This window comes from Staurois parvus, unplaced genomic scaffold (genome assembly GCF_062004578.1).
Source record: "Staurois parvus isolate SC_StPar_1 unplaced genomic scaffold, SC_StPar_1.0 ptg003408l, whole genome shotgun sequence".
Taxonomy (NCBI): Eukaryota; Metazoa; Chordata; class Amphibia; order Anura; family Ranidae; genus Staurois; species Staurois parvus.
This window is the reverse complement of record NW_028321204.1, coordinates 64,611-208,789: the sequence shown is the minus strand read 5'-3', so window position 1 is coordinate 208,789 and position 144,179 is coordinate 64,611. Positions and strand designations below refer to the sequence as shown.

The 144,179-nt window shown below is 52.2% G+C and overlaps 1 protein-coding gene across 1 annotated transcript; it reads left to right on the top strand.

Annotated features, from left to right (window-relative positions):
* The first annotated feature begins 35,248 nt into the window (after positions 1-35,248).
* SLC4A2 (solute carrier family 4 member 2) lies at positions 35,249-139,917 on the top strand. The gene is made up of 23 exons (XM_089667602.1): positions 35,249-35,298; positions 67,953-68,137; positions 98,621-98,780; positions 102,694-102,899; positions 102,987-103,087; positions 104,138-104,349; positions 108,016-108,149; positions 108,278-108,458; positions 111,305-111,440; positions 112,534-112,711; positions 112,791-112,899; positions 113,857-114,041; positions 114,548-114,761; positions 116,800-117,015; positions 117,230-117,378; positions 117,703-117,897; positions 118,121-118,342; positions 129,525-129,614; positions 129,709-129,875; positions 130,026-130,279; positions 131,315-131,484; positions 132,447-132,620; positions 139,353-139,917. The coding sequence occupies exons 2-23, from the start codon at positions 68,078-68,080 to the stop codon at positions 139,431-139,433; spliced, it is 3,594 nt and encodes a 1,197-aa protein (XP_089523728.1). The 5' UTR covers positions 35,249-35,298; positions 67,953-68,077; the 3' UTR covers positions 139,434-139,917.
* The last annotated feature ends 4,262 nt before the right edge of the window (positions 139,918-144,179 follow it).

The window sequence follows — 144,179 nt, the reverse complement described above, 5'->3', positions numbered from 1 at the left end:
ACCCAGCGCCAGCGTTCTTCCCCCCCACCACCCAGCGCCAGCGAGCTTCCCCACCACCACCCAGCGCCAGCGTTCTTCCCCCCCACCACCCAGCCCCAACAAGCTTCCCCACCACCCAGCGCCAGCGAGCTTCCCCACCACCCAGCACCAGCGAGCTTCCCCACCACCACCCAGCGCCAGCGAGCTTCCCCACCACCCAGCGCCAGCGAGCTTCCCCCCCACAACCCAGCGCCAGCGAGCTTCCCCCCCACCACCCAGCGCCAGCGAGCTTCCCCACCACCCAGCGCCAGCAAGCTTCCCCTCCACCACCCAGCGCCAGCGAGCTTCCCCACCACCCAGCGCCAGCGAGCTTCCCCCCCACCACCCAGCGAGCTTCCCCACCACCACCCAGCGCCAGCGTTCTTCCCCCCCACCACCCAGCGCCAGCGAGCTTCCCCACCACCCAGCCCCAACAAGCTTCCCACCACCCAGCGCCAGCGAGCTTCCCCACCACCACCCAGCGCCAGCGAGCTTCCCCCCCACCCAGCGCCAGCGAGCTTCCCCCCCACCACCCAGCGAGCTTCCCCACCACCACCCAGCGCCAGCGTTCTTCCCCCCCACCACCCAGCGCCAGCGAGCTTCCCCACCACCACCCAGCGCCAGCGAGCTTCCCCCCCACCACCCAGCGAGCTTCCCCACCACCACCCAGCGCCAGCGTTCTTCCCCCCCACCACCCAGCGCCAGCGAGCTTCCCCACCACCCAGCCCCAACAAGCTTCCCCACCACCCAGCGCCAGCGAGCTTCCCCACCACCCAGCGCCAGCGAGCTTCCCCACCACCACCCAGCGCCAGCGAGCTTCCCCCCCACCACCCAGCGAGCTTCCCCACCACCACCCAGCGCCAGCGTTCTTCCCCCCCACCACCCAGCGCCAGCGAGCTTCCCCACCACCCAGCCCCAACAAGCTTCCCCACCACCCAGCGCCAGCGAGCTTCCCCACCACCCAGCGCCAGCGAGCTTCCCCCCCACCCAGCGCCAGCGAGCTTCCCCACCACCCAGCGCCAGCGAGCTTCCCCACCACCACCCAGCACCAGCGAGCTTCCCCACCACAACCCAGCGCCAGCGAGCTTCCCCCCCACCCAGCACCAGTGAGCTTCCCCACCACCACCCAGCGCCAGCGAGCTTCCCCCCCACCCAGCACCAGTGAGCTTCCCCACCACCACCCAGCCCCAACAAGCTTCCCCACCACCACCCAGCGCCAGCGAGCTTCCCCACCACCACCCAGCGACAGCGAGCTTCCCCACCACCCAGCGCCAGCGAGCTTCCCCACCACCACCCAGCGCCAGCGAGCTTCCCCACCACCCAGCGCCAGCGAGCTTCCCCACCACCACCCAGCACCAGCGAGCTTCCCCACCACCACCCAGCACCAGCGAGCTTCCCCACCACAACCCAGCGCCAGCGAGCTTCCCCACCACCACCCAGCACCAGTGAGCTTCCCCCCCCCACCACCCAGCCCCAACAAGCTTCCCCACCACCACCCAGTGCCAGTGAGCTTCCCCACCACCACCCAGCGCCAGCGAGCTTCCCCACCACCACCCAGCGCCAGCGAGCTTCCCCACCACCACCCAGCCCCAACAAGCTTCCCCTCCACCACCCAGCGCCAGCGAGCTTCCCCACCACCACCCAGCGCCAGCGAGCTTCCCCACCACCCAGCGCCAGCGAGCTTCCCCACCACCACCCAGCGCCAGCGAGCTTCCCCACCACAACCCAGCGCCAGCGAGCTTCCCCACCACCACCCAGCACCAGTGAGCTTCCCCACCACCACCCAGCCCCAACAAGCTTCCCCACCACCCAGCGCCAGCGAGCTTCCCCTCCACCACCCAGTGCCAGTGAGCTTCCCCCCCCCACCACCCAGTGCCAGCAAGCTTCCCCACCACCACCCAGCACCAGCGAGCTTCCCCCCCCCACCACCCAGCCCCAACAAGCTTCCCCACCACCACCCAGTGCCAGTGAGCGTCCCCACCCAGCGCCAGCGAGCTTCCCCACCACCACCCAGCGCCAGCGAGCTTCCCCTCCACCACCCAGTGCCAGTGAGCTTCCCCTCCACCACCCAGTGCCAGTGAGCTTCCCCTCCACCACCCAGTGCCAGTGAGCTTCCCCTCCACCACCCAGCGCCAGCGAGCTTCCTCTCCACCACCCAGCGCCAGCGAGCTTCCCCACCACCACCCAGCGCCAGCGAACTTCCCCCCCACCCAGCACCAGTGAGCTTCCCCACCACCACCCAGCCCCAACAAGCTTCCCCACCACCACCCAGCGCCAGCGAGCTTCCCCACCACCACCCAGTGCCAGCAAGCTTCCCCACCACCACCCAGTGCCAGTGAGCGTCCCCACCACCACCCAGTGCCAGCAAGCTTCCCCACCACCACCCAGCGCCAGCGAGCTTCCCCACCACCATCCAGCACCAGCGAGCTTCCCCCCCCACCACCCAGCCCCAACAAGCTTCCCCACCACCACCCAGTGCCAGTGAGCGTCCCCACCCAGCGCCAGCAAGCTTCCCCACCACAACCCAGCGCCAGCGAGCTTCCCCACCACCCAGCACCAGCGAGCTTCCCCCCCCCCCCACCACCCAGCCCCAACAAGCTTCCCCACCACCACCCAGCACCAGCGAGCTTCCCCCCCCCCACCACCCAGCCCCAACAAGCTTCCCCACCACCACCCAGTGCCAGTGAGCATCCCCACCCAGCGCCAGCAAGCTTCCCCACCACCACCCAGCGCCAGCGAGCTTCCCCACCACCACCCAGTGCCAGTGAGCTTCCCCTCCACCACCCAGCGCCAGCGAGCTTCCCCACCACCACCCAGCCCCAACAAGCTTCCCCACCACCACCCAGCGCCAGCGAGCTTCCCCACCACCACCCAGCACCAGCGAGCTTCCCCCCCCACCACCCAGCCCCAACAAGCTTCCCCACCACCACCCAGTGCCAGTGAGCGTCCCCACCCAGCGCCAGCGAGCTTCCCCACCACCACCCAGCGCCAGCGAGCTTCCCCTCCACCACCCAGTGCCAGTGAGCTTCCCCTCCACCACCCAGTGCCAGTGAGCTTCCCCTCCACCACCCAGTGCCAGGGAGCTTCCCCTCCACCACCCAGCGCCAGCGAGCTTCCCCACCACCACCCAGCGCCAGCGAGCTTCCTCTCCACCACCCAGCGCCAGCGAGCTTCCCCACCACCCAGCGCCAGCGAGCTTCCCCACCACCACCCAGCGCCAGCGAACTTCCCCCCCACCCAGCACCAGTGAGCTTCCCCACCACCACCCAGCCCCAACAAGCTTCCCCACCACCACCCAGCGCCAGCGAGCTTCCCCTCCACCACCCAGTGCCAGCGAGCTTCCCCACCACCATCCAGCACCAGCGAGCTTCCCCCCCCCACCACCCAGCGCCAGCGAGCTTCCCCACCACCCAGCACCAGCGAGCTTCCCCCCCCCCACCACCCAGCCCCAACAAGCTTCCCCACCACCACCCAGCACCAGCGAGCTTCCCCACCACCACCAGTGCCAGTGAGCGTCCCCACCCAGCGCCAGCAAGCTTCCCCACCACCACCCAGCGCCAGCGAGCTTCCCCACCACCACCCAGCGCCAGTGAGCTTCCCCTCCACCACCCAGCGCCAGCGAGCTTCCCCACCACCACCCAGTGCCAGTGAGCTTCCCCTCCACCACCCAGCGCCAGCGAGCTTCCCCACCACCACCCAGTGCCAGTGAGCTTCCCCTCCACCACCCAGCGCCAGCGAGCTTCCCCACCACCCAGCGCCAGCGAGCTTCCCCACCACCACCCAGCGCCAGCGAGCTTCCCCACCACCACCCAGTGCCAGTGAGCTTCCCCTCCACCACCCAGCGCCAGCGAGCTTCCCCACCACCACCCAGTGCCAGTGAGCTTCCCCTCCACCACCCAGCGCCAGCGAGCTTCCCCACCACCCAGCGCCAGCGAGCTTCCCCACCACCACCCAGCGCCAGCGAGCTTCCCCACCACCCAGCACCAGCGAGCTTCCCCACCACAACCCAGCCCCAGTGAGCTTCCCCACCACCACCCAGCTCCAAGGAGCTTCCCCACCACCACCCAGCACCAGCAAGCTTCCCCCCCCCACCACCACCCAGCCCCAGTGAGCTCCCCCACCACCACCCAGCTCCAACGAGCTTCCCCACCACCACCCAGCGCCAGTGAGCTTCCCCACCACCACCCAGCACCAGCGAGCTTCCCCCCCCCCCACCCAGCGCCAGCAAGCTTCCCCACCACCACCCAGCACCAGCGAGCTTCCCCCCCCCACCCAGCGTCAACAAGCTTCCCCACCACCCAGCCCCAGCGAGCTTCCCCCCACCCAGCGCCAGTGAGCTTCCCCACCAACACCCAGCGCCAGCGAGCTTCCCCCCACCACCACTCAGCCCTAGCGAGCTTCCCCCCCACCACCCAGCACCAGCGAGCTTCCCCACCACCACCCAGTGCCAGTGAGCGTCCCCACCCAGCGCCAGCAAGCTTCCCCACCACCACCCAGCGCCAGCGAGCTTCCCCACCACCACCCAGCGCCAGCGAGCTTCCCCTCCACCACCCAGCGCCAGCGAGCTTCCCCACCACCCAGCGCCAGCGAGCTTCCCCACCACCACCCAGTGCCAGTGAGCTTCCCCTCCACCACCCAGCGCCAGTGTCATGGAAATTTTGTATTGTTGGTCGAACTTTAAATGTGTCATGTATTCGTGTTATTCATATGTCTCTCGTGTGGCTTAATTAAAGCTCTGAAGGCTGCAATTGGGCCATGCGCATGTACAATGTATGTATTACAGTACTCGGCTTGGTAATGGATGAGATGGCAGATCTGCGCTTATAGACCGGCGTGTATACCACCACGGCATTCCATGCGAATGCCGCTGTCAGTAGACCGTGGGCCTGTATCCACATATCAGCAGCATGGTACCACGTGGGCTTCATAACGCAATGCGCAAGCGGTGTGAACTCCACGTGTAGGCTTATGCATATCTTACAACCCATTACCAACTTGAAACTGTATCTGGGATGGATGTGTTTTAATAAAGATCGTATCGGGCCCATCCAGGTACAGACTGATATTTTTAGAGAGTGCTTGTACAGAGAATGTACATACCAATAGAAGATAGTAGGACAGGAAATATGACCTCAGATGGCTCATAGGGGGGAAGGGGAGGAAGTCTGCTGACCTCAGAAGGTTCATGGGGGAGGACCAGTGATAGATAATAGCAAAGGCTATGCTCCAATTGGAATGTACATCCTCTGTATAAGCAATCCCCATTGTATTGTTCGGTGGGAGGGATTGACTTTATTCATGTGGGGGGCATGTGTGTATTCTTAATAAAACAGAGAGCTGAGCCTAAAATCAGCCCCTTATGTGAGTTGCAACCAGCCTTAGAGTGTCGTGTGATCATTCCAGGGTAACGGAGCTCCATCACCCACAAATTCAACAGAACCAAAGTATTTGGATGGGCAGGAATCGTGTAGTTTGGCTGCAGTCGTGGTAAGCGAGATTCGCACAGCTTTATGGGGGATTTCTGCGCATCCAACTGCGAGTACTCACGGTAAGGAGAAATTCGTTAAAGCGAATTTCCAAGACAGTTTGGCGAGCCTGGTGGATACTAACGCGTATTCTTGCGTAGCTAACCTAGAACGAGGGGGGAATGGCCATCATGAACTAGCAAAAAGTATGCCGGCACATTTCAGGTCTCTCTGCCATTAAGAGGATCGCTTTTTGCGTGTTCGTGTGGCTGATTTCGCTCTCTGTTAGCTAACAAGAAATACCGCTTAACAAGGACCTCGTTTTTTGTCCTAAACTCTTGATTTGTGGGTGAAAAGACGAGGGTTTGTCTCTGCTGAGAGCAGCAGGGGGGGTGGGTTTTGGTTGGCTGGATTTGGTCAAGTTTAAAAATCTTCCAACCAAAAATTAAACGGGTATATGTTTTAGTGGGTAAAAGTTGTTGCATAGTGTTAGGTAAGTATTTGTGGGCTGTAGGTACTGTGGTGATTGCTTTACCCCCCTCCACGTGAGGTAATTATTACAGTGCTGAAAGGCTTAGGTTAATTGTTAACTGTTGTAAGATCTCTGTGTGTATGTGATCTGTACAATGTTTTGTGGTATTACTGCTCCCAGCAAGCATGCAGCAGGGGGTCCTTTTTGTTACATGTGCATGTTAGTGTGATATGTTGGTGTTTTATGTCCGTTCTGTGATTGTGCCCAAATTGTGTTGTATGTGTGCTTCATATTGTTGTGTAATTGTCCAGTGTATGTTCTGTCCAAACGTCTGTTTTATGTAAGAGGCAATTTTGAGGCTAGAGGCTGCCGTGTGCTTCCCTGTGGGGGGCCATTCTAGCGTTACCATGTGCTTCCCTGTGGGGGGTCATTCTAGTATCTGCCATGTGCTCCTCTGTGGGGGGTCATTTTCTTGACTAAACCACATGGACTCCTTTTGTTTGGTGGCCATTTTGTTGGCTACCAAATGTGCAGTAATCTCTATGCAATGTGCATGAAGTTTCCTATATGCATTTGACCCATATTGTGTTTTTAATCCAAATTTTTTACAGTTTCATTTGTTTGCTTTTAGCTTTAAATTTGCGTATTGCCAGCCAATTTAAAGTGTGTTAAGCGAGTTTTCCCTTCACGTGTTCCACATTTAGTGAGCGCGGTGTAGTCTGGGTTTTTGCACATAGATTTCTTGTATAGTGATTATGTTTTTCTTGTGTTTTTCCTGTTAAAAGTAGTTCCTTATTGTAAAGCGGGTTTGTTTTAAGCTGCTGTGTCGCGTGTTTCACGTCCAGCAGACTTTTTGTGTAAACGGTTCTAGGTGGTTGCAGTAAAGATTGCGTGTATAACGTGGATCGTTTAGCGGTGCTGATAGGAGTGATTTTTGAGTCAGCAACAAGGTTACTTTTGGCGCAGTTTTTCGGTTTACCTCGGTGTAATTGTTTTACTGTGAAACGTCCCGTGTTTTTCATAAGGATCCACTTTGTCCTTTTTAACAGTTTTTCAGGTTGAAAAAGGGTTTTTCTGTGTGTATTAGGAAAGTTTTTTTTCTTTTTACACAAATTTCCTAAAGGTCAGTTAGCAGGTTTCTGCCCAACCAGTGACCCCTAAGTAACATCCAAGAACCCCTCTTTTTGTTTTGACTTGTGTTAGCTACTGTGTGCAGGGAGAGAAAAGCCACTTTCATCATTGTGCGGTGTGGCCTGCCAAACACAGTGGGTGATGAGAACCACATAAATTACGCTGTGTGAGTGGGCGGTCCAGGGAAATCCTGGTCACCACAAACACTTCGGGTGGTCAGGATCACACAAATTGCGCTGTGGGAGTGGGAGGTGTGCTCTCAGTCTGACCGCCACTTGATGCGCTTCGGGTGATCGATAAGTATCACATAAATTACGCTGTGCTGGGAAAGTGGTGGAATCAGGCCTCTCGGTAGGATCCCACCGAGTGCTCCAGGGGGTAAACAGGTACCCGGACGCGGGATATATACCAGTGACTAGTCACGATGGGCAGTAGTCAGTCCATGAAGAGAGAGGGGGAACCAGCCCTCTTCAGGGTAAGGACAGCTGCACAACTGATGAAGGTGAGTTTGGGGGGGAAGTCTACAGAACCCCTCAAAAGGTGGAATAAATGGTCGAAGGGTACCAGATGGGAAATTCCCCGGGAAGGTACATTTGACGCATGGAGGTGGGAAAAATTCATCTCTGAATTTGAACCACGGATGCAGGCGTCAGAACTAGAGATCGCACAGCTATGGCTTCACAGGTCAATCCAATTAGGGAAGCAAGGCATACATAAACTGGTGTCTGTCCGGAAGAACCAGGTGATGTATACCTGGCCTCCAGAGGGAATAAAACAGGAGGATCCAGTGTCAGAGGTGGAGGAAGCTCTTTCAGGGCTGACTCTACTAAGGCAGGCAGGATCAGGGTCTGCTGGGGTTCCCCAACAACCAACAGTGGCTGAGATAAGTATAACTGCACCTGTCTCTTCTGTTAGTGACGTCACTCTTGACATACCTTCTGTGTCTTCTGTCTCTATGCCTCAGCCTCTGCCTCTACTTCTCCCTTCTCCCTGCTTCACCCCAGCTCCTTCTGTTTCCAACTATGAAGCCTACTCAACAACCGATTTGCAGACTATCTGTGAATCAAGGGGAATAGACACCCGGTTAAAAAACAGGGCGGATTGCATCAAAGCGCTACGAACCACTGATCAGACCCCTGCCCACCAGCTATACCCTGATCTGAGGGACCTCAAACCTGAAGGTGCAGTAAGCGAGGTGGTTAATCTAAGCCCACCGATGATGCTGGGTCAGCCCTTGCACTCTTCCCGGACCGAGGCCTATCCAGTCAGGGTGCAGCAATTTGAAGGTCCTCCCAATGCACGGGGGGAACGGACTTTAGGGGAACGGGTAGTTTGGCATGTCCCCTTCACCCCGGCAGAGATCCGCACTATTCTGGCTGAGCTCCCGGACTATCGAGTCAATCCGAGAGGATTTGCTCGAATGTTTGGACAAAACCAGTTCAGCTATGGTATGAGCGGGTCAGATTGTGCACAGATCCTACGGGCAAAGGTGGGCATGGAAGTGGCCAGTACAGTGATTGCAGGGTGCTCTATAACCACGCATGAGGAGATGACTTCAGGGGGCAAAGAGTTCTGTACACAGCTAAAGGCAAAGCTTCCAGAAATGTATGGTGCTACCTCTACTACGGACATGATGAAGCTCACCCAGGGTCCTAATGAGGAAAGCGCCTGCTTCTGGCGCCGTCTCAAGCAGACGGCACTGGATGCGGATCTGGAAGTTGGACCTGATGCTCCAACTGAAGGGGTAAAGGTGACCGCGACGCACATTCTGTTGCGGGCCAAATTTTTGGAAGGCATCAATATTAAAATTCGGGAAAGGCTGGTTCTGGCCCGACCCGAATATAATGAGATGTCTATCCCTGCTATCCTTTCCACTCTTGCGGCAATAGAGAGGGAAATGGATAGAAGAAAACAAGACAAGGCCAAAGTTCTTATGTCCCAGACCCCACACGAAAAACCAAGGGATCTGGGTCACAGGAAGAATAGGCCCCCACCCAGGTGCTTCCAGTGCCACCAAACGGGGCACATGAGGAGGAGCTGTCCCCAATTACCTAAAGGTCGGTGGCAGTTCATTCCTGATGAGTCCTCCGCCCCTATGACCACCATGGTAAGTAACTCCTATGAATTCTCATAGGAAGTTGACAAATCGGTGTCGGCCCAGATCCATCTTTTTCTAGAGGAATTAAAATATCCCCTCCCTTGCCTCACCGACACCAGTGCAGCAAGAACGGTCCTGCGAAAACAGGACATCCAAGGCAAGGTACCCCTCTCAGGGGAAAACCCTCCTAACCCCTACTAACCTCACTATCAAACGATGCACTATTCTTAACCCAGCTTCTCTTCTTCCTGTGTCGGAAGATGAGAAGGGGGGGGAGGACAGCAATGACAGTGCTGAATTTTGCAACACGACTAACAATACTAACACCTCTTCTGCTAACATGTCTTCTTTGTCCACTACTAATCTCTCTTCCAAAGGACACGACTGCATCTCTTTGGTGGAACTGGAGTCAGCGGCGACACACCCCATATCACCCCGAGAGTAGCGGTAAGGTTGAACGTCTTCCGATACCCAAAAACCTTGGCCTGAGTGTCTCCCCATTGCCCCCTATTCCATCCGGAATGCCCCTCGGCAACCACATGGGCTGTCACCCTACGAGGTGTTGTTTGGGGGACCTCCCAAAACAGGGTTGTACTTTCCTCAACAGTTGTCGTCTTTGCATTCACAGCTTACAGGTTATGTGCAATCTCTGCAACGGGAGCTGCAGAAGATACACCATCGGGTTCGCGAATCGCTCCCCGATCCAAATACAATAACAGGTGTTCTTTCTATTGAGCCAGGTGATTGGGTCGTCCTAAAGAAACATCAAAGAACCGGACTCGAGCCACGGTTCACCGGACCATACCAAGTCCAGCTGACGACACCTACCTCACTCAAGCTCGAGGGACGAGACAACTGGGTGCACGCAAGCCACTGCAAGAAGCTTCTCAGCTACACCAGAGAATGAGGGGTGTCATTTTCCTTTTTCTTTTTGTTTGTATGTCATACATGTGTGTGAACGGAGGAAAAGACGGCAGATACCCCAACCTTTTATTTAAAATGCACCTGCGTTTAGCCAGAACCGCCAACAAAACCAACTGTTGGGTATGCTCTAAGCCCCCACCCAGTCATCACATGTCCGCAATGGCCGCTGTTCATGCCCTATATGACATCCGCGTCGGCATGAAAAAGCAAGGGACCCCTGGTCAGCCCCCACGTAGACATTTGTCGGTAGAACTTAATGACACATTTTTAGCAGGTAACATCAGTTTCAGCACCAATATTAGCTCTAGCTCCTGTAGGGCCCTCACCAGTCCATTATGGGTAACTGGGCAGCTAGGCAGCCCTCAGGTGTGCTTTAACATCAGCTTTGGCACAGGTAACAAGTTTGTTGGGACTACCACCTGCGAGGGAGGTATAACTGTCAATCTGACTAACCAGACTTCCTTTCTGAGTAACCACACTGACCGACCAGACCACGTGTGTTGGAAGGACGGATGTGATGTGCAGACTGAGGGAGCAATCCCCCAGTCTGTGCAACTGTTGCTCAGTACCAGAGGCCGAACGAGGAACTCCTCCTGTTCTGCTCTGACAGGTCCATACTATTTTCTGTGTGGTTCGGCAGCCTATAGAACATTTCCCCAGAACGCGAAAGGTTCGTGTGCCCTCATAAAGCTAGTCCCCGCATCCTATGTAGTGATGGACCATGAAGAGTTGATGGTCCACAAGAAGGTAAGGATGGCAGGGAGAGTTCGCAGGGAGCTGTTCTCTGAGGGCGACCAGGCATGGGCTTGGTTCCCCTCATGGACAGGATGGGGAATAGAACTTATGAAGCGCCTGAACAATTTTTCTGTCATCGTGGATAGTATGTTTAACGAGACCGTAGAGGCTGTCAGAGAAATTGCCCAAGAACAACGGCAGATGGGAATTTTAGTGCTTCAGGAGAAGATGGCCCTCGATTATCTTTTAGCCGCCAAAGGGGGGTTCTGTGAGTTCATCGGAGAGGATTGTTGTACTTGGATAGAAGACACCGATGACAAGGTCCAGGCCCATATGGACAAAGTTAGTGAACTACAGGGAAAAGCTAGAGCTATAGCTAGTGAGGGTTGGAATCCGTTCAAGGGTTTGGGAGGATTGGGAGATTTCCTGTTCTCCATCGGATCTTGGTTGAAGGAAGTGGGAGTGTATATCCTGATGCTTCTCTTTTTCATCTGCCTTTTATATGCCGCGGTGAGATGTTCCTGTTGCCTCATCGACCGTGTAAACCAAGCTCGGGCAGACGACCACATCTCCATGCCCGCTCCTGGGATCCCACTCCAACCACTGATCGGGGGAAGACCTCACCAACCAACCACCTTCTCTACAGATTACGTCCTGGCTTCCCTCTAATTTATCTCTCTGAAGACCACATTCTCCAAGACCTTCAAGCAAGCTTCAAGCCTCATCATTGTTTGTGTCTGCGATTTGGAAAACTGTCTGGGTCGAGACCAGCCTTGTGTGGCCCCGTCTGCAGGGGCAATTTGAGAATCTATTGCTGGATCTCCCCAGACCACCGTGGGATCACAAGCCTTATTCATACCACAAGTCTGTTTGTGGTTTCTGCAAGAGCCTTCCTGTAGTGAAGGTTCCAACGCTCTTGAGGATCATCGCTTCAATCAAGCCTGTTTGCGTCGAGTCTGCGTCGGGTCTTGTTGTTTCAGGTACCCCGTGGAGCTTTATTCTCAGGGACAACTACAGGAACTCTTTGAAGTTTGAGACTACACCCATCAAGCTGAAGAAGATCAAGAAGGGACACGAGGAGAATATGATAAAACAGGAGGGAATGTCATGGAAATTTTGTATTGTTGGTCGAACTTTAAATGTGTCATGTATTCGTGTTATTCATATGTCTCTCGTGTGGCTTAATTAAAGCTCTGAAGGCTGCAATTGGGCCATGCGCATGTACAATGTATGTATTACAGTACTCGGCTTGGTAATGGATGAGATGGCAGATCTGCGCTTATAGACCGGCGTGTATACCACCACGGCATTCCATGCGAATGCCGCTGTCAGTAGACCGTGGGCCTGTATCCACATATCAGCAGCATGGTACCACGTGGGCTTCATAACGCAATGCGCAAGCGGTGTGAACTCCACGTGTAGGCTTATGCATATCTTACAACCCATTACCAACTTGAAACTGTATCTGGGATGGATGTGTTTTAATAAAGATCGTATCGGGCCCATCCAGGTACAGACTGATATTTTTAGAGAGTGCTTGTACAGAGAATGTACATACCAATAGAAGATAGTAGGACAGGAAATATGACCTCAGATGGCTCATAGGGGGGAAGGGGAGGAAGTCTGCTGACCTCAGAAGGTTCATGGGGGAGGACCAGTGATAGATAATAGCAAAGGCTATGCTCCAATTGGAATGTACATCCTCTGTATAAGCAATCCCCATTGTATTGTTCGGTGGGAGGGATTGACTTTATTCATGTGGGGGGCATGTGTGTATTCTTAATAAAACAGAGAGCTGAGCCTAAAATCAGCCCCTTATGTGAGTTGCAACCAGCCTTAGAGTGTCGTGTGATCATTCCAGGGTAACGGAGCTCCATCACCCACAAATTCAACAGAACCAAAGTATTTGGATGGGCAGGAATCGTGTAGTTTGGCTGCAGTCGTGGTAAGCGAGATTCGCACAGCTTTATGGGGGATTTCTGCGCATCCAACTGCGAGTACTCACGGTAAGGAGAAATTCGTTAAAGCGAATTTCCAAGACACCAGCGAGCTTCCCCACCACCACCCAGTGCCAGTGAGCTTCCCCACCACCACCCAGTGCCAGCGAGCTTCCCCACCACCCAGCGCCAGCGAGCTTCCCCACCACCACCCAGCGCCAGCGAGCTTCCCCACCACCACCCAGTGCCAGTGAGCTTCCCCTCCACCACCCAGCGCCAGCGAGCTTCCCCACCACCACCCAGTGCCAGTGAGCTTCCCCTCCACCACCCAGCGCCAGCGAGCTTCCCCACCACCCAGCGCCAGCGAGCTTCCCCACCACCACCCAGCGCCAGCGAGCTTCCCCACCACCCAGCACCAGCGAGCTTCCCCACCACAACCCAGCCCCAGTGAGCTTCCCCACCACCACCCAGCTCCAAGGAGCTTCCCCACCACCACCCAGCACCAGCAAGCTTCCCCCCCCCACCACCACCCAGCCCCAGTGAGCTCCCCCACCACCACCCAGCTCCAACGAGCTTCCCCACCACCACCCAGCGCCAGTGAGCTTCCCCACCACCACCCAGCACCAGCGAGCTTCCCCCCCCCCCACCCAGCGCCAGCAAGCTTCCCCACCACCACCCAGCACCAGCGAGCTTCCCCCCCCCCACCCAGCGTCAACAAGCTTCCCCACCACCCAGCCCCAGCGAGCTTCCCCCCACCCAGCGCCAGTGAGCTTCCCCACCAACACCCAGCGCCAGCGAGCTTCCCCCCACCACCACTCAGCCCTAGCGAGCTTCCCCCCCACCACCCAGCACCAGCAAGCTTCCCCACCACCACCCAGCACCAGCGAGCTTCCCCACCACCACCCAGCGCCAACAAGCTTCCCCACTACCACCCAGTGCCAACGTGCTTCCCCACCACCACCCAGAACCAGTGAGCTTTCCCACCACCTTCCAGTGGCAGCAAGCTTCCCCACCACCACCCAGCGCCAGCGAGCTTCCCCACCACCACCCAGCACCAGCGAGCTTCCCCACCACCACCCAGCACCAGCGAGCTTCCCCCCCCACCACCCAGCCCCAACAAGCTTTCCCACCACCACCCAGCGCCAGCAAGCTTCCCCACCACCACCCAGCGCCAGCGAGCTTCCCCACCACCACCCAGCGCCAGCGAGCTTCCCCTCCACCACCCAGCGCCAGCGAGCTTCCCCACCACCCAGCGCCAGCGAGCTTCCCCACCACCACCCAGCGCCAGCGAGCTTCCCCACCACCACCCAGTGCCAGTGAGCTTCCCCTCCACCACCCAGCACCAGCGAGCTTCCCCACCACCACCCAGTGCCAGTGAGCTTCCCCTCCACCACCCAGCGCCAGCGAGCTTCCCCACCACCACCCAGTGCCAGTGAGCTTCCCCACCACCACCCAGTGCCAGTGAGCTTCCCCTCCACCACCCAGCGCCAGCGAGCTTCCCCACCACCCAGCGCCAGCGAGCTTCCCCACCACCACCCAGCGTCAGCGAGCTTCCCCACCACCCAGCACCAGCGAGCTTCCCCACCACAACCCAGCCCCAGTGAGCTTCCCCACCACCACCCAGCTGCAACGAGCTTCCCCAGCACCTGCGAGCTCCCCCCCCCACCCAGCACCAGCAAGCTTCCCCCCCCCCATTACCCAGCCCCAGTGAGCTCCCCCACCACCACCCAGCTCCAACGAGCTTCCCCACCACCAACCAGCGCCAGTGAGCTTCCCCACCACCACCCAGCACCAGCGAGCTTCCCCCCCCAACCCAGCGCCAGCAAGCTTCCCCACCACCACCCAGCACCAGCGAGCTTCCCCCCCCACCCAGCGTCAACAAGCTTCCCCACCACCACCCAGCCCCAGCGAGCTTCCCCCCACCCAGCGCCAGTGAGCTTCCCCACCAACACCCAGTGCCAGCGAGCTTCCCCACCAACACCCAGCGCCAGCGAGCTTCCCCCCACCACCACTCAGCCCTAGCGAGCTTCCCCCCCACCACCCAGCACCAGCGAGCTTCCCCACCACCACCCAGTGCCAGTGAGCGTCCCCACCCAGCGCCAGCGAGCTTCCCCACCACCACCCAATGCCAGCGAGCTTCCCCACTACCACCCAGCACCAGCGAGCTTCCCCACCACCACCCAGCGCCAACAAGCTTCCCCACTACCACCCAGTGCCAACGAGCTTCCCCACCACCACCCAGCACCAGTGAGCTTCCCCTCCACCACCCAGCACCAGCGAGCTTCCCCACCACCACCCAGCACCAGCGAGCTTCCTCACCACCACCCAGTGCCAGCGAGCGTCCCCACCCAGCGCCAGCGAGCTTCCCCACCACCACCCAGCCCCAGTGAGCTTCCCCACCACCACCCAGCACCAGTGAGCTTCCCCTCCACCACCCAGCACCAGCGAGCTTGCCCATCACCACCCAGCGCCAACAAGCTTCCCCACCACCACCCAGCGCCAACCAGCTTCCCCACCACCCAGCACCAGCGAGCTTCCCCACCACCACCCAGCACCAGCGAGCTTCCTCACCACCACCCAGTGCCAGCAAGCGTCCCCACCCAGCGCCAGCGAGCTTCCCCACCACCACCCAGCACCAGTGAGCTTCCCCACCACCACCCAGCACCAGTGAGCTTCCCCTCCACCACCCAGCACCAGCGAGCTTCCCCACCACCACCCAGCGCCAACAAGCTTCCCCACCACCACCCAGCACCAGCGAGCTTCCCCCCCCACCCAGCCTCAACAAGCTTTTCCACCACCACCCAGCACCAATGAGCTCCCCCTCCCAGTGTCTTCCTATGACTGTCTGGGATATTATAAGCGCCTGCATTCACCTTCCTCTCACGATGCCGCCATACTGTATGATTAGCGCCTTCACGGTGTGATTAGAGGGCAGCCTATGTCATTATATCGCACCCCGGGTCTAATTATACCTCCCGCTCTAGTCTCCCCCCCCCCATACAGGATGTCCGGCAGTGAAGGGGTTACTGGTGACACTCTCATTTCATGGAAGTGAATAATATTCAGCTGCGGATTGAGGAAGTCAAACATTCCAGAGAAACCTACAGCTACCCCATCTTACCACCCCTCCCCCACCCATATCTCCTCTCACACCTTCACCACCCCCACATCCTCCCCACCTTCCTCCATCCCGATTGGGGATACGCAGACAAAAATACTACATTTCGTATTAAACAATAAAGAATGTGGAGGTATAAAGGGCCTCTCCACCCAAAAATGATACTTTGGAGTTTGGGGAATTCTGGAAAGGCCACCAGAGGTCTCCAGTGGAGCATTATGGGGGTCTTCACACCTAAATGAAGAATGCTACAAGGGGGAAAGGGAACACCCCAAGGTGGACAGGAATGCCCAGAGCTCCAAGGTGTATGGGAACAAAGCCAGGAACCAACCTGGTGGGGTCTCACCACTGAAGTCTCCAAGGACTTGTACCTGTAATAGGGCAAAGTGGTGAGAGGGCTTCCCTTACACCTCCACTTCAATCGTCTCGGAAAAGGTAGTGAGGTTAAAAGGGCACAGAGTGGCATGGCTGCTAAAGGTTCAGGTCTGAAGGTCCTCACCTCTGAACAAGAAAGATTGCACGTGATGTGATGGACCCCCGCAGTGAATCAGGGGAGGGATGTCACTGGAGGTCCAAACTACCAGGCTGTCCACAACAGCAATGACAGGCACGAGACGGGGCAACAGAGTTTAAATTGGCAAACAAATCAATGTCCCACTGGAGAGATGAACAGGCTGGAGGAGGCCATGGTCAGGAACTAGCCGGGATAGCAGCATACAGTATAGGAAGAGCAGAAACAGGTCCAAGGAAAGACGGGTCAGTAACACATAGGTGGAGCAGAAGCAGGTCCAAGGAAAGCCGGTCAGTAACACATAGGTGGAGCAGAAGCAGGTCCAAGGAAAGGCGGGTCAGTAACAGATAGGCAGAGCAGAAGCAGGTCCAAGGAAAGCTGGGTCAGTAACACATAGGTGGAGCAGAAGCAGGTCCAAGGAAAGGCGGGTCAGTAACAGATAGGCAGAGCAGAAGCAGGTCCAAGGAAAGGCGGGTCAGTAACAGATAGGCAGAGCAGAAGCAGGTCCAAGGAAAGCCGGTCAGTAATAGATAGGCAGAGCAGAAGCAGGTCCAAGGAAAGACGGGTCAGTAACACATAGGTGGAGCAGAAGCAGGTCCAAGGAAAGGCGGTCAGTAACAGATAGGCAGAGCAGAAGCAGGTCCAAGGAAAGCTGGGTCAGTAACACATAGGTGGAGCAGAAACAGGTCCAAGGAAAGCCGGTCAGTAACAGATAGGCAGAACAAAAGCAGGTCCAAGGAAAGCCGGTCAATAACACATAGGTGGAGCAGAAACAGGTCCAAGGAAAGACGGTCAATAACACATAGGTGGAGCAGAAGCAGGTCCAAGGAAAGGCGGGTCAGTAACAGATAGGCAGAGCAGAAGCAGGTCCAAGGAAAGCTGGGTCAGTAACACATAGGTGGAGCAGAAGCAGGTCCAAGGAAAGGCGGGTCAGTAAAAGATAGGCAGAACAAAAGCAGGTCCAAGGAAAGGCGGGTCAGTAACACATAGGTGGAGCAGAAGCAGGTCCAAGGAAAGCCGGTCAGTAACAGATAGGCAGAACAAAAGCAGGTCCAAGGAAAGCCGGTCAGTAACACATAGGTGGAGCAGAAACAGGTCCAAGGAAAGACGGTCAATAACACATAGGTGGAGCAGAAGCAGGTCCAAGGAAAGCCGGTCAGTAACAGATAGGCAGAACAAAAGCAGGTCCAAGGAAAGCCGGTCAGTAACACATAGGTGGAGCAGAAGCAGGTCCAAGGAAAGCCGGTCAGTAACACATAGGTGGAGCAGAAGCAGGTCCAAGGAAAGCCGGTCAGTAACACATAGGTGGAGCAGAAGCAGGTCCAAGGAAAGCCGGTCAGTAACAGATAGGCAGAACAAAAGCAGGTCCAAGGAAAGCCGGTCAGTAACACATAGGTGGAGCAGAAGCAGGTCCAAGGAAAGCCGGTCAGTAACACATAGGTGGAGCAGAAGCAGGTCCAAGGAAAGCCGGTCAGTAACACATAGGTGGAGCAGAAGCAGGTCCAAGGAAAGCCGGTCAGTAACACATAGGTGGAGCAGAAGCAGGTCCAAGGAAAGCTGGGTCAGTAATAGATAGGTAGAACAGATGTAGGTCCAAGAAAAGCTAGGTCAACAATGAGTAGCAAAGCAGAAGCAGGTCCATGAAAGGCCCGGTCAGTAACAGATAGGTAGAGCAGAAGCAGGGAGGAAACCAAGGAAACCAGGTCTGCAACAGATAGAAAGAGCTGAAGAAAGCCCATGGAAAGCTGGGTCAGCAACAGATAGGCACAGAAGAGGCAGGTCAAAAGAAAGTTAGATCAGCAATGGGTAGGCAGAGAAGAAGCAGGTGCAAGGAAGGCCAGGTCCACAAGGAGAAGGCAGAGCAGATGCAGATCAAAGGAAAGCTGGGGTCAGCAACAGATAGGCAGAGCAGAAGCAGGCCCAAGGAAAGGCGGGTCAGTAACACATAGGTGGAGCAGAAGCAGGTTCAAGGAAAGGCAGGTCAGTAACAGATAGGTGGAGCAGAAGCAGGTCCAAGGAAAGGCAGGTCAGTAACACATAGGTGGAGCAGAAGCAGGTCCAAGGAAAGCTGGGTCAGTAACAGATAGGTAGAACAAAAGCAGGTCCAAGGAAAGGCGGGTCAGTAACACATAGGTGGAGCAGAAGCAGGTCCAAGGAAAGGCGGGTCAGTAACACATAGGTGGAGCAGAAGCAGGTCCAAGGAAAGATGGGTCAGTAACACATAGGTGGAGCAGAAGCAGGTCCATGGAAAGCCGGTCAGTAATAGATAGGCAGAGCAGAAGCAGGTCCAGGGAAAGCTGGGGTCAGCAATGAGTAGGCAGAGCAGACGCAAACCCAACACAAGCCAGGCCATCAATGGGTGGGCAAACGACAGGATTGGGTAACTCGGGTCACAAGGTAAACAGCTGAAGACCATCCAGTAACTACTTGGTTCAGCTCTGGTCCCTAAATCGTGGTCTGCCACCAATTCTGGACCTTAGCCGCTCCACCTCTGCCACCCCCCTCTGCCTCTCCCTCCACTGGCTCCCCATTGCCCAACGCATTAAATTCAAATTGCTCACCCTGACCTATAAGGCCATCCACAACACTGCCCCTAACTACCTCACCGATCTGATTCCCAAGTACCACCCTACCCGTACCCTTCGCTCTTCACAGGACCTTCTTCTATCTTGCTCCCTGGTCTCCTCCTCCCACGCACGACTGCAAGACTTCTCCAGGTCCTCCCCCATCCTCTGGAACTCACTACCCCAATCCATCAGACTGTCACCGTCCCTCCTCACCTTCAGGCGCTCCCTGAAAACCCACCTCTTCAGGGAAGCCTACCCCACCCTCACCTAACAGCCGCTGCCCTTCCCTCCTCCTACCACTCCATCCCCCACAGCCGTTTCCTCCTGTGCCTCTACCCCCCCCCTCCTAGATTGTAAGCTCGAAAGAGTAGGGCCCTCTAACCCCTTGTGTACTGTTTGATGTTACTGTTCTGTTTCATGTATTGTCCCCCCCTATTGTACAGCGCTGAGCAAACCCTTTGGCGCTATATAAACTCGATAAATAAATAAATAAATAAAATTAGCGCACATTCCTGTGAAACACAGTATGCACATGTTGGCCAGAAGTCTCGACCTTCATTCCCATGCTGTAGCATGTCCTTTGGTAACACTGTCCTGACAAAGCCAGTCCATCTGATGTTTCCCATTTAGGTGGACCCTGGACATTGTACAAAGAAACATGGCGCAGCCTGGCATGCTGATGATTCTAAGCTCCACATTTATGTTGGTTGGGAAGAGTAGAGGAGAATTTGTCTGTTTTGTTCTTTCTTCCCAACAGAAAGCTGCAGTGGCAGAACCCGGGTACAAGAATATAATTCCGTGTAAGAGATGGTAAGAGGTTTTCATTATTGGGGTTATTTGTAGGCATTCAGCATAAATCCAGGACATTACCCATCTCTATTAATATATATATAGGGAAGAAAAGACAAAGAGGGGGGGACAGAGGAGTACATAGAGATGGAAGTGACAACTCACAGACCAAGCTGACCAACCCTGGGCCCCCATCTATTCCAGCTCCATCTTCCCCAGCTATGATCTTATGGTCTGCTGTCAGTCATTGACTGTCCAATGTTGGAGCAAGCAGGTGATGTGAATGGGACATCTGGATGGTGAAGATGTGAAGATAATGTCCAGAGAGAACCTCAGACCCCAGAGAAGAACGGTCCATCAACCATCTGCCATGAGAGGACATTCAGCCAAAGTTGGACATCAGTCTCATGTCTGTGGCTGCTCTAGAAACAATCGACCCAATGTTCCAATCAGCGACATTCCACTTATGGTGAGCAGTACCAGAAGTATTCAGGGCAGTTAGATTGCAACACATGTCCCACCACCTTTGGAGGTTCCCTTTTAGGGACAGACTAGACAAGTTTTACACGACACCAATGTGAGATAGACAGCAGATTTACTAACAAAACTAGTATAATCAAGAAGTTTCAGCATTAGAACACAGAAAACGGTGCAATACACAAAGCAAGTCATCGGTAGAGAACACAACCCATACGATGATTTCCAACAAGAACTAATGGAAACCAAAGGAATCACCATTAACTTGTACTGTCCACCAAACTCAGCCATAACTAACCATGATGAGCGTTGGAGATAACTGTCCACTAATTTCAACCACAACTAACCATGATGAGCGTTGGAGATAACTGTCCACTAACCTCAACCACAACTAACCATGATGAGCGTTGGAGATAACTGTCCACCAAACTCAGCCATAACTAACCATGATGAGCGTTGGAGATAACTGTCCACTAACCTCAATCACAACTAACCATGATGAGCGTTGGAGATAACTGTCCACTAACCTCAACCACAACTAACCATGATGAGCGTTGGAGATAACTGTCCACTAACCTCAGCCATAACTAACAATAATGAATACTGGAGATAACTGTTCACCAAACTCAGCCATAACTAACCATGATGAGCGTTGGAGATAACTGTCCACTAACCTCAACCACAACTAACCATGATGAGTGTTGGAGATAGCTGTCCACTAACCTCAGCCATAACTAACAATAATGAATACTGGAGATAACTGTTCACCAAACTCAGCCATAACTAACCATGATGAGCGTTGGAGATAACTGTCCACCAAACTCAGCCATAACTAACCATGATGAGCGTTGGAGATAACTGTCCACCAAACTCAGCCATAACTAACCATGATGAGCGTTGGAGATAACTGTCCACCAAACTCAGCCATAACTAACCATGATGAGCGTTGGAGATAACTGTCCACCAAACTCAGCCATAACTAACAATAATGAATACTGGAGATAACTGTCCACCAAACTCAGCCATAACTAACCATGATGAGCGTTGGAGATAACTGTCCACTAACCTCAGCCATAACTAACAATAATGAATACTGGAGATAACTGTCCACCAACCTCAGCCATAACTAACAATAATGACTACTGGAGATAACTGTCCACTAATCTCAACCACAACTAACAATAATGACTACTGGAGATAACTGTCCACTAATCTCAACCACAACTAACCATGATGAGCGTTGGAGATAACTGTCCACCAAACTCAGCCATAACTAACCATGATGAGCGTTGGAGATAACTGTCCACCAACCTCAGCCATAACTAACCATGATGAGCGTTGGAGATAACTGTCCACCAAACTCAGCCATAACTAACCATGATGAGCGGTGGAGATAACTGTCCACCAACCTCAGCCATAACTAACAATAATGAATACTGAAGATAACTGTCCACCAAACTCAGCCATAACTAACCATGATGAGTGTTGGAGACAACTGTCCACTAGCCTCAGCCATAACTAACAATAATGAATACTGGAGATAATTGTCCACTAATCTCAACCACAACTAACCATGATGAGTGTTGGAGGTAACTGTCCACTAATTCCAACCACAACTAACCATGATGAGTGTTGGAGGTAACTGTCCACTAATTCCAACCACAGCTAACTATAACCAGTACTGGAGTCAACTGTCCACCAACCTCATCCATAACTAACAGTAATGAGTACTGGAGATAACTGTTTACTAACCTAACCGTAACGAGTGTTGGAGATAACTGTCCACTAACCTCAGCCATAACTAACCATGATGAGAACTGGAGATAATTGTCCACCAACCTCAGCCATAACTAGCACTGGAGATAACTGTCCACCAACCTCAGCCATAACTAGTACTGGAGATAACTGTCCACCAACCTCAGCCATAACTAGCACTGGAGATAACTGTCCACCAACCTCAGCCATAACTAGCACTGGAGATAACTGTCCACCAACCTCAGCCATAACTAGCACTGGAGATAACTGTCCACCAACCTCATCCATAACTAGCACTGGAGATAACTGTCCACCAACCTCAGCCATAACTAGCACTGGAGATAACAGTCCACCACCCTCAGCCATAACTAGCACTGGAGATAACAATCCACCAACCTCAGCTATAACTAGCACTGGAGATAACAGTCCACCAACCTCAGCCATAACTAGTACTGGAGATAACAGTCCACCAACCTCAGCTATAACTAGCACTGGAGATAACAGTCCACCAACCTCAGCCATAACTTGCACTGGAGATAACTGTCCACCAACCTCAGCCATAACTAGCACTGGAGATAACTGTCCACCAACCTCAGCCATAACTAGTACTGGAGATAACAGTCCACCAACCTCAGCCATAACTAGCACTGGAGATAACTGTCCACCAACCTCAGCCATAACTAGCACTGGAGATAACTGTCCACCAACCTCAGCCATAACTAGCACTGGAGATAACTGTCCACCAACCTCAGCCATAACTAGCACTGGAGATAACTGTCCACCAACCTCATCCATAACTAGCACTGGAGATAACTGTCCACCAACCTCACCCATAACTAGCACTGGAGATAACAGTCCACCAACCTCAGCTATAACTAGCACTGGAGATAACAGTCCACCAACCTCAGCCATAACTAGCACTGGAGATAACTGTCCACCAACCTCAGCCATAACTAGCACTGGAGATAACAGTCCACCAACCTCAGCCATAACTAGCACTGGAGATAACAGTCCACCAACCTCAGCCATAACTAGTACTGGAGATAACAGTCCACCAACCTCAGCCATAACTAGTACTGGAGATAACTGTCCACCAACCTCAGCCATAACTAGTACTGGAGATAACAGTCCACCAACCTCAGCCATAACTAGTACTGGAGATAACAGTCCACCAACCTCAGCTATAACTAGCACTGGAGATAACAGTCCACCAACCTCAGCCATAACTAGCACTGGAGATAACTGTCCACCAACCTCAGCCATAACTAGCACTGGAGATAACAGTCCACCAACCTCAGCCATAACTTGCACTGGAGATAACTGTCCACCAACCTCAGCCATAACTAGTACTGGAGATAACAGTCCACCAACCTCAGCCATAACTAGCACTGGAGATAACAGTCCACCAACCTCAGCCATAACTAGTACTGGAGATAACAGTCCACCAACCTCAGCCATAACTAGTACTGGAGATAACAGTCCACCAACCTCAGCCATAACTAGTACTGGAGATAACTGTCCACCAACCTCAGCCATAACTAGCACTGGAGATAACTGTCCACCAACCTCAGCCATAACTAGTACTGGAGATAACAGTCCACCAACCTCAGCCATAACTAGCACTGGAGATAACTGTCCACCAACCTCAGCCATAACTAGCACTGGAGATAACAGTCCACCAACCTCAGCCATAACTAGTACTGGAGATAACAGTCCACCAACCTCAGCCATAACTAGTACTGGAGATAACTGTCCACCAACCTCAGCCATAACTAGTACTGGAGATAACAGTCCACCAACCTCAGCCATAACTAGCACTGGAGATAACAGTCCACCAACCTCAGCCATAACTAGCACTGGAGATAACTGTCCACCAACCTCAGCCATAACTAGTACTGGAGATAACAGTCCACCAACCTCAGCTATAACTAGTACTGGAGATAACAGTCCACCAACCTCAGCCATAACTAGCACTGGAGATAACAGTCCACCAACCTCAGCCATAACTAGCACTGGAGATAACAGTCCACCAACCTCAGCCATAACTAGCACTGGAGATAACAGTCCACCAACCTCAGCCATAACTAGTACTGGAGATAACTGTCCACCAACCTCAGCCATAACTAGTACTGGAGATAACAGTCCACCAACCTCAGCCATAACTAGCACTGGAGATAACAGTCCACCAACCTCAGCCATAACTAGCACTGGAGATAACTGTCCACCAACCTCAGCTATAACTAGTACTGGAGATAACAGTCCACCAACCTCAGCCATAGCTAGCACTGGAGATAACAGTCCACCAACCTCAGCCATAACTAGTACTGGAGATAACAGTCCACCAACCTCAGCCATAACTAGTACTGGAGATAACAGTCCACCAACCTCAGCCATAACTAGTACTGGAGATAACAGTCCACCAACCTCAGCCATAACTAGCACTGGAGATAACAGTCCACCAACCTCAGCCATAACTAGTACTGGAGATAACAGTCCACCAACCTCAGCCATAACTAGCACTGGAGATAACAGTCCACCAACCTCAGCCATAACTAGTACTGGAGATAACTGTCCACCAACCTCAGCCATAACTAGTACTGGAGATAACAGTCCACCAACCTCAGCCATAACTAGCACTGGAGATAACAGTCCACCAACCTCAGCCATAACTAGCACTGGAGATAACTGTCCACCAACCTCAGCTATAACTAGTACTGGAGATAACAGTCCACCAACCTCAGCCATAACTAGCACTGGAGATAACAGTCCACCAACCTCAGCCATAACTAGCACTGGAGATAACTGTCCACCAACCTCAGCTATAACTAGTACTGGAGATAACAGTCCACCAACCTCAGCCATAACTAGTACTGGAGATAACAGTCCACCAACCTCAGCCATAACTAGTACTGGAGATAACAGTCCACCAACCTCAGCCATAACTAGCACTGGAGATAACAGTCCACCAACCTCAGCCATAACTAGTACTGGAGATAACAGTCCACCAACCTCAGCCATAACTAGCACTGGAGATAACAGTCCACCAACCTCAGCCATAACTAGTACTGGAGATAACAGTCCACCAACCTCAGCCATAACTTGCACTGGAGATAACAGTCCACCAACCTCAGCCATAACGAACTATAACTAGTACAGGAGATAGTTGTCTATCATACGGTACAATGTCACCATATGGGGTGAACATGGAGACCCAACATGGGTAGTACAGCGGTAGCATTGACACGGCGGTGTATTTTTCAGAGTCCTCCCAGTAAAGTAGTATTATTACCTGTTGATCCTGCCAGTAGAGCCGCTATTCCTGTCCTTGTCAGCATTGTCACCCTCTGGACAGGGTTGTCATAGGTGGACATGAAGTATTGTAATGGTTTGTCCCAACCCCTGCAACTGACACTCCTGGAAGTAAAAGGTTTGGATCTATAGGCGGGATCACCAGGTAATATCACCGTGTCCATGCTCCTGGCAGACTGCAGGGTGTCACACCGTGTCCATGCTCCTGGCAGGGTGTCACACCGTGTCCATGCTCCTGGCAGACTGCAGGGTGTCACACCGTGTCCATGCTCCTGGCAGGGTGTCACACCGTGTCCATGCTCCTGGCAGACTGCAGGGTGTCACACCGTGTCCATGCTCCTGGCAGACTGCAGGGCGTCACACCGTGTCCATGCTCCTGGCAGACTGCAGGGTGCAGGGGCGGACTGACAACTCATGGGGCCCCCGGGCAATAGGGGATCATGGGGCCCCTGTGTCCTTGCCCAAACTCAAAAAAGACTATGAAAAAGGTACCAGGGGCACCTCATGGGGCCCCCTACTGACCCCGGGCCCTCGGGCAGTGCCCGAGTTTCCAAATGGTCAGCCCGCCCCTGGCAGGGTGTCACACTGTGTCCATGCTCCTGGCAGGCTGCAGGGTGTCACACCGTGTCCATGCTCCTGGCAGGGTGTCACACCGTGTCCATGCTCCTGGCAGGGTGTCACACCGTGTCCATGCTCCTGGCAGGGTGTCACACCGTGTCCATGCTCCTGGCAGGGTGTCACACCGTGTCCATGCTCCTGGCAGGGTGTCACACTGTGTCCATGCTCCTGGCAGGGTGTCACACCGTGTCCATGCTCCTGGCAGGGTGTCACACCATGTCCATGCTCCTGGCAGACTGCAGGGTGTCACACCGTGTCCATGCTCCTGGCAGACTGCAGGGTGTCACACCGTGTCCATGCTCCTGGCAGGGTGTCACACCGTGTCCATGCTCCTGGCAGACTGCAGGGTGTCACACCGTGTCCATGCTCCTGGCAGACTGCAGGGTGTCACACCGTGTCCATGCTCCTGGCAGACTGCAGGGTGTCACTTTTGTCACATTTTTATTCCATCCATTGTTCTACTTTGTGAGGAACGTAATTCACATTTTTCACATAGCTGGAAGCTTGTGCCATACATTTTTGACACTTGATGGTGAAAGGGGCGTTCCAGGAGATTTGACTGCAAATTGTAGAAGTTGGATCTGGTGTGTCCTATCTTCACTCTGAATCCGGATCTTGCCAAATTCCCTTTTACATTTCTTACTGGATCAAACAAGCCCTCAAGAACCTTACCTGGTCCTACTGCCAGGTATGAGATGAAACGCATCGCATTTACCATTGAAACGTTCATTTTGACTTCTTTAGGGCCAAGCAGGCTTGTTTGTCAGCCGTGTCTGGAAGAATCGGTCAAACAATGACATATGATCAGCACTTCATTACCTTCAGGTGCTAGTGGCCCCTGGTGACCCCATTGCTATGTATTATGTACCCCAAATTCATATGCTCTGTCACCTAGGAAGGGATACATGACTTGTTGGGAGGTGGGGAAGAGATGTGTCACATGTTAGATGATGAGGAGATGCATCTAATGTTACATTGTGAGGAGAAGACACATCAGATTTTGGATGGTGAAGAGGAGATACAACAGATGTTAGATGGCGAGGAGAAGATACATCAGATGCTGGATAGTGAGGAGGAGATACATCAGATGTAGGATAGTGAGGAGATAAAGTACATCAGATGTAGGATAGTGAGGAGGAGATACATCAGATGTTGGATAGTGAGGAGATAAAGTACATCAGATGTTAGATGGCGAGGAGGAGATACATCAGATGTTGGATAGTGAGGAGGAGAAACATCAGATGCTGGATAGTGAGGAGAAGATACATCCGATGCTGGATAGTGAGGAGGAGATACATCAGATGCTGGATAGTGAGGAGGAGATACATCAGATGTTGGATAGTGAGGAGGAGATACATCAGATGTAGGATAGTGAGGAGGAGATACATCAGATGCTGGATAGTGAGGAGGAGATACATCAGATGTTGGATAGTGAGGAGGAGATACATCAGATGTAGGATAGTGAGGAGGAGATACATCAGATGTAGGATAGTAAGGAGGAGATACATCAGATGTAGGATAGTGAGGAGGAGATACATCAGATGCTGGATAGTGAGGAGGAGATACATCAGATGTAGGATAGTGAGGAGGAGATACATCAGATGTAGGATAGTAAGGAGGAGATACATCAGATGCTGGATAGTGAGGAGGAGATACATCAGATGTAGGATAGTGAGGAGGAGATACATCAGATGTAGGATAGTGAGGAGGAGATACATCAGATGCTGGATAGTGAGGAGGAGATAAATCAGATGTAGGATAGTGAGGAGGAGATCCATCAGATGTTGGACAGTGAGGAGGAGATACATCAGATGTATGATAGTGAGGAGGAGATACATCAGATGCTGGATAGTGAGGAGGAGATACATCAGATGTAGGACAGTGAGGAGGAGATACATCAGATGTTGGACAGTGAGGAGGAGATACATCAGATGTAGGATAGTGAGGAGGAGATACATCAGATGCGGGACAGTGAGGAGGAGATACATCAGATGTTGGATAGTGAGGAGGAGATACATCAGATGTAGGATAGTGAGGAGGAGATACATCAGATGTTGGATAGTGAGGAGGAGATACATCAGATGTTGGATAGTGAGGAGGAGATACATCAGATGTAGGATAGTGAGGAGGAGATACATCAGATGTAGGATAGTGAGGAGGAGATACATCAGATGTTGGATAGTGAGGAGGAGATACATCAAATGTTATATCTTGAGGAGGAGATACTTTAGATGTTGGATGGTGCGAAGGAGATACATGAGATGTGGTCATCAAATGTTGTATGGTGTGGAGAATTGTCATCAAATGTTGTATGATGAGAACACACATTAGATGTTGTATGGTGAGGAGATACATTAGATGTTGGATAGTGAGGAGATACATCAGATTTTGGATGGCAAGGAGGAGAAACTGTACATCAAGTATTGGGTTGGGTTGGTGAGGAGATACATTAGTGTTGGATATGGTGAGGAGATACATTAGGTGTTGGATGGTGAGGAGACACATTAGGTGTTGGACGGTGAGGAGATACATCAGGAGTTGGACGGTGAGGAGATACATCAGGTGTTGGACAGTGAGGAGAAACCTAAAGGTGTTAGACGGTGCGGAGACACATCAGCTCTTGGACCTGAGGAGACACATCAGCTGTTGGACGGTGAGGAGACACATCAGGTGTTTGATGGTGAGGAGACGCATCAGGTGTTGGACGGTGAGGAGACGCATCAGGTGTTGGGCGGTGAGGAGACGCATCAGGTTTTGGATGGTGAGGAGACACATCAGGTGTTGGAAGGTGAGGAGACGCATCAGGTGTTGGAAGGTGAGGAGACGCATCAGGTGTTGGAAGGTGAGAAGACACATCAGGTGTTGGAAAGTGAGGAGACACATCAGCTCTTGGACATGAGGAGACACATCAGCTGTTGGACGGTGAGGAGACACATCAGGTGTTGGACGGGGAGGAGACGCATCAGGTGTTGGACGGTGAGGAGACGCATCAGGTTTTGGATGGTGAGGAGACGCATCAGGTGTTGGAAGGTGAGGAGACGCATCAGGTGTTGGAAGGTGAGGAGACGCATCAGGTTTTGGATGGTGAGGAGACGCATCAGGTGTTGGAAGGTGAGGAGACGCATCAGGTGTTGGAAGGTGAGGAGACACATCAGGTGTTGGAAGGTGAGGAGAAGCATCAGGTGTTGGAAGGTGAGAAGACATATCAGGTGTTGGAAGGTGAGAAGACACATCAGGTGTTGGAAGGTGAGAAGACACATCAGGTGTTGGAAGGTCAGGAGACACATCAGGTGTTGGATATGGTGAGGAGATACATCAGGTGTTGGATATGGTGAGGAGATACATTAGTGTTGGATATGGTGAGGAGATACATTAGGTGTTGGATGGTGAGGAGACACATTAGGTGTTGGATGGTGATTAGACACATCAAGTGTTGGATATGGTGAGGAGACACAGGAGGTGTTGGACGGTGAGGAGACGCATCAGGTGTTGGACGGTGAGGAGACACATCAAGTGTTGGATATGGTGAGGAGATACATCAGGTGTTGGATATGGTGAGGAGATACATTAGTGTTGGATATGGTGAGGAGATACATTAGGTTTGGGATGGTGAGGAGACACACTAGGTGTTGGATATGGTGAGGAGATACATCAGGAGTTGGATATGGTGAGGAGACACATCATGTGTTGGACGGTGAGGAGACACATCAGGTGTTAGACGGTGAGGAGACACATCAAGTGTTGGATATGGTGAGGAGATACATCAGGTGTTGGATATGGTGAGGAGATACATTAGTGTTGGATATGGTGAGGAGATACATTAGGTGTGGGATGGTGAGGAGACACACTAGGTGTTGGATGGTGAGGAGATACATCAGGAGTTGGACGGTGAGGAGATACATTAGGTGTGGGATGGTGAGGAGATACACTAGGTGTTGGATGGTGTGGAGACACATTAGGTGTGGGATGGTGAGGAGACACATTAGGTGTTTGATGGTGAGGAGACACATCAGGTGTTGGATATGGTGAGGAGACACATTAGGTGTTTGATGGTGAGGAGACACATCAGGTGTTGGACGGTGAGGAGACACATCAGATGTTGGATATGGTGAGGAGACGCATCAGGTGTTGGACGGTGAGGAGACACATCAGATGTTGGATATGGTGAGGAGACGCAGCAGGTTTTGGATGGTGAGGAGACGCATCAGGTGTTGGACGTTGAGGAGACGCATCAGGTGTTGGAAGGCGAGGAGACGCATCAGGTGTTGAAAGGTGAGGAGACGCATCAGGTGTTGGACGGTGAGGAGACGCATCAGGTGTTGGATGGTGAGGAGATGCATCAGATGTAGGACAGTGAGGAGGAGATACATCAGATGTTGGATAGTGAGGATATACATCAGATGTTGGATAGTGAGGAGGAGATACATCAGATGTTGGATAGTGAGGAGGAGAAACATAAGATGTTATATGCTGAGGAAGAGATACTTTGTATGTTGGATGGTGTGGAGGAGAAACATCAGATGTTATATGTTGAGGAAGAGATACTTTGGATGTTAGATGGTGCGAAGGAGATACATCAGATGTGATCATCAAAAGTTGGATGGTGTGGAGAATGGTCATCAAATGTTAGATATCGAGGAGATACATTAGATGTTGTATGGTGAGGAGATACATTAGATGTTGGATGGTGAGAAGACAAAATAGGTGTTAGATGTTGAGGAGATACATTAGATGTTGGATGGTGAGGAGATACATTAGATGTTGGATGGTGAGAAGATACATTAGGTGTTGGATGGTGAGGAGATACATTAGATGTTGGATGGTGAGGAGATACATTAGGTGTTGGATGGTGAGGAGATACATTAGGTGTTGGATGGTGAGGAGATACATTAGGTGTTGGATGGTGAGGAGATACATTAGATGTTGGATGGTGAGGAGACATATTAGATGATGTATGGTGAGGAGATACATTAGGTGTTGGATGGTGAGGAGATACATTAGATGTTGGATGGTGAGGAGATACATTAGATGTTGGATGGTGAGGAGATACATTAGGTGTTGGACGGTGAGGAGATACATCAGATTTTGGATGGCAAGGAGGAGAAACTGTACATCAAGTGTTGGGTTGGGTTGGTGAGGAGATACATTAGGTGTTGGATGGTGAGGAGATACATTAGTGTTGGATATGGTGAGGAGATACATTAGGTGTTGTATGGTGAGGAGACACATCAGGTGTTGGAAGGTGAGGAGCACATCAGGTGTTGGACGGTGAGGAGACACATCAGGTGTTGGACGATGAGGAGACACATCAAGTGTTGGATATGGTGAGGAGATACATTAGATGTTGGATGGTGAGGAGATACATTAGATGTTGGATGGTGAGGAGATACTTTAGTGTTGGATATGGTGAGGAGATACATTAGTGTTGGATGGTGAAGAGACACATTAGGTGTTGGATATGGTGAGGAGATACATTAGTGTTGGATATGGTGAGGAGATACATTAGTGTTGGATGGTGAGGAGACACACTCTGTGTTGGATGGTGAGAAGACACATCAGGTGTTGGATATGGTGAGGAGACACATCAGGTGTTGGACGGCGAGGAGACACATCAGGTGTTGGACGGCGAGGAGACACATCAGGTGTTGGACGGTGAGGAGACACTTCAGCTGTTGGACGGTGAGGAGACACATCAGCTGTTGGACGGTGAGGAGACACATCAGCTGTTGGATGGTGAGAAGACACATCAGGTGTTGGATGGTGAGGAGACGCATCAGGTGTTGGAAGGTGAGGAGACGCATCAGGAGTTCGACATTGAGGAGACGCGTCAGGTGTTGGACGGCAAGGAGACGCGTCAGGTGTTGGACGGCGAGGAGACGCGTCAGGTGTTGGACGGCGAGGAGACGCGTCAGGTGTTGGACGGCGAGGAGACGCGTCAGGTGTTGGAAGGCGAGCAGACACACTCTGTGTTGGACGGTGAGGAGACACATCAGGTGTTGGACGGTGAAGAGACCCATCATGTGTTGGACGGTGAGGAGACACATTAGGTGTTGGGCGGTGAAGAGACACATCAGGTGTTGGACGGTGAGGAGACACATCAGGTGTTGGACAGTGAAGAGACACATCAGGTGTTGGACGGTGAGGAGACTCATCAGGTGTTGGAAGGTGAGGAGACGCATCAGGAGTTGGACGTTGAGGAGACGAGTCAGGTGTTGGACGGCGAGGAGACGCGTCAGGTGTTGGACGGCGAGGAGACGCGTCAGGTGTTGGAAAGCGAGGAGACGCGTCAGATGTTGGAAGGCGAGGAGACGCGTCAGGTGTTGGAAGGCGAGGAGACGCGTCAGGTGTTGGACGGCGAGGAGACGCGTCAGGTGTTGGAAGGCGAGGAGACGCGTCAGGTGTTGGAAGGCGAGGAGACGCGTCAGGTGTTGGAAGGCGAGGAGACGCGTCAGGTGTTGGAAGGCGAGGAGACGCGTCAGGTGTTGGAAGGCGAGGAGACGCGTCAGGTGTTGGAAGGCGAGGAGACGCGTCAGGTGTTGGAAGGCGAAGAGACGCGTCAGGTGTTGGAAGGCGAGGAGACGCGTCAGGTGTTGGAAGGCGAGGAGACGCGTCAGGTGTTGGACGGCGAGGAGACGCGTCAGGAGTTGGACATTGAGGAGACGCGTCAGGAGTTGGACGGCGAGGAGACGCGTCAGCTGTTGGACGGCGAGGAGACGCGTCAGGTGTTGGACGGCGAGGAGACGCGTCAGCTGTTGGACAGCGAGGAGACGCGTCAGCTGTTGGACGGCGAGGAGACGCGTCAGGTGTTGGACGGCGAGGAGATGCGTCAGGTGTTGGACGGTGAGGAGGAGACGCGTCAGGTGTTGGACGGCGAGGAGGAGACGCGTCAGGTGTTGGGCGGCGAGGAGACGCGTCAGGTGTTGGAAGGAGAGGAGACGCGTCAGGTGTTGGACGGTGAGGAGGAGACGCGTCAGGTGTTGGACGGCGAGGAGACGCGTCAGGTGTTGGACGGCGAGGAGACGCGTCAGGTGTTGGAAGGAGAGGAGACGCGTCAGGTGTTGGAAGGCGAGAAGACGCGTCAGGTGTTGGAAGGCGAGGAGACGCGTCAGGTGTTGGAAGGAGAGGAGACGCGTCAGGTATTGGAAGGAGAGGAGACGCGTCAGGTGTTGGAAGGCGAGGAGACGCGTCAGGTGTTGGAAGGCGAGGAGACGCGTCAGGTGTTGGACGGCGAGGAGACGCGTCAGGTGTTGGAAGGCGAGGAGACGCGTCAGGTGTTGGAAGGCGAGGAGACGCGTCAGGTGTTGGAAGGCGAGGAGACGCGTCAGGTGTTGGAAGGCGAGGAGACGCGTCAGGTGTTGGAAGGAGAGGAGACGCGTCAGGTGTTGGAAGGCGAGGAGACGCGTCAGGTGTTGGAAGGCGAGGAGACGCGTCAGGTGTTGGACGGCGAGGAGACGCGTCAGGTGTTGGAAGGAGAGGAGACGCGTCAGGTGTTGGAAGGTGAGGAGACGCGTCAGGTGTTGGAAGGAGAGGAGACGCGTCAGGTGTTGGACGGCGAGGAGACGCGTCAGGTGTTGGAAGGCGAGGAGACGCGTCAGGTGTTGGAAGGAGAGGAGACGCGTCAGGTGTTGGACGGCGAGGAGACGCGTCAGGTGTTGGACGGCGAGGAGACGCGTCAGGTGTTGGAAGGCGAGGAGACGCGTCAGGTGTTGGAAGGAGAGGAGACGCGTCAGGTGTTGGACGGCGAGGAGACGCGTCAAGTGTTGGATGGCGAGGAGACGCGTCAGGTGTTGGAAGGCGAGGAGACGCGTCAGGTGTTGGAAGGCGAGGAGACGCGTCAAGTGTTGGACGGCGAGGAGACGCGTCAGGTGTTGGAAGGAGAGGAGACGCGTCAGGTGTTGGAAGGCGAGGAGACGCGTCAGGTGTTGGAAGGCGAGGAGACGCGTCAGGTGTTGGAAGGCGAGGAGACGCGTCAGGTGTTGGAAGGCGAGGAGACGCGTCAGGTGTTTGGAAGGCGAGGAGACGCGTCAGGTGTTGGAAGGAGAGGAGACGCGTCAGGTGTTGGACGGCGAGGAGACGCGTCAAGTGTTGGACGGCGAGGAGACGCGTCAGGTGTTGGAAGGCGAGGAGACGCGTCAGGTGTTGGAAGGCGAGGAGACGCGTCAGGTGTTGGAAGGCGAGGAGACGCGTCAGGTGTTGGAAGGCGAGGAGACGCGTCAGGTGTTGGAAGGCGAGGAGACGCGTCAGGTGTTGGAAGGCAAGGAGACGCGTCAGGTGTTGGAAGGAGAGGAGACGCGTCAGGTGTTGGAAGGCGAGGAGATGCGTCAGGTGTTGGAAGGAGAGGAGACGCGTCAGGTGTTGGAAGGAGAGGAGACGCGTCAGGTGTTGGAAGGCGAGGAGACGCGTCAAGTGTTGGACGGCAAGGAGACGCGTCAGGTGTTGGAAGGAGAGGAGACGCGTCAGGTGTTGGACGGCGAGGAGACGCGTCAGGTGTTGGACGGCGAGGAGACGCGTCAGGTGTTGGAAGGAGAGGAGACGCGTCAGGTGTTGGAAGGCGAGGAGACGCGTCAGGTGTTGGAAGGAGAGGAGACGCGTCAGGTGTTGGAAGGCGAGGAGACGCGTCAGGTGTTGGACGGCGAGGAGACGCGTCAGGTGTTGGAAGGAGAGGAGACGCGTCAGGTGTTGGAAGGCGAGGAGACGCGTCAGGTGTTGGACGGCGAGGAGACGCGTCAGGTGTTGGAAGGCGAGGAGACGCGTCAGGTGTTGGAAGGAGAGGAGACGCGTCAGGTGTTGGAAGGAGAGGAGACGCGTCAGGTGTTGGAAGGCGAGGAGACGCGTCAGGTGTTGGAAGGAGAGGAGACGCGTCAGGTGTTGGAAGGCGAGGAGACGCGTCAGGTGTTGGAAGGAGAGGAGACGCGTCAGGTGTTGGAAGGCGAGGAGACGCGTCAGGTGTTGGACGGCGAGGAGACGCGTCAGGTGTTGGACGGCGAGGAGACGCGTCAGGTGTTGGAAGGAGAGGAGACGCGTCAGGTGTTGGAAGGCGAGGAGACGCGTCAGGTGTTGGACGGCGAGGAGACGCGTCAGGTGTTGGACGGCGAGGAGACGCGTCAGGTGTTGGACGGCGAGGAGACGCGTCAGGTGTTGGACGGCGAGGAGACGCGTCAGATATAACATACATTGTACAATGTTGGGTATTTCAAGGACATTAGTGCATGTATGTAGGACAGTGCTGTGAACATGGATGGGACATTCGTGTGATGTGTAGAAGGGGCAGTGATGAGTGGGGGAGGTACTGGCAGTGTGTCAGTGATCAGTGGAGGAGGTACTGGCAGTGTGTCAGTGAGGGATCAGTCAGCGAGGAGGTTGGTCGGTATGAGGTGAGTTTGCTGGAGAGAAGTTGTTACTTCAGGAATGTGACTTGAAGTGTTCAGGAGTGTGTCAGTGTATAATATGTGTCAGTGTACAGTGTGTCAGTGTATAATATGTGTCAGTGTATAGTGTGTCAGTGTATAATATGTGTCAGTGTATAGTGTGTCAGTGTATAATATGTGTCAGTGTATAGTGTGTCAGTGTATAATATGTATCAGTGTATCATATGTATCAGTGTATAGTGTGTCAGTGTATAATATGTGTCAGTGTATAATATGTATCAGTGTATAGTGTGTCAGTGTATAATCTGTGTCAGTGTATCATATGTATCAGTGTATAGTGTGTCAGTGTATAATATGTATCAGTGTATAGTGTGTCAGTGTATAATCGGTGTCAGTGTATAGTGTGTCAGTGTATAATATGTATCAGTGTATAATATGTATCAGTGTATAGTGTGTCAGTGTATAATATGTGTCACTGTATAATATGTATCAGTGTATAGTGTGTCAGTGTATAATCTGTGTCAGTGTATAATAGGTGTCAGTGTATAGTGTGTCAGTGTATAATATGTGTCAGTGTATAATATGTATCAGTGTATAGTGTGTCAGTGTATAATCTGTGTCAGTGTATCATATGTATCAGTGTATAGTGTGTCAGTGTATAATATGTGTCACTGTATAATATGTATCAGTGTATAGTGTGTCAGTGTATAATCTGTGTCAGTGTATAATAGGTGTCAGTGTATAGTGTGTCAGTGTATAATCTGTGTCAGTGTATAATATGTATCAGTGTATAGTGTGTCAGTGTATAATCTGTGTCAGTGTATCATATGTATCAGTGTATAGTGTGTCAGTGTATAATATGTATCAGTGTATAGTGTGTCAGTGTATAATCGGTGTCAGTGTATAGTGTATCAGTGTATAATATGTGTCAGTGTATAATATGTGTCAGTGTATAGTGTGTCAGTGTATAATATGTATCAGTGTATAGTGTGTCAGTGTATAATATGTGTCAGTGTATAATATGTATCAGTGTATAGTGTGTCAGTGTATAATATGTGTCACTGTATAATAGGTGTCAGTGTATAGTGTGTCAGTGTATAATATGTGTCAGTGTATAATATGTGTCAGTGTATAATATGTATCAGTGTATAATATGTGTCAGTGTATAATATGTGTCAGTGTATAATATGTGTCAGTGTATAATCTGTGTCAGTGTATAGTATGTCAGTGTATAATATGTATCAGTGTATAGTGTGTCAGTGTATAATATGTATCAGTGTATAGTGTGTCAGTGTATAATCTGTGTCAGTGTATAGTGTGTCAGTGTATAATATGTATCAGTGTATAGTGTGTCAGTGTATAATATGTCAGTGTATAGTGTGTCAGTGTATAGTGTGGCAGTGTATAATCTGTGTCAGTGTATTATATGTGTCAGTGTATAGTGTGTCAGTGTATTATATGTCAGTGTATAGTGTGTCAGTGTATAATATGTGTCAGTGTATAATATGTCAGTGTATAGTGTGTCAGTGTATAATATGTGTCAGTGTATAATGTGTGTCAGTGTATAATGTGTGTCAGTGTATAATATGTATCAGTGTATAGTGTGTCAGTGTATAATATGTGTCAGTGTATAATGTGTGTCAGTGTATAGTATGTGTCTGTGTGCTGTGTCAGTGTATAATATTTTTGTCAGTGTATTGTGTGTCAGTGTATGGTGTGTGTCAGTGTATAGTGTGTGTCAGTGTATAATATATGTCAGTGTGTAGTGTGTCAGTGTATACTGTGTCAGTGTATAATATATGTCAGTGTATTATGATCTTACACATTACAGGTGGACAGTCTCGTTGTATATCGGGATCTTACACACTACAGGCGGACAGTCTAGTTGTATATCGGGATCTTACATACTACAGGCGGACAGTCTCGTTGTATATCGGGATCTTACACACTACAGGCGGACAGTCTAGTTGTATATTGGGACCTTACACACTACAAGCGGACAGTCTAGTTGTATATTGGGATCTTACACACTACAGGCGGACAGTCTAGTTGTATATTGGGATCTTACACACTACAGGCGGACAGTCTAGTTGTATATTGGGATCTTACACACTACAGGCGGACAGTCTAGTTGTATATTGGGATCTTACACACTACAGGCGGACAGTCTAGTTGTATATTGGGATCTTACACACTACAGGCGGACAGTCTAGTTGTATATTGGGACCTTACACACTACAGGCGGACAGTCTAGTTGTATATTGGGATCTTACACACTACGGGCGGACAGTCTAGTTGTATATTGGGATCTTACACACTACAGGCGGACAGTCTAGTTGTATATTGGGACCTTACACACTACAGGCGGACAGTCTCGTTGTATATTGGGATCTTACACACTACAGGCGGACAGTCTAGTTGTATGCTGGGACCTTACACACTACAGGCGGACAGTCTAGCTGTATATTGGGACCTTACACACTACAGGCGGACAGTCTAGTTGTATATTGGGACCTTACACACTACAGGCGGACAGTCTCGTTGTATATCGGGATCTTACACACTACAGGCGGACAGTCTAGTTGTATATCGGGACCTTACACACTACAGGCGGACAGTCTCGTTGTATATCGGGATCTTACACACTACGGGCGGACAGTCTAGTTGTATATTGGGATCTTACACACTACAGGCGGACAGTCTAGTTGTATATTGGGATCTTACACACTACGGGCGGACAGTCTAGTTATATATTTGGATCTTACACACTACAGGCGGACAGTCTAGTTCTATATTGGGACCTTACATACTACAGGCGGACAGTCTCGTTGTATATTGGGATCTTACACACTACAGGCGGACAGTCTCGTTGTATATCGGGATCTTACACACTACGGGCGGACAGTCTAGTTGTATATTGGGATCTTACACACTACAGGCGGACAATCTCGTTGTATATTGGGACCTTACACACTACAGGCGGACAGTCTAGTTATATATTGGGACCTTACATACTACAGGCGGACAGTCTCGTTGTATATTGGGATCTTACACACTACGGGCGGACAGTCTAGTTGTATATTGGGATCTTACACACTACAGGCGGACAGTCTAGTTGTATATTGGGATCTTACACACTACAGGCGGACAGTCTAGTTGTATATCGGGATCTTACACACTACAGGCGGACAGTCTATTTGTATATCGGGATCTTACATACTACAGGCGGACAGTCTCGTTGTATATTGGGACCTTACACACTACAAGCGGACAGTCTAGTTGTATATTGGGATCTTACACACTACAGGCGGACAGTCTCGTTGTATATCGGGATCTTACACACTACAGGCGGACAGTCTAGTTGTATATTGGGATCTTACACACTACAGGCGGACAGTCTAGTTGTATATTGGGATCTTACACACTACAGGCGGACAGTCTAGTTGTTTATTGGGATCTTACACACTACAGGCGGACAGTCTAGTTGTATATTGGGATCTTACACACTACAGGCGGACAGTCTAGTTGTATATTGGGATCTTACACACTACGGGTGGACAGTCTCGTTGTATATTGGGATCTTACACACTACAGGCGGACAGTCTAGTTGTATATTGGGACCTTACACACTACAGGCGGACAGTCTCGTTGTATATTGGGATCTTACACACTACAGGCGGACAGTCTAGTTGTATGCTGGGATCTTACACACTACAGGCGGACAGTCTAGTTGTATATTGGGATCTTACACACTACAGGAGGACAGTCTAGTTGTATATTGGGACCTTACACACTACAGGCGGACAGTCTAGCTGTATATTGGGACCTTACACACTACAGGCGGACAGTCTAGTTGTATATTGGGACCTTACACACTACAGGCGGACAGTCTCGTTGTATATCGGGATCTTACACACTACAGGCGGACAGTCTAGTTGTATATCGGGACCTTACACACTACAGGCGGACAGTCTCGTTGTATATCGGGATCTTACACACTACGGGCGGACAGTCTAGTTGTATATTGGGATCTTACACACTACAGGCGGACAGTCTAGTTGTATATTGGGATCTTACACACTACGGGCGGACAGTCTAGTTATATATTTGGATCTTACACACTACAGGCGGACAGTCTAGTTCTATATTGGGACCTTACATACTACAGGCGGACAGTCTCGTTGTATATTGGGATCTTACACACTACAGGCGGACAATCTCGTTGTATATTAAGACCTTACACACTACAGGCGGACAGTCTAGTTATATATTGGGACCTTACATACTACAGGCGGACAGTCTCGTTGTATATTGGGATCTTACACACTACGGGCGGACAGTCTAGTTATATATTGGGACCTTACATACTACAGGCGGACAGTCTCGTTGTATATTGGGATCTTACACACTACGGGCGGACAGTCTAGTTGTATATTGGGATCTTACACACTACAGGCGGACAGTCTAGTTGTATATTGGGATCTTACACACTACAGGCGGACAGTCTAGTTGTATATCGGGATCTTACACACTACAGGCGGACAGTCTAGTTGTATATTGGGATCTTACACACTACAGGCGGACAGTCTAGTTGTATGCTGGGACCTTACACACTACAGGCGGACAGTCTAGCTGTATATTGGGACCTTACACACTACAGGCGGACAGTCTAGTTGTATATTGGGACCTTACACACTACAGGCGGACAGTCTCGTTGTATATCGGGATCTTACACACTACAGGCGGACAGTCTAGTTGTATATCGGGACCTTACACACTACAGGCGGACAGTCTCGTTGTATATCGGGATCTTACACACTACGGGCGGACAGTCTAGTTGTATATTGGGATCTTACACACTACAGGCGGACAGTCTAGTTGTATATTGGGATCTTACACACTACGGGCGGACAGTCTAGTTATATATTGGGATCTTACACACTACAGGCGGACAGTCTAGTTCTATATTGGGACCTTACATACTACAGGCGGACAGTCTCGTTGTATATTGGGATCTTACACACTACAGGCGGACAATCTCGTTGTATATTGGGACCTTACACACTACAGGCAGACAGTCTAGTTATATATTGGGACCTTACATACTACAGGCGGACAGTCTCGTTGTATATTGGGATCTTACACACTACAGGCGGACAGTCCAGTTGTATATTGGGATCTTACACACTACAGGCGGACAGTCTCGTTGTATATTGGGATCTTACACACTACGGGCGGACAGTCTAGTTGTATATTGGGATCTTACACACTACAGGCGGACAGTCTCGTTGTATATTGGGACCTTACACACTACAGGCGGACAGTCTAGTTGTATATTGGGATCTTACACACAACAGGCGGACAGTCTAGCTGTATATTGGGACCTTACACACTACAGACGGACAGTTTAGCTGTATATCGGGACCTTACACACTACAGGCGGACAGTCTCGTTGTATATTGGGATCTTACACACTACAGGCGGACAGTCTAGCTGTATATTGGGACCTTACACACTACAGGCGGACAGTCTAGTTGTATATTGGGATCTTACATACTACAGGCGGACAGTCTAGCTGTATATTGGGACCTTACATACTACAGGCGGACAGTCTCGTTGTATATTGGGATCTTACACACTACAGGCGGACAGTCTAGTTGTATATTGGGATCTTACATACTACAGGCGGACAGTCTAGTTGTATATTGGGATCTTACATACTACAGGCGGACAGTCTAGCTGTATATTGGGACCTTACATACTACAGGCGGACAGTCTAGTTGTATATTGGGATCTTACACACTACGGGCGGACAGTCTAGTTGTATATTGGGATCTTACACACTACAGGCGGACAGTCTAGCTGTATATTGGGATCTTACACACTACGGGCGGACAGTCTAGTTGTATATTGGGATCTTACACACTACAGGAGGACAGTCTAGTTGTATATTGGGATCTTACACACTACAGGCGGACAGTCTCGTTGTATATCGGGATCTTACACACTACAGGCGGACAGTCTAGTTGTATATTGGGATCTTACACACTACGGGCGGACAGTCTAGTTGTATATTGGGATCTTACACACTACAGGCGGACAGTCTAGTTGTATATTGGGACCTTACACACTACAGGCGGACAGTCTCGTTGTATATTGGGATCTTACACACTACAGGCAGACAGTCTAGTTGTATATTGGGATCTTACATACTACAGGCGGACAGTCTAGTTGTATATTGGGATCTTACACACTACAGGCGGACAGTCTAGTTGTATATTGGGATCTTACACACTACAGGTGGACAGTCTAGTTCTATATTGGGACCTTACACACTACAGGCGGACAATCTCGTTGTATATTGGGACCTTACACACTACAGGCGGACAGTCGAGTTATATATTGGGACCTTACACACTACAGGCGGACAGTCTAGTTGTATATTGGGATCTTACACACTACAGGCGGACAGTCTAGCTGTATATTGGGACCTTACACACTACAGGCGGACAGTCTAGTTGTATATTGGGATCTTACACACTACAGGCGGACAGTCTAGCTGTATATTGGGACCTTAAACACTACAGACGGACAGTCTCGTTGTATATTGGGATCTTACACACTACAGGCGGACAGTCTAGCTGTATATTGGGACCTTACACACTACAGGCGGACAGTCTAGTTGTATATTGGGATCTTACATACTACAGGCGGACAGTCTAGCTGTATATTGGGACCTTACACACTACAGGCGGACAGTCTAGTTGTATATTGGGATCTTACACACTACAGGCGGACAGTCTAGCTGTATATTGGGACCTTACACACTACAGGCGGACAGTCTAGTTGTATATTGGGATCTTACATACTACAGGCGGACAGTCTAGCTGTATATTGGGACCTTACATACTACAGGCGGACAGTCTCGTTGTATATTGGGATCTTACACACTACAGGCGGACAGTCTTGTTGTATATTGGGATCTTACACACTACAGGCGGACAGTCTCATTGTATATTGGGATCTTACACACTACAGGCGGACAGTCTCGTTGTATATTGGGATCTTACACACTACAGGCGGACAGTCTAGTTGTATATCGGGACCTTACACACTACAGGCGGACAGTCTCGTATATTGGGATCTTACACACTACAGGCGGACAGTCTAGTTGTATATCGGGACCTTACACACTACAGGCGGACAGTCTCGTTGTATATTGGGATCTTACACACTACAGGCGGACAGTCTCGTTGTATATTGGGACCTTACACACTACAGGCGGACAGTCGAGTTATATATTGGGACCTTACACACTACAGGCGGACAGTCTAGTTGTATATTGGGATCTTACACACTACAGGCGGACAGTCTAGCTGTATATTGGGACCTTACACACTACAGGCGGACAGTCTCGTTGTATATCGGGATCTTACACACTACAGGCGGACAGTCTAGTTGTATATTGGGACCTTACACACTACAGGCGGACATTCTAGTTGTATATCGGGATCTTACATACTACAGGCGGACAGTCTCGTTGTATATCGGGATCTTACACACTACAGGCGGACAGTCTCGTTATATATTGGGATCTTACACACTACAGGCGGACAGTCTAGTTGTATATTGGGATCTTACACACTACAGGCGGACAGTCTAGTTGTATATTGGGACCTTACACACTACAGGCGGACATTCTAGTTGTATATCGGGATCTTACACACTACAGGCGGACAGTCTTGTTGTATATCGGGATCTTACACACTACAGGCGGACAGTCTCGTTGTATATTGGGATCTTACACACTACAGGCGGACAGTCTCGTTGTATATTGGGATCTTACACACTACAGGCGGACAGTCTAGTTGTATATTGGGATCTTACACACTACAAGCGGACAGTCTAGTTGTATATCGGGACCTTACACACTACGGGCGGACAGTCTAGCTGTATACTGGGACCTTACACACTACAGGCGGACAGTCTTGTTGTATATTGGGATGTTACACACTACAGGCGGACAGTCTAGTTGTATATCGGGACCTTACACACTACAGGCGGACAGTCTAGTTGTATATTGGGATCTTACACACTACAGGCGGACAGTCTAGTTGTATATCGGGATCTTACACACTACAGGCGGACAGTGTCATTGTGTATGGGGATCTTACACACTACAGGCGGACAGTGTCATTGTATATCGGGATCTTACACACTACAGGTGGACAGTCTCGTTGTATATTGGGATCTTACACACTACAGGCGGACAGTCTAGTTGTATATCAGGACTTTACATACTACAGGCGGACAGTCTAGTTGTATATCAGGACTTTACATACTACAGGCGGACAGTCTTGTTGTATATCGGGACCTTACATACTACAGGCGGACAGTGTCATTGTGTATGGGGGCCTTACACACTACATGCAAATTAAGGTGTCCCAATAATTTGTAAGAAGATAGCTAGTGATCCCTCTGTTTGCTAGTGGAGGAGATTCCTGAGAAGATCCCTAGTGACCCCCCAGTGCCTCCTTGTTCCCTGGTGTCCTGAGAAGATCCCTAGTGACCCTCCAGTGCCTCCTTGTGTCTTTGATGTCCCTAGAAGATGCCTAGTGACCCCCAGTGTTTCCTTGTGTCCTGAGAAGATCCCTAGTGACCCCCCAGTGCCTCCTTGTGTCCCTGGTGTTCTGAGAAGATCCCTAGTGACCCCCCAGTACCTCCTTGTTCCCTGGTGTCCTGAGAAGATCCCTAGTGACCCTCCAGTGCCTCCTTGTGTCTTTGATGTCCTGCGACAATCCCTAGTGACCCCCCAGTGCCTCCTTGTGTCTTTGATGTCCCTAGAAGATGCCTAGTGACCCCCAGTGTTTCCTTGTGTCCTGAGAAGATCCTGAGTAGATCCCTAGTTACCCCCAGTGCTTCCTTGTGTCTCTGGTGTCCTGAGAAGATCCCTAGTGACGCCCTAGTGCCTCCTTGTGTCTTTGATGTCCTGCGACAATCCCTAGTGACCCCCCAGTGCCTCCTTGTTCCCTGGTGTCCTGAGAAGATCCCTATTAACCCCCCAGTGCCTCCTTGTGTCCCTGGTGTCCTGAGAAGATCCCTAGTGACCCTCCAGTGCCTCCTTGTGTCTTTGATGTCCCTAGAAGATGCCTAGTGACCCCCAGTGTTTCCTTGTGTCCTGAGAAGATCCCTAGTGACCCCCCAGTGCCTCCTTGTGTCCCTGGTGTTCTGAGAAGATCCCTAGTGACCCCCCAGTACCTCCTTGTTCCCTGGTGTCCTGAGAAGATCCTGAGTAGATCCCTAGTTACCCCCAGTGCCTCCTTGTGTCTCTGGTGTCCTGAGAAGATCCCTAGTGACGCCCCAGTGCCTCCTTGTGTCCCTGGTGTTCTGAGAAGATCCCTAGTGACCCTCCAGTGCCTCCTTGTGTCTTTGATGTCCTGCGACAATCCCTAGTGACCCCCCAGTGCCTCCTTGTGTCTTTGATGTCCCTAGAAGATGCCTAGTGACCCCCAGTGCTTCCTTGTGTCCTTGATGCCCTGAGAAGATCCCTAATGATCCCCAGTGCTTCATTGTGCCTCTGGTGTCTTGAAGAAGATCCCTAGTGACCCCCAGTGCTTCCTGGTGTCCTGAGAAGATGCCTAGTGACCCTTAGTGTTTCCTTGTGTCTCTGGTGTCCTGAGAAGATCCCCAGTGTACCACCAGTGCTTCCTTGTGTCCTGAGAAGATTCCTAGACATCCAGTGCCTCCTTGTGTCCCTGGTGTCATGAGAAGATCCTGAGTGACCCCCAGTGCCTCCTTGTGTCTCTGGTGTCCTGAGAAGATGCCTAGTGACCCCCAGTTTTTCCTTGTGTCCTGAGAAAATCCTGCGAAGATCCCTAGCGACCCCCAGTGCTTCATTGTGCCTCTGGTGTCTTGAAGAAGATCCCTAGTGTCTCCCAGTGCTTCCTGGTGTCCTGAGATCCTGAAAAGATCCCTAGTGACCCCCAGTGCTTCATTGTGCCTCTGGTGTCTTGAAGAAGATCCCCTAGTGTCTCCCAGTGCTTCCTGGTGTCCTGAGATCCTGAAAAGATCCCTAGTGACCCCCAGTGCTTTATTGTGCCTCTGGTGTCTTGAAGAAGATCCCTAGTGACTCCCAGTGCTTCCTGGTGTCCTGAGAAGATCCATAGTGACCCTTGGAGTTTCCTTGTGTCTCCGGTGTCCTGAGAAGATCCCCAGTGTACCCCCAGTGCTTCCTTGTGTCCTGAGAAGATTCCTAGTGACCCCTAGTTCTTCCTTGTGTCCCTGGTGTCCTGAGAAGATCCTGGTGACCCCCAGTGCTTCCTTGTGTCCCTGGTGTCCTGAGAAGATCCGTAGTGACGCCCAGTGCCTCCTTGTGACCCTGGTATCCTGAGAAGATTCCAAGTGACCCCCAGTGCTTCCTTGTGTCCCTGGTGTCCTGAGAAGATGCCTAGTGACCCCCAGTTTTTCCTTGTGTCCTGAGAAGATCCTGCGAAGATCCCTAGCGACCCCCAGTGCTTCATTTTGCCTCTGGTGTCTTGAAGAAGATCCCTGGTGTCTCCCAGTGCTTCCTGGTGTCCTGAGATCCTGAAAAGATCCCTAGTGACCCCCAGTGCTTCATTGTGCCTCTGGTGTCTTGAAGAAGATCCCTAGTGACTCCCAGTGCTTCCTGGTGTCCTGAGAAGATCCATAGTGACCCTTGGAGTTTCCTTGTGTCTCTGGTGTCCTGAGAAGATTCCCAGTGTACCCCCAGTGCTTCCTTGTGTCCTGAGAAGATTCCTAGTGACCCCTAGTTCCTCCTTGTGTCCCTGGTGTCCTGAGAAGATCCTGGTGACCCCCAGTGCTTCCTTGTGTCCCTGGTGTCCTGAGAAAATCCGTAGTGACGCCCAGTGCCTCCTTGTGACCCTGGTATCCTGAGAAGATTCCAAGTGACCCCCAGTGCTTCCTTGTGTCCCTGGTGTCCTGAGAAGATCCTTAGTGACCCCAAGTGCCTCCTTGTGTGACTGGTGTCCTGAGAAGATCCTTAGTGATGCCCAGTGCTTCCCTGTGTCCTGAAAAGATCCCTAGCGATCCCCAGTTCTTCCTTATGTCCATGGTGTTCTGAGAAGATCCCAAGTGACCCTCAGTGCTTCCTGGTGTCCTGAGAAGATTCCTAGTGACCCCCAGTGCCTCCTTGTGTCCCTGGTGTCCTGAGAAGAATCTGAGTGACCCCCAGTGCCTCCTTCCATCCTTGGTGTTCTGAGGAGATCCTGAGAAGATCCCTAGTGCACCCACAATTTTTCCTTGTGTCTCTGGTGTCAGGAGAAGATCCCTAGTGACCCCCAGTGCTTTTTTGTGTCCCTGGTGTCCTGAGAAGATCCCTAATGACCCTAAGTGCTTCCATGTGTCCTGCGAATATCCCTAGTGACCCCCAGTGCTTCCTTGTGTCCCTGGTGTTCTGAGAAGATCCCTAGTGACCCCCAGTGCTTCCTTGTGTCCCTGGTGTCCTGAGAAGATTCTGAGTGACCCTCAGTGCTTCCTTGTGTCCCTGGTGTCCGAAGAAGATCATGGTGACCCCCAGTGCTTGCTTGTGTCCCTGGTGTCCTGAGAAGATCCCTAATGACCCCAAGTGCTTCCATGTGTCCTGATTATATCCCTAGTGACCCCCAGTGCTTCCTTGTGTCCCTGGTGTCCTGATAAGATCCCTGGTGATCCTCAGTGCTTGCTTGTGTCCCTGGTGTCCTGAGAAGTTCCCTAGTGACCCCCAGTGCTTCCTTGTGTCCCTGGTGTCTGGAGAAGATTCCGAGTGACCCCCAGTGCTTCCTGGTGTTCTGAGAAGATCCTGGTGATCCCCAGTGCTTCCTGGTGTTCTGAGAAGATCCTGGTGATCCCCAGTGCTTCCTTGTGTCCCTGGTGTCCTGAGAAGATTCCGAGTGACCCCCAGTGCTTAGTTGCATCCCTGGTGTTCTGAGGAGATCCTGAGAAGATCCCTAGTGCACCCCTAGTGTTCACTTGTGTCCCTTGTGTTCTGAGAAGATCCCTAGTGACCCCCAGTGCTTCCTTGCGTCCCTGATGTTCTGAGAAGATTCCTAGTGACCCCCAGTGCTTCCTGGTGTTCTGAGAAGATCCTGGTGATCCCCAGTGCTTCCTTGTGTCCCCGGTGTCCTGAGAAGATCCCTCGTGACCCCCAGTGTTTCCTTGTGTCTCTGGTGTTCTGAGAAGATCCCTGGTGATCCCCAGTGTTTCCTTGTGTCTCTGGTGTTCTGAGAAGATCCCTCGTGACCCCCAGTGTTTCCTTGTGTCTCTGGTGTTCTGAGAAGATCCCTGGTGATCCCCAGTGCTTCCTTGTGTCCCTGGTATCCCGAGAAGATCCCTAGTGACCCCCAGTGCTTCCTTGTGTCCCTGGTGTCCTAAGAAGATCCCTAGTGACCCTAGTGCTTCCTTGTGTCCTGAGAAGATCCCTAGTGTACTCCCAGTGTTTTCTTGAGACCCTGATATCCTGAGAAGATCCCTAATGTACCCCCAGTGCTTCCTTGTGTCCTGAGATGATCCATAGTGTACCCCCAGTGCTTCCTTGTGTCCCTGGTGTCCTGAGAAGATTCCTAGTGACTCACATTGCCTCCTTGTGTCCCAGGTGTCCTGCAAAGAACCTGGTGACCTCCAGTGCTTCCTTGTGTCCCTGGTGTCCTGAGAAAATCCCTAGTGACCGTCAGTATTTTCTTGTGTCTTTGGTGACCTGAGAAGCTCCCTAGTAACCCCCAGTCCTTCTTTGGGTCCCTGGTGTCCTGAGATGATCCCCAGTGTACCCCCAGTGCTTCCTTGTGTCTCTGGTGTCCTGAGAAGATCCCCAGTGTACCCCCAGTGCTTCCTTGTATCTCTGGTGTCCTAAGAAGTTCCCCAGTGTACCCCCAGTGCTTCCTTGTGTCCCTGGTGTCCTGGGAAGATCCTGGTGACCCCCAGTGCTTCCTTGTGTCCCTGGTGTCCCGAGAAGATCCTGGTTACTCCAGTTTTTCCTTGTGTTTCTGGTGTCCTGAGAAGATCCTGGTGACCCCCAGTTTTTCCTTGTATCTCTGGTGTCCTGAGAAAATCCCCAGTGTACCCCCAGTGCTTCCTTGTGTCCCTGGTGTCCTGAGAAGATCCTGGTGACCCCCAGTTTTTCCTTGTATCTCTGGTGTCCTGAGAAGATCCCCAGTGTACCCCCAGTGCTTCCTTGTGTCCCTGGTGTCCTGAGAAGATCCTGGTGACCCCCAGTTTTTCCTTGTATCTCTGGTGTCCTGAGAAGATCCCCAGTGTACCCCCAGTGCTTCCTTGTGTCCCTGGTGTCCTGAGAAGATCCTGGTGACCCCCAGTGCTTCCTTGTGTCCCTGGTGTCCTGAGAAGATCCCCAGTGTACCCCCAATGCTTCCTTGTGTCCCTGGTGTCCTGAGAAGATCCTGGTGACTCCCATTGCCTCCTTGTGTCCCTGGTGTCCTGAGAAGATCCTGGTGACTCCCAGTGCCTCCTTGTGTCCCTGGTTTCCTGAGAAGGTCCTGCAGACCCCCAGTGCTTCCTCACGTCTTACTGTCATGGTGATACCCTGTGACCATGAGATTCCTAGTGGTCCTGAAGTTGGATCCCTCTTGTTCCCCCACCGTCCATCCAACCCTCGATCCATTCACCCCTCCTTCTGTCCACCCACGGTGTGCAGTGATTGGATTGTCGGTGTGGTGATGGCTCTGTTGGTGGTGATTGTCCTGTGTGTGCGGTGCAGATGAGTCCTCGCTCTAGCTGTAGTCAATCCGTCCAACCACTGAAGGATTCTGGGTAATCAGTGATGGGGTGTCAGCCTCCTCTGGGGGGGGGGGGGGCTCAGCAGGACATTTCCCAGAAATCATTGCTGGAGGAGAGGGGAAGGGGAACTGGTCATGTGACTGTCTGTCATCCTCTATCACATGACCTCCCCTTCTCCTCTGATGACCAATACACCCAGAGGTGAGCGCTCCCCATTAACCTCTTCACTGCTGGGGTCCTCCATTCATTAACCCCTCCTCCGCTGGGGTCCTCCATTCATTAACCCCTCCTCCGCTGGGGTCCTCCAATCATTAACCCCTCCTGTGCTGGGGTCCTCCATTCATTAACCCCTCCTCCGCTGGGGTCCTCCATTCATTAACCCCTCCTCCGCTGGGGTCCTCCATTCATTAACCCCTCCTCCGCTGGGGTCCTCCATTCATTAACCCCTCCTGTGCTGAGGTCCTCCATTCATTAACCCCTCCTCCGCTGGGGTCCTCCATTCATTAACTCCTCCTCCGCTGGGGTCCATCATTCATTAACCCCTCCACTGCTGGGGCCCTCCGTTCATTACCCCTCCTCCGCTGGGACCTCCATTAATTAACCCCTCCTCTGCTGGAGTCCTCATTCATTAACCCCTCCTCCGCTGGGGTCCATCATTCATTAACCCCTCCTCCGCTGGGGTCCATCATTCATTAACCCCTCTTCTGCTGGGGTCCTCCATTCATTAACCCCTCCTGTGCTGAGGTCCTCCATTCATTAACCCCTCCTCCGCTGGGGTCCTCCATTTAAATAACCCCTCCTCCGCTGGGGTCCTCCATTCATTAACTCCTCCTCCGCTGGGGTCCATCATTCATTAACCCCTCCACTGCTGGGGCCCTCCGTTAATTAACCCCTCCTCTGCTGGAGTCCTCCATTCATTAACCCCTCCTCTGATGGGGTCCTCATTCATTAACCCCTCCTCTGCTGGGGTCCTCCATTCTTTAACCCCTCCTCTGATGGGGTCCTCCATTCATTAACCCCTCCTCTGCTGGGGTCCTCCATTCATTAACCCTTCCTCTGCTGGGGTCCACCATTCATTAACCCTTCCTCTGCTGGGGCCCTCCATTCATTAACACCGCCTCTGCTGGGGCCCTCCATTCATTAACCCCTCCTCTGCTGGGGCCCTCCGTTCATTAACCCCTCCTCTGCTGGGGTCCTCCGTTCATTAACACCTCCTCTCTTGGGGCCCTCCGTTCATTAACCCCTCCTCTGTTGGGGCCCTCCGTACATTAACCACTTCTCTGTTGGGGCCCTCCATTCATTAAACCCTCCACTGCTGGGGCCCTCCATTCATTAACCCCTCGTCTGCTGGGCCCTCCATTCATTAACCCCTCCTTCGCTGGGGTCCTCCATTCATCATTTCTGGAGGAGAGGGGAAGGGGAACTGGTCATGTGACTGTCTGTCATCCTCTATCACATGACCTCCCCTTCTCCTCTGATGACCAATACACCCAGAGGTGAGCGCTCCTCATTAACCTCTTCACTGCTGGGGTCCTCCATTCATTAACCCCTCCTCCGCTGGGGTCCTCCATTCATTAACCCCTCCTCCGCTGGGGTCCTCCATTCATTAACCCCTCCTCCGCTGGGGTCCTCCATTCATTAACCCCTCCTCCGCTGGGGTCCTCCATTCATTAACCCCTCCCCTGCTGGGGTCCTCCATTCATTAACCCCTCCTCCACTGGGGTCCTCCATTCATTAACTCCTCCTCCACTGGGGCCCTCCATTCATTAACCCCTCCTCTGCTGGGGCCCTCCATTCATTAACCCTTCCTCTGCTGGGGTCCATCATTCATTAACCCCTCCTCTGCTGGGGTACTCGCTTCATTAATCCCTCCTCTGCTGGGGCCCTCCATTCATAAACCCCTCCTCCGCTGGGGCCCTCCATTCATTAACCCTTCCTCTGCTGGGGTCCATCATTCATTAACCCTTCCTCTGCTGGGGTCCATCATTCATTAACCCCTCCTCTGCTGGGGTACTCGCTTCATTAATCCCTCCTCTGCTGGAGTCCTCCCTTCATTAACCCATCCTCTGCTGGGGCCCTCAATTCATTAACTCCTCCTCTAATGGGGCCCTCCATTCATTAACCCCTCCTCTGCTGTGGCCCTCCATTCATTAACCCCTCCTCTGCTGGGGCCCTCCATTCATTAACCCCTCCTCTGCTTGGGCCCTCCATTCATTAACCCCTCCTCTGCTGGGGTCCTCCATTCATTAGCCCGCCTCTGCTGTGGCCCTCCATTCATTAACCCCTGCTCTGCTGGGGTCCTCCATTCATTAACCCCTCCTTTGCTGGGGCCCTCAATTCATTAACCCCTCCTCTGCTGGGGTCCTCCATTCATTAACCCCTCCTCTGCTGGGGTCCTCCATTCATTAACCCCTCCTTTGCTGGGGCCCTCAATTCATTAACCCCTCCTCTGCTGAGGTCCTCCATTCATTAACCCCTTCTCTGCTGGGGTCCTCCATTCATTAACCCCTCCTCTGCTGGGGTCCAACATTCATTAACCCCTCCTCTGCTGGCGTCCATCATTCATTAACCCCTCCTCTGCTGGGGCCCTCCATTCATTAACGCCTTCTCTGCTGGGGCCCTCCATTCATTAACCCCCTCCTCTGCTGGGGTCCTCCCTTCATTAACCATTCCTTTGCTGGGGCCCTCAATTCATTAACCCCTCCTCTGCTGGGGCCCTCCATTCATTACCCTACCTCTGCTGGGGTCCTCCATTCATTAACCCCTCCTCTGCTGGAGTCCTCCCTTCATTAACCATTCCTCTGCTGGGGCCCTCAATTCATTAACCCCTCCTCTAATGGGGCCCTCCATTCATTCAGCCCTCCTCTGCTGGGGTCCTCCATTAAGTAACCCCTCCTCTGCTGGGGCCCTCCATTCATTAACCCCTCCTCTGCTGGGGCCCTCCATTAAGTAACCCCGCCTCTGCTGTGGCCCTCCATTCATTAACCCCTCCTCTGCTGGGGCCCTCCATTCATTAACCCCTCCTCTGCTGGGGCCCTCCATTCAGTAACCCCTCCTCTGCTGGGGCCCTCCATACATTAACCCCTCCTCTGCTGGGGCCCTTCATTCATTAACCCCTCCTCTGCCGGGGCCCTCCATTCATTAATCCCTCCTCTGCTGGGGCCCTCTATTCAATAACGCCTCCTCTGCTGGGGCCCTCCATTCATTTTCCCCTCCTCTACTGGGGCCCTCCATTCATTAATGCCTCCTCTGCTGGGGCCCTCCATTCATTAACCCCTCCTCTGCTGGGGCCCTCTTTTCATTAACCCCTCCTCTGCTAGGGCCCTCTATTCATTTCCCCTCCTCTGCAGGGGCCCTCCATTTATTAACCCCTTCTCTGCTGGGACCCTCCATTTATTAACCCCTTCTCTGCTGTGGCCCTCCATTTATTAACCCCTTCTCTGCTGGGGCCCTCCATTCATTAACCCCTCCTCTGCTGAGACCCTCCATTAATTAAACCCTCCTCTGCTGGGGCCCTCAATTCATTAACCCCTCCTCTGCTGGGGTCCTCCATTCATTAACCCCTCCTCTGTTGGGGCCCTCCATACATTAACCACTTCTTTGTTGGGCCCCTCCATTCATTAACCCCTCCTCTGCCGGGGTCCCCCATTCATTAACCCTTCCTGTGCTGGGGCCCTCCATTCATTAACCCCTCCTCTGCTGGGGTCCATCATTCATTAACCCCTCCTCTGCTGGGGTCCTCCGTTCATTAACCCCTCCTCTGCTGGGGTACTCCATTAATCCCTCCTCTGCTGGGGCCCTCCATTAATTAACCTCTCCTCTTCTGGGTCCCTCCATTAACCCCTCCTCTGCTGGGGCCCTCATTTCATTACCCCTCCTCTGCTGGGGCCCTCCATTCATTAAGCCCTCCTCTGCTGGGATCCTCCATTCATTAACCCCTCCTCTGCTGGGTTCCTCTATTCATTAATCCCTCCTCTGCTGGGGTCCATCATTCATTAACCCCTCCCATGCCGGGCCCTCCATTAATTAATCCCTCCTCTGCTGGGGTCCTCTATTCATTAATCCCTCCTCTGCTGGGGTCCATCATTCATTAACCCCTCCCATGCCGGGCCCTCCATTAATTAATCCCTCCTCTGCTGGGGTCCTCTATTCATTAACCCCTCTTCTGCTGGGGCCCTCCATTCATTAAACCTCCTCTGCTGGGGTCCTCAATTCATTAACCCCTCTTCTGCTGGGGTCCTCAATTCATTAACCCCTCCTCTGCTGGGGTCCTACATTCATTAACCCCTCCTCTGCTGGGGTGCTCCATTCATTAAACCTCCTCTGCTGGGGTCCTCAATTCATTAACCCCTCCTCTGCTGGGGTGCTCCATTCATTAAACCTCCTCTGCTGGGGTCCCCTATTCATTAACCCCTCCTCTGCTGGGGTCCTCTGATGATTAACCCCTCTTATGCTGGGATCCTTCAATGATTAACCCCTCCCCTGCTGGGCCCTCCATTCATTAACCCCTCCTCTGCTGGGGTCCTCCATTCATTAACCCCTCTTCTGCTGGAGTCCCCCCTTCATTAACCCTTCCTATGCTGGGGCCCTCCATTCATTAACCCCTCCTGTTCTGTGGTCCACCCTTCATTAACCCCTCCCCTGCCGTGCCCTCCATTCATTAATATTTTCTCTGCCTGGGCCCTTCATTCATTAACCCCTCCTGTGCTGGGGCCCTCCATTCATTAACCCCTCCTGTGCTGGGGCCCTCCATTCATTAACCCCTCCTCTGCTGAGGTCCTCCGTTCATTAATCCCTCCTCTGCTGGGGCCCTTTGTTTATTAACCCCTCCTGTACTGGGGTCCACCCTTCATTAACCCCTCCCCTGCCAGGCCCTCCATTCATTGATCCCTCCTCTGCAGGTGTCCTCATTCATTAACCCCTCCTCTACTAGGGTCCTCCCTTCATTAACCCCTCCTCTGCTGGAGCCCTCTGTTCATTAACCCCTCCTCTGCCGGGGTGCTCCATTCATTAACTCCTCGTCTGCTGGGCTCCATCATTCATTATCTCCTCCTTTGCTGGGCTCCATCATTCATTAACCCTTCCTCTGCTGGGGTCCTCCATTCATTAACCTCTCCTCTGCTGGGGTCCTCCATTCATTAAACCCTCCTCTGCTGGGGTCCTCCATTCATTAACTCCTCGTCTGCTGGGCTCCATCATTCATTATCTCCTCCTCTGCTGGGCTCCATCATTCATTAACTCCTCCTCTGCTGGGACCCTCCATTAATTAACCCCTCCTCTGCTGGGGCCCTCCATTCATTAAACCCTCCTCTGCTGGGGTCCTCAATTCATTAACCCCTCTTCTGCTGAGGTCCTCAATTCATTAACACCTCTTCTGCTGGGGCCCTACATTCATTAAACCCTCCTCTGCTGGGGTCCTCTATTCCTTAACCCCTCCTCTGCTGTGGCCCTCCGATCATTAACCCCTCCTCTGCTGGGGTCCTCCATTCATTAACCTCTCCTCGCCTAGGACCCTCCATTCATTAAACCCTCCTCTGCTGGGGTTCTCAATTCATTAACCCCTCCTGTGCTGGGGTGCTCCATTCATTAAACCCTCCTCTGCTGAGGTCCTCCGTTCATTAATCCCTCCTCTGCTGGGGCCCTTTGTTTATTAACCCCTCCTGTACTGGGGTCCACCCTTCATTAACCCCTCCCCTGCCGGGCCCTCCATTCATTGATCCCTCCTCTGCCGGGGTCCTCATTCATTAACCCCTCCTCTACTAGGGTCCTCCCTTCATTAACCCCTACTCTGCTGGAGCCCTCTGTTCATTAACCCCTCCTCTGCTGGGGTCCTCCATTCATTAACCCCTCGTCTGCTGGGGTCCATCATTCATTATCTCCTCCTCTGCTGGGCTCCATCATTCATTAACCCTTCCTCTGCTGGGGTCCTCCATTCATTAACCTCTCCTCTGCTGGGGTCCTCCATTCATTAAACCCTCCTCTGCTGGGTTCCTCAATTCATTAATCCCTCTTCTGCTGGGGCCCTCCATTCATTAAACCCTCCTCTGCTGGGGTCCTCAATTCATTAACCCCTCTTCTGCTGGGGTCCTCAATTCATTAACACCTCTTCTGCTGGGGCCCTCCATTAATTAACCCCTCCTCTGCTGGGGCCCTCCATTCATTAAACCCTCCTCTGCTGGGGTCCTCAATTCATTAACCCCTCCTCTGCTGGGGTCCTCCGTTCATTAACCTGTCATCTGCTGGGGTCCTTTATTCATTAACCCCTCCTCTGCTGTGGCCCTCCGATCATTAACCCCTCCTCTGCTGGGGTCCTCCATTCATTAACCTCTCCTCGCCTGGGACCCTCCATTAATTAACCCCTCCTCTGCAGGGGCCCTCCATTCATTAACCCCTCTTCTGCTGGGGTCCTCAATTCATTAACCCCTCTTCTGCTGGGGCCCTCCATTCATTAAACCCTCCTCTGCTGGGGTCCTCAATTCATTAACCCCTCCACTGCTGGGGTCCTGCGTTCATTAACCCGTCATCTGCTGGGGTCCCCTATTCATTAATCCGTCATCTGCTGGGGTCCTCTATTTATTAACCCCTCCTCTGCTGGGGCCCTCCATTCATTAACCCCTCCTTTGCTGGGGTCCTCTATTTATTAACCCCTCCTCTGCTGGGGTCCCCTCTTCATTAACCCCTCCTCTGCTGGGGTTCTCCGATGATTAACCCCTCCTCTGCTGGGATCCTTCAATGATTAACTCCTCCCCTGCCGGGCCCTCCATTCATGGATCCCTCCTCTGCTGGGGTCCTCCATTCATTAACCCCTCTTCTGCTGGAGTCCCCCCTTCATTAACCCTCCTGTACTGTGGTCCACCCTTTATTAACCCCTCCCCTGCCGCGCCCTCCATTCATTAATCCCTCTTGTGCTGGGGCCCTCCATTCATTAACCCCTCCTCTGCTGGGGTGCTCCATTCATTAATCCCTCCTGTGCTGGGGTCTTCCATTCATTAACCCCTCGTCTGCTGGGGTCCATAGTTTATTAACCCCTCTTCTGCTGGAGTCCTCCATTCATTAACTCCTCCTCTGCTGAGGCCCTGCATTCATTAACACCTTCTCCCCTGGGGCCCTCCATTCATTAACCCCTTCTCTGCTGGGGTCCTCCATACACTAACCGCTCCTCTGCTGGGGTCCATCATTAATTAATCCTTCCTCTGATGGGGCCTTCCATTCATTAACCCCTCATCTGCTGGGGCCTTCCATTTATTAACCCTTCATCTGCTGGAGCCCTCCATTCATTAACTCTTCCTCTGCTGGGGTCCATCATTTATTAACCCTTCATCTGCTGGTGTCCTCCCTTCATTAATCCCTCCTCTCCTGGGGTCCTCCATTCATTAACCCCTCTTTTTCTGGGGCCCTCCAATCATTAAGCACTCCACTGCTGGGGTTCTCCTTTCATTAAACCCTCCTCCTCTGGGGCCCTCAATTCATTTACCTCTCCTACGTTGGGGTCCTCCATTCATTAACCCCTCTTTTGCTGGGGCCCTCCATTCATTAACCTCTCCTCTGCTGGGGTCCATCATTCATTAACACCTCCTCTGCTGGGGCCCTCCATTCATTAACCCCTCCTCTGCTTGGGTCCATCATTCACTAACACCTCCTCTGCTTGGGACCTCCAATCATTAATCCCTCGTCTGCTGGGGTCCTACGTTCATTAACCCCACCTCTGTTGGGGCCCTCCATTAATTAGCCTCTCCTCTGCTGGGGTCGTCCATTCATTTTCCTCTAATCTGCTGGTTTCCATCATTCATTAACCCCTCCTCTGCTCGGGTCCTCCGATGATTAACCCCTCCTCTGCTGGGGTCCTCCATTCATTAACCCCTCCTCTTCTGGCGTTCATCATTCGTTAACCGCTCCTCTGCTGGGGTCTATCGCTCACTAGCCACTCCTCTTCTGGGTTCCTCCATTTATTAACCCTTCCTCTGCTGGGGTCCTCCATTCATTAACCCCTCCTCTGCTGCAGCCCTCCATTCATTATCCCCTCCTCTGCTTGGGTCCTCCATTCATTAACCCCTCCTCTGCTGGGGCCCTCAATTCATTAACCCCTCCTCTGCTGGGGTCCTCCATTCATTAACCCCTCCTCTGCTGGGGCCCTCTATTCATCAACCCCTCCTCTGCTGGGGTCCTCCATTCATTAACCCCTTCTCTGCTGGGGTCTTCCATTCATTAACCCCTCGTCTGCTGGGGTCCATAATTTATTAACCCCTCTTCTGCTGGAGTCCTCCATTCATTATCAGCTCCTCTGCGGAGGCCCTCCATTCATTAAGCCCTTCTCTGCTGGGGTCCTCCATACACTAACCCCTCCTCTGCTGGGGTCCATCATTAATTAACCCTTCCTCTGCTGGGGCCTTCCATTCATTAACCCCTCCTCTGCTGGGGCCTTCCATTCATTAACCCCTTCTCTGCTGGGGCCTTCCATTCATTAACCCCTCATCTGCTGGGGTCCTCCATTTATTAACCCTTCATCTGCTGGAGCCCTCCATTCATTAACTCTTCCTCTGCTGAGGTCCATCATTTTTTAACCCTTCCTCTGCTGGGGTCCTCCCTTCATTAACCCCTCCTCTGCTGGGGTCCTCCATTCATTAACCCCTCTTTTGCTGGGGCCCTCCAATCATTAAGCACTCCACTGCTGGGGTTCTCCTTTCATTAAACCCTCTTTCTCTGGGGCCCTCAATTCATTTACCTCTCCTACGTTGGGGTCCTCCATTCATTAACCCCTCTTTTGCTGGGGCCCTCCATTCATTAACCTCTCCTCTGCTGGGGCCCTCCAATCATTAATCCCTCCTCTGCTGTGGCCCTCCATTCATTAACCCCTCCTCTGCTTGGGTCCATCATTCATTAACACCTCCTCTGCTGGGGACCTCCAATCATTAACCCCTCCTCTGCTGGTGTCCTCCGTTCATTAACCCCTCCTCTGCTGGTGTCCTCCGATGTTTAATCTCTCCTCTTCTGGGGCCCTCCATTCATTAGCCTCTCCTCTGCTGGTTTCCATCATTCATTAACCCCTCCTCTGCTCGGGTCCTCCGATGATTAACCCCTCCTCTGCTGGGGTCCTCCATTCATTAACCCCTCCTCTTCTGGCGTTCATCATTCGTTAACCGCTCCTCTGCTGGGGTCTATCGTTCACTAGCCACTCCTCTTCTGGGTTCCTCCATTTATTAACACCTCCTCTGCTGGGGTCCTCCATTCTTTAACCACTCCTCTGCTGCGGCCCTCCATTCATTAACCCTTCTTCTGCTGGGGTCCTCCATTAATTAACCCCACCTCTGCTGCGGCCCTCCATTCATTAACCCCTCCTCTGCTGCGGCCCTCCATTCATTATCCCCTCCTCTGCTGGGGTCCTCTATTCATTAACCCCTCCTCTGCTGGGGTCCTCCATTCATTAACCCCTCCTCTGCTGCGGCCCTCCATTCATTAACCCTTCCTCTGGTGGGGTCCATCATTCATTAACCCCTCCTCTGCTGGGGTCCTCCATTCATTAACCCCTCCTCTTCTGGCGTTCATCATTCGTTAACCGCTCCTCTGCTGGGGTCCTCCATTCATTAACCCCTCCTCTGCTGGGGTCCTCCGTTCATTAACCCCTCCTGTGCTGGGGCCCTCCGTTCATTAACCCCTCTGGTGCTTGGGTCCACCCTTCATTAACCCCTCCCCTACCGCGCCCTCCATTCATTAACTTATCTTCTGCTGGGGCCCGCCATTCATTAACCCCTCTTCTGCTCGGGTCCTCTGTTCATTAACCCCTGCTCTGCTGAGGTCCTCCATTCATTAACCCCTCCTCTGCTGGGGTCCTCCATTCATTAACCCCTCCTCTGCTGGGGTCCTCCGTTCATTAACCCCTCATCTGCTGGGGTCCATCATTCATAAACTCCTCCTCTGCTGGAGTCCTCCATTCATTAACCCCTCCTCTGCTGGGGCCTTCCATTCATTAACCCCTTCTCTGCTGGGGCCCTCCATTCATTAACCCCTCCTCTGTTGGGGCCCCCCATTAATTAACCTCTTCTCTGCTGGTGTCCTCCATTCACTAACTCCTCCTCTGCTGGGGTCCATCATTAATTAACCCTTCCTCTGCTGGGGTCCATCATTCATTAACCCCTCATCTGCTGGAGTCCATCATTCATTAACCCTTCCTTTGCTGGAGCCCTCCATTCATTAACCCCTCCTTTGTTGGGGTCCTCCATTCATTAACCCCTCCTCTGCTGGGTCCCTCCAATCATTAACCTCTTCTTTGCTGGGGGTCCATCATTCATTAACCCCTCCTCTGCTGGGGTCCTCCATTCATTAACCCCTCTTTTGCTGGAGCCCTCCAATCATTAAGCACTCCACTGCTGGGGTTCTCCTTTCATTAACCCCTCCTCCTCTGGGACCCTCAATTCATTTACCTCTCCTCTGCTGGGGCCCTCCATTCATTACCACATCCTCTGCTGGGGTCCTCCATTCATTAACCCCTTTTCTGCTTGGGCCCTCCATTCATTAACTCCTCCTGTGCTTGGGTCCATCATTCATTAACACCTCCTCTGCTGGGGACCTCCATTCATTAATCCCTCGTCTGCTGGGGTCCTCCATTCATTAACCCCTCTATTGCTGGTGTCCCCTATTCATTAACCCCTCCTCTCCTGGGGTCCTCCATTCATTAACCCCTCTATTGCTGGTGTCCCCTATTCATTAACCGCTCCTCTGCTGGGATACTCCAATGATTAACCCCTCCTCTGCTGGGGCCCTCACTTTATTAACCCCTTCTTTGCTGAGGTCCTCCATTCATTAACCCCTCCTCTGCTGGGGTCCTCAGTTCATTAACCCCTCCTCTGCTGGGGCTCTCCATTCATTAACCCCTCCTCTGCTGGGGCCCTCCATTCATTAACCCTTCCTCTGCTGGGGTCCATCATTCTTTAACCCCTCCTCTTCTGGGGCCCTCCATTTATTAACCCTTTCTCTGCTAGCGTCCCCCTTTATTAACCCCTCCTCCGCTGAGGTCCTCCATTCATTAACCTCTCCTCTGCTGGGGTCCTCCGTTCATTAACCCTTCTTGTGCTGGGGTCCACCCTTCATTAACCCCTCCCCTGCCGCGCCCTCCATTCATTAACCCATCTTCTGCTGGGGCTCTCCATTCATTAACCCCTCCTCTGCTGGAGTCCTCCGTTCATTAACCCCTCCTCTGCTGGGGTCCTCCATTCATTAACCGTGCGTCTGCTGGGGTCTATCATTCATTAACTCCTCCTCTGCTGCAGTCCTCCATTTATGAACCCCTCCTCTGCTGGGGCCCTCCATTCATTAACCCCTCATCTGTTGGGGTCCTCCATTTATTAACCCTTCCTCTGCTGGAGCCTTCCACTCATTAACCCCTCCTCTGCTGGGTCCCTCCAATCATTAACCCCTCCTCTGCTTGGTCCCTTCATTCATTAACCCCTCCTCAGCTGGGGCCCTCCATTCATTAACCCCTCCTCTGCTGGGGCCCTCCAATCATTAATCCCTCCTGTTCTGGGGTCCTCCATTCATTAACACATCCTCTGCTGTGGCCCTCCATGCATTAACCCCTCCTCTGCTTGGGTCCATCATTCATTAACCTCTCCTCTGCTGGGGACCCCCATTCATTCACCCCTCTATTGCTGGTGTCCCCTATTCATTAACCCCTCCTCTCCTGGGGTCCTCCGTTCATTAACCCCTCCTCTGCTGAGGTCCTCCGTTCATTAACCCCTCCTCTGCTGGGGTCCTCCATTCATTATTCCCTCTTATGCTGGTTCCCTCCATTCATTAACCCCTCCTCTGCTGGGGCCCTCCATTCATTAACCCATCCTCTGCTGGAGCCCTCCAATCACTAATCCCTCCTCTGCTGGGCTCCTCCATTCTTTAACCCATCCTCTGCTGGGGCCCTCCATTCATTAACCCCTTCTCTGCTGGGGCCCTCCAATCATTAACCCTTCCTCTGCTGGGGTCCATCATTCATTAACCCCTCCTCTTCTTGGGCCCTCCATTCATTAACCAGTCCTCTGCTGGGACCCTCTATTCCCTAACCCCTCCACTGCTGGAGTCCATCATTCATTAACTCCTCCACTGCTGGGGTCCTCCATTCATTAACTCCTCTTCTACTGGGGTCCATCATTCATTAACTCCTCCTCTGCTGGGGTCCTCCATTCATTAACTCCTCTTCTACTGGGGTCATCCATTCATTAACCCCCTCCTTTGCTGGGGTTCTCTATTCATTAACCCCTTCTCTCCAGGGGTCCTCTATGCATTAACCCCTCCTCTGCTCGGGTCCTTCATTCATTACCCGACTTCTACTGGGGCTCTCCATTTATTAACCTCTTCTCTGCTGGGGTCCTCCATTCATTAACCACTCCTCTGCTGGGGTCCATCATTCATTAACTCCTCTTCTGCTGGGGCCCTCCATTCATTACCACCTCATCTGCTGGGATCCATCATTCATTAACCCCTCCTCTGCTGAGGTCTATGATTCATTTACTCCTCCTCTGCTGGGGCCCTCCATTCATTAACCCCTCCTCTGCTGAGGACCTCCATTCATTAACCCCTCCTCTCGCAGTGACTCAGCCCCCCCTGCTCCCCCCACCCAGCAGTGACTCATCTCCTCCTCCCCCCACCCAGCAGTGACTCAGCTCCCCCTGCTCCCCCACCCACCAGTGACTCAGCCCCCCCTGCTCCCCCCACCCAGCAGTGACTCAGCTCCCCCTGCTCCCCCACCCACCAGTGACTCAGCTCCTCCTGCTCCCCCCACCCAGCAGTGACTCAGCTCCCCCTGCTCCCCCCACCCAGCAGTGACTCAGCTCCCCCTGCTCCCCCCACCCAGCAGTGACTCAGCCCCCCCTCCTCCACCCAGCAGTGACTCAGCTCCCCCTCCCAGCAGTGACTCAGCCCCCCCTCCCAGCAGTGACTCAGCTCCCCCTCCCAGCAGTGACTTAGCCCCCCCTCCCAGCAGTGACTCAGCCCCCCTCCCAGCACTGACTCAGCTCCCCCTCTCAGCAGTGACTCAGCTCCCCCTCCCAGTATTGACTCAGCTCCCCCTCCCAAGTGTGACTCAGCTCCCCCTCCCCAGCACTCACTCAGTTCCCCTCCCAGCACTCACTCAGCCCCCCCTCCCAGCACTCACTCAGCTCCCCCTCCCCAGCAGTGACTCAGCTCCCCCTCCCCAGCAGTGACTCAGCTCCCCCTCCCCAGCAGTGACTCAGCTCCCCCTCCGCAGCAGTGACTCAGCTCCCCCTCCCACCAGTGACTCAGCTCCCCCTCCCAGCAGTGACTCAGCTCCCCCTCCCCAGCTGTGACTCAGCTCCCCTTCCCAGCACTCACTCAGCTCCCCCTCCCAGCACTGAGTCACTGACAACAGTGACTCAGCTCCCCCTCCCAACAGTGACTCAGCTCCCCCTCCCAGCACTCACTCAGCTCCCCCTCAAAGCGCTGACTCAGCCCCCCTCCCAGCACTCACTCAGCTCCCCCTCATAGCACTGACTCAGCCCCCCTCCCAGCGCTGACTCAGCTCCCCCTCCCAACAGTTACTCAGCTCCCCCTCCCAACAGTGACTCAGCTCCCCCTCCCCACAGTGACTCAGCTCCCCCTCCCAGCGCTGACTCAGCTCCCCCTCCCCACAGTGACTCAGCTCCCCCTCCCAGCAGTGACTCAGCTCCCCTTCCCAGCAGTGACTCAGCCCCCCCTCCCAGCAGTGACTCAGCCCCCCCCCCTCCCAGCACTCACTCAGCCCCCCCCCTCCCAGTACTCACTCAGCTCCCCCTCATAGCACTGACTCAGCCACCCTCCCAGCGCTGACTCAGCTCCCCCTCCCAACAGTTACTCAGCTCCCCCTCCCAACAGTGACTCAGCTCCCCCTCCCCACAGTGACCCACTCCCCCTCCCCACAGTGACTCAGCTCCCCCTCCCAGCGCTGACTCAGCTCCCCCTCCCAGCGCTGACTCAGCTCCCCCTCCCCACAGTGACTCAGCTCCCCCTCCCAGCAGTGACACAGCTCCCCCTCCCAGCAGTGACTCAGCTCCCCCTCCCAGCAGTGACTCAGCTCCCCCACCCAGCAGTGACTCATCTCCTCCTCCCCCCACCCAGCAGTGACTCAGCTCCCCCTGCTCCCCCACCCACCAGTGACTCAGCCCCCCCTGCTCCCCCCACCCAGCAGTGACTCAGCTCCCCCTGCTCCCCCACCCACCAGTGACTCAGCTCCTCCTGCTCCCCCCACCCAGCAGTGACTCAGCTCCTCCTGCTCCCCCCACCCAGCAGTGACTCAGCTCCCCCTGCTCCCCCCACCCAGCAGTGACTCAGCCCCCCCTCCTCCACCCAGCAGTGACTCAGCTCCCCCTCCCAGCAGTGACTCAGCCCCCCCTCCCAGCAGTGACTCAGCTCCCCCTCCCAGCAGTAACTTAGCCCCCCCTCCCAGCAGTGACTCAGCCCCCCTCCCAGCACTGACTCAGCTCCCCCTCTTAGCACTGACTCAGCTCCCCCTCCCAGCAGTGACTCAGCTCCCCCTCCCAGCATTGACTCAGCTCCCCCTCCCAAGTGTGACTCAGCGCCCCCTCCCCAGCACTCACTCAGTTCCCCTCCCAGCACTCACTCAGCCCCCCCTCCCAGCACTCACTCAGCCCCCCCTCCCCAGCAGTGACTCAGCTCCCCCTCCCCAGCAGTGACTCAGCTCCCCCTCCCCAGCAGTGACTCAGCTCCCCCTCCCACCAGTGACTCAGCTCCCCCTCCCCAGCAGTGACTCAGCTCCCCCTCCCAAGCAGTGACTCAGCTCCCCTTCCCAGCACTCACTCAGCTCCCCCTCCCAGCACTGACTCAGCCCCCCTCCCAGCACTGACTCAGCTCCCCCTCCCCAGCAGTGACTCAGCTCCCCCTCCCAACAGTGACTCAGCTCCCCCTCCCAACAGTGACTCAGCCCCCCTCCCAGCACTCACTCAGCTCCCCCTCAAAGCGCTGACTCAGCCCCCCTCCCAGCACTCACTCAGCTCCCCCTCATAGCACTGACTCAGCCCCCCTCCCAGCGTTGACTCAGCTCCCCCTCCCAACAGTGACTCAGCTCCCCCTCCCAACAGTGACTCAGCTCCCCCTCCCAACAGTGACTCAGCTCCCCCTCCCCACAGTGACTCAGCTCCCCCTCCCCACAGTGACTCAGCTCCCCCTCCCAGCAGTGACTCAGCTCCCCCTCCCAGCAGTGACTCAGGCCCCCCTCCCAGCAGTGACTCAGCCCCCCCCCTCCCAGCACTCACTCAGCCCCCCCCCCTCCCAGCACTCACTCAGCTCCCCCTCATAGCGCTGACTCAGCCCCCCTCCCAGCGCTGACTCAGCTCCCCCTCCCCACAGTGACTCAGCTCCCCCTCCCCACAGTGACTCAGCTCCCCCTCCCAGCGCTGACTCAGCTCCCCCTTCCCACAGTGACTCAGCTCCCCCTCCCAGCAGTGACACAGCTCCCCCTCCCAGCAGTGACTCAGCCCCCCCTCCCAGCAGTGACTCAGCTCCCCCTCCCCAGCTGTGACTCAGCTCCCCTTCCCAGCACTCACTCAGCTCCCACTCCCAGCACTGACTCAGCTCCCACTCCCAGCACTGACTCAGCTCCCCCTCCCCAGCAGTGACTCAGCTCCCCCTCCCCAGCAGTGACTCAACTCCCCCTCCCAGCAGTGACTCAACTCCCCCTCCCAACAGTGACTCAGCTCCCCTTCCCAGCACTCACTCAGCTCCCCCTCCCAGCACTGACTCAGCTCCCCCTCCCAGCAGTGACTCAGCTCCCCCTCCCAGCAGTGACTCAGCTCCCCCTCCCAGCAGTGACTCAGCTCCCCCTCCCAACAGTGACTCAGCTCCCCCTCCCAACAGTGACTCAGCTCCCCCTCCCAACAGTGACTCAGCCCCCCTCCCAGCACTCACTCAGCTCCCCCTCATAGCACTGACTCAGCCCCCGTCCCAGCGCTGACTCAGCTCCCCCTCCCCACAGTGACTCAGCTCCCCCTCCTAGCGCTGACTCAGCTCCCCCTCCCCACAGTGACTCAGCTCCCCCTCCCAGCAGTGACTCAGCCCCCCCTCCCAGCAGTGACTCAGCTCCCCCTCCCAGCAGTGACTCAGCTCCCCCTCCCCAGCAGTGACTCAGCTCCCCCTCCCAGCAGTGACTCAGCTCCCCCTCCCAACAGTGACTCAGCTCCCCTTCCCAGCACTCACTCAGCTCCCCCTCATAGCACTGACTCAGCCCCCCTCCCAGCGCTGACTCAGCTCCCCCTCCCCACAGTGACTCAGCTCCCCCTCCTAGCGCTGACTCAGCTCCCCCTCCCCACAGTGACTCAGCTCCCCCTCCCAGCGCTGACTCAGCTCCCCCTCCCAGCGCTGACTCAGCTCCCCCTCCCAGCGCTGACTCAGCTCCCCCTCCCCACAGTGACTCAGCTCCCCCTCCCCAGCAGTGACTCAGCTCCCCCTCCCAGCAGTGACTCAGCTCCCCCTCCCAGCAGTGACTCAGCTCCCCCTCCCAGCAGTGACTCAGCCCCCCTCCCAGCAGTGACTCAGCTCCCCCTCCCAGCAGTGACTCAGCTCCCCCTCCCAGCACTGACTCAGCTCCCTCTCCCAGCACTGACTCAGCTCCCCCTCCCAGCAGTGACTCAGCCCCCCTCCCAGCAGTGACTCAGCTCCCCCTCCCAGTGCTGACTCAGCTCCCCCTCCCAGCAGTGACTCAGCCCCCCTCCCAGCACTCACTCAGCTCCCCCTCCCAGCGCTCACTCAGCTCCCCCTCATAGCGCTGACTCAGCCCCCCTCCCAGCGCTGACTCAGCTCCCCCTCCCCACAGTGACTCAGCTCCCCCTCAGAGCGCTGACTCAGCTCCCCCTCCCCACAGTGACTCAGCTCCCCCTCCCAGCGCTGACTCAGCTCCCCCTCCCCACAGTGACTCAGCTCCCCCTCCCAGCAGCGACTCAGCTCCCCCTCCCAACAGTGACTCAGCTCCTCCTCCCAGCAGTGACTCAGCTCCCTCTCCCAGCAGTGACTCAGCCCCCCTCCCAGCAGTGACTCAGCCCCCCTCCCAGCAGTGACTCAGCTCCCCCTCCCAGCAGTGACTCAGCTCCCCCTCCCAGCAGTGACTCAGCTCCCCCTCCCAGCACTGACTCAGCTCCCCCTCCAAGCAGTGACTCAGCCCCCCTCCCAGCAGTGACTCAGCCCCCCTCCCAGCAGTGACTCAGCTCCCCCTCCCCAGCAGTGACTCAGCTCCCTCTCCCAGCAGTGACTCAGCTCCCCCTCCCAGCAGTGACTCAGCTCCCCCTTCCAGCACTCACTCAGCTCCCCCTCCCAGCACTCACTCAGCTCCCCTCCCAACAGTGACATCATAGATGAGTGGAGAGTGACATCATCTGTCTGATGGTGACACCATAGAGGAGAGGAAAGTGACATCACCTGCCTGACAGTGACATCATAGAGGAGCAGAAAGTGACATCACCCACCTTACGGTGACATCATAGAGGAGAGGAGAGTGACATCACCCGCCTGATGGTGACATCATAGAGGAGAGAAAGTGACATCACCCTCCTGACGGTGACATCATAGAGGAGAGAAAGTGACTTCCTTGTATCTTTGAGGATTAATAACTCCACAGCAGCTGCAGCTACAGAGGTCAGTCAGGGGTGTCACCGTCAGACGCGGGATGTTACCAGATGGGGGGTGTCACCGTCAGACGGGGGATGTCACCAGATGGGGGATGTCACTTTCTGCTCCTCTATGATGTCACCATCAGGCGAGTGATGTCACTTTCTTTCCTCTATGATGTCACCGTCAGGCAGGTGATGTCACTCTCCTCTATGATATCACCATCAGACGGGTGATGTCACATTCCTCTCCGATGTCACCATCAGACGGGTGATGTCACATTCCTCTCCTCTATGATGTCACCATCAGGCGGGTGATGTCACTTTCCTCTCCTCTATGATGTCACTCTCCTCTATGATGTCACCATCTGGCGGGTGATGTCACTTTCCTCTCCTCTATGATGTCACTCTCCTCTATGATGTCACCATCAGGCAGGTGATGTCACTTTCCTCTCCTCTATGATGTCACTCTCCTCTATGATGTCACCATCAGGCGGGTGATGTCACTTTCCTCTCCTCTATGATGTCACTCTCCTCTATGATGTCACATCAGGCAGGTGATGTCACATTCCTCTCCTCTATGATGTCACTGTCCTCTCCTCTATGATGTCACCATCAGACAGGTGATGTCGCTCTCCTCTATGATGTCACCATCTGGTGGGTGATGTCACTCTCCTCTCCTCTATGATGCCACCATCAGGCGGGTGATGTCACTTTCCTCTCCTCTATGATGTCACTCTCCTCTATGATGTCACCATCAGGTGGGTGATGTCACTCTCCTCTCCTCTATGATGTCACTCCTCTCCTCTATGATGTCACTCTCTTCTCTGTGATGTCACTCTCTTCTCTGTGATGTCACTCTCCTCTATGATGTCACCATCAGGCGGGTGATGTCACTTTCTCTCCTCTATGATGTCACCATCAGGTGGGTGATGTCACTGTCTCTCCTCTATGATGTCACCATCAGGTGGGTGATGTCACTTTCCTCTCCTCTATGATGTCATCATCAGGCGTGTGATGTCACTTTCTCTCCTCTATGATGTCACCATCAGGTGGGTGATGTCACTTTCCTCTCCTCTATGATGTCACTTTCTCTCCTCTATGATGTCACCATCAGGCTGGTGATGTCACATTCCTCTCCTCTATGATGTCACCCTCAGGTGGGTGATGTCACTTTCCTCTCCTCTATGATGTCATTCTCCTCTCCTCTATGATGTCACTTTCAATCCTCTATGATGTCATCATCTGGTGGGTGATGTCACTCTCCTCTATGATGTCACCGTCAGGCGGGTAATGTCCCTTTCTCTCGCCCTCTCCCAGGTTATGATGCCCGGAAGCCCCCCGCAGCGACAGTGCGATAAGGAGAAGGGCTGACGAAGCCCCTCATAGTGATCCGGAGGTCTCATCCGCTACACCAGCCGCCATCCCCGTCCTTCACCTCTGCCATGAGCAGCAACCAGGTCTCCTCTGAGATTCATGAGATCGTCTCATCTGTCATCCGCAGTGTAAGTACCGCCCCCTCTGGGGTCACTCCTGTATGCAGAATATAAGCACCACCTCTTTAGAGTCACTGCTGTGGGCAATGTTTAAGTTCCAGGGTCACCCCTACGTGCAGAATGTGAGTACCGCCCCTTCCAGGGTCACCCCTACGTGCAGAATGTAAGTACCGCCCCTTCCAGGGTCACCCCTACGTGCAGAATGTAAGTACCGCCCCTTCCAGGGTCACCCCTACGTGCAGAATGTGAGTACCGCCCCTTCCAGGGTCACCCCTACGTGCAGAATGTGAGTACCGCCCCTTCCAGGGTCACCCCTACGTGCAGAATGTGAGTACCGCCCCTTCCAGGGTCACCCCTACGTGCAGAATGTGAGTACCGCCCCTTCCAGCGTCACCCCTACGTGCAGAATGTGAGTACCGCCCCTTCTAGGGTCACCACTACGTGCAGAATGTGAGTACCGCCCCTTCCAGGGTCACGCCTACGCGCAGAATGTGAGTACCGCCCATTCCAGGGTCACCCCTACGCGCAGAATGTGAGTTCCGCCCCTTCCAGGGTCACCCCTACGCGCAGAATGTGAGTTCCGCCCCTTCCAGGGTCACTCCTATATACAGGCTGTGAGTACCGCCCCTTCCAGGCTCACTCCTATATATAGATTGTGAGTTCCGCCCCTTCCAGGGTCACTCCTATATACAGACTGTGAGTACTGCCCCTTCCAGGGTCACTCCTATATACAGATTGTGAGTTCCGCCCCTTCCGGGGTCACTCCTATATACAGATTGTGAGTACCGCCCCTTCCAGGGTCACTCCTATATACAGATTGTGAGTACCGCCCCTTCCAGGGTCACTCCTATATACAGATTGTGAGTTCCGCCCCTTCCAGGGTCACTCCTATATACAGATTGTGAGTTCCGCCCCTTCCAGGGTCACTCCTATATACAGATTGTGAGTTCCGCCCCTTCCAGGGTCACTCCTATATACAGACTGAGTACCGCCCCTTCCAGGGTCACTCCTATATACAGAATGTGAGTTCCGCCCCTTCCAGGGTCACTCCTATATACAGACTGAGTTCCGCCCCTTCCAGGGTCACTCCTATATACAGACTGTGAGTTCCGCCCCTTCCAGGGTCACTCCTATATACAGACTGTGAGTTCCGCCCCTTCCAGGGTCACTCCTATATACAGATTGTGAGTACAGCCCCTTCCAGGGTCACTCCTATATACTGACTGTGAGTTCCGCCCCTTCCAGGGTCACTCCTATATACAGACTGTGAGTTCCGCCCCTTCCAGGGTCACTCCTTTATACAGACTGTGAGTACCGCCCCTTCCAGGGTCACTCCTATATACAGATTGTGAGTTCCGCCCCTTCCAGGGTCACTCCTATATATAGATTGTGAGTTCCGCCCCTTCCAGGGTCACTCCTATATACAGACTGTGAGTTCCGCCCCTTCCAGGGTCACTCCTATATACAGACTGTGAGTTCCGCCCCTTCCAGGGTCACTCCTATATACAGACTGTGAGTTCCGCCCCTTCCAGGGTCACTCCTATATACAGATTGTGAGTACCGCCCCTTCCAGGGTCACTCGTATATACAGATTATGAGTTCCGCCCCTTCCAGGGTCACTCCTATATACAGATTGTGAGTTCCACCCCGAACGATGGGTCATAGTCGTGTCCTAACCGAAAAATTTCACAGATCATTCACTTTCCTCTCCTCACCTAGTGTGCCGGCTGTAGACCAAACTCCACCCTACACGACCAGATCCACCCTACACGACCAGATCCACGCTACACGACCAGATCCACCCTACACGACCAGATCCACCCTACACGACCAGATCCACCCTACACGACCAGATCCACCCTACACGGCCAGATCCACCCTACACGACCAGATCCACCCTACACGACCAGATACACCCTATACATGACCAGATCCACCCTATACATGACCAGATCTACCATACATGGCCAGATCCACCCAACATGACCAGATCCACCCTATACACGACCAGATCCACCCTATACACGACTAGATCCACCCTACACGACCAGATAAACCCTACACGACCAGATCCACCCTACACGACCAGATCCACCCTATACACGACCAGATCCACCCTATACACGACCAGATCCACCCTATACACGACCAGATCCACCCTACATGGCCAGATCCACCCTACACGACCAGATCCACCCTACATGACCAGATCCACCATATACATGGCCAGATCTACCATACATGGCCATATCCACCCAACATGACCAGATCCACCCTATACACGACCAGATCCACCCTACACGACCAGATCCACCCTATACACGACCAGATCCACCCTACACGACCAGATCCACCCTACACGACCAGATCCACCCTATACACGGCCAGATCCACCCTACACGACCAGATCCACCCTACACGACCAGATCCACCCTACACGACCAGATCCACCCTATACTTGACCAGATCTACCATACATGGCCAGATCCACCCAACATGACCAGATCCACCCTGCATGACACTATCCACCCTACATGGCCAGATCCACCATACACGACCAGATCTACCATACATGGCCAGATCCACCCAACATGAAAAGATCCACCCTACATGACCAGATACACCCTACACGACCAGATCCACTCTACATGACCAGATCCACCCTACATGACCAGATCCACCCTACATGACCAGATACACCCTACACGACCAGATCCACTCTACATGACCAGATCCACCCCATACATAACCAGATCCACCATACATGACCAGATACACCCTACACGACCAGATCCACTCTACACGACCAGATCCACTCTACACTACCAGATCCACACTACACGACCAGATCCACCCCATACATAACCAGATCCACCCCATACATAACCAGATCCACCCTACACGACCAGATACACCCTACACGACCAGATCCACTCTACACGACCAGATCCACTCTACACGACCAGATCAACCCCATACATAACCAGATCCACCCTACACGACCAGATACACCCTACACGACCAGATCCACTCTACACGACCAGATCCACTCTACACGGCCAGATCCACCCTACACGACCAGATCCACCCTACACGACCAGATCCACCCTACACGACCAGATCCACCCTATACATGACCAGATCTACCATACATGGCCAGATCCACCCAACATGACCAGATTTACCCTGCATGACACTATCCACCCTACATGGCCAGATCCACCATACACGACGAGATCCACCCTATACACGACCAGATCTACCATACATGGCCAGATCCACCCAACATGACCAGATCCACCCTACATAACCAGATCCACCCTACACGACCAGATCCACTCTACATGACCAGATCCACCCCATACATAACCAGATCCACCCTACATGACCAGATACACCCTACACGACCAGATCCACTCTACACGACCAGATAAGCTCTACACGACCAGATAAGCTCTACACGACCAGATCCACTGTACACGACCAGATCCACCCTACATAACCAGATCCACCCTACATGACCAGATACACCCTACACGACCAGATCCACTCTACACGACCAGATCCACTCTAAACGACCAGATCCACTCTACACGACCAGATCCACCCTACATGACCAGATCCACCCCATACATGACCAGATCCACCATACATGACCAGATCCACCCTATACACGACCAGATCCACCCTACACGACCAGATCCACCCTATACGACCAGATCCACCCTATACACGACCAGATCCACCATACATGGCCAGATCCACCATACATGACCAGATCCACCATACATGGCCAGATCCACCATACATGGCCAGATCCACCCAACATGACTAGATCCACCCTACACGAAAAGATCCACCCACTAAATGACCAGATCCACCCTACACGACCAGATCCACCCTACATGGCCAGATCCACCCAACATGACCAGATCCACCCTACACGACCAGATCCACCCTATACACGACCAGATCCACCCTACACGACCAGATCCACCCTACACGACCAGATCCACCCTATACACGGCCAGATCCACCCTACATGACCAGATCCACCCTACACGACCAGATCCACCCTATACGACCAGATCCACCATACATGACACTATCCACCCTACATGACCAGATCCACCATACACGACCAGATCCACCCTATACACGACCAGATCTACCATACATGGCCAGATCCACCCAACATGACCAGATCCACCCTACACGACCAAATCCACTCTACACGACCAGATATACTCTACACGACCAGATCCACCCTACATGACCAGATCCACCCTACATGACCAGATCCACCCCATACATGACCAGATCCACCCCATACATGACCAGATCCACCATACATGACCAGATCCACCCTATACACGACCAGATCCACCCTACACGACCAGATCCACCCTATACGACCAGATCCACCCTATACATGACCAGATCCACCCTATACATGAGCAGATCCACCCTATACATGACCAAATCCAGCCTACACTACCAGATCCACCCTACACAACCAGATCCACTCTATACATGACCAGATCCACCCTATACATGACCAGATCCACCCTACACGACCAGATCCACCCTACACGACCAGATCCACCCTATACACAACCAGATCCACCCTACACGACCAGATCCACCCTGTATGACCAGATCCACCCTACATGACCAGATCCACCCTATACATGACCAGATCCACCCTATACATGACCAGATCCACCCTACACGACCAGATTTATCGTATAAACAACCAGATCCACCCTACACGACCATATCTACCCTACACGACCAGATCCACCCTATACATGACCAGATCCACCCCATACATGACCAGATCCACCCTATACACGACCAGATCCACCCTATACACGGCCAGATCCACCCTACACGACCAGATCCACCCTACAGGAGCAGATCCACCCTACACGACCAGATCCACCCTATATGACCAGATCCACCCTATACATGACCAGATACACCCTACACGACCAGATCCACTCTACACGACCAGATCCACTCTACACTACCAGATCCACACTACACGACCAGATCCACCCCATACATAACCAGATCCACCCCATACATAACCAGATCCACCCTACACGACCAGATACACCCTACACGACCAGATCCACTCTACACGACCAGATCCACTCTACACGACCAGATCCACCCCATACATAACCAGATCCACCCTACACGACCAGATACACCCTACACGACCAGATCCACTCTACACGACCAGATCCACTCTACACGGCCAGATCCACCCTACACGACCAGATCCACCCTACACGACCAGATCCACCCTACACGACCAGATCCACCCTATACATGACCAGATCTACCATACATGGCCAGATCCACCCAACATGACCAGATTTACCCTGCATGACACTATCCACCCTACATGGCCAGATCCACCATACACGACGAGATCCACCCTATACACGACCAGATCTACCATACATGGCCAGATCCACCCAACATGACCAGATCCACCCTACATAACCAGATCCACCCTACACGACCAGATCCACTCTACACGACCAGATCCACCCCATACATAACCAGATCCACCCTACATGACCAGATCCACTCTACACGACCAGATCCACTCTACACGACCAGATAAGCTCTACATGACCAGATCCACTCTACACGACCAGATCCACCCTACATAACCAGATCCACCCTACATGACCAGATACACCCTACACGACCAGATCCACTCTACACGACCAGATCCACTCTACACGACCAGATCCACTCTACACGACCAGATCCACTCTACACGACCAGATCCACCCTACATGACCAGATCCACCCCATACATGACCAGATCCACCATACATGACCAGATCCACCCTATACACGACCAGATCCACCCTACACGACCAGATCCACCCTATACGACCAGATCCACCCTATACACGACCAGATCCACCATACATGGCCAGATCCACCATACATGACCAGATCCACCATACATGGCCAGATCCACCATACATGGCCAGATCCACCCAACATGACTAGATCCACCCTACACGAAAAGATCCACCCACTAAATGACCAGATCCACCCTACACGACCAGATCCACCCTACACGACCAGATCCACCCTATACACGACCAGATCCACCCTACACGACCAGATCCACCCTACACGACCAGATCCACCCTATACACGGCCAGATCCACCCTACCTGACCAGATCCACCCTACACGACCAGATCCACCCTATACGACCAGATCCACCATACATGACACTATCCACCCTACATGACCAGATCCACCATACACGACCAGATCCACCCTATACACGACCAGATCTACCATACATGGCCAGATCCACCCAACATGACCAGATCCACCCTACACGACCAAATCCACTCTACACGACCAGATATACTCTACACGACCAGATCCACCCTACATGACCAGATCCACCCTACATGACCAGATCCACCCCATACATGACCAGATCCACCCCATACATGACCAGATCCACCATACATGACCAGATCCACCCTATACACGACCAGATCCACCCTACACGACCAGATCCACCCTATACGACCAGATCCACCCTATACATGACCAGATCCACCCTATACATGAGCAGATCCACCCTATACATGACCAAATCCAGCCTACACTACCAGATCCACCCTACACAACCAGATCCACTCTATACATGACCAGATCCACCCTATACATGACCAGATCCACCCTACACGACCAGATCCACCCTACACGACCAGATCCACCCTATACACAACCAGATCCACCCTACACGACCAGATCCACCCTGTATGACCAGATCCACCCTACATGACCAGATCCACCCTATACATGACCAGATCCACCCTATACATGACCAGATCCACCCTACACGACCAGATTTATCGTATAAACAACCAGATCCACCCTACACGACCATATCTACCCTACACGACCAGATCCACCCTATACATGACCAGATCCACCCCATACATGACCAGATCCACCCTATACACGACCAGATCCACCCTATACACGGCCAGATCCACCCTACACGACCAGATCCACCCTACAGGAGCAGATCCACCCTACACGACCAGATCCACCCTATATGACCAGATCCACCCTATACATGACCAGATACACCCTACACGACCAGATCCACTCTACACGACCAGATCCACTCTACACTACCAGATCCACACTACACGACCAGATCCACCCCATACATAACCAGATCCACCCCATACATAACCAGATCCACCCTACACGACCAGATACACCCTACACGACCAGATCCACTCTACACGACCAGATCCACTCTACACGACCAGATCCACCCCATACATAACCAGATCCACCCTACACGACCAGATACACCCTACACGGCCAGATCCACCCTACACGACCAGATCCACCCTACACGACCAGATCCACCCTACACGACCAGATCCACCCTATACATGACCAGATCTACCATACATGGCCAGATCCACCCAACATGACCAGATTTACCCTGCATGACACTATCCACCCTACATGGCCAGATCCACCATACACGACGAGATCCACCCTATACACGACCAGATCTACCATACATGGCCAGATCCACCCAACATGACCAGATCCACCCTACATAACCAGATCCACCCTACACGACCAGATCCACTCTACACGACCAGATAAGCTCTACACGACCAGATCCACTCTACACGACCAGATACACCCTACATGACCAGATACACCCTACACGACCAGATCCACTCTACACGACCAGATCCACTCTACACGACCAGATCCACTCTACACGACCAGATCCACTCTACACGACCAGATCCACTCTACACGACCAGATCCACCCTACATGACCAGATCCACCCCATACATGACCAGATCCACCATACATGACCAGATCCACCCTATACACGACCAGATCCACCCTACACGACCAGATCCACCCTATACGACCAGATCCACACTATACACGACCAGATCCACCATACATGGCCAGATCCACCATACATGACCAGATCCACCATACATGGCCAGATCCACCATACATGGCCAGATCCACCCAACATGACTAGATCCACCCTACACGAAAAGATCCACCCACTAAATGACCAGATCCACCCTACACGACCAGATCCACCCTACATGGCCAGATCCACCCAACATGACCAGATCCACCCTACACGACCAGATCCACCCTATACACGACCAGATCCACCCTACACGACCAGATCCACCCTACACGACCAGATCCACCCTATACACGGCCAGATCCACCCTACATGACCAGATCCACCCTACACGACCAGATCCACCCTATACGACCAGATCCACCATACATGACACTATCCACCCTACATGACCAGATCCACCATACACGACCAGATCCACCATACACGACCAGATCCACCCTATACACGACCAGATCTACCATACATGGCCAGATCCACCCAACATGACCAGATCCACCCTACACGACCAAATCCACTCTACACGACCAGATATACTCTACACGACCAGATCCACCCTACATGACCAGATCCACCCTACATGACCAGATCCACCCCATACATGACCAGATCCACCCCATACATGACCAGATCCACCATACATGACCAGATCCACCCTATACACGACCAGATCCACCCTACACGACCAGATCCACCCTATACGACCAGATCCACCCTATACATGACCAGATCCACCCTATACATGAGCAGATCCACCCTATACATGACCAAATCCAGCCTACACTACCAGATCCACCCTACACAACCAGATCCACTCTATACATGACCAGATCCACCCTATACATGACCAGATCCACCCTACACGACCAGATCCACCCTACACGACCAGATCCACCCTATACACAACCAGATCCACCCTACACGATCAGATCCACCCTGTATGACCAGATCCACCCTACATGACCAGATCCACCCTATACATGACCAGATCCACCCTATACATGACCAGATCCACCCTACACGACCAGATTTATCGTATAAACAACCAGATCCACCCTACACGACCATATCTACCCTACACGACCAGATCCACCCTATACATGACCAGATCCACCCCATACATGACCAGATCCACCCCATACATGACCAGATCCACCCTACACGACCAGATCCACCCTACACGACCAGATCCACCCTACACGACCAGATCCACCCTACACAACCAGATCCACCCTATATGACCAGATCCACCCTACACAAGAACAGATCCACCCTACATTACCAGATCCACCCTACGTGACCAGATTCACCCTATACATGACCAGATCCACCCTACACGACCAGATCCACCCTACACGACCAGATCCACCCTATACACGACCAGATCCACCCTATACACGACCAGATCCACCCTATACGACCAGATCCACCCTATACACGACCAGATCCACCCTATACACGACCAGATCCACCCTATACACGGCCAGATCCACCCTACATGACCAGATCCACCCTATACAGGACCAGATCCACTCTACATGACCAGATCCACCCTACATGACCAGATACACCCTACACGACCAGATCCACTCTACATGACCAGATCCACCCCATACATAACCAGATCCACCGTACATGACCAGATACACCCTACACGACCAGATCCACTCTACATGACCAGATCCACTCTACACGACCAGATCCACTCTACACGACCAGATCCACCCCATACATAACCAGATCCACCCTACATGACCAGATACACCCTACACGACCAGATCCACTCTACACGACCAGATCCACTCTACACGGCCAGATCCACCCTACACGACCAGATCCACCCTACACAACCAGATCCACCCTACACGACCAGATCCACCCTATACATGACCAGATCTACCATACATGGCCAGATCCACCCTACATGACCAGATCCACCCTGCATGACACTATCCACCCTACATGGCCAGATCCACCATACACGACCAGATCCACCCTATACACGACCAGATCTACCATACATGGCCAGATCCACCCAACATGACCAGATCCACCCTACATGACCAGATCCACCCTACACGACCAGATCCACCCTATACATGGCCAGATCCACCCTACATGACCAGATCCAACCTACATGACCAGATCCACCCTACATGACCAGATCAACCCTACATGACCAGATCCACCCTACATGACCAGATCCACCCTACACGACCAGATCCACCCTACACGACCAGATCCACTCTACACGACCAGATCCACTCTACACGACCAGATCCACCCTACATGACCAGATCCACCCTACATGACCAGATCCACCCCATACATGACCAGATCCACCATACATGACCAGATCCACCCTATACACGACCAGATCCACCCTACACGACCAGATCCACCCTATACGACCAGATCCACCCTATACACGACCAGATCCACCATACATGGCCAGATCCACCATACATGACCAGATCCACCATACATGGCCAGATCCACCCAACATGACCAGATCCACCCTACACGAAAAGATCCACCCACTAAATGATCAGATCCACCCTATACGACCAGATCCACCCTACATGGCCAGATCCACCCAACATGACCAGATCCACCCTATACACCGCCAGATCCACCCTACATGACCAGATCCACCCTACACGACCAGATCCACCCTACACGACCAGATCCACCCTACACGACCAGATCCACCCTATACATGACCAGATCTACCATACATGGCAAGATCCACCCAACATGACCAGATCCACCCTGCATGACACTATCCACCCTACATGGCCAGATCCACCATACACGACCAGATCCACCCTATACACGACCAGATCTACCATACATGGCCAGATCCACCCAACATGACCAGATCCACCCTACACGACCAGATCCACCCTACACGACCAGATCCACCCTACACGACCAGATCCACCCTACACGACCAGATCCACCCTACACGACCAGATCCACTCTACACGACCAGATCCACTCTACACGACCAGATCCACCCTACACGACCAGATCTACCCACTAAATGACCAGATCCACCCTACACGACCAGATCCACCCTACACGACCAGATCCACCCTATACATGACCAGATCCACCCAACATGACCAGATCCACCCTACACGACCAGATCCACCCTACACGACCAGATCCACCCTATATGACCAGATCCACCCTATACATGACCAGCTTCAGCCTACATGACCAGATCCACCCTATACATGACCAGATCCACCCTATACATGACCAGATCTACCCTACATGACCAGATCCACTCTACACGACCAGATCTACCCTATACATGACCAGATCTACTCTATACATGACCAGATCCACCGACACGACCAGATCCACCCTATGCACGTCCAGGTCTACCCTATACGACCAGATCCACCCTATACATGACCAGATCCACCCTATACACGACCAGATCCACCCTATACACGACCAGATCCACCCTATACACGACCAGATCCACCCTATACACGACCAGATCCACCCTATACACGACCAGATCCACCCTATACACGACCAGATCCACCCTATACATGACCAGATCCACCCTATACATGACCAAATCCAGCCTACACTACCAGATCCACCCTACACAACCAGATCCACTCTATACATGACCAGATCCACCCTATACATGACCAGATCCACCCTACACGACCAGATCCACCCTACACGACCAGATCCACCCTATACACAACCAGATCCACCCTACACGACCAGATCCACCCTATATGACCAGATCCACCCTATACATGACCAGATCCACCCTACACGACCAGATTTATCGTATAAACAACCAGATCCACCCTACACGACCAGATCCACCCTACACGACCAGATCCACCCTACACGACCAGATCCACCCTACACAACCAGATCCACCCTACACGACCAGATCCACCCTACACGACCAGATCCACCCTACACAAGAACAGATCCACCCTACATTACCAGATCCACCCTACATTACCAGATCCACCCTACGTGACCAGATTCACCCTATACATGACCAGATCCACCCTACATGACCAGATCCACCCTACACGACCAGATCCACCCTACACGACCAGATCCACCCTACACGACCAGATCCACCCTATACAGGACCAGATCCACCCTATACGACCAGATCCACCCTGTACGACCAGATCCACCCTATACACGACCAGATCCACCCTATACACGACCAGATCCACCCTATACACGACCAGATCCACCCTATACACGACCAGATCCACCCTATACACGGCCAGATCCACCCTACACGACCAGATCCACCCTACAGGAGCAGATCCACCCTACACGACCAGATCCACCCTACACGACCAGATCCACCCTATACATTACCAAATCTACCATACATGGCCAGATCCACCCAACATGACACTATCCACCCTACATGACAAGATCCACCCTATACACGACCAGATCTACCATACATGGCCAGATCCACCCTACATGGCCAGATCCACCCTACACGACCAGATCCACCCTACACGACCAGATCCACTCTACACGACCAGATCCACCCTATACATGACCAGATCCACCCAACATGACCAGATCCACCCAACATGACCAGATCCACCCAACATGACCAGATCCACCCTACATGACCAGATCCACCCTATATGACCAGATCCACCCTATACATGACCAGGTTCAGCCTACATGACCATATCCACCCTATACATGACCAGATCTACCCTACATGACCAGATCCACTCTACACGACCAGATCTACCCTATACATGACCAGATCTACTCTATACATGACCAGATCCACCCTATGCACGTCCAGGTCTACCCTATACGACCATATCCACCCTATTCATGACCAGATCCACCTTATACATGACCAGATCCACCCTATACACGACCAGATCCACCCTATACACGACCAGATCCACCCTATACATGATTAGATCCACCCTATACACGACCAGATCCACCCTATACATGATTAGATCCACCCTATACATGATTAGATCCACCCTATACACGACCAGATCCACCCTATACACAACCAGATACACCCTACACGACCAGATCCAGCCTACACGACCAGATCTACCCTATACATGACCAGATCCACCCTATACATGACCAGATCCACCCTACATACAACCAGATCCACCCTATACATGACCAGATCCACCCTATACATGACCAGATCCACCCTATACATGACCAGATCCAGCCTACACTACCAGATCCACCCTACACAACCAGATCCACTCTATACATGACCAGATCCACCCTATACATGACCAGATCCAGCCTACACTACCAGATCCACCCTACACAACCAGATCAACTCTATACATGACCAGATCCACCCTATACATGAACAGATCCACCCTACATGAACAGATCCACCCTATACGAACAGATCCACCCTATACACAACCAGATCCACCCTACACGACCAGATCCACCCTATATGACCAGATCCACCCTACATGACCAGATCCACCCTATACATGACCAGATCCACCCTACTCGACCAGATTTATCGTATAAACAACCAGATCCACCCTACACGACCATATCTACCCTACACGACCAGATCCACCCTATGCATGACCAGATCCACCCCATACATGACCAGATCCACCCTACACGACCAGATCCACCCTACACGACCAGATCCACCCTACACAACCAGATCCACCCTATATGACCAGATCCACCCTACACGACCAGATCCACCCTACACAAGAACAGATCCACCCTACATTACCAGATCCACCCTACGCGACCAGATTCACCCTATACATGACCAGATCCACCCCATACATGACCAGGTCCACCCCATACATGACCAGGTCCACCCCATACATGACCAGATCCACCCTACACGACCAGATCCACCCTACACGACCAGATCCACCCTACACGACCAGATCCACCCTACACGACCAGATCCACCCTACACAAGAACAGATCCACCCTACATTACCAGATCCACCCTACGCGACCAGATTCACCCTATACATGACCAGATCCACCATACACAACCAGTTTGTCACCGCCAAGTCACGTTTTTGAGTTCTGCAGATCATGTTTAGTTCAGGTTGTCACCTCATCCCTTTATTCCGGAACACCTATGAATTGCACAGGTTCTGGGGCTGATGTAATGCAGATCAGGCACTGGGTGAGTAGAACCTTCATCAGCCTCAGAACCCGTGTCATTCATGTGTTCAGTATTAAAGGGATGAGGTGACCACCCTAGGTGTAGTCCTTTGTATGTAGAACATTTGGGGTGATGGTCAGAACACACTCCATGAGTAGATTGGGGTTTGTGCCCCCCATGAGATGGATGGGGGGGGGGGTGACCTGGGTGGAGACTTCCATCCCTATTCATTGTAAGACCACACAAGGCGAGATACAGAAAGTCTATAGGAGAGACATGGAGACCACCGAGGATCATCACCTTCCCCATATACTACCTGCCTGCCTACTCTGAGTCACTGGCCTGAGGCAAGCATGTAGCCAGTGAGGTCAGGACACTTACCTGCATAGCCAGGTCAACAGGAGGCCAAAACTATCATTTGCCTGGGAGAGTCTGATTGTGTTTGTATGGTGAATTGTCTGGAATGGGGAGGTGATGGAGGAGAAGCACACACACATGTTGGTGGGGGGACTTGGGGGACCGGCACCTATGGGATTGGCAGCTTCTCATGTTTATTAGTTGTTTCCTGCCTGACACAGAAGCCGAGTCTCCTCTGTCTGATTACACGTGTTTACTCTGCAGTTAATAAGTAACCGCTGCCTCACCTGCACATATCAGATCTCTGGATGGGAGTTGGTTAATTCCAACTCCGAGGGTCTCCGAGAGATTCTGCGTCCTCAGCAGGTCCATGTCTGATGGGTGTGATGGTAGGGAGAGGGTCACACCGAAATCTGAAGGGTTAAATGGGGTCCTGTGTTCTCCAGACCTACATGTGACACTACTCTGGCCTCTACTGCTTGGGTCAGGTTCTGGACCTCACCCTACAACCAATAGTGAGGCCTCTACCGCCTGTGTCATGGTCTGGACCCCTACCCTACAACCACTGCTGAGACCTCTATCGCTTGTGTCAGGTTCTGGACCTCACCCTACAACTACTGCTGAGGCCTCTATCGCTTGTGTCAGGTTCTGGACCCCTACTCTACAACCAGTGCTGAGGCCTCTACCGCTTGTGTCAGGGTCTGGTCCCCTACCCTACAACCAGTGCTGAGACCTCTACCGCTTGTGTCATGGTCTGGACCCCTACCCTAGAACCAGTGCTGAGGCCTCTACCGCTTGTGTCATGGTCTGGACCCCTACCCTAGAACCAGTGCTGAGGCCTCTACCGCTTGTGTCAGGTTTTGGACCCCTACCCTGCAACCAGTGCTGAGGACTCTACCGCTTGTGTCATGGTCAGGACCCCTACCCTAGAACCAGTGCTGAGGCCTCTACCGCTTGTGTCAGGTTTTGGACCCCTACCCTGCAATCAGTGCTGAGGCTTCTACCGCTTGTGTCATGGTCTGGACCCCTACCCTACAACTGGTGCTGAGGCCTCTATTGCTGTGTCAGGGTCTGGACCCCCACCCTACAACTGGTTCTCCGGCATCTACTGCTTGTGTCAGGGTCTGAACCCCGACCCTACAAACGATACTACGGTATCTACCGCTTGTGTCAGGATCTGGATCCTTACCCTACAACCAGTGCTCCGGCCTCTACTGCTCGTGTCAGGGTCTGGACCCCCACCCTACAACCAGTGCTCTGGCCTCTACTGCTCGTGTCAGGGTCTGGACCCCCACCCTACAACCAGTGCTCCAGCCTCCACTGCTCGTGTCAGGGTCTGGACCCCCACCCTACAACCAGTGCTCCGGCCTCCACTGCTCGTGTCAGGGTCTGGACCCCCACCCTACAACCAGTGCTCCGGCCTCCACTGCTCGTGTCAGGGTCTGGACCCCCACCCTACAACCAGTGCTCCGGCCTCTACTGCTTGTGTCAGGGTCTGGACCCCCACCCTACAACCAGTGCTCCGGCCTCTACTGCTCGTGTCAGGGTCTGGACCCCTACTCTACAACTGGTGCTCTGGCCTTTAGTGCTTGATTCAAGACCGCTTTGACTGACACCCACTATGGACTTCCTTCTGAACCAGGTGAGATGCCTTCATGAGAAGATGAACTCCTTTAACCTCCTCCAGTGACCCCTGTACACTGTTTTCTGTATCCATCACTTGTTCTCTGACATTGTTCTCTGGATCTGAATGTTTCTTAGCAACTAACTCTGTATGAATGTCGCTCTAACACGCTATACTGTATGTAACATTTCCCTGAATCTAGATTCATTGTCGAAAATTACCTGACATTGTATTCTGGATCTGACCGTTCCCTGACATTGTATTCTGGATCTGACTGTTCCCTGACATTGTATTCTGGATCTCATTGTTCTCTGACATTGTATTCTGGATCTGACTGTTCTCTGACATTGTATTCTGGATCTGACTGTTCCCTGACATTGTAATCTGGATCTGACTGTTCCCTGACATTGTATTCTGGATCTGACTGTTCTCTGACATTGTAATCTGGATCTGACTGTTCCCTGACATTGTATTCTATATCTGACTCTTCTCTGACGTATTCTGGATCTGACTGTTCCCTGACATTGTATTCTGGATCTGACTGTTCCCTGACATTGTATTCTGGATCTGACTGTTCCCTGACATTGTATTCTGGATCTGACTGTTCTCTGACATTGTAATCTGGATCTGACTGTTCCCTGACATTGTATTCTATATCTGACTGTTCTCTGACATTGTATTCAGGATCTGACTGTTCTCTGACATTGTATTCTGGATCTGACTGTTCCCTGACATTGTATTCTATATCTGACTGTTCTCTGACATTGTATTCAGGATCTGACTGTTCTCTGACATTGTATTCTGGATCTGACTGTTCTCTGACATTGTATTCTGGATCTGACTGTTCCCTGACATTGTAATCTGGATCTGACTGTTCCCTGACATTGTAATCTGGATCTGACTGTTCCCTGACATTGTATTCTATATCTGACTGTTCTCTGACGTATTCTGGATCTGACTGTTCTCTGACATTGTATTCTGGATCTGACTGTTCTCTGACATTGTATTCTGGATCTGACCGTTCCCTGACATTGTATTCTATATCTGACTGTTCCCTGACATTGTATTCTGGATCTGACTGTTCCCTGACATTGTATTCTGGATCTGACTGTTCTCTGACATTGTATTCTGGATCTGACTGTTCTCTGACATTGTATTCTATATCTGACTGTTCTCTGACATTGTATTCTGGATCTGACTGTTCCCTGACATTGTATTCTGGATCTGACTGTTCTCTGACATTGTATTCTATATCTGACTGTTCTCTGACATTGTATTCTGGATCTGACTGTTCCCTGACATTGTATATCGGATCTGACCGTTCCCTGACATTGTATTCTGGATCTGATTGTTCTCTGACATTGTATTCCATATCTGACTGTTCCCTGACATTGTATTCAGGATCTGACTGTTCCCTGACATTGTATTCTGGATTTGACCGTTCCCTGACATTGTATTCTATATCGGACTGTTCTCTGACATTGTATTCTGGATCTGACTGTTCTCTGACATTGTATTCTGGATCTGACTGTTCTCTGACATTGTATATCGGATCTGACCGTTCCCTGACATTGTATTCTGGATCTGATTGTTCTCTGACATTGTATTCCATATCTGACTGTTCCCTGACATTGTATTCAGGATCTGACTGTTCCCTGACATTGTATTCTATATCGGACTGTTCTCTGACATTGTATTCTGGATCTGACTGTTCTCTGACATTGTATTCTATATCTGACTGTTCCCTGGCATTGTATTCTGGATCTGACTGTTCTCTGACATTGTATTCCATATCTGACTGTTCCCTGACATTGTATTCTGGATCTGACCGTTCCCTGACATTGTATTCTATATCGGACTGTTCTCTGACATTGTATTCTGGATCTGACTGTTCTCTGACATTGTATTCTGGATCTGACTGTTCTCTGACATTGTATTCTGGATCTGACTGTTCCCTGACATTGTATTCTATAACTGTTCACTGATATTGTATTCTGGATCTGACTGTTCTCTGACATTGTATTCCATATCTGACTGTTCCCTGACATTGTATTCCATATCTGACTGTTCTCTGACATTGTATTCCATATCTGACTGTTCCCTGACATTGTATTCCGGATCTGACTGTTCCCTGACATTGTATTCTATATCTTACTGTTCTCTGACATTGTATTCCATATCTGACTGTTCTCTGACATTGTATTCCATATCTGACTGTTCTCTGACATTGTATTCCATATCTGACTGTTCTCTGACATTGTATTCCATATCTGACTGTTCTCTGACATTGTATTCTAGATCTGACTGTTCTCTGACATTGTATTCTATATCTTACTGTTCTCTGACATTGTATTCCATATCTGACTGTTCTCTGACATTGTATTCTATATCTGACTGTTCTCTGACATTGTATTCCATATCTGACTGTTCCCTGACATTGTCATCTAGATCTGACCGTTCTCTGACATTGTATTCTGGATCTGACTGTTTCCTGACATTGTATTCCATATCTGACCGTTCTCTGACATTGTATTCTGGATCTGACTGTTCTCTGACATTGTATTCCATATCTGACTGTTCTCTGACATTGTATTCCATATCTGACTGTTCTCTGACATTGTATTCTATATCTGACTGTTTTCTGACATTGTATTCCATATCTGACTGTTCTCTGACATTGTATTCTGGATCTGACCGTTCTCTGACATTGTATTCTGGATCTGACCGTTCCCTGACATTGTATTCTGGATCTGACTGTTCCCTGACATTGTATTCTGAATCTGACTGTTCTCTGACATTGTATTCTGAATCTGACTGTTCCCTGACATTGTATTCTGGATCTGACTGTTCCTTGACATTGTATTCAGGATCTGACTGTTCTCTGACATTGTATTCAGGATCTGACTGTTCTCTGACATTGTATTCTATATCTGACTGTTCTCTGACATTGTATTCTTAATCTGACCGTTCTCTGACATTGTATTCTGGATCTGACCGTTCCTTGACATTGTATTCTGTATCTGACTGTTCCTTGACATTGTATTCAGGATCTGACTGTTCTCTGACATTGTATTCTGGATCTGACTGTTCCCTGACATTGTATTCTATATCTGACCGTTCTCTGACATTGTATTCTATATCTGACTGTTCTCTGACATTGTATTATGGATCTGACTGTTCTCTGACATTGTATTCTGGATCTGACTGTTCTCTGACATTGTATTCTTAATCTGACCGTTCTCTGACATTGTATTCTGGATCTGACTGTTCTCTGACATTGTATTCCATATCTGACTATTCCCTGACATTGTATTCTATATCTGACTGTTCTCTGACATTGTATTCTGGATTCGACTGTTCTCTGACATTGTATTCTGGATCTGACTGTTTCCTGACATTGTATTCTGGATCTGACTGTTCTCTGACATTGTATTCTATATCTGACTGTTCTCTGACATTGTATTCTATATCTGACTGTTCTCTGACATTGTATTCTAGATCTGACTGTTCCCTGACATTGTATTCTGGATCTGACTGTTCCCTGACATTGTATTCTATATCTGACTGTTCCCTGACATTGTATTCTGGATCTGACCGTTCCCTGACATTGTATTCTATATCTGACTGTTCTCTGACATTGTATTCTATATCTGACTGTTCTCTGACATTGTATTCTATATCTGACTGTTCTCTGACATTGTATTCTATATCTGACTGTTCCCTGACATTGTATTCTGGATCTGACTGTTCCCTGACATTGTATTCTATATCTGACTGTTCCCTGACATTGTATTCTATATCTGACTGTTCCCTGACATTGTATTCCATATCTGACTGTTCTCTGACATTGTATTCTATATCTGACTGTTTCCTGACATTGTATTCCGGATCTGACTGTTCTCTGACATTGTATTCTATATCTGACGGTTCTCTGACATTGTATTCCGGATCTGACTGTTCCCTGACATTGTATTCTGGATCTGACTGTTCTCTGACATTGTATTCTATATCTGACTGTTTCCTGACATTGTATTCCGGATCTGACTGTTCTCTGACATTGTATTCTATATCTGACTGTTCTCTGACATTGTATTCTGGATCTGACTGTTCTCTGACATTGTATTCTGGATCTGACTGTTCCCTGACATTGTATTCTGGATCTGACTGTTCCCTGACATTGTATTCTATATCTGACTGTTCTCTGACATTGTATTCCATATCTGACTGTTCTCTGACATTGTATTCTGGATCTGACTGTTCTCTGACATTGTATTCTGGATCTGACTGTTCCCTGACATTGTATTCTATATCTGACTGTTCCCTGACATTGTATTCTATATCTGACTGTTCTCTGACATTGTATTCCATATCTGACTGTTCTCTGACATTGTATTCTATATCTGACTGTTCTCTGACATTGTATTCTGGATCTGACTGTTCCCTGACATTGTATTCTGGATCTGACTGTTCTCTATACCATGGGTTCTGTATGCCATGGGTTCTGTATGCCATGGGTTCTGTATGCCATGGGTTCTGTATGACATGGGTTCTGTATGCCATGGGTTCTGTATGGCATGGGCTGTGTATTCCATGGGTTCTGTATGACATGGGTTCTGTATGACATGGGCTCTGTATGACATGGGTTCTGTATGCCATGGGTTCTGTATGACATGGGTTCTGTATGACATGGGTTCTGTATGACATGGGTTCTGTATGACATGGGTTCTGTATGCCATGGGTTCTGTATGACATGGGTTCTGTATATCATGGGTTCTGTAAGTCATGGGTTCTGTATGACATGGGCTCTGTATGACATGGGCTCTGTATGACATGGGTTCTGTATGACATGGGTTCTGTATGCCATGGACTGTATAGCATGGGTTCTGTATACCATGGGCTCTGTATGACATGGGTTCTGTATGACATGGGTTCTGTATGCCATGGGCTGTGTATGCCATGGGCTATGTATGACATGGGTTCTGTATGACATGGGTTCTGTATGCCATGGGTTCTGTATGTCATGGGCTCTGTATTCCATGGGTTCTGTATGTCATGGGCTCTGTATGCCATGGGTTCTGTATGCCATGGGTTCTGTATGCCATGGGTTCTGTATACCATGGGTTCTCTATACCATGGGTTCTGTATGACATGGGCTCTGTATGCCATGGGTTCTGTATGACATGGGTTCTGTATGACATGGGCTCTGTATGCCATGGGTTCTGTATGCCATGGGTTCTGTATGACATGGGTTCTGTATGCCATGGGTTCTGTATGTCATGGGCTCTGTATGCCATGGGTTCTGTATACCATGGGTTCTCTATGCCATGGGTTCTGTATGTCATGGGCTCTGTATGCCATGGGTTCTGTATGCCATGGGTTCTGTATGCCATGGGTTCTGTATGTCATGGGCTCTGTATGCCATGGGTTCTGTATACCATGGGTTCTCTATACCATGGGTTCTGTATGACATGGGCTCTGTATGACATGGGCTCTGTATACCATGGGATGTATACCATGGGTTCTGTATGACATGGGCTCTGTATACCATGGGATGTATACCATGGGTTCTGTATGACATGGGTTCTGTATGACATGGGCTCTGTATGTCATGGGCTGTAAGACATGGGATATGCTTTGAACCCAATGGGTTGTTGGACTGTTGTCAGTGGACCATGGGTTCTGTATGACATGGGTTCTGTATGACATGGGCTGTATACCATGGGTTCTGTATGACATGGGTTCTGAATGACATGGGCTCTGTATGCCATGGGTTCTGAATGACATGGGTTCTGTATGCCATGGGTTCTGTATGACATGGGCTCTGTATGCCATGGGTTCTGTATGACATGGGCTCTGTATGCCATGGGTTCTGTATGACATGGGCTCTGTATGACATGGGCTCTGTATACAATGGGTTCTGTATGCCATGGGCTCTGTATGACATGGGCTCTGTATGCCATGGGCTCTGTATGACATGGGTTCTGTATGGCATGGGTTCTGTATGACATGGGTTCTGTATGCCATGGGCTCTGTATGACATGGGCTCTGTATGCCATGGGTTCTGTATGCCATGGGTTCTGTCTGACATGGGCTCTGTATGACATGGGCTGTGTATGCCATGGGTTCTGTATGCCATGGGTTCTGTATGCCATGGGTTCTGTATGACATGGGCTCTGTATGACATGGGCTGTGTATGCCATGGGTTCTGTATGCCATGGGTTCTGTATTCCATGGGTTCTGTATGCCATGGGCTCTGTATGACATGGGTTCTGTATGACATGGGTTCTGTATGCCATGGGCTTTGTATGTCATTGGTTCTGTATGACATGGGCTCTGTATGACATGGGTTCTGTATGCCATGGGCTCTGTATGCCATGAGCTGTAAGACATGGGATATGCTTTGAACCCAATGGGTTGTTGGACTGTTGTCAGTGGACCATGTAGTACTGTATGCCATGGAGTATGTTGTGCACCCTGTTTGCTGTCTACCATATGACGTATGGGATGTTCTACACGCAGACAGTTGGGACTGAGGTCTGCCCTGAAGCTTTCCATACGGTTGGGTTCCTGTAACTCTCGCGGACTGAAGGACTTCCACAATTCTCTGCACTACAAGTGACATTGCTGAGATTGTCAATATTTGATGTGGAATAAATTCAGATATTTCTTCCTGTCCCCACGTCCTTGTGCCGACAATCTGTATACTGATAAGGTGGAAGGGGAGGTATTGTCCCCACAATGTCAGTCCTACCTCCATATGTCCTCTCCAGGCTCACTTCAGCTCATTCTCCTCTCTCCGGGAGTACCTGAGCCTCACAGCTGGACATGGAGAAGGTAAGTGATCCATCAATGGGTAGACCAGACCAGCCATTGAGGTATTGTCCCCACAATGTCAGTCCTACCTCCATATGTCCTCTCCAGTCTCACTTCAGCTCATTCTCCTCTCTCCGGGAGTACCTGAGCCTCACAGCTGGACATGGAGAAGGTAAGTGATCCATCAATGGGTAGACAAGACCAGCCATTGAGGTATTGTCCCCACAATGTCAGTCCTACCTCCATATGTCCTCTCCAGGCTCACTTCAGCTCATTCTCCTCTCTCCGGGAGTACCTGAGCCTCACAGCTGGACATGGAGAAGGTAAGTGATCCATCAATGGGTAGACCAGACCAGCCATTGAGGTATTGTCCCCACAATGTCAGTCCTACCTCCATATGTCCTCTCCAGTCTCACTTCAGGTCATTCTCCTCTCTCCGGGAGTACCTGAGCCTCACAGCTGGACATGGAGAAGGTAAGTGATCCATCAATGGGTAGACCAGACCAGCCATTGAGGTATTGTCCCCACAATGTCAGTCCTACCTCCATATGTCCTCTCCAGTCTCACTTCAGCTCATTCTCCTCTCTCCGGGAATACCTGAGCCTCACTGCTGGACATGGAGAAGGTAAGTGATCCATCAATGGGTAGACCAGACCAGCCATTGAGGTATTGTCCCCACAATGTCAGTCCTACCTCCATATGTCCTCTCCAGTCTCACTTCAGGTCATTCTCCTCTCTCCGGGAGTACCTCAGCCTCACTGCTGGACATGGAGAAGGTAAGTGATCCATCAATGGGTAGACCAGACCAGCCATTGTTCAGTATTTTCCGGCTCCAGCACCTCTCGCTGTCCTAGTTCCATCCTTCTAGCTTTGCTTCCAACCTCAGTTGAATGGCTCCCAACTCTCCGACTCCTTGCGTCCTCTGCTGTAACCCACGGCAGGCAGAGGCCCTCCTCACATATTATTAGTTATCAGACATTTCGAGGATCAGAAAGAAAAAGTTTAAAAGTGTGCGAAGAGCAATTCCGTGCCATCGCCCGTAGCAACAGTTGAGTTTAATCAGACCTGTAGAGCACCATATTCATGTGAAGGGCCTGCCCTCGTCTGGCCACCTTCTTGTTCTGGAGGTTCCAATAGCAGCAGCGGGAAGCCTGTGCTGAGGGAATCAGGGGCCCTGTGTCAACATGCTTCTTCTCTGGCTATATCCACTACTTTCTGAGTGAGCCATCCACAAGCATGCAGCCAGTGAAGTCAGAATTCATGGGTTGTTTATTCCCTATATATTAAAGCCACCAAATTCTCATTGTAGTTCATCAAAGAACGTTTTCAAAATGACAATGGCAGCGTACACGTTTCTGTCACAGCCGTTTGCTTTGAGGTTTCCTTTTATAATACTCAACATGGGAAATCTCAGGTGGATGAAAGCTGGACCCGGGAAATGTGGTCAACATGGGTAATTCCAGGTGGATGAGAGCTGGACCCGGGACGTGTGATCAACATGGGAAATTCCAGGTGCATGAAAGCTGGACCCGGGACGTGTGGTCAACATGGGAAATTCCAGGTGGATGAAAGCTGGACCCGGGACGTGTGGTCAACATGGGTAATTCCAGGTGGATGAGAGCTGGACCCGGGACGTGTGGTCAACATGGGTAATTCCAGGTGGATGAGAGCTGGACCCGGGACATGTGGTCAACATGGGAAATTCCAGGTGGATGAAAGCTGGACCCGGGACGTGTGGTCAACATGGGAAATCCCAGGTGGATGAAAGCTGGACCCGGGACATGTGGTCAACATGGGAAATTCCAGGTGGATGAGAGCTGGACCCGGGACATGTGGTCAACATGGGAAATCCCAGGTGGATGAAAGCTGGACCCGGGACATGTGGTCAACATGGGAAATTCCAGGTGGATGAAAGCTGGACCCGGGACGTGTGGTCAACATGGGAAATCCCAGGTGGATGAAAGCTGGACCCGGGACATGTGGTCAACATGGGAAATTCCAGGTGGATGAGAGCTGGACCCGGGACATGTGGTCAACATGGGAAATCCCAGGTGGATGAAAGCTGGACCCGGGACATGTGGTCAACATGGGAAATTCCAGGTGGATGAAAGCTGGACCCGGGACGTGTGGTCAACATGGGAAATCCCAGGTGGATGAAAGCTGGACCCGGGAAATGTGGTCACCATGGGTAATTCCAGGTGGATGAGAGCTGGACCCGGGACGTGTGGTCAACATGGGAAATCCCAGGTGGATGAAAGCTGGACCCGGGACATGTGGTCAACATGGGAAATTCCAGGTGGATGAAAGCTGGACCCGGGACGTGTGGTCAACATGGGAAATCCCAGGTGGATGAAAGCTGGACCCGGGACATGTGGTCAACATGGGAAATTCCAGGTGGATGAGAGCTGGACCCGGGACATGTGGTCAACATGGGAAATTCCAGGTGGATGAAAGCTGGACCCGGGACGTGTGGTCAACATGGGGAAGTCCAGGTGGATGAGAGCTGGACCCGGGACATGTGGTCAACATGGGAAATTCCAGGTGGATGAAAGCTGGACCCGGGACATGTGGTCAACATGGGAAATTCCAGGTGGATGAAAGCTGGACCCGGGACATGTGGTCAACATGGGAAATTCCAGGTGGATGAGAGCTGGACCCGGGACATGTGGTCAACATGGGAAATCCCAGGTGGATGAAAGCTGGACCCGGGACATGTGGTCAACATGGGAAATTCCAGGTGGATGAAAGCTGGACCCGGGACGTGTGGTCAACATGGGAAATCCCAGGTGGATGAAAGCTGGACCCGGGAAATGTGGTCACCATGGGTAATTCCAGGTGGATGAGAGCTGGACCCGGGACGTGTGGTCAACATGGGAAATCCCAGGTGGATGAAAGCTGGACCCGGGACATGTGGTCAACATGGGAAATTCCAGGTGGATGAAAGCTGGACCCGGGACGTGTGGTCAACATGGGAAATCCCAGGTGGATGAAAGCTGGACCCGGGACATGTGGTCAACATGGGAAATTCCAGGTGGATGAGAGCTGGACCCGGGACATGTGGTCAACATGGGAAATTCCAGGTGGATGAAAGCTGGACCCGGGACGTGTGGTCAACATGGGGAAGTCCAGGTGGATGAGAGCTGGACCCGGGACATGTGGTCAACATGGGAAATTCCAGGTGGATGAAAGCTGGACCCGGGACATGTGGTCAACATGGGAAATTCCAGGTGGATGAAAACTGGACCCGGGATGTGTGGTCAACATGGGAAATTCCAGGTGGATAAGAGCTGGACCCGGGACATGTGGTCAACATGGGAAATCCCAGGTGGATGAAAGCTGGACTCGGGATGTGTGGTCAACATGGGAAATCTCAGGTGGATGAGAGCTGGACCCGGGACATGTGGTCAACATGGGAAATCCCAGGTGGATGAAAGCTGGACTCGGGATGTGTGGTCAACATGGGAAATCTCAGGTGGATGAGAGCTGGACCCGGGACGTGTGATCAACATGGGAAATTCCAGGTGCATGAAAGCTGGACCCGGGACGTGTGGTCAACATGGGAAATTCCAGGTGGATGAAAGCTGGACCCGGGACGTGTGGTCAACATGGGTAATTCCAGGTGGATGAGAGCTGGACCCGGGACGTGTGGTCAACATGGGTAATTCCAGGTGGATGAGAGCTGGACCCGGGACGTGTGGTCAACATGGGAAATCCCAGGTGGATGAAAGCTGGACCCGGGACATGTGGTCAACATGGGAAATTCCAGGTGGATGAAAGCTGGACCCGGGACGTGTGGTCAACATGGGAAATCCCAGGTGGATGAAAGCTGGACCCGGGACATGTGGTCAACATGGGAAATTCCAGGTGGATGAGAGCTGGACCCGGGACATGTGGTCAACATGGGAAATCCCAGGTGGATGAAAGCTGGACCCGGGACATGTGGTCAACATGGGAAATTCCAGGTGGATGAAAGCTGGACCCGGGACGTGTGGTCAACATGGGAAATCCCAGGTGGATGAAAGCTGGACCCGGGAAATGTGGTCACCATGGGTAATTCCAGGTGGATGAGAGCTGGACCCGGGACGTGTGGTCAACATGGGAAATCCCAGGTGGATGAAAGCTGGACCCGGGACATGTGGTCAACATGGGAAATTCCAGGTGGATGAAAGCTGGACCCGGGACGTGTGGTCAACATGGGAAATCCCAGGTGGATGAAAGCTGGACCCGGGACATGTGGTCAACATGGGAAATTCCAGGTGGATGAGAGCTGGACCCGGGACATGTGGTCAACATGGGAAATTCCAGGTGGATGAAAGCTGGACCCGGGACGTGTGGTCAACATGGGGAAGTCCAGGTGGATGAGAGCTGGACCCGGGACATGTGGTCAACATGGGAAATTCCAGGTGGATGAAAGCTGGACCCGGGACATGTGGTCAACATGGGAAATTCCAGGTGGATGAAAGCTGGACCCGGGACATGTGGTCAACATGGGAAATTCCAGGTGGATGAGAGCTGGACCCGGGACATGTGGTCAACATGGGAAATCCCAGGTGGATGAAAGCTGGACCCGGGACATGTGGTCAACATGGGAAATTCCAGGTGGATGAAAGCTGGACCCGGGACGTGTGGTCAACATGGGAAATCCCAGGTGGATGAAAGCTGGACCCGGGAAATGTGGTCACCATGGGTAATTCCAGGTGGATGAGAGCTGGACCCGGGACGTGTGGTCAACATGGGAAATCCCAGGTGGATGAAAGCTGGACCCGGGACATGTGGTCAACATGGGAAATTCCAGGTGGATGAAAGCTGGACCCGGGACGTGTGGTCAACATGGGAAATCCCAGGTGGATGAAAGCTGGACCCGGGACATGTGGTCAACATGGGAAATTCCAGGTGGATGAGAGCTGGACCCGGGACATGTGGTCAACATGGGAAATTCCAGGTGGATGAAAGCTGGACCCGGGACGTGTGGTCAACATGGGGAAGTCCAGGTGGATGAGAGCTGGACCCGGGACATGTGGTCAACATGGGAAATTCCAGGTGGATGAAAGCTGGACCCGGGACATGTGGTCAACATGGGAAATTCCAGGTGGATGAAAACTGGACCCGGGATGTGTGGTCAACATGGGAAATTCCAGGTGGATAAGAGCTGGACCCGGGACATGTGGTCAACATGGGAAATCCCAGGTGGATGAAAGCTGGACTCGGGATGTGTGGTCAACATGGGAAATCTCAGGTGGATGAAAGCTGGACCCGGGACGTGTGGTCAACATGGGAAAGTCCAGGTGGATGAAAGCTGGACCCGGGACATGTGGTCAACATGGGAAATCTCAGGTGGATGAAAGCTGGACTCGGGATGTGTGGTCAACATGGGAAATCTCAGGTGGATGAGAGCTGGACCTGGGACGTGTGGTCAACATGGGAAAGTCCAGGTGGATGAGAGCTGGACCCGGGACGTGTGGTCAACATGGGAAATTCCAGGTGGATGAAAGCTGGACCCGGGATGTGTGGTCAACATGGGTAATTCCAGGTGGATGAGAGCTGGACCCGGGGCGTGTGGTCAACATGGGAAATTCCAGGTGCATGAAAGCTGGACCCGGGACATGTGGTTTACATGAGAAATCCCAGGTGGATGAAAGCTGGACCCGGGACGTGTGGTCAACATGGGAAATCCCAGGTGGATGAAAGCTGGACTCGGGATGTGTGGTCAACATGGGAAATCTCAGGTGGATGAAAGCTGGACCCGGGACGTGTGGTCAACATGGGAAATTCCAGGTGGATGAAAGCTGGACCCGGGATGTGTGGTCAACATGGGTAATTCCAGGTGGATGAGAGCTGGACCTGGGGCGTGTGGTCAACATGGGAAATTCCAGGTGCATGAAAGCTGGACCCGGGACATGTGGTCTACATGAGAAATCCCAGGTGGATGAAAGCTGGACCCGGGACGTGTGGTCAACATGGGAAATCCCAGGTGGATGAAAGCTGGACTCAGGACGTGTGGTCAACATGGGAAATCTCAGGTGGATGAAAGCTGGACCCGGGACGTGTGGTCAACATGGGAAAGTCCAGGTGGATGAGAGCTGGACCCGGGACGTGTGGTCAACATGGGAAAGTCCAAGTGGATGAAAGCTGGACCCGGGACATGTGGTCAACATGGGAAAGTCCAGGTGGATGAAAGCTGGACCCGGGACATGTGGTCACTGCCCAAGCCGTTCTGTAACACATGTGAACACCTTTTTCTTTCTAAACTATAGGCAGCAACAATTTTGTATACTTGGCCAACAAATTCAAATTTAATCTCCTTGCAACCATGGCAACCGTACTGAGTTTGCAGATTGTCTTTCCTAGTAAATACTCCCCCCCTTCCCCCGCTCTTCTAGAAGTCGACATTTTCATGGAATGTGGCATCCCTAGCAATGTTCTTATGATAACTGCTTCTCATCTTGTGTGGAATACTGGATGGACATCTGAGGACAAGGCAGGGGTGACGTGTTCCCTATTACAGGGACTGACCATGTGATTCCAAGCATGTAGCACTCACGTGTAGGGAAGAATCTGCAGGAACGTTTGGGAGAATCCTTGCCTTGTGTGTGGGTCACCTGGAAGGATTGGACTATTCCAAACCAGAATCTGACATTATGGGTAATACTGAGAGGTGGAAGCTGAGTTTACCAACAGAACGGGGACCAAGAGTACCATGTATGATGGGAGGAGGTGAGTACCATGTGTGATGGGAGGAGGTGAGTACCATGTGTGATGGGAGGAGGTGAGTACTATGTGTGATGGGAGGAGGTGAGTACCATGAGTGATGGGAGGAGGTGAGTACCATGTGTGATGGGAGGAGGTGAGTATAATGCATTATGGGAGGAGGTGAGTACCATGAGTGATGGGAGGAGGTGAGTACCATGAGTGATGGGAGGAGGTGAGTACCATGAGTGATGGGAGGAGGTGAGTACCATGTGTGATGGGAGGAAGTGAGTACCATGAGTGATAGGAGGAGGTGAGTACCATGAGTGATGGGAGGAGGTGAGTACCATGAGTGATGGGAGGAGGTGAGTACCATGAGTGATGGGAGGAGGTGAGTACCATGAGTGATAGGAGGAGGTGAGTACCATGTGTGATGGGAGGAGGTGAGTACCATGTGTGATGGGAGGAGGTGAGTACCATGTATGATGGGAGGAGGTGAGTACTATGTATGATGGGAGGAGGTGAGTACTATGTATGATGGGAGGAGGTGAGTACCATGTATGATGGGAGGAGGTGAGTACCATGTGTGATGGGAGGAGGTGAGTACCATGTGTGATGGGAGGAGGTGAGTACCATGTGTGATGGGAGGAGGTGAGTACCATGTATGATGGGAGGAGGTGAGTACTATGTATGATGGGAGGAGGTGAGTACCATGTATGATGGGAGTCCCACACTGCAGGAATGTCATGGGATCGGGAGGTTCCTCCACTCCAGTGATCCAGTATCGGTAGATTGGGGTATATTTGTCCTCTATACTCACCCGCACTTCTCTGTATGTTCTCTCTCCAGCCGCCTCCGGAACTTTCTCCTCAGACGTCCCTCCACTATGAAGAGGAAGGAGATGTGATTCAGGCCCTTGTTGTGGAGAGATTTGAAGATATCCTGCAAGATGCTCATCCTCGGAGTCCCACAGAGCTGGGGAAGAGCTACAGCGAGGAGGACTTCCAGTGTAAGAGGGTCCTACCATGTACAGTACAGAGAGTACCCTGAGACCGGGGAGTCATGTGAGAGTGTTGCTCTATGGAATGAAACGGTGCATATCATGTGATGAAGGATGGAGAGTACCATGTGTGATGGGTGATGGAGAGTACAATGGGTGATGGAGAGTACCATGTGTGATGGGTGATGGAGAGTACCATGTGTGATGGGTGATGGAGAGTACCATGTGTGATGAAGGATGGAGAGTACAATGTGTGATGGGTGATGGAGAGTACCATGTGTGAGGGGTGATGGAGAGTACTATGTGTGAGGGGTGATGGAGAGTACCATGTGTGAGGGGTGATGGAGAGTACCATGTGTGAGGGGTGATGGAGAGTACCATGTGTGAGTGGTGATGGAGAGTACCATGTGTGATGAAGGACGAAGAGTACCATGTGTGATGAAGGATGCAGAGTACCATGTGTGATGGGGGGAGGTCAGTACCATGTGTGATGGGTGATGGAGAGCACCATGTGTGATGGGTGATGGAGAGTACCATGTGTGATGGGTGATGGAGAGTACCATGTGTGATGGGTGATGGGGAGTAGCATGTGTGGTGGGTGATGGGGAGTACCATGTGTGATGGAGAGTACCATGTGTGATGAAGGATGCAGAGTACCATGTGTGATGAAGGACGAAGAGTACCATGTGTGATGAAGGATGCAGAGTACCATGTGTGATGGGGGGAGGTCAGTACCATGTGTGATGGGTGATGGAGAGTACCATGTGTGATGGGTGATGGAGAGTACCAAGTGTGATGGGTGATGGGGAGTAGCATGTGTGGTGGGTGATGGGGAGTACCATGTGTGATGGAGAGTACCATGTGTGATGAAGGATGCAGAGTACCATGTGTGATGAAGGATGCAGAGTACCATGTGTGATGGGTGATGGAGAGTACCATGTGTGATGAAGGATGGAGAGTACCATGTGTGATGAAGGATGCAGAGTACCATGTGTGATGGCTGGAGGTCAGTACCATGTGTGATGGTTGATGGAGAGTACCATGTGTGATGGGGAGTACCATGTGTGATGGGTGATGGGGAGTACCATGTGTGATGGGTGATGGGGAGTACCATGTGTGATGAAGGATGGAGAGTACTATGTGTGATGAAGGATTGAGAGTACCATGTGTGATGGGAGGAGGTCAGTACCATGTGATGGAGAGTACCATGTGTGATGAAGGATGGAGAGTACCATGTGTGATGGGTGATGGAGAGTACCATGTGTGATGGAGAGTACCATGTGTGATGAAGGATGCAGAGTACCATGTGTGATGAAGGATGCAGAGTACCATGTGTGATGGGTGATGGAGAGTACCATGTGTGATGAAGGATGGAGAGTACCATGTGTGATGAAGGATGCAGAGTACCATGTGTGATGGCGGGAGGTCAGTACCATGTGTGATGGTTGATGGAGAGTACCATGTGTGATGGGTGATGGGGAGTACCATGTGTGATGGGTGATGGGGAGTACCATGTGTGATGAAGGATGGAGAGTACTATGTGTGATGAAGGATTGAGAGTACCATGTGTGATGGGAGGAGGTCAGTACCATGTGATGGAGAGTACCATGTGTGATGGGTGATGGAGAGTACCATGTGTGATGGGTGATGGGGAGTAGCATGTGTGATGGGTGATGGGGAGTACCATGTGTGATGAAGGATGGAGAGTACTATGTGTGATGAAGGATTGAGAGTACCATGTGTGATGGGAGGAGGTCAGTACCATGTGATGGAGAGTACCATGTGTGATGAAGGATGGAGAGTACCATGTGTGATGGGTGATGGAGAGTACCATGTGTGATGAAGGATGGAGAGTACCATGTGTGATGAAGGATGGAGAGTACCATGTGTGATGGGTGATGGGGAGTACAATGTGTGATGAAGGTTGGAGAGTACCATGTGTGATGAAGGATGGAGAGTACCATGTGTGATGGGAGGTGGTGAGAACCATGTGTGATGAAGGATGGAGAGTACCATGTGTGATAAAGGATGCGGAGTACAATGTGTGACGGTGAGAACCGTATGTGAAGAGTGATGGGGAGTACTATGTATGATGGGAGGAGGTGAGTATTATGTATGATGGGAGGAGGTGAGTATTATGTATGATGGGGGGAGGTGAGTACTATGTATGATGGGAGGTGGTGAAGCGTGGTGGGAGGAGGTGAGTACCATGTATGATGGGAGGTGGTGAAGTGTGGTGGGAGGAGGTGAGTACCATGTATGATGGGAGGTGGTGAAGCATGGTGGGAGGAGGTGAGTACCATGTATGATGGGAGGTGGTGAAGCGTGGTGGGAGGAGGTGAATACCATGTATGATGGGAGGTGGTGAAGCATGATGGGAGGAGGTGAGTAGTATGTATGATGGGAGGTGGTGAAGCGTGGTGGGAGGAGGTGAGTACCATGTATGATGGGAGGCGGTGAAGCGTGGTGGGAGGAGGTGAGTACCATGTATGATGGGAGGCGGTGAAGCGTGGTGGGAGGAGGTGAGTACTATGTATGATGGGAGGCGGTGAAGCGTGGTGGGAGGAGGTGAATACCATGTATGATGGGAGGCGGTGAAGCGTGGTGGGAGGAGGTGAATACCATGTATGATGGGAGGTGGTGAAGCATGATGGGAGGAGGTGAGTAGTATGTATGATGGGAGGTGGTGAAGCGTGGTGGAAGGAGGTGAGTACCATGTATGATGGGAGGTGGTGAAGCGTGGTGGGAGGAGGTGAGTACCATGTATGATGGGAGGCGGTGAAGCGTGGTGGGAGGAGGTGAATACCATGTATGATGGGAGGTTGTGAAGCATGATGGGAGGAGGTGAGTAGTATGTATGATGGGAGGTGGTGAAGCGTGGTGGAAGGAGGTGAGTACCATGTATGATGGGAGGTGGTGAAGCGTGGTGGGAGGAGGTGAGTGCCATGTATGATGGGAGGTGGTGAAGGGTGGTGGGAGGAGGTGAGTACTATGTATGATGGGAGGCGGTGAAGCGTGGTGGGAGGAGGTGAATACCATGTATGATGGGAGGCGGTGAAGCGTGGTGGGAGGAGGTGAATACCATGTATGATGGGAGGTGGTGAAGCATGATGGGAGGAGGTGAGTAGTATGTATGATGGGAGGTGGTGAAGCGTGGTGGAAGGAGGTGAGTACCATGTATGATGGGAGGTGGTGAAGCGTGGTGGGAGGAGGTGAGTACCATGTATGATGGGAGGCGGTGAAGCGTGGTGGGAGGAGGTGAATACCATGTATGATGGGAGGTTGTGAAGCATGATGGGAGGAGGTGAGTAGTATGTATGATGGGAGGTGGTGAAGCGTGGTGGAAGGAGGTGAGTACCATGTATGATGGGAGGTGGTGAAGCGTGGTGGGAGGAGGTGAGTGCCATGTATGATGGGAGGTGGTGAAGGGTGGTGGGAGGAGGTGAGTACTATGTATGATGGGAGGCGGTGAAGCGTGGTGGGAGGAGGTGAGTACCATGTATGATGGGAGGTGGTGAAGCGTGGTGGGAGGAGGTGAGTACCATGTATGATGGGAGGTGGTGAAGGGTGGGGGGAGGAGGTGAGTACCATGTATGATGGGAGGTGGTGAAGCGTGGTGGGAGGAGGTGAGTACCATGTATGATGGGAGGTGGTGAAGCGTGGTGGGAGGAGGTGAGTACCATGTATGATGGGAGGTGGTGAAGGGTGGGGGGAGGAGGTGAGTACCATGTATGATGGGAGGTGGTGAAGCGTGGTGGGAGGAGGTGAGTGTCATGTTTGATGGGAATTGGAGAGTAGAATTAGTGGCTTGTGGTTGCCTCTCCCAACCAATCAGGGTTCAGCAGAGCAAGGCCGGTGGTGTGTATAGTCCCATCTGGGACAGTAGCTGGTCTGGGGCTCATAGTTGTCCGTTATGTTTTAGACCATCGTCAGTCGTCTCATCACATCCACCACCCTCTGTCCTCTCACCTCCCTCCTGACTCCAACCGGGATCCTCGCAAACACAAAAAGAAGAAAAAGAGAAGAAGGGCCTCCGTCCCTGGAGATACCCCGGGTACCATCCAGGAAAGGGAAGAGGAGGAGGAAGAGGAAACTGATGGGGAGAAAACACCCGATGAAGACTTACAGGTGCGTCCTGTGATGGCGCTATACTCTTCACACTTCCATTGAAGAAAACTGTCCAGAACATTCCTTCTTTCTTCTCCTTTCTTTTAGTTCTTCCCGGTGGAGGATGATATCTCTCAGAGAAGTTCTGGGTTGGTCCTGGTTTCATCTGCAGACTCTGGAGTCAAGGAACAGAAGGTGGAGCCATCAGGGTAAGTAGATGGTAAACCTGAGGCTTTGAGCCATGACCTGTGCCAAGAGCCATGATCTGTGCCAAGAGCCATGATCTGTGCCCAGAGCCTTTACCTGTGCCAAGAGCCATGATCTGTGACAAAAGCCATGGACTGTTCTCAGAGCCATGACCTGTGCCCCAAGTCATGATTTGTGCCCTGAACCTTGTCCTGTGCCAAAAGCCATGATCTGTGCCAAAAGCCATGATCTGTGCCCAGAGCCATCACCTGTGCCCAGAGCCATGACCTGTGGCAAGAGCCATGACCTGTGCCCAGAGCCATCACCTGTGCCCAGAGCCATGACCTGTGGCAAGAGCCATGACCTGTGCCGAGAGCCTTGACCTGTGCCAAGAACCATGACCTGTGCCCAGATCCATGACCTGTGGCAAGAGCCATGATCTGTGCCAAAAGCCATGATCTGTTCCCAGAGCCTTGTCCTGTGCCAAGAGCCATGATCTGTACAAAAAGCCATGATCTGTGCCAAGAGCCTTGACCTGTGCCCAGAGCCATGACTTATGCCCAGAGCCCTAACATGTGCCAAGAGCCAAGATCTGTGCCCAGAGCCTTGTCCTGTGCCCAGAGCCATGATCTGTGTCACGAGCCATGACCTGTGCCAAGAGCCATGACCTGTGCCCAGAGCCTTGACCTGTGGCAAGAGCCATGATCTGTGCCCAGAGCCTTGACCTGTGCCAAGAACCATGACCTGTGCCCAGAGCCTTGACCAGTGGCAAGAGCCATGACCTGTGCCCAGAGCCTTGACCTGTGTCCAGAGCCATGATCTGTACCCATAGCCATGATCTGTGCCCAGAGCCATGATCTGTGCCCAGAGCCTTGACATGTGCCTAGAGCCATGACCTGTGCCCAGAGCCTTGACCTGTACCCAGAGCCATGACCTGTGCCCAGAGCCATGATCTGTGCCCAGAGCCATGATCTGTGCCCAGAGCCATGACCTGTGCCCAGAGCCATGACCTGTGCCTGTACATGCTATTCCTTGTGGTCCATACCCATTGTACTGAACTTGTGTGTTTACAGGGAAGAACAGAAACCATGCAGCTCTCCAGTGTCTGAGGTAGCTAGCACCTCACGCCCCCCTCATCGACAACCTCCCCATCGTAGCTACAGCCTTACAGAACGTCGGAGAATTGGTAGTATGACCCACCCTGAGGAGGCACACTATCATCTTGTGCCCACCGATGAGACTGAAGCTCAGACTCTAGCATCAGCTGACCTGGACTACATGAAAAGTGAGTGTCCCGGTCCTGTTGTATGAAGGTCTAACAGAGGGATTGTCTGCAGAGCAGAACCCCCTTCCTCAGGGGAATCGGTGATGGGTAAAGGCCTGGAAGATACAGCTCTTCAAGAGGACTGTATGGAAATCACAGAAGAAAAGGCCAAGTGCCCCATCAATCTGCCCCCCTCCCCCTTGCAGAAATTTCCATATTCTACCCAAATGTACAAATACTGGAATCACCTTCTTTTTTCTACAATCTGTTGTAACCAGAACCCCAAGACCAGAAGAAGGCCTCCGATGTGTGGAATTATCTCCTCATACTTAGACCTCTAATTACTACCTTTCTGGGCTACAACTACCCCATCTACCACCTTCCTGGACTACTAATACCCCATCTACCACCTTCCTGGACTAATAATACCCCATCTACCACCTTCCTGGACTACTAATACCCCATCCATTGCTTCTCTGGACTACTAATACCCAATCTACCACCTTCCTGGACTACTAATACCCCATCTACCACCTTCCTGGACTAATAATACCCCATCTACCACCTTCCTGGACTACTAATACCCCATCTACTACCTTTCTGGACTACAACTACCCCATCTACTACCTTTCTGGACTACAAATACCCCATCTTCTACCTTTATGGACTACAAATACCCTAGCCATTATTCTTCTGGACTACAAATACCCCATCTACTAATTTTCTGGACTACTAATACCCCATCCATTGTTTCTCTGGACTACTAATACCCAATCTACCACCTTCCTGGACTACTAATACCCAATCTACCACCTTCCTGGACTAATAATACCCCATCTACCACCTTCCTGGACTACTAATACCCCATCTACTACCTTTCTGGACTACAACTACCCCATCTACTACCTTTCTGGACTACAAATACCCCATCTTCTACCTTTATGGACTACAAATACCCTAGCCATTATTCTTTTGGACTACAAATACCCCATCTACTAATTTTCTGGACTACTAATACCCCATCCATTGTTTCTCTGGACTACTAATACCGCATCTACCACCTTCCTGGACTACTTATACCCCATCCATTGTTTCTCTGGACTACTAATACCCCATCCATTGTTTCTCTGGACTACTAATACCCCATCCACATCCTTTCTGGACTCCTAATACCCCTTCCACTGATTCTCTGGACTAATAATACCTGGTCCACTGACTTTCTGAAGTACGAATACTCCAAATCACTATCTTTCTGGACTGCTGATACCCCATATACTAACTCTGGACTACCCCATCCATTGCCAATCTGAACAACGTATACCCATCCACTGACTCTCTGGACTACTAAAACCCATCCACTGGCTCTCCAGGCTGCAAACATCTCAGCCGATCTTCTGCTGTATCTGTAATACGTCAGTTTAATGTCTCTCTACACTTCTAATACTCCATCCGCAATTGTTCGATACTCTGAATCCCCAGTACCCCATCCAATGTCTTCGTACTCCTCCCCTCTCTGGATCTCTAATACCCCAGACAATGTAACTCCAGATCACTAGCTCATGTGATACTTCAGACCTGAGAAGGGGGCCCTTGGTCCCTCAAAGGCTTGTTCACGTTGATGCTTTCAATAAATAAAGGTTTCAGCAGACAGTCCCGCGACATCCATTGCTGTATGTACAGTCAGGTCCATAAATATTGGGACATCGACACAATTCTAACATTTTTGGCTCTATACACCACAATGGATTTGAAATGAAATGAACAAGATGTGCTTTAACTGCAGACTGTCAGCTTTAATTTGAGTGTATTTACATAAAAATCAGGTGAACGGTGTAGGAATTGCAACAGTTTGCATATGTGCCTCCCACTTATTAAGGGACCAAAAGTAATGGGACAGAATATTAATCATAAATCAAACTTTCACTTTTTAATACTTGGTTGCAAATCCTTTGCAGTCAATTACAGCCTGAAGTGTGGAACGCATAGACATCACCAGACGCTGGGTTTCATCCCTGGTGATGCTCTGCCAGGCCTCTCCTGCAACTGTCTTCAGTTCCTGCTTGTTCTTGGGGCATTTTCCCTTCAGTTTTGTCTTCAGCAAGTGAAATGCATGCTCAATCGGATTCAGGTCAGGTGATTGACTTAGCCATTGCATAACATTCCACTTCTTTCCCTTAAAAAACTCTTTGGTGGCTTTTGCAGTCTGCTTTGGGTCATTGTCCATCTGCACTGTGAAGCGTCCAATGAGTTCTGAAGCATTTGGCTGAATATGAGCCGATAATATTACCGAAACACTTCACAATTCATCCGGCTGCTTTTGTCAGCAGTCACATCATCAATAAATACAAGAGAACCAGTTCCATTGGCAGCCATACATGCCCACGCCATGACACTACCACCACCATGCTTCACTTATGAGGTGGTATGCTTAGGATCATGAGCAGTTCCTTTCCTTCTCCATCCTCTTCTCTTCCCATCACTCTGGTACAAGTTGATGTCGATCTCATCTGTCCATAGGATGTTGTTCCAGAACTGTGAAGGCTTTTTTAGATGTCGTTTGGCAAACTCTAATCTGGCCTTCCTGTTTTTTGAGGCTCACCAATGGTTTACATCTTGTGGTGAACCCTCTGTATTCACTCTGGTGAAGTCTTCTCTTGATTGTTGACTTTGACACACATACACCTACCTCCTGGAGAGTGTTCTTGATCTGGCCAACTGTTGTGAAGGGTGTTTTTCTTCACTAGTGAAAGAATTCTTCGCTCATCCACCACAGTTGTTTTCCGTGGTCTTTCGGGTCTTTTGGTGTTGCTGAGCTCACCGGAGCGTTCCTTCTTTTTAAGAATGTTCCAAACAGTTGTTTTGGCCACGCCTAATGTTTTTGCTATCTCTCTGATGGGTTTGTTTTGTTTTTTCAGCCTAATGATAGCTTGCTTCACTGATAGTGACAGCTCTTTGGATCTCATCTTGAGAGTTGACAGCAACAGATTCCAAATGCAAATAGCACACTTGAAATTAACTCTGGACCTTTTATCTGCCCATTGTAATTGGGATAATGAGGGAATAACACACCTGGCCATGGAACAGCTGAGAAGCCAATTGTCCCATTACTTTTGGTCCCTTAATAAGTGGGAGGCACATATGCAAACTGTTGTAATTCCTACACCGTTCACCTGATTTGGATGTAAATACCCTCAAATTAAAGCTGACAGTCTGCAGTTAAAGCACATCTTGTTCGTTTCATTTCAAATCCATTGTGGTGGTGTATAGAGCCAAAAATGTTAGAATTGTGTCGATGTCCCAATATTTATGGACCTGACTGTATCTGGTGTCTTACCAAGCCTTTCATATGCCATCCAATGCCTCTCCAGATTGCTGCAACCCAGCCAAGATCCCTCCTATCCCGTCAAATGTCTTACCGGATCTCATGCCCCATCCAATGAGCTCTCTGGAGCTCTGTTGTGCGTTGCACCCATAAAATCTCCATCAATTGTTTTCCCAATCTCCTAACATCCCATCCAGTATCTCTTCCGAAGGTTGTTACCCATCCAGTGCACCTCTTCCTCTTCTGTCTAGAGTCCTTAGGGCCAGGAAGATGATGGCGAGACGACCATATTCTGCTACAGTGAAGTGAGACTTTTTTTTTCTTAGCCAACCTCAGGTAGTCCCTAACTGCTCTCCATTTCTTAGGTCATAGATTTGAGGACTTACCTGCTGTACGTAGACATCTTGTGCGTAAAACCAAAGGACAAGTGGTTCACATCACCAAAGACCACAAAGAGAGACAACCACACAGGAAAAGTGTCACCCTACAACCCCACGAGGTGAGTAAAGCTTGTGTACTGTGGGTCACGTATGTTGTATGTGTCTCATGAAGGACAGTTATAAAAACACCCAACATATTGTCTAATGATGTGATGGATAACCACCAATGATTGATAAAACCCACCAGGTGTTTGTGGAACTGAATGAGCTGGTCCTAGACAAGCACCAAGAATTACAATGGAAGGAGACGGCTCGTTGGATAAAGTTTGAGGAGGACGTTGAAGCAGAGACAGACCAATGGGGAAAACCACACGTGGCTTCTCTCAGTTTCCGAAGTCTGCTGGAACTAAGACGAACGCTGTCACATGGTAACTCCAAGTTAAATTGTTTGAGATGTAGGGATCCTGGGAGTTTGATGGCAGGGCCATGGAGGAACCTCTAATACTATAAAAATGATGGGATATTTGGGGGAGATTGGGTGTATAGATAATCTGTAATGTTAGAAAGGGGTGTTAGAGTACGTGGAGGGAGAAGTAGGGAGTGAAGGAGGTGGGGGTTGGTCTTATGGTGGAAGGTGTAGGAAGTGTAGGAGGAGGGTTTTCCAGTCATGGAGAGATGTGTAGGAGGAGGGTGTTGGAGTTAAGCAGGAGGTGTTTAGGTGGGGGGGTCAAAGTTATACTGGGAGGTATATGGAAAGTATGAGGAGAGTGTTGGGGTATGATGGAAGCTGTAAGGGGTGCAGGTATAAGAGGAAACGGGTTCAGAGTTACAGTGTGAGGTGTAGGGAATGTAGGAGGAAGAGACTGGATTTGTGGTGGGAGGTGTAGGGAGTGTTGGACGAGGAGATTGGATTTATGAAAGGAGATATAGGAGAAGGGGGTCAGAGTTATGGTGGGAGATGAAGGGAGTGAAGGAGGAGGGTGCTAGTATATGATGGGAAGTGTAGGGTGTCTATTAGGAGAAGGCTGGAGTTGTGTTGAGAGTTGTGGGGGTATAGGAGGTTGGGGTCATGTTGAGAGGTGTGGGGGTATAGGAGGAGGTTGGGGTCATGTTGAGAGGTGTGGGGGTATAGGAGGAGGTTGGGGTCATGTTGAGAGGTGTGGGGGAATAGGAGGAGGGGGTTTGGGGTCATGTTGAGAGGTGTGGGGGAATAGGAGGAGGTTGGGGTCATGTTGAGAGGTGTGGGGGTGTAGGAGGAGGAGGTTGGGGTCATGTTGAGAGGTGTGGGGGAATAGGAGGAGGTTGGGGTCATGTTGAGAGGTGTGGGGGAATAGGAGGAGGGGGTTTGGGGTCATGTTGAGAGGTGTGGGGGAATAGGAGGAGGTTGGGGTCATGTTGAGAGGTGTGGGGTATAGGAGGAGGAGGTTGGGGTCATGTTGAGAGGTGTGGGGGTATAGGAGGAGGAGGTTGGGGTCATGTTGAGAGGTGTGGGGGTATAGGAGGAGGAGGTTGGGGTCATGTTGAGAGGTGTGGGGGTATAGGAGGAGGAGGTTGGGGTCATGTTGAGAGGTATGGGGGTATAGGAGGAGGTTGGGGTCATGCTGAGAGGTGTAGGGAGTGTGGGAGGCTGGATTTATGGTGGGGGCTGTAGGGAGCTCTAGGGAATGTAGGAGGTTGGATTTATGGTAGGAGCTGTAGGGAGTGTTGGAATTATGGTGGGAGCTGTAGGGAGTGTTGGGGGGTTGGATTTATGGTGGGAGCTGTACGGAGTGTTGGGGGGTTGGATTTATGGTGGGAGCTGTACGGAGTGTTGGGGGGTTGGATTTATGGTGGGAGCTGTACGGAGTGTTGGGGGGTTGGATTTATGGTGGGAGCTGTAGGGAGTGTTGGGGGATTGGATTTATGGCGAGAGGTGTAGGGAGTGTTGGGGGGTTGGATTTATAGTGGGAGCTGTAGGGAGTTGTAGGGAATGTTGGGGGTTGGATTTATGGTGGGAGCTGTAGGGAGTGTTGGGGGGTTGGATTTATGGTGGGAGCTGTAGGGAGTGTTGGGGGGTTGGATTTATGGTGGGAGCTGTAGGGAGTGTTGGGGGGTTGGATTTATGGTGGGAGCTGTAGGGAGTGTTGGGGGGTTGGATTTATGGTGGGAGCTGTAGGGAGTGTTGGGGTTTGGAATTTTGGTGGGAGCTGTAGGGAGTGTTGGGGGGTTGGATTTATGGTGGGAGGTGTAGGAAGTGTTGGGGGGTTGGATTTATAGTGGGAGCTGTAGGGAGTTGTAGAGAATGTTGGGGGTTGGATTTATGGTGGGAGCTGTAGGGAGTGTTGGGGGGTTGGATTTATGGTGGGAGCTGTAGGGAGTGTTGAGGGTTGGATTTATGGTGGGAGCTGTAGGGAGTGTTGGGGGTTGGATTTATGGTGGGAGGTGTAGGGAATGTAGGAGGTTGGATTTATGGTGGGAGCTGTAGGGAGTGTTGGGGGTTGGAATTTTGGTGGGAGGTGTAGGGAGTGTTAGGGGGTTGGATTTATGGTGGGAGGTGTAGGGAGTGTTGGGGGGTTGGATTTATGGCGGGAGCTGTAGGGAGTGTTGAGGGTTGGATTTATGGTGGGAGCTGTAGGGAGTGTTGGGGGTTGGATTTATGGTGGGAGGTGTAGGGAATGTAGGAGGTTGGATTTATGGTGGGAGCTGTAGGGAGTGTTGGGGGTTGGAATTTTGGTGGGAGGTGTAGGGAGTGTTGGGGGGTTGGATTTATGGTGGGAGCTGTAAGGAGTGTTGGGGGTTGGATTTATGGTGGGAGGTGTAGGGAGTGTTGGGGGGTTGGATTGATGGTGGGAGGTGTAGGGAGTGTTGGGGGGTTGGATTGATGGTGGGAGCTGTAGGGAGCTGTAAGGAGTGTTGGGGGTTGGATTTATGGTGGGAGGTGTAGGGAATGTAGGAGGTTGGATTTATGGTGGGAGCTGTAGGGAGTGTTGGGGGGGTTGGAATTTTGGTGGGAGGTGTAGGGAGTGTTGGGGGGTTGGATTTATGGTGGGAGCTGTAAGGAGTGTTGGGGGTTGGATTTATGGTGGGAGCTGTAGGGAGTGTTGGGGGTTGGATTTATGGTGGGAGGTGTAGGGAGTGTTGGGGGGTTGGATTGATGGTGGGAGCTGTAGGGAGTGTTGGGGGTTGGATATTTGGTGGGGGCTGTAGGGAGTGTTGGGGGGGTGAAGGAGGTCTGGACGAAGCGTGGCGTGCAATCCTGCGCACACAGTTGACGGTTTTTGCCGTTTCCTGCCAGGTGCTGTTCTTCTAGACCTGGACCAGAGAACTCTCCCTGGAATTGCTCATCAGGTGGTGGAGCAGATGATCATTAGTGACCAGATAAGAGCGGAGGATCGAGCGAACATACTGAGAGCTTTACTCCTAAAACACAGGTAGATGGACATACATGATATCACATATAGTATACACGTGTAGAAAGGGGTCAGATGTATGTACAAGCAGGGAGAGGCACCGGTATGTACACACTGATTGGGGTTCTGTATGTACATGGTGGGAATCACATATAGAAGCAGGCAGAGACGTGCACATGTACTGTATGTATACACCTAGAGAGGCACATATACTGTATGTACACAGAGGTAACTCTGCATGTATGTACACAAGGAATGGGCAATTATATAGACATGCCTAGAGGGACATATGGCACCACATAAGAATACAGCTATACATACAGGTAGGTACACCTATACATACAGGTAGGGTACACCCATACATACAGGTAGGGTACACCCATATATACAGGTAGGTACACCTATACATACAGGTAGGTACACCCATACATACAGGTAGGTACACCCATACATACAGGTAGGTACACCCATACATACAGGTCGGGTACACCCATACATACAGGTAGGTACACCTATACATACAGGTAAGGTACACCCATACATACAGGTAGGTACACCTATACATACAGGTAGGGTACACCCATACATACAGGTAGGTACACCCATACATACAGGTAGGTACACCTATACATACAGGTAGGGTACACCCATACATACAGGTAGGTACACCCATACATACAGGTAGGGTACACCCATACATACAGGTAGGGTACACCTATACATACAGGTAGGTACACCTATACATACAGGTAGGGTACACCCATACATACAGGTAGGTACACCCATACATACAGGTAGGGTACACCCATACATACAGGTAGGGTACACCCATACATACAGGTAGGGTACACCCATACATACAGGTAGGGTACACCCATACATACAGGTAGGTACACCCATACATACAGGTAGGTACACCCATACATACAGGTAGGGTACACCTATACATACAGGTAGGGTACACCCATACATACAGGTAGGTACACCCATACATACAGGTAGGGTACACCCATACATACAGGTAGGTACACCCATACATACAGGTAGGTACACCTATACATACAGGGACTGGTGCTGGTTGTTTTTTTACTGCCGGGAATTTCATGTATTTCAGTCACCCGAGCGATGAGAAGGACTCGTTTTCACGGAATATTTCAGCGGCCAGTCTGGGTTCTCTGCTTGGACATCACAGCACCAATCACATTTCTCAGAACAGTGAGCCCAACCTAACAGACCCTTTAATGGGTGGAGATCCCTCAGACCAGGAGACAAAAATCGATATAGAACGGGAGGTAAGATGTGTACATGGGGATGGGGGAGGGGTGGGCAATGCCTGGCTGTCATTATAACCTGAGCAACATGTCTCCCCAGAGAGAATCTCTTCCATCTCTACCCACAATCCAGCGCTCCAAGTCCAAACATGAACTAAAACTCCTGGAAAAGATTCCCGAGAATGCCGAGGCCAGCGTGGTGCTGGTTGGTGAGTGTCTATGGGAACTTCTGGTATGGATGTGGTGGACAATATGAAGGTAGCAATGGATTCCGGGTTCCAGGAGATGATCCCCTTCGTCAGGCCAGTGTTACCTACGGACCAGGCCGGTCAGGATGGTGATTGGTGGGTTATTTGCCACAACAGGAACATCTAATCAGAGAATATGGATGATCGGAGCCATAGGGTCGTATTGTTGGAGTTCTGTAACTCAACCATACTCCTTCCCAGTAGATGTTGGGTGCTGGTTGGTGAGTGTCTATGGGAACTTCTGGTATGGATGTGGTGGACAATATGAAGGTAGCAATGGATTCCGGGTTCCAGGAGATGATCCCCTTCGTCAGGCCAGTGTTACCTACGGACCAGGCCGGTCAGGATGGTGATTGGTGGGTTATTTGCCACAACAGGAACATCTAATCAGAGAATATGGATGATCGGAGCCATAGGGTCGTATTGTTGGAGTTCTGTAACTCAACCATACTCCTTCCCAGTAGATGTTGGGTGCTGGTTGGTGAGTGTCTATGGGAACTTCTGGTATGGATGTGGTGGACAATATGAAGGTAGCAATGGATTCCGGGTTCCAGGAGATGATCCCCTTCATCAGGCCAGTGTTACCTACAGACCAGGCCGGTCAGGATGGTGATTGGTGGGTTATTTGCCACAACAGGAACATCTAATCAGAGAATATGGATGATCGGAGCCATAGGGTCGTATTGTTGGAGTTCTGTAACTCAACCATACTCCTTCCCAGTAGATGTTGGGTTAAGTTCAGGGAGAATAAATGGAAAGTTGGTCTCAATTTCCATCTAATAAGTCACCACTGTGAAGGTTTCAGATTATGTATCAGGTCCATAAATATGGCTTTCGTACATGGACCAGTACATTGATTCTGTAAGGGTGACCCAGCTGGCCCAATACTGAGTGACATTTTCCTTGCTGTCCCACCAGGCTGTGTGGAGTTCCTCGATCAGCCTACCATGGCATTCGTGCGGCTCCAGGAGGCGGTGGAGCTGGACTCTGTGTTGGAGGTCCCCATCCCGGTGCGTTTTCTCTTCGTTCTCCTGGGACCCAGCACTGCCAATATGGACTATCATGAGATTGGAAGGTCCATCTCCACCCTCATGTCAGATAAGGTGAGTCCAGACACTCTTCCTAGCAGTAGAAGGTTTTCCGGAAGCAGTAGAAGGAGTCTGGAATTGAGTGTAAGATTTCATCATGAGAGACGTGTAAATACAGATGGGGAGAGAACTCCAAACCTGGTTGCTACTCACGTTTAGGTCCTGCTTTATGAAGTGCCATATGGGTGACCTTCTGCATTTATATGTTTCTACAACACAATCAAATGAACCTCCATCTTAGGATCCATGTACCTGAGATCACACAAAGAGAGGAGCTTCTCATGGTGTCATTGTAATATATATATACTGTATATACTGCCTATACATTCTATTCAACAGACGTTATTCATTTCAGTATTGCTTTTAACTGTGCGCCCACCTTTGTTTCGTCTCCTCCGCTCTCCTTCTCCCGTGCCCATCCTTACTCCTCATCCCTTTAGGCCTCAGAGTTGTCCTGATTATCCTGTCTGTCCTCTCCTTGCTGTGCACCTTTGTGATCCTCCCCATGTATATCCCCCCAGTCCTTCCACGAGGCTGCCTACCTTGCTGATGACCGCCAGGATCTTCTGACCGCCATAAACGAGTTCTTGGACTGCAGCGTGGTGCTGCCGCCCTCTGAGGTGATGGGCGAGGAGCTTCTACGATCTGTGGCCCTCTTCCAGAGAGAGATGCTCCGAAGACGCCAAGGCCAAGAGAAGAAGGTGGCAGAAGAAGTCAGCACTACCAAAGATAAAGGTGAGCCGGATGAGCCTTGTCCTCTGCTACACCATAAGGAAGGACGCTGGACTGCCTTTAAAAGTTGGGGATTGAAGCGGTGAAAGGAAGGTTGAATTCCCGCTTGGGATATGTCCTTCACATTGGCCAGCTTTCTGAAGAAAACTGTTCGGCCTTCCTTCACAATGGCCAGATTTTCAGCACTGACCATTGTGAAGGAAGGTTGAATTCCCACTTGGGATATGTCCTTCACATTGGCCAGCTTTCTGAAGAAAACTGTTCGGCCTTCCTTCACAATGGCCAGATTTTCAGCACTGGCCATTGTGAAGGAAGGTTGAATTCCCGCTTGGGATATGTCCGTCACGTTGGCCAGCTTTCTGAAGAAAACTGTTCGGCCTTCCTTCACAATGGCCAGATTTCCCAGCACTGGCCATTGTGAAGGAAGGTTGAATTTCCGCTTGGGATATGTCCTTCACATTGGCCAGCTTTCTGAAGAAAACTGTTCGGCCTTCCTTCACAATGGTCAGATTTTCAGCACTGACCATTGTGAAGGAAGGTTGAATTCCCGCTTGGGATATGTCCGTCACATTGGCCAACTTTCTGAAGAAAACTGTTCGGCCTTCCTTCACAATGGCCAGATTTCGCAGCACTGGCCATTGTGAAGGAAGGTTGAATTCCCGCTTGGGATATGTCCGTCACGTTGGCCAGCTTTCTGAAGAAAACTGTTCGGCCTTCCTTCACAATGGCCAGATTTCCCAGCACTGGCCATTGTGAAGGAAGGTTGAATTTCCGCTTGGGATATGTCCTTCACATTGGCCAGCTTTCTGAAGAAAACTGTTCGGCCTTCCTTCACAATGGTCAGATTTTCAGCATTGACCATTGTGAAGGAAGGTTGAATTCCCGCTTGGGATATGTCCGTCACATTGGCCAACTTTCTGAAGAAAACTGTTCGGTCTTCATTCACAATGGCCAGATTTTCAGCACTGACCATTGTGAAGGAAGGTTGAATTCCCGCTTGGGATATGTCCTTCACATTGGCCAGCTTTCTGAAGAAAACTGTTCGGCCTTCCTTCACAATGGCCAGATTTTCAGCACTGGCCATTGTGAAGGAAGGTTGAATTCCCGCTTGGGATATGTCCGTCACGTTGGCCAGCTTTCTGAAGAAAACTGTTCGGCCTTCCTTCACAATGGCCAGATTTCGCAGCACTGGCCATTGTGAAGGAAGGTTGAATTCCCGCTTGGGATATGTCCGTCACGTTGGCCAGCTTTCTGAAGAAAACTGTTCGGCCTTCCTTCACAATGGCCAGATTTCCCAGCACTGGCCATTGTGAAGGAAGGTTGAATTTCCGCTTGGGATATGTCCTTCACATTGGCCAGCTTTCTGAAGAAAACTGTTCGGCCTTCCTTCACAATGGTCAGATTTTCAGCACTGACCATTGTGAAGGAAGGTTGAATTCCCGCTTGGGATATGTCCGTCACATTGGCCAACTTTCTGAAGAAAACTGTTCGGCCTTCCTTCACAATGGCCAGATTTCGCAGCACTGGCCATTGTGAAGGAAGGTTGAATTCCCGCTTGGGATATGTCCGTCACGTTGGCCAGCTTTCTGAAGAAAACTGTTCGGCCTTCCTTCACAATGGCCAGATTTCCCAGCACTGGCCATTGTGAAGGAAGGTTGAATTTCCGCTTGGGATATGTCCTTCACATTGGCCAGCTTTCTGAAGAAAACTGTTCGGCCTTCCTTCACAATGGTCAGATTTTCAGCACTGACCATTGTGAAGGAAGGTTGAATTCCCGCTTGGGATATGTCCGTCACATTGGCCAACTTTCTGAAGAAAACTGTTCGGCCTTCCTTCACAATGGCCAGATTTCGCAGCACTGGCCATTGTGAAGGAAGGTTGGCATAACTTAGATTTGAACTTGTTTTGTGGGCCAAGCCTAAGCTTCATACCTGTGACGTGGAAGTGGACATCATGATAACGGCTCTTTTACTGTATACCATGTGGGAGGAAATGTAAGTTCCAGTATGTTTTCAGCTCCTTGTTTCCCCTCTGTCTTCAGATCTGTTCACAAAAGCTGCCGTGTCAGACGGAGGAGACGATGATCCCCTACGGAGGACTGGCAGACCATTTGGGGGCCTCATAAGAGATATCCAAAGACGTTATCCCAAATATCCAAGTGATTTCCGCGACGCGCTGAATGCACAATGCATGGCGGCTGTCATCTTCATTTATTTTGCGGCACTGTCCCCTGCAATTACTTTTGGGGGACTTCTGGGTGAGTTGATTGTTCTTTGCGATGATCATCTCTCCATCTTTGTACTCCTCAATATCTTTTCATACTCCTCTTCATCAAACATCCCTGATCATTTGCACAACTGTACTCTGTGTCTCTCCATCACCCCCATGTAACATATCTCTTCATCATTTGCTACACCTCCATGCATGTCTGTTGGGCTCTACACTTTCACATGATCGTGTTTCCTCCTCAGGTGAGAAGACAAAAGGTTTGATTGGGGTATCAGAACTCATCATTGGAACCTGCATACAAGGAGTGATATTTTGCCTCCTGGGGGCCCAGCCACTACTTGTTGTTGGATTTTCGGGACCCTTACTGGTGTTTGAAGAAGCTTTTTACACGGTGAGGTTTGCATAAAAGGTAATCAAGTAAATGTTGATTAGGTAAGGAGAGCATACCTGGGAAACCTCGGGGAAGAGGAATTAGGGAAGAATGGAGGAAGGAAATCAAGACCTTGGCTAATGCATAGTAGACACCAGGACATGTGTGGTGTAGAGTCCAGAAAAAGAGAGAAGCAGAGTGATAAGGATACATGATAAGGGGAACCTGCTAGTGTGCAGTAGAGTGATTCTGGGATTTGGTGGTTGAAATGCAGAAGGCAGAATGAGATGTAGACTTGTTGCCATTGGATGGACATTCTAATAAACAATCCTCTTTCGTGAACAGTTCTGCTCTGCAAATGGTTTGGAATACTTGGTTGGCCGTGTGTGGATTGGCGCTTGGCTAATAGTCATTGTGGTGGCCACTGTGGCCTGCGAAGGAAGCTTCTTGGTTCGCTTTGTCTCACGTTTTACGCAGGAAATTTTCTCCATTCTTATTTCCCTCATCTTCATCTATGAGACCTTCTACAAGCTGGTCAAGGTAAGACTTTCAGTCCCTCTTTCATGTTCTTCATTTTCCTAAAGCCATGACAGGCGATTCTGATCTATAAGTCCCACCATCCATCTCCACCACCATCTGCTCCTCGCCTGTGGCCTGACCTGCTTGTCTTTGGCTGTATTTGTCCTTCATCTTTCGCCCAACATGGACCCTAACTTTCTATCGTTTGACAGTTACATGCAGATTTTTGTTTTTTCTGTTTCAGGTTTTTCAGGAGCATCCTCTTACGAACTGCATCACCGAAAACCTGACGGAGCTTGAAGACATGAATGTGACCAGCATCTCACTACAGAACAGCACCGCAGTGCCCATCCGCATTCTGGGACAGCCGAACACCGCGCTCCTCTCTCTAGTTCTCATGGCCGGAACTTTTTTTATAGCTTTCTTTTTGCGTAAACTGAAGAACAGTAACTTCTTCCCTGGAAGGGTGAGTGACTGAGAATGGCTGCGCTAAGTCATGTTGGTGAACAGTGCAGTATGGATACTTATCGGTGTCTAAAAATGTCACGCTCACCCTAACCTCGGTATTAACGCTGAACTCATTCTCAGGAACCTTAATCCAACTTACTCAAAGCTAAACCTCAACACCTACCAACCCAAACCTCAACACCTACAAACCCAAACCTCAACACCTACCAACCCAAACCTCAACACCTACAAACCCAAACCTCAACACCTACAGACCTAAACCTCAACACCTACAAACCCAAACCTCAACACCTACAAACCCAAACCTCAACACCTACCAACCCAAACCTCAACACCTACAAACCCAAGCCACAACACCTACAAACCCAAACCTCAACACCTACAAACCCAAACCTCAACACCTACAAACCCAAACCTCAACACCTACCAACCCAAACCTCAACACCTACAAACCCAAGCCACAACACCTACAAACCCAAACCTCAACACCTACAAACCCAAACCTCAACACCTACAGACCTAAACCTCAACACCTACAAACCCAAACCTCAACACCTACAAACCCAAACCTCAACACCTACAAACCCAAACCTCAACACCTACAAACCCAAACCTCAACACCTACCAACCCAAACCTCAACACCTACAAACCCAAACCTCAACACCTACAAACCCAAACCTCAACACCTACAGACCTAAACCTCAACACCTACAAACCCAAACCTCAACACCTACAAACCCAAACCTCAACACCTACCAAGCCAAACCTCAACACCTACAAACCCAAGCCTCAACACCTACCGACCCAAACCTTAACACCTACAAACCTCAACACCTACAAACCCGAACCTCAACACCTACAGACCTAAACCTCAACACCTACAAACCCAAACCTCAACACCTACAAACCCAAACCTCAACACCTACAAACCCAAACCTCAACACCTACAGACCTAAACCTCAACACCTACCAACCCAAACCTCAACACCTACAAACCCAAACCTCAACACCTACCAACCCAAACCTCAACACCTACAAACCCAAACCTCAACACCTACAAACCCAAACCTCAACACCTACCAAGCCAAACCTCAACACCTACAAACCCAAGCCTCAACACCTACCGACCCAAACCTTAACACCTACAAACCCGAACCTCAACACCTACAAACCCGAACCTCAACACCTACAAACCCAAACCTCAACACCTACCAAGCCAAACCTCAACACCTACCAAGCCAAACCTCAACACCTACAAACCCAAGCCACAACACCTACAAACCCGAACCTCAACACCTACCAACCCAAGCCTCAACACCTACAAACCCGAACCTCAACACCTACAAAGCCAAACCTCAACACCTACAAACCTAAACCTCAACACCTACCAAGCCAAACCTCAACACCTACAAACCCAAGCCACAACACCTACAAACCCGAACCTCAACACCGACCAACCCAAACCTCAAGACCTACAAACCCAAACCTCAACACCTACAAACCCAAACCTCAACACCTACAAACCTAAACCTCAACACCTACCAAGCCAAACCTCAACACCTACAAACCCAAACCTCAACACCTACAAACCCAAACCTCAACACCTACAAACCCGAACCTCAACACCTACAAACCCAAACCTCAACACCTACCGACCCAAACCTTAACACCTACAAACCCGAACCTCAACACCTACAAACCCGAACCTCAACACCTACAAACCCAAACCTCAACACCTACCAAGCCAAACCTCAACACCTACCAAGCCAAACCTCAACACCTACAAACCCAAGCCACAACACCTACAAACCCGAACCTCAACACCTACCAACCCAAGCCTCAACACCTACAAACCCGAACCTCAACACCTACAAAGCCAAACCTCAACACCTACAAACCTAAACCTCAACACCTACCAAGCCAAACCTCAACACCTACAAACCCAAGCCACAACACCTACAAACCCGAACCTCAACACCGACCAACCCAAACCTCAAGACCTACAAACCCAAACCTCAACACCTACAAACCCAAACCTCAACGCCTACAAACCTAAACCTCAACACCTACCAAGCCAAACCTCAACACCTACAAACCCAAACCTCAACACCTACAAACCCAAACCTCAACACCTACAAACCCGAACCTCAACACCTACAAACCCACACCTCAACACCGACCAACCCAAACCTCAACACCTACAAACCCAAACCTCAACACCTACAAACTCGAACCTCAACACCTACAAACCCAAACCTCAACACCTACCAACCCAAGCCTCAACACCTACAGACCTAAACCTCAACACCTACAAACCTACACCTCAAAACGTGATCCATAACCTAATGCCTAACCCTTTTTTTTCGATAAGTTCATTAAAGGTCTATCACTGAAAAGTTCTTGTGGAAAATCAAGCATATCACTGAAATGAAACCAAGAAGTCAGCACAGAAGGAGCGCATAGAAATATCAGCTAGGGCTTCCCCTATTGGTTCCTATTCCCCATTCTCCAAACCCTTTTCTGGATAAACCAGACTGCCCCCTTCTCCCTGAGTCCTTTCCAAACAGAGCATAGGCGTCCTCCGTCTCCACAGATCTCCATAGTCCAAATCTTCATCCTTCAAATGACTTCTCAGCCTCATAATATCTAAGAGTCACTTCGCTGCCATTGATTACCCCCCTTGTCCATCATTCCATCATTCCACTCTCAAACTCTTCTCAGTTTATATTTGACCCCTTCATGTCCAACCCTCCAATCTGCAATGCTTCTTTTTATGATGCAACCTCTACCTCTCCATCCCTCTACTCTCCAACTCTTCTCTGTATGACCCACCTCTACCTATCCATCCCTCTACTCTCCAACTCTACTCTGTATGACCCCACCTCTACCTATCCATCCCTCTACTCTCCAACTCTACTCTGTATGACCCCACCTCTACCTATCCATCCCTCTACTCTCCAACTCTTCTCTGTATGACCCTCCTCTACCTATCCATCCCTCTACTCTCCAACTCTTCTCTGTATGACTCCACCTCTACCTCTCCATCCCTCTACTCTCCAACTCTTCTCTGTATGACCCCACCTCTACCTCTCCATCCATCTACTCTCCAACTCTTCTCTGTATGACCCCACCTCTACCTATCCATCCCTCTACTCTCCAACTCTTCTCTGTATGACCCCACCTCTACCTATCCATCCCTCTACTCTCCAACTCTTCTCTCTATGACCCACCTCTACCTATCCATCCCTCTACTCTCCAACTCTTCTCTGTATGACCCACCTCTACCTATCCATCCCTCTACTCTCCAACTCTTCTCTGTATGACCCCCACCTCTACCTATCCATCCCTCTACTCTCCAACTCTTCTCTGTATGACCCCTCCTCTGCCTATCCATCCATCTACTCTCCAACTCTTCTCTGTATGACCCCCACCTCTACCTATCCATCCCTCTACTCTCCAACTCTTCTCTGTATGAGCCCACCTCTACCTCTCCATCCCTCTACTCTCCAACTCTTCTCTGTATGACCCCTCCTCTACCTATCCATCCATCTACTCTCCAACTCTTCTCTGTATGACCCCCACCTCTACCTATCCATCCCTCTACTCTCCAACTCTTCTCTGTATGACCCCACCTCTACCTATCCATCCCTCTACTCTCCAACTCTTCTCTGTATGACCCCACCTCTACCTATCCATCCCTCTACTCTCCAACTCTTCTCTGTATGACCCACCTCTACCTCTCCATCCCTCTACTCTCCAACTCTTCTCTGTATGACCCCTCCTCTGCCTGTCCATCCCTCTACTCTCCATCTCTTCTCTGTATGACCCCCATCTCTACCTCTCCATCCCTCTACTCTCCAACTCTTCTCTGTATGACCCACCTCTACCTATCCATCCCTCTACTCTCCAACTCTTCTCTGTATGACCCCACCTCTACCTATCCATCCCTCTACTCTCCAACTCTTCTCTGTATGACCTCCACCTCTACCTCTCCATCCCGCTACTCTCCAACTCTTCTCTATATGACCCAACCTCTAGCTATCCATCCCTCTACTCTCCAACTCTTCTCTGTACGACCCCACCTCTACCTATCCATCCATCTACTCTCCAACTCTTCTCTGTATGACCCCTCCTCTACCTATCCATCCCTCTACTCTCCAACTCTTCTCTCTATGACCCTCCTCTACCTCTCCATCCCTCTACTCTCCAACTCTTCTCTGTATGACCCACCTCTACCTATCCATCCCTCTACTCTCCAACTCTTCTCTCTATGACCCTCCTCTACCTCTCCATCCCTCTACTCTCCAACTCTTCTCTGTATGACCCCACCTCTACCTATCTATCCCTCAACTCTCCAACTCTTCTCTGCATGACCCCACCTCTACCTCTCCATCCATCTACTCTCCAACTCTTCTCTGTATGACCCCACCTCTACCTCTCCATCCCTCTACTCTCCAAATCTTCTCTGTATGACCCCACCTCTACCTATCCATCCCTCTACTCTCCAACTCTTCTCTGTATGACCCCACCTCTACCTATCCATCCCTCTACTCTCCAACTCTTCTCTGTATGACCCCTCCTCTGCCTGTCCATCCCTCTACTCTCCAAATCTTCTCTGTATGAGCCCACCTCTACGTATCCATCCCTCTACTCTCCAAATCTTCTCTGTATGACCCACCTCTACCTATCCATCCCTCTACTCTCCAACTCTTCTCTGTATGACCCACCTCTACCTATCCATCCCTCTACTCTCCTCTGTATGACCCCACCTCTACCTCTCCATCCCTCTACTCTCCAACTCTACTCTGTATGACCCCTCCTCTGCCTATACATCCCTCTACTCTCCAACTCTTCTCTGTATGACCCCACCTCTACCTCTCCATCCCTCTACTCTCCAACTCTTCTCTGTATGACCCCACCTCTACCTATCCATCCATCTACTCTCCAACTCTTCTCTCTATGACCCCACCTCTACCTATCCATCCCTCTACTCTCCAACTCTTCTCTGTATGACCCCTCCTCTACCTATCCATCCCTCTACTCTCCAACTCTTCTCTGTATGACCCCCACCTCTACCTATCCATCCCTCTACTCTCCAACTCTTCTCTGTATGACCCCTCCTCTACCTATCCATCCCTCTACTCTCCAACTCTTCTCTGTATGACCCCTCCTCTACCTATCCATCCCTCTACTCTCCAACTCTTCTCTGTATGACCCCACCTCTACCTATCCATCCCTCTACTCTCCAACTCTTCTCTGTATGACCCTCCTCTACCTATCCATCCCTCTACTCTCCAACTCTTCTCTGTATGACCCCACCTCTACCTCTCCATCCATCTACTCTCCAACTCTTCTCTGTATGACCCCACCTCTACCTATCCATCCATCTACTCTCCAACTCTTCTCTGTATGAGCCCACCTCTACCTCTCCATCCCTCTACTCTCCAACTCTTCTCTGTATGACCCCACCTCTACCTCTCCATCCCTTTACTCTCCAACTCTTCTCTGTATGACCCCACCTCTACCTATCCATCTATCTACTCTCCAACTCTTCTCTGTATGAGCCCACCTCTACCTATCCATCCCTCTACTCTCCAACTCTTCTCTGTATGACCCACCTCTACCTATCCATCCATCTACTCTCCAACTCTTCTCTGTATGACTCCACCTCTACCTATCCATCCCTCTACTCTCCAACTCTTCTCTGTATGACTCCACCTCTACCTATCCATCCCTCTACTCTCCAACTCTTCTCTGTATGACCCCACCTCTGCCTGTCCATCCCTCTACTCTCCAACTCTTCTCTGTATGACCCTTCCTCTACCTATCCATCCCTCTACTCTCCAACTCTACTCTGTATGACCCACCTCTACCTATCCATCCCTCTACTCTCCAACTCTTCTCTGTATGACCCACCTCTACCTATCCATCCATCTACTCTCCAACTCTTCTCTGTATGACTCCACCTCTACCTATCCATCCCTCTACTCTCCAACTCTTCTCTGTATGAGCCCTCCTCTACCTCTCCATCCCTCTACTCTCCAACTCTTCTCTGTATGACCCACCTCTACCTATCCATCCCTCTACTCTCCAACTCTTCTCTGTATGACCCACCTCTACCTATCCATCCCTCTACTCTCCAACTCTTCTCTGTATGAGCCCATCTCTACCTCTCCATCCCTCTACTCTCCAACTCTTCTCTGTATGACCCACCTCTACCTATCCATCCCTCTACTCTCCAACTCTTCTCTGTATGACCCACCTCTACCTATACATCCCTCTACTCTCCAACTCTTCTCTGTATGACCCCTCCTCTACCTATCCATCCCTCTACTCTCCAACTCTTCTCTGTATGAGCCCATCTCTACCTATCCATCCATCTACTCTCCAACTCTTCTCTCTAGGACCCCACCTCTACTATCCATCCCTCTACTCTCCAACTCTTCTCTGTATGACTCCACCTCTACCTATCCATCCCTCTACTCTCCAACTCTTCTCTGTATGAGCCCATCTCTACCTATCCATCCATCTACTCTCCAACTCTTCTCTCTAGGACCCCACCTCTACCTATCCATCCCTCTACTCTCCAACTCTTCTCTGTATGACTCCACCTCTACCTATCCATCCATCTACTCTCCAACTCTTCTCTCTAGGACCCCTCCTCTACCTATCCATCCCTCTACTCTCCAACTCTTCTCTGTATGACTCCACCTCTACCTATCCATCCATCTACTCTCCAACTCTTCTCTCTAGGACCCCTCCTCTACCTATCCATCCCTCTACTCTCCAACTCTTCTCTGTATGACTCCACCTCTACCTATCCATCCATCTACTCTCCAACTCTTCTCTCTAGGACCCCTCCTCTACCTATCCATCCCTCTACTCTCCAACTCTTCTCTGCATGACCCCACCTCTACCTATACATCCCTCTACTCTCCAACTCTTCTCTGTATGACCCCACCTCTACCTATCCATCCCTCTACTCTCCAACTCTTCTCTGTATGACCCACCTCTACCTATCCATCCCTCTACTCTCCAACTCTTCTCTGTATGACCCACCTCTACCTATACATCCCTCTACTCTCCAACTCTTCTCTGTATGACCCCACCTCTACCTATCCATCCCTCTACTCTCCAACTCTTCTCTCTATGACCCACCTCTACCTATCCATCCCTCTACTCTCCAACTCTTCTCTGTATGACCCCCACCTCTACCTATCCATCCCTCTACTCTCCAACTCTTCTCTGTATGACCCCACCTCTACCTCTCCATCCCTCTACTCTCCAACTCTTCTCTGTATGACCCCACCTCTACCTCTCCATCCCTCTACTCTCCAGCTCTTCTCTATATGACTCCACTTCTTCCTGTTAATCCTCTACAACTCTTCTCCCTATGACCCCACTCCTCCCTGTCCATCTCTGTACTCTCCAACTCTTCTCCCTATGACCCCACTCCTCCCTGTCCATCCCTGTACTCTCCAACCCTTCTCCCTATGACCCCGCTTCTCCCTCTCCATATCTGTGCTCTCCAACCCTTCCTATGACCCCGCTCCTCCCTGTCCATTTCTGTACTCTCCAACCCTTCACCCTATGACCCCGCTCCTCCCTGTCCATCTCTGTACTCTCCAACCCTTCTCCCTATGACCCCGCTCCTCCCTGTCCGTCTCTGTTCTCTCCAACCCTTCTCCCTATGACCCCGCTCCTCCCTGTCCATCCCTGTACTCTCCAACCCTTCCTATGACCCCGCTCCTCCCTGTCCATCTCTGTACTCTCCAACCCTTCCTATGACCCCGCTCCTCCTTGTCCATCCCTGTACTCTCCAACCCTTCACCCTATGACCCCGCTCCTCCCTGTCCATCTCTGTACTTACCAACCCTTCTCCCTTAGACCCCACTCCTCCCTGTCCATCTCTGTACTCTCCAACCCTTCTCCCTATGACCCCGCTCCTCCCTGTCCATCTCTGTACTCTCCAACCCTTCCTATGACCCCGCTCCTCCCTGTACCCCCAACCCTTCTCCCTATGACCCCACTCCTTCCTGTCCATCTCTGTGCTCTCCAACCCTTCTCCCTATGACCCCGCTCCTCCCTGTCCATCTCTGTACTTTTCAACCCTTCCTATGACCCCGCTCCTCCCTGTCCATCTCTGTACTCTCCAACCCTTCCTATGACCCCGCTCCTCCCTGTCCATCCCTGTACTCTCCAACCCTTCTCCCTATGACCCCGCTCCTCCCTGTCCATCCCTGTACTCTCCAACCCTTCTCCCTGTGACCCCGCTCCTCCCTGTCCGTCTCTGTGCTCCCCAACCCTTCCTATGACCCCACTCCTCCCTGTCCATCCCTGTGCTCTCCAACCCTTCTCCCTATGACCCCGCTCCTCCCTGTCCATCCCTGTACTCTCCAACCCTTCCTATGACCCCGCTCCTCCCTGTCCATCCCTGTACTCTCCAACCCTTCTCCCTATGACCCCGCTCCTCCCTGTCCATCTCTGTCCTCTCCAACCCTTCTCCCTATGACCCCGCTCCTCCCTGTCCATCTCTGTACTCTCCAACCCTTCTCCCTATGACCCCGCTCCTCACTGTCCGTCTCTGTGCTCCCCAACCCTTCCTATGACCCCACTCCTCCCTGTCCATCCCTGTACTCTCCAACCCTTCTCCCTATGACCCCGCTCCTCCCTGTCCATCCCTGTACTCTCCAACCCTTCCTATGACCCCGCTCCTCCCTGTCCATCCCTGTACTCTCCAACCCTTCCTATGACCCCGCTCCTCCCTGTCCATCTCTGTACTCTCCAACCCTTCTCCCTATGACCCCGCTCCTCCCTGTCCATCTCTGTACTCTCCAACCCTTCTCCCTATGACCCCGCTCCTCCCTGTCCATTCCTGTACTCTCCAACCCTTCCTATGACCCCGCTCCTCCCTGTCCATCCCTGTAATCTCCAACCCTTCCTATGACCCCACTCCTCCCTGTCCATCTCTGTGCTCTCCAACCCTTCTCCCTATGACCCCGCTCCTCCCTGTCCATCTCTGTACTCTCCAACCCTTCTCCCTATGACCCCGCTCCTCCCTGTCCATCCCTGTACTCTCCAACCCTTCCTATGACCCCGCTCCTCCCTGTCCATCCCTGTAATCTCCAACCCTTCCTATGACCTCACTCCTCCCTGTCCATCTCTGTGCTCTCCAACCCTTCTCCCTATGACCCCGCTTCTCCCTGTCCATCCCTGTACTCTCCAACCTTTCACCCTATGACCCCGCTCCTCCCTGTCCATCCCTGTACTCTCCAACCCTTCCTATGACCCCGCTCCTCCCTGTCCATCCCTGTACTCTCCAACCCTTCCTATAACCCCGCTCCTCCCTGTCCATCTCTGTACTCCCCAACCCTTCCTATGACCCCGCTCCTCCCTGTCCGTCTCTGTACTTTCCAACCCTTCTCCCTATGACCCCGCTCCTCCCTGTCCATCTCTGTACTCTCCAACCCTTCCTATGACCCCGCTCCTCCCTGTCCATCTCTGTGCTCCCCAACCCTTCCTATGACCCCGCTCCTCCCTGTCCATCTCTGTGCTCTCCAACCCTTCACCCTATGACCCCGCCCCTCCCTGTCCATCTCTGTGCTCTCCAACCCTTCTCCCTATGACCCCGCTCCTCCCTGTCCATCCCTGTACTCTCCAACCCTTCCTATGACCCCGCTCCTCCCTGTCCATCTCTGTACTCCCTAACCCTTCTCCCTATGACCCCGCTCCTCCCTGTCCATCCCTGTACTCTCCAACCCTTCCTATGACCCCGCTCCTCCCAGTCCATCTCTGTACTCCCCAACCCTTCCTATGACCCCGCTCCTCCCTGTCCATCTCTGTACTCTCCAACCTTCTCCCTATGACCCCGCTCCTCCCCGTCCATCTCTGTACTCTCCAACCCTTCCTATGACCCCGCTCCTCCCTGTCCATCCCTGTACTCCCCAACCCTTCCTATGACCCCACTCCTCCCTGTCCATCCCTGTACTCCCCAACCCTTCCTATGACCCCGCTCCTCCCTGTCCATCCCTGTACTCCCCAACCCTTCCTATGACCCCGCTCCTCCCTGTCCATCTCTGTACTCCCCAACCCTTCCTATGACCCCGCTCCTCCCTGTCCATCCCTGTACTCCCCAACCCTTCCTATGACCCCGCTCCTCCCTGTCCATCTCTGTACTCCCCAACCCTTCCTATGATCCCGCTCCTCCCTGTCCATCCCTGTACTCCCCAACCCTTCCTATGACCCCGCTCCTCCCTGTCCATCTCTGTACTCCCCAACCCTTCCTATGACCCCGCTCCTCCCTGTCCATCTCTGTACTCTCCAACCTTCTCCCTATGACCCCGCTCCTCCCCGTCCATCTCTGTACTCTCCAACCCTTCCTATGACCCCGCTCCTCCCTGTCCATCTCTGTACTCTCCAACCCTTCCTATGACCCCGCTCCTCCCTGTCCGTCTCTGTACTCTCCAACCCTTCCTATGACCCCGCTCCTCCCTGTCCATCTCTGTACTCTCCAACCCTTCCTATGACCCCGCTCCTCCCTGTCCATCTCTGTACTCTCCAACCCTTCTCCCTATGACCCCGCTCCTCCCTGTCCGTCTCTGTGCTCCCCAACCCTTCCTATGACCCCGCTCCTCCCTGTCCGTCTCTGTGCTCCCCAACCCTTCCTATGACCCCGCTCCTCCCTGTCCATCTCTGTGCTCTCCAACCCTTCTCCCTATGACCCCGCTCCTCCCTGTCCGTCTCTGTGCTCCCCAACCCTTCCTATGACCCCGCTCCTCCATGTCCATATCTGTGCTCTCCAACCCTTCCTATGACCCCGCTCCTCCCTGTCCATCTCTGTACTCTCCAACCCTTCCTATGACCCCGCTCCTCCCTGTCCATCTCTGTACTCTCCAACCCTTCCTATGACCCCGCTCCTCCCTGTCCGTCTCTGTGCTCCCCAACCCTTCCTATGACCCCGCTCCTCCCTGTCCATCTCTGTGCTCTCCAACCCTTCCTATGACCCCGCTCCTCCCTGTCCATCTCTGTGCTCTCCAACCCTTCCTATGACCCCGCTCCTCCCTGTCCATCTCTGTACTCTCCAACCCTTCCTATGACCCCGCTCCTCCCGTCCATCCAGGTACTCTTCCAGTCGGATTTCCATATGTCTGACTATGTTCTGATGGTTCCTTTGCTCTAGGTGCGTCGTATCATTGGAGATTTTGGGGTTCCTATTGCCATCCTCATCATGGTGCTTGTGGATTTCAGTATCACTGACACGTACACTCAGGTGAGAGATGCGACCATGAACGGTATTCACGTGACTTCCTTCCTGACCTATCAGATCTCTTTATCTCACCCACTGTGCATTCCTCTACCCGCAGAAACTCAGTGTCCCCACAGGGTTCAAGGTGACCTCTCCGGAGAAGCGAGGTTGGGTGATGAACCCTCTGGGATCTGTAGAACCTTTTCCGGTTTGGATGATGTTTGCGAGCGTCCTTCCTGCTATCCTAGTCTATATATTAATCTTCATGGAGACGCAGATCACCACGTAAGTCCAGCGAGGTGCCACGCAATGAGCCCGGCCAGTAGTCTGGTACCCGGACGGTGAAGAGTTGATAGCACCGGAATGTTTCTTTTGTTTCTCCTCTGGATGGGTTCTGGATTAGGTTCTGTGGAGGTAACTTGTATCTTCTGACAGGTTAATTATCAGTAAAAAGGAGCGGATGTTGGTGAAGGGTTCCGGATTTCACCTGGACCTGCTGCTGATTGTCACCATGGGTGGGATCTGCGCCCTTTTCGGATTGCCATGGATGGCTGCAACCACTGTCCGCTCCGTCACACACGCCAACGCATTGACCGTGATGAGTAAAGCCGTGGCCCCCGGAGATAAACCGAAAATCCAAGAGGTGAAGGAGCAGAGAGTCACTGGCCTGCTGGTCGCCATATTTGTTGGTGAGTACCACTTCTCTCATCCTGTAGGGTGAAGGAAGGACCACTTACAGTCATCTATGGGATCAGGATGGGGTGTCTAGGTCCTACAGATACGTCCTCTGGGATCAGGACGGGGTGTCTAGGTCCTACAGATACGTCCTCTGGGATCAGGACGGGGTGTCTAGGTCCTACAGATACGTCCTCTGGGATCAGGACGGGGTGTCTAGGTTCTACAGGTACATCCTCCAGGACCAGGACGGGGTGTCTAGGTCCTACAGATACGTCCTCCAGGACCAGGACGGGGTGTCTAGGTCCTACAGATACGTCCTCCGGGATCAGGACGGGGTGTCTAGGTCCTAGAGATACGTCCTCCGGGATCAGGACGGGGTGTCTAGGTCGTACAGATACGTCCTCTGGGATCAGGACGGGGTGTCTAGGTCCTACAGGTACATCCTCCAGGACCAGGACGGGGTGTCTAGGTCCTCCACATACGTCCTCCGGGATCAGGACGGGGTGTCTAGGTCCTACAGATAAGTCCTCCGTGATCAGGACGGGGTGTATAGGTCCTACAGATACGTCCTCCGGGATCAGGACGCGGTGTCTAGGTCCTACAGATACGTCCTCCGGGATCAGGACGGGGTGTCTAGTTCCTACAGATAAGTCCTCCGGGATCAGGACGGGGTGTCTAGGTCCTACAGATATGTCCTCCAGGATCAGTCAGGACGGGGTGTCTAGGTCCTATAGATACATCCTCCGGGATCAGGACGGGGTGTCTAGGTCCTACAGATACATCCTCCTGGATCAGGACGAGGTGTCTAGGTCCTACAGATACGTCCTCCGGGATCAGGACGGGGTGTCTAGGTCCTACAGATACATCTTCTGGGATCAGGACGGGGTGTCTAGGTCCTACAGATACGTCCTCCAGGATCAGGACGGGGTGTCTAGGTCCTATAGATACGTCCTCCGGGATCAGGACGGGGTGTCTAGGTCCTACAGATACGTCCTCCACGTTCCGGTTGTATGTTGTACTCCATGTGGATTTTCGTTTCCTCTCAGGTCTGTCGATCGTTATCGGTGATGTTCTCCGGCAGATCCCATTGGCCGTGCTGTTTGGAATCTTCCTGTATATGGGGGTGACCTCTCTCAATGGGATCCAGTTCTACGAGCGATTACAGATGCTACTGAAGCCCCCAAAGCATCATCCAGACGTCATGTATGTGAAGAAGGTGAGCACGTGAATATGACATCACAGGACCATGACATCACAGGACCATGACATCACAGGACCATGACATCACATGACCTGTATGTGAAGCAGGTGAGCACGTGACCATGACATCACATGACCATGACATCACATGACCATGACATCACAGGACCTGTATGTGCAGGGCGCTCATCACATACCTTCCCACGATGGTTCCTGTGAGAGAGCGCCGCCCTGTGCAATGGAAGGAGGAACTTCACCAACACATGGGGGAGGGGCTTCCATCTCCCACTGTCATGGCGCCAATGAAGTGCAGTATTGATCACTTTATCACCTATATGGGGTTGTAGTTCAGTATTGATCACCTTATTACCTATATGGGGTTGTAGTTCAGTATTGATCACTTTATCACCTATATGGGGTTGTAGTTCAGTATTGATCACCTTATTACCTATATGGGGTTGTAGTTCAGTATTGATCACTTTATCACCTATATGGGGTTGTAGTTCAGTATTGATCACTTTATCACCTATATGGGGTTGTAGTTCAGTATTGATCACTTTATCACCTATATGGGGTTGTAGTTCAGTATTGATCACTTTATCACCTATATGGGGTTGTAGTTCAGTATTGATCACTTTATCACCTATATGGGGTTGTAGTTCAGTATTGATCACCTTATCACCTATATGGGGTTGTAGTTCAGTATTGATCACTTTATTATCTCTATAGATTTGTAGGTCTATATATGAGTGTTTGCACCTGTATATACCTCAGGGCTGTAATATGAACTTTATGTATGATCCCATTAGGTGGAGATATTGATTATCGGTCATTATATAGAATGTATCAATGTTTTGTGACATTGGTGGTTTTAATTCATTTTCGATGAAGTGCCTGTTTAGGGGGATGGGGTTGTAGGGATTGGGGGGAATTGGGATTGTCCTGTATTGATTGTCGTGGCTCCTCCTCTTCTTTCAGGTGCGCAGTCTCCGGATGCATCTCTTCACCGTGCTGCAGCTCATCTGTCTGGCGGTGCTCTGGGTCGTCATGTCCACAGCGGCGTCTCTGGCTTTTCCCTTCGTCCTGATCCTGACCGTCCCGCTGCGCATCTTCATTTTGCGGAGGATTTTCACCGAGCGAGAGATGACATGTGTACGTTTCCTTCACCTTTTGCTTCGCTTTTCACACTAATTTTGTCAGGCCCCACCCACCTCTCTGGCCCCACTCCTTTATCTGGCCCCACCCACCTCTCTGGCCCCACTCCTTTATCTGGCCCCACCCACCTCTCTGGCCCCACTCCTTTATCTGGCCCCACCCACCTCTCTGGCCCCACCCACCTCTCTGGCCCCACTCCTTTATCTGGCCCCACCCATCTCTCTGGCCCCACCCCTTTATCTGGCCACACTTTTCCCCATGTCTTTTCAACTCAGACTTACTACCACATTGAGACTGAGGACTCTGTCATGTGACCAGCAGCCAATGGCAGGCTTCCATCACCCCACCAATACGGAGCGGCATGGGAGTCCATCGGTAGGTGAATGACATTGGGCCCGCCCTACCACCCTGTATAGACTGCAGAGGGCACTATAGAGTAAATCCCCAAACATTCACTGTGGGTGAATCCTTGAGGTCCATGTGTTTTCAGCTACCTCCTTGGGTGAATCCCCCCGGTCCAGGTGTTTTCAGTGACCTCCCCGGGTGAATCCTTGAGGTCCAGGTGTTTTCAGTGACCTCCCCGGGTGAATCCTTGAGGTCCAGGTGTTTTCAGTGACCTCCCCGGGTGAATCCTTGAGGTCCAGGTGTTTTCAGTGACCTCCCCGGGTGAATCCTTGAGGTCCAGGTGTTTTCAGCGACCTCCTCGGGTGAATCCTTGAGGTCCAGGTGTTTTCAGCGACCTCCCCGGGTGAATCCTTGAGGTCCAGGTGTTTTCAGCGACCTCCTCGGGTGAATCCTTGAGGTCCAGGTGTTTTCAGTGACCTCCCCGGGTGAATCCTTGAGGTCCAGGTGTTTTCAGCGACCTCCTCGGGTGAATCCTTGAGGTCCATGTGTTTTCAGTTACCTCCTCAGGTGAATCCTTGAGGTCCAGGTGTTTTCAGTGACCTCCACGGGTGAATCCTTGAGGTCCAGGTGTTTTCAGTGACCTCCCCGGGTGAATCCTTGAGGTCCAGGTGTTTTCAGCGACCTCCCCGGGTGAATCCTTGAGGTCCAGGTGTTTTCAGTTACCTCCTCAGGTGAATCCTTGAGGTCCAGGTGTTTTCAGCGACCTCCTCGGGTGAATCCTTGAGGTCCATGTGTTTTCAGTTACCTCCTCGGGTGAATCCTTGAGGTCCATGTGTTTTCAGTTACCTCCTCGGGTGAATCTTTGTGTTAGGGATCCGGGTATGACCAGAAATGTGTGGACTGACACAGGGAAACACAGGCTCCAGGTATAGTATAAACAATACAATTTATTAAAGACTAAAAAATACATAAACGCAGTGCAACCAAACCTCCAACAGATGACAATAAGAACAATACTAAGCGTAGTCGGGCAGGCCGGGTCGGTAGCAAACGGGCAGGCAAGGTACAAGGAGCAGGCGGAAGCGTAGTCAGGAATAGCCGAGGTCAGGACAGGCAGAGTTCATGCAGAGTCAGGATCAGGCAGGAAGCAGACAGGATGCAGGTACAGAGGCTCATGGGAAACAAACACCAAGGCACTGATCACAGGCCTGGCCATTCCTTAAATACACCTCCTGCAATCAGCCTCAGGTGATGGCTCATTGCAGGAGTGAGCCTCTGGTTGCTGAGAGCACCCGCTGGCCAGCCCTGGTACTGCAGCCCACAAGGCAGGTGAGTCCCACCACCACTGGCAAGTCCATTCCTGACACTTTGAGGTCCATGTGTTTTTAGTTACCTCCTCGGGTGAATCCCCCAGGTCCATGTGTTTTTAGCGACCGCCTCGGGTGAATCCTTGAGGTCCATGTGTTTTCAGTGACCTCCCCGGGTGAATCCCCCAGGTCCATGTGTTTTCAGCGACCTCCCCGGGTGAATCCCCCAGGTCCATGTGTTTTCAGCGACCTCCCCGGGTGAATCCCCCAGGTCCATGTGTTTTCAGCGACCTCCCCGGGTGAATACCCCAGGTCCAGGTGTTTTCAGTGACCTCCCCGGGTGAATCCCCCAGGTCCATGTGTTTTCAGTGACCTCCCCGAGTGAATCCTCCAGGTCCAGGTGTTTTCAGCGACCTCCTCGGGTGAATCCCCCAGGTCCAGGTGTTTTTAGTTACCTCCTCGGGTGAATCCCCCAGGTCCATGTGTTTTTAGCGACCGCCTCGGGTGAATCCCCCAGGTCCAGGTGTTTTCAGTGACCTCCCCGGGTGAATCCCCCAGGTCCATGTGTTTTCAGTGACCTCCCCGAGTGAATCCTCCAGGTCCAGGTGTTTTCAGCGACCTCCTCGGGTGAATTCCCCAGGTCCAGGTGTTTTCAGTGACCTCCCCGGGTGAATCCCCCAGGTCCATGTGTTTTCAGTGACCTCCCCGAGTGAATCCTCCAGGTCCAGGTGTTTTCAGCGACCTCCTCGGGTGAATTCCCCAGGTCCAGGTGTTTTCAGCGACCTCCTCGGGTGAATCCCCCAGTTCCATGTGTTTTCAGCGATCTCCCCGGGTGAATCCCCCAGGTCCATGTGTTTTCAGCGACCTCCCCGGGTGAATCCCCCAGGTCCAGGTGTTTTCAGTGACCTCCCCGGGTGAATCCCCCAGGTCCATGTGTTTTCAGTGATCTCCCCGGGTGAATCCCCCAGGTCCATGTGTTTTCAGTGACCTCCCCGGGTGAATCCTTGAGGTCCATGTGTTTTCAGTGACCTCCCCGGGTGAATCCCCCAGGTCCATGTGTTTTCAGTGACCTCCCCGGGTGAATCCCCCAGGTCCATGTGTTTTCAGTGACCTCCCCGGGTGAATCCCCCAGGTCCATGTGTTTTCAGTGACCTCCCCGGGTGAATCCTCCAGGTCCAGGTGTTTTCAGTGATCTCCCCGGGTGAATCCCCCAGGTCCATGTGTTTTCAGTGACCTCCTCGGGTGAATCCTCCAGGTCCAGGTGTTTTCAGTGATCTCCCCGGGTGAATCCCCCCGGTCCAGGTGTTTTCAGCGACCTCCCCGGGTGAATCCCCCAGGTCCAGGTGTTTTCAGCGACCTCCCCGGGTGAATCCCCCAGGTCCATGTGTTTTCAGTGATCTCCCCGGGTGAATCCCCCAGGTCCAGGTGTTTTCAGTGACTTCCTCGGGTGAATCCTCCAGGTCCAGGTGTTTTCAGTGACCTCCCCGGGTGAATCCCCCAGGTCCATGTGTTTTCAGTGACCTCCTCGGGTGAATCCCCCAGGTCCATGTGTTTTCAGTGACCTCCTCGGGTGAATCCTCCAGGTCCATGTGTTTTTAGTGACCTCCCCGGGTGAATCCCCCAGGTCCATGTGTTTTCAGTGACCTCCCCGGGTGAATCCCCCAGGTCCAGGTGTTTTCAGTGACCTCCCCGGGTGAATCCCCCAGGTCCATGTGTTTTCAGTGACCTCCTTGGGTGAATCCTCCAGGTCCATGTGTTTTCAGTGATCTCCTTGGGTGAATCCCCCAGGTCCATGTGTTTTCAGTGATCTCCTTGGGTGAATCCCCCAGGTCCAGGTGTTTTCAGTGATCTCCCCGGGTGAATCCCCCAGGTCCAGGTGTTTTCAGTGATCTCCCCGGGTGAATCCCCCAGGTCCAGGTGTTTTCAGTGACCTCCCCGGGTGAATCCCCCAGGTCCATGTGTTTTCAGTGACCTCCCCGGGTGAATCCCCCAGGTCCATGTGTTTTCAGCGATCTCCCCGGGTGAATCCCCCCGGTCCATGTGTTTTCAGCGACCTCCCCGGGTGAATCCCCCAGGTCCATGTGTTTTCAGTGATCTCCTTGGGTGAATCCTCCAGGTCCATGTGTTTTCAGCGATCTCCCCGGGTGAATCCCCCCGGTCCATGTGTTTTCAGTGATCTCCTTGGGTGAATCCTCCAGGTCCATGTGTTTTCAGTGATCTCCCCGGGTGAATCCCCCCGGTCCAGGTGTTTTCAGTGATCTCCTTGGGTGAATCCCCCAGGTCCATGTGTTTTCAGTGATCTCCTTGGGTGAATCCTCCAGGTCCATGTGTTTTCAGCGATCTCCCCGGGTGAATCCCCCAGGTCCATGTGTTTTCAGTGATCTCCTTGGGTGAATCCTCCAGGTCCATGTGTTTTCAGTGACTTCCTCGGGTGAATCCTCCAGGTCCAGGTGTTTTTAGTGACCTCCCCGGGTGAATCCCCCAGGTCCATGTGTTTTCAGCGATCTCCCCGGGTGAATCCCCCCGGTCCATGTGTTTTCAGCGACCTCCCCGGGTGAATCCCCCCGGTCCATGTGTTTTCAGCGACCTCCCCGGGTGAATCCCCCCGGTCCATGTGTTTTCAGCGATCTTCCCGGGTGAATCCCCCCGGTCCAGGTGTTTTCAGTGATCTCCTTGGGTGAATCCCCCAGGTCCATGTGTTTTCAGTGACCTCCCCGGGTGAATCCTCCAGGTCCATGTGTTTTCAGCGATCTCCCCGGGTGAATCCCCCAGGTCCATGTGTTTTCAGTGATCTCCTTGGGTGAATCCTCCAGGTCCATGTGTTTTCAGTGACCTCCCCGGGTGAATCCCCCAGGTCCATGTGTTTTCAGTGATCTCCTCGGGTGAATCCCCCCGGTCCATGTGTTTTCAGTGATCTCCTTGGGTGAATCCCCCAGGTCCAGGTGTTTTCAGTGACCTCCTCGGGTGAATCCCCCCGGTCCATGTGTTTTCAGTGACCTCCTCGGGTGAATCCCCCCGGTCCATGTGTTTTCAGTGATCTCCTCGGGTGAATCCTCCAGGTCCAGGTGTTTTTAGTGACCTCCCCGGGTGAATCCCCCAGGTCCATGTGTTTTCGGTGACCTCCCCGGGTGAATCCCCCAGGTCCATGTGTTTTCAGTGACTTCCTCGGGTGAATCCTCCAGGTCCAGGTGTTTTTAGTGACCTCCCCGGGTGAATCCCCCAGGTCCATGTGTTTTCAGCGATCTCCCCGGGTGAATCCCCCCGGTCCATGTGTTTTCAGTGACCTCCCCGGGTGAATCCCCCCGGTCCATGTGTTTTCAGCGATCTTCCCGGGTGAATCCCCCCGGTCCAGGTGTTTTCAGCGATCTTCCCGGGTGAATCCCCCCGGTCCATGTGTTTTCAGCGATCTCCCCGGGTGAATCCCCCAGGTCCAGGTGTTTTCAGTGATCTCCCCGGGTGAATCCCCCCGGTCCATGTGTTTTCAGTGATCTCCCCGGGTGAATCCCCCAGGTCCAGGTGTTTTCAGCGATCTCCCCGGGTGAATCCCCCCGGTCCAGGTGTTTTCAGCGATCTCCCCGGGTGAATCCCCCAGGTCCAGGTGTTTTCAGTGACCTCCCCGGGTGAATCCCCCCGGTCCAGGTGTTTTCAGCGATCTCCCCGGGTGAATCCCCCCGGTCCAGGTGTTTTCAGTGATCTCCCCGGGTGAATCCCCCAGGTCCAGGTGTTTTCAGTGACCTCCCCGGGTGAATCCAGGTGTTTTCAGCGATCTCCCCGGGTGAATCTCCCCGGTCCAGGTGTTTTCAGCGACCTCCCCGGATGAATCTCCCCGGTCCAGGTGTTTTCAGTGATCTCCCCGGGTGAATCCCCCAGGTCCAGGTGTTTTCAGTGATCTCCCCGGGTGAATCCCCCAGGTCCATGTGTTTTCAGTGACCTCCCCGGGTGAATCCCCCCGGTCCAGGTGTTTTCAGTGACCTCCCCGGATGAATCCCCCGGTCCATGTGTTTTCAGTGATCTCCCCGGGTGAATCCCCCCGGTCCAGGTGTTTTCAGTGATCTCCTTGGGTGAATCCCCCCGGTCCATGTGTTTTCAGTGATCTCCTTGGGTGAATCCCCCCGGTCCATGTGTTTTCAGTGACCTCCCCGGGTGAATCCCCCCGGTCCAGGTGTTTTCAGTGATCTCCCCGGGTGAATCCCCCAGGTCCAGGTGTTTTCGGCGACCTCCCCGGGTGAATCCCCCCCGGTCCATGTGTTTTCAGTGACCTCCCCGGGTGAATCCCCCCGGTCCATGTGTTTTCAGTGACCTCCCCGGGTGAATCCCCCCGGTCCAGGTGTTTTCAGTGATCTCCTTGGGTGAATCCCCCAGGTCCATGTGTTTTCAGCGACCTCCCCGGGTGAATCCCCCAGGTCCAGGTGTTTTCAGTGACCTCCCCGGGTGAATCTCCCCGGTCCAGGTGTTTTCAGTGATCTCCCCGGGTGAATCCCCCCGGTCCAGGTGTTTTCAGTGACCTCCTTGGGTGAATCCCCCCGGTCCAGGTGTTTTCAGTGATCTCCCCGGGTGAATCCTCCAGGTCCATGTGTTTTCAGTGACCTCCCCGGGTGAATCCCCCCGGTCCATGTGTTTTCAGTGATCTCCCCGGGTGAATCCCCCCGGTCCAGGTGTTTTCAGTGACCTCCTTGGGTGAATCCCCCCGGTCCAGGTGTTTTCAGTGATCTCCCCGGGTGAATCCTCCAGGTCCATGTGTTTTCAGTGACCTCCCCGGGTGAATCCCCCCGGTCCATGTGTTTTCAGTGATCTCCCCGGGTGAATCCCCCCGGTCCAGGTGTTTTCAGTGACCTCCTTGGGTGAATCCCCCCGGTCCAGGTGTTTTCAGTGATCTCCCCGGGTGAATCCTCCAGGTCCATGTGTTTTCAGTGACCTCCCCGGGTGAATCCCCCCGGTCCATGTGTTTTCAGTGATCTCCTTGGGTGAATCCCCCCGGTCCAGGTGTTTTCAGTGATCTCCTTGGGTGAATGTTTGGTGAAAGTCTCCATCACTTCTATATGACCCCGGTGACCTCCCTCTCTTTGTCTCCCCCCAGTTGGACGCGGATGAGGTGCAGCCAATCTTCGATGAACAGGAGGGAGTCGATGAATACAATGAAATGCCGATGCCGGTTTAGTACCTCCTGGTGCCTCGGGCAGAACTGCGGAGACCCGATTCCCTGTGATCCTCACCAACCCCCGACCCACAATCCCCCCCCCCCCCCACAATCTCCCATAGAAGCTGCTGTAGAAGAGTCAGAGTGCACTGCTCGGGGGCGGGGCTTTCCATGGTGGATCATGCTGCTCGGGGGCGGGATCATTCTAGATGAAGGACAGACAATATCTGCGCTCTGATACGCCCCCCGCGCTGCCCTGCAGGTTACAATCATGATAGCCGTGTCAAATCCTAGGACCGCCCCCACCCCTCCCCCGCCGGGGCAGATCATGGTGAGGATTCTCTGCAATCTGTGAAGACGGAGGACAGACCACACGTGGTGCCACGCCCGGCTGTACCCAGAATCCCTGTGGCCAGCAGTATATTTATAGAGTATTATTATTGGTCGGATGACGTCACATGACCAAACATTTGTTATAGTGTTCATATATAAATGAATAGAAGTATCCGTGTGATCATTTCCTTGTGTGGGGGGTCCGTTTGTGGGGGGTCCGTGTGTGGGGGGTCCGTGTGGGGGGTCCGTGTGTGGGGGGGTCCGTGTGTGGGGGGGTCCGTGTGTGGGGGTCCGTGTGTGGGGAGTCCGTGTGTGGGGGGTCCGTGTGTGGGGGGTCCGTGTGATCATTTCCTTGTGTGGGGGGTCTGTGTGTGGGGGTCCATGTTATATCAGTGTGATCAATTCCGTGTGTGGGGGGGTCCATGTGTGGGGGGTCCGTGTGTGGGGGGTCCGTGTGTGTGGGGGTCCGTGTGTGGGGGGTCCGTGTGATCATTTCCTTGTGTGGGGGGGTCCGTGTGTGGGGGGTCTGTGTGTGGGGGTCCATGTTATATCAGTGTGATCAATTCCGTGTGTGGGGGGGTCCGTGTGTGGGGGGTCTGTGTGTGGGGGTCCATGTTATATTGGTGTGATCATTTCCTTGTGTGGGGGGTCCGTGTGTGGGGGGTCCATCTGTGGGGGGGTTTGTGTGTGGGGGGGGGGGTCCGTGTGTGGGGGTCCGTGTGTGGGGGGTCCGTGTTATATCGGTGTGATCATTTCCTTGTGTGAGGTCCGTGTGTGGGGGGTCTGTGTGTGGGGGCCCATGTTATATCCGTGTGATCATTGTCCGTGTGGGGGGGTCCGAGTGTGGGGGGTCCGTGTGTGGGGGGGTCCATGTTATATCGGTGTGATCATTGTCCGTGTGTGGGGGGTCTGTGTGTGGGGGCCCATGTTATATCCATGTGATCATTGTCCGTGTGGGGGGGTCTGAGTGTGGGGGGTCCGTGTGGGGGGTCCGTGTGATCATTGTCCGTGTTACTCCAGAACCCAATACACTGTACAGGGGGGGGGCTGAAACCCGCAGCTCAGCGCTCCTTACATGTGGGGGCTGCAGTTGTTTTCTCCTTCATTCTGCACCTGGTGATCCTGCCAGTAACGCCCTTCCTGTCCTCGGGTGACAACGCTCAATGTACGGTATCTATGGAGGAGCAGCGTTGTCACTGCAGGCCAAGACTACAGAACACCCCCCTCTCCATAACACAGGGGGAGGTGTTCTATAGTCCAGAGAAAGGCCTGGTAACAACGTGACTGATCACAGTCCGCACATGCAGGGAGCACAGGTAGTGACAGATTTCTGGCAGGATCAACCGATCTTTCAAGTCTGTTGGGGGACACAAGATCTCAGATACGGTTGTGTTATGCTGCCACCTACAGGAAGCCGAGGTCACTGAGAGAAAAATCAGTGAGCCAGCCCCCCCCCCCCCCATAATCCTCCTCTACCCAGCATGCATCTGGGTTTTTGGGGGAGTTTTGCTGGTGTCCTCGGACAGTGGTCTCCAAACTGCGGCCCTTTGCTTGCTTTTATCTGACCCTTGAGGCGCTATTCCTCCCACTGACACCAACGATGGGGCGCTATTCCCCCCGCTGACACCAACGATGGGGCGCTATTCCCCCCGCTGACACCAACGATGGGACGCTATTCCTCCCACTGACACCAACGATGGGGCGCTATTCCCCCCACTGACACCAACGATGGGGCGCTATTCCCCCCACTGACACCAACGATGGGGCGCTATTCCCCCCACTGACACCAACGATGGGGCGCTATTCCTCCCACTGACACCAACGATGGGGCGCTATTCCTCCACTGACACCAACGATGGGGCGCTATTCCTCCCACTGACACCAACGATGGGACGCTATTCCTTCCACTGACACCAACGCTGGGGCGCTATTCCTCCCACTGACACCAACGATGGGGCGCTATTCCTCCCACTGACACCAACGATGGGGCGCTATTCCTCCCACTGACACCAACGATGGGGCGCTATTCCTCCCACTGACACCAACGCTGGGGCGCTATTCCTCCCACTGACACCAACGATGGGGCGCTATTCCTCCCACTGACACCAACGATGGGGCGCTATTCCTCCCACTGACACCAACGCTGGGGCGCTATTCCTCCCACTGACACCAACGATGGGGCGCTATTCCTCCCACGGACACCAACGATGGGGCGCTATTCCTCCCACTGACACCAACGACGGGGCGCTATTCCTCCCACCGACACCAATGACGGAGCGCTATTCCTCCCACCGACACCAATGACGGGGCGCTATTCCTCCCACCGACACCAACGACGGGGCGCTATTCCTCCCACCGACACCAACGACGGGGCACTATTCCTCCCACCGACACCAATGACGGGGCACTATTCCTCCCACCGACACCAATGACGGGGCACTATTCCTCCCACCGACACCAATGACGGGGCACTATTCCTCCCACCGACACCAACGACGGGGCACTATTCCTCCCACTGACACCAATGATGGGGCACTATTCCTCCCACCGACACCAACGACGGGGCACTATTCCTCCCACCGACACCAATGATGGGGCACTATTCCTCCCACTGACACCAATGATGGGGCACTATTCCCCCCACCGACACCAATGACGGGGCACTATTCCTCCCACCGACACCAATGACGGGGCACTATTCCTCCCACCGACACCAATGATGGGGCACTATTCCTCCCACTGACACCAATGATGGGACACTATTCCTCCCACTGACACCAATGATGGGGCACTATTCCCCCCACCGACACCAATGACGGGGCACTATTCCTCCCACCGACACCAATGATGAGGCGCTATTCCTCCCACCGACACCAATGATGGGGCGCTATTCCTCCCACTGACACCAATGATGGGGCGCTATTCCTCCCACTGACACCAATGATGGGGCGCTATTCCTCCCACTGACACCAATGATGGGACACTATTCCTCCACTGACACCAATGATGAGGCACTATTCCTCCCACTGACACCAATGATGGGGCGCTATTCCTCCCACTGACACCAATGATGGGGCGCTATTCCTCCCACTGACACCAATGATGGGGCGCTATTCCTCCCACTGACACCAATGATGGGGCGCTATTCCTCCCACTGACACCAATGATGGGACACTATTCCTCCACTGACACCAATGATGAGGCACTATTCCTCCCACTGACACCAATGATGGGGCGCTATTCCTCCCACTGACACCAATGATGGGGCGCTATTCCTCCCACTGACACCAATGATGGGGCGCTATTCCTCCCACTGACACCAATGATGGGGCGCTATTCCTCCCACTGACACCAATGATGGGACACTATTCCTCCACTGACACCAATATACCCAGCCTCACAGGAGAGGCCCCCTCAGTGTGATGTCTTCTCTATAGCGGTATGGGGGTTCAAATACACAGCCAGTGGGAAAATGATGATGGTACACTCCAGGGGCCCGCTCTCCGGTACACTCCAGGGGCCCGCTCTCCGGTACATACAGGAATAGTAGATGGACATCTGATCGGGAGAATTGCTGGTTGTCACGGAACCCCAAGAGCTGACATTTCACCATATAACAGTCTCGGGGGATCCAACCGCCTGACACAGCCGAGTCCTTCTACACATTCAGTGTTACTGACCTTCATCTGTCAGGGGCCACTTCCAAGATGGCGGACCATCAATCAGCTGGTGATTGGACAGTATCTAATATCCTACATCATGGGGAGAGGAGAGCAGAGGGGAGAGGAGAGGAGACAGAAGAGACAGGGGAGAGGAGACAGGGGAGAGGAGAGCAGAGAGGAGACGGGAGAGGAGAGAAGAGAGGAGAGCAGAGAGGAGACAGAGGAGAGGAGAGCGGAGAGGAGAGCAGAGAGGAGATGGAGGAGAGGAGAGCAGAGAGGAGACAGGGGAGAGGAGAGCGGAGAGGAGACAAAGGAGAGGAGAGCAGAGACGAGAGAGGAGACGGGAGAGGAGAGCAGAGACGAGAGAGGAGACGGGAGAGGAGAGCAGAGACGAGAGAGGAGACGGGAGAGGAGAGGAGAGATGAGAGAGGAGACAGGGGAGAGGAGAGCGGAGAGGAGAGCAGAGGCGAGAGAGGAGACGGGAGAGGAGAGGAGAGCAGAGGCAAGAGAGGAGACGGGAGAGGAGAGGAGAGCAGAGATGAGAGAGGAGACGGGAGAGGAGAGGAGAGATGAGAGAGGAGACAGGGGAGAGGAGAGCGGAGAGGAGAGCAGAGGCGAGAGAGGAGACGGGAGAGGAGAGGAGAGCAGAGATGAGAGAGGAGACGGGAGAGGAGAGGAGAGATGAGAGAGGAGACAGGGGAGAGGAGAGCAGAGAGGAGAGCAGAGGCGAGAGAGGAGACGGGAGAGGAGAGGAGAGATGAGAGAGGAGACA

Bases quoted from the DNA above. Each gene is read 5' to 3' on its own strand.
- SLC4A2 (XM_089667602.1), top strand. From the start codon at position 68,078: ATGAGCAGCAACCAGGTCTCCTCTGAGATTCATGAGATCGTCTCATCT. The intron at 108,150-108,277 runs GTGAGTAAAGCT...AAAACCCACCAG, and splicing joins TCACCCTACAACCCCACGAG to GTGTTTGTGGAACTGAATGA. The intron at 114,762-116,799 runs GTGAGCCGGATG...CTCTGTCTTCAG, and splicing joins CAGCACTACCAAAGATAAAG to ATCTGTTCACAAAAGCTGCC.